The sequence below is a fragment of the Dipodomys spectabilis genome, unplaced genomic scaffold (assembly GCF_019054845.1).
Source record: "Dipodomys spectabilis isolate Male_0828 unplaced genomic scaffold, ASM1905484v1 ptg000067l, whole genome shotgun sequence".
NCBI lineage: Eukaryota > Metazoa > Chordata > Mammalia > Rodentia > Heteromyidae > Dipodomys > Dipodomys spectabilis.
In genome coordinates, this window is record NW_024870744.1 from 6,900,704 (window position 1) to 7,041,676 (window position 140,973).

The 140,973-nt window shown below is 60.6% G+C and overlaps 1 protein-coding gene across 2 annotated transcripts; it reads right to left on the reverse strand.

Annotated features, from left to right (window-relative positions):
• Window positions 1–13,292: 13,292 nt before the first annotated feature.
• On the reverse strand, window positions 13,293–102,825 carry Rxra (retinoid X receptor alpha). Of its 2 annotated transcripts, XM_042681107.1 has the most exons (11): window positions 102,567–102,644; window positions 39,943–40,208; window positions 35,283–35,433; window positions 34,644–34,823; window positions 27,127–27,296; window positions 23,292–23,421; window positions 19,898–20,030; window positions 17,844–17,935; window positions 16,831–16,936; window positions 15,130–15,292; window positions 13,293–15,050 (listed from the first exon to the last, which is right to left on the reverse strand). In XM_042681107.1, exons 1-10 carry the CDS (start codon window positions 102,592–102,594, stop codon window positions 15,145–15,147), a joined length of 1,404 nt encoding a protein of 467 aa, XP_042537041.1. In that variant the 5' UTR covers window positions 102,595–102,644; the 3' UTR covers window positions 13,293–15,050; window positions 15,130–15,144. The 2 variants fall into 2 exon arrangements, with proteins under 2 accessions (XP_042537041.1, XP_042537040.1); XM_042681106.1 differs by having other exon boundaries at window positions 13,293–15,292; window positions 102,567–102,825.
• Window positions 102,826–140,973: the final 38,148 nt, after the last annotated feature.

Genomic DNA, 140,973 nt, shown 5'->3' on the forward strand with positions numbered 1-140,973 from the left:
CTGGACGGTCCAGGACCGCCTGAGGCCGGGCATGTACCGGACCTGGCCGGTGGGCCGGAAGTGCTCGAGGGGCCGGGCAGCACCCACTCCTGCCAGCAGACAGTACAGCACCTGGGTGAGACCAGGCAGGAGCCCCGGGCACCCGGCCCGGAGTCCTGTGGATGGCATCTGAGTGTGAGGGATGCCGGGAGTCCCCCCTTCCCCCCCTCTGCCCCCCTCCCCCGCAGCCTTGGTAACAAGAGCTTGTGGGGGGCGGGGGCAGGGCACGTCTGACCACTTCACCGTCTTCAGAGGGAGCGCCTGCGTGGCATGGCGGAAATCCCTGCCGTAAATCCCGTCACCATGGACCCCTGGCCCGGGCCAAGCCCCCCGGATTAACACGCTAGCTATCGGGCCAGATGCTGCGAGTGGGTGGAGGTCAGAGGTCACCTCCCAGAAGCTGGGCCAGGGCCAGACCAGCCCAGGCCTGCCACGTTAACCCCCGACTGCCCGGTGCGCAGGGCCGAGCCTCCGGCAGCCGGGGCGCAGGAGCTTTAGGCCGCAGTGGAGGGGGGAGGCGGGAGCGCAGGAAAGCCCCATCCATAGCAGAGTGGGGCTGCTTCGACCTCCAGTCCCAGGGAGGGGCAGGGGCTGGAACGGGGTTCTGGTGGGCATTCTCCTGCACTGTGCCTCTTCCACCCTACCCCGGCCTCTGCTGACGGAGCCTCGGGACCTGCACCCAGGCCCAGAAACCTAAAACAGGCCCGGCTCCTGCTGCTGTGCGCACAGCCCTCCTAGGAGAGTGCATTGCTCTTCTTCACTCAAGGGGGTGTTGGGGGCTTGAACTTGAATGGCAAATGCTCTCAAATGATAAACCAAACAATGCAGGGCCGCTGGAGCCAGGGAGGATGAGGGGACGCTGCTCAGCCAGAGGCAGGGCCCTGGAGGTCCGTCCCACGCCACCCGGACCACAGTTAGCCCTTCTCCCACAGACGCCAGGCCAAGGCCTGAGGCCAGCAGCCTCTGCTCACGGGCCGCCCTCGGCCAGCTGCAACCTGTCATCTACCCCTGCCTCCGAGGCTTTAAGTAAACAGCAACTTCCCAGGTCCGTCTTGGGACACCAATCTGTGCATGGTGGGACCTTGCCTGGGGGCCACTGTCAACAGCAAGGTACTTCAGTCAGATCCAAGGAGCTCTGCCTGGGCAGCGGCCACGGGGTCCTGTTCAGTCATGGGCAAGTTTCAGAAACCCCCACAGCACCTCTTCCCCATGACACGAGGGAAGTTTCTGGAGTGTGCTCGCGCACGCGCTCGCGCGCGCGCTTGCACACACACACAGGCCAGGAACTGTCCTAGTGACCTTGGAAAGTCCTTAGGAAACAGTGGTCAGGCTACAAGACACAGTCCAGTGGCATGGCTAGTATAGCCCAACATTCATGGCCTCTCCATGCCCAGAGAAGCAATGGCCTCCCAGATCCCAGAACATTGAAAGGAAGGGCAGGACGTGCCTACCTGCCCACCCAGGAACTCCCCCTAAGTGGTCTCCAGGGCGCCACCTGCAGGGAAGACAGGTCTGCACTGGAGACTCGTAACTCCCCCTCCCAGTGTGCCCTGCCCCATGCTGTGTGCATGTATGCACGCATGCTTGTGTCCTGCCCCATGGAGTGTTTGTGTGTGCATGCATGTATGCAAGTATGTTTTAACTCAGAATCTCCTAGCTGTGAGTAGCTGGGGCTGCAGACCACCAATGCTGCCCCAGAGCAGAAGTAAGATGAACTGACACTGTGGCTCCTTTCCATCCTGAAGAAAAAGCTCTGGACTCCTTCCAGCTGACCCAGACCGTACTAGAAAATTTTGTCTTCCCTAGTTTTTATGTGAAGAACTCCTGTTCATCCCTAAGTGTCCAGCTCAAATATACCTCCTCTGGGAAAACTGTTCCAGTCTCCTCCCTCACTGGCCACTCCTTCCTCTATGGTCCATGCCACCTAGAACACGTCTCCTCCTCCTGGTCCCATCTGTCCCCATGCAGCCCCCACACAGCCCAGGAGAAAGTTCCAGACCTACACCATCCACTACAGCAGCCACCTACCTCATGTGGTTTTTCAACAGCTTAAAATGTGGCCGGAATCAATGGAGATGAGTTAAACGTGGCCTGATGAATGGAGATGAGTTCAAAGGGCAAACATACCAGGTTTCAATGATTCCTTACCAAGACATGAACGGATACATCTCACTAATGACTTTTGTATTGACTGCATGTGGAGAGGGTAACAGCTTTATCTATTGGGTTAGGTAAAATAGCAAATTATTTTGTCTGGTTCTAGAGAAGCTACTAGGAAGGTTTATATTTTTAATTATGGTGGGCGCCCATTGGACAGATTGGGTAACTCTTCCCTGGAGCCAAGCACTTGGTCTGGCTCCCAGGCCATGTTTGCTGACTGACTTAAATGGATGGATGGATGATGGGTGGATGAATGTATAGAAGGATGATGATGGATGGATGGATGGATGGACAAATGATGGATGATGAATGGATAGGTGGATGAGTGGACAGATGCATGCATGACAGATGAATGCGTGGATTATGATGAATAGATAAATAGCATGGATGGATGATGGGTGGCGGGGTGGGTGGTGGGTGGATGGATGGACAAGATGGATGGATGGATGATGGGTGAGGGAGGGTGGATGGATGGACGGACAAGATGGATGGATGGATGGACAAGATGGATAGATGGATGGACAAGATGGATGGATGGATGGACAAGATGGATGGATGGATGGATGATGGGTGAAGGGGTGAGTGGAGGGTGGATGGATGGATGGACAATATGAATGGATGATATGGATGGATGGATGGATGATGGGTGGTAGATGGATGGATAGATGGATGGACAAGATGGATGGATGGATGGATGGATGGATGGATGGATGAATGGATGGATGGATGCTGGGTGGGTAAATAGATGGATGGATGGACAAGATGGATGGGTGGATGGATGGATGATAATGGATGCATGATGGATGGATGGACACATACAGGGATAAATGATGGGTGGATTGGTGATGGTAGACGGATGAATGGATAAGTAGGTTGGATACCTGGGACCAAATGCCTCCCTGTGCTGACTCATGGAAACATACTGTGACCCCCTCAAACACAGACAGCTCAGCAAGTCCTTCCTCCGGGCCCAGACCCTACCCACTATTGCGAATAGTCCCACTCAGGCCCGAAGGAGGAAGTGAAGAACTACTGAGGTTTGCAATCACCTCAAACCAAACCTGGAGGGCTGGTGCTAGGGGCCGTCCCACCCTGCACGGGTCTCCCTCCCTTCGCTGCCCCCTCCCAAACCACTCGACATCACGCGTGGGAGGAGCTCTGAGGGGAGTGGGCCACCACAGTCCACTCAGGGCCAGCACCTTGGCTCAGAAGCCTAGAGACAGAGAGAAAGCTGGCAAGTTCCAGGACCCAGCCAGTGTGGGTAGGAGTGGTTGGAGCCGGATGCCAGGGGCGTGGCAGCAGCGCTGAGCCAATTGGCAGGGACCTCTGCCTGGGTGGCTGTAGCGCACTCCACGGGACGACACTGCCCTCTGGTGGCAGATAAGGATGTTTACTTACAGCCAGGCTCAGGCACTGCTGTGTCCTGAAGCCTTTGGGGCTTTCTCGTGTGTTTAAAATACCCCGGTGTGCCAGATATGATGGCCCACATCTCTAATCCCATCTGCTTAGGAAGCTGAGATCAGAAGGATCACAGTTTAAGGTTGGACCAGGCAAAACGTTAGGGAGGCCTCATCTCAATTAGTAAGCTAGAGGTGATGGTGCACCTGCCTACCTGGTTAGGCAGGAAGCAGAGGTCTGAGATTACTGCGGGAGACTGGTCCAGAAAGAAAAAAAGCACAAGGCCCTATCTAACACAAAGGAATCTAAAAAGGCCAAAGGTGTGGCTCAAAATAAATAATCAAGAAAATAAAACACCCAGGAGGGCTGCCCAGGCAGCAAGCTGGGCGTCTGAGTCTGCGGCGGCGATCCTCGGATGCATCCTCCCCCCACAGCGTTGTTCCACAGGATGCAAAGTTGTGCACAGAGAATGAAAAGTGCTCCCATACTGCCTATATCCTTGAGGGTGACTTGATTCAAGGACCGCAGGCTAAGCTTCCCTCAACCACCCCTCAACATGCTATCCAGGCTTTCAGCTGGGACTAACTGGAGAGCGCCATCTACTGCTGGCCCTGAGCATTCCAACCCAGCTTGACATACTACAGTGCTTCCCAGGCATGGCCAGATCTCTGCGCTGTGGGGGAGTTCAGGGACCAATGGGGTTCTCAGAGCCCTACAAGGGGTTGTGGTGAACAGCAGAGAGGGACCACCAGAGTTGGGGTGTCAGAGGGAAGACTCACCCTGGATGGTCAGGGTGTGTCCTGGGTCCCCTGTGCAGTCTATCTCCGCCATCAGAATAGGCAGTGGCTCAGTGGTACCATGGTGCTGCTCTTGGCAGCCAGGTGCACACCTCCACCCCAGAGCTGCAGCTGATGCGTCACCAGGTTTCTGCCGGGACCCGCCCTCACTAGGGACTCTGCGACCCTGCAGCTCTCCCATGGCCAAACCTTGGCTGGGCAATCTCCACCCTCCTCGCCCTGGGACCCCTGGGGCCCAGGCGGCCACCCTGCCACGCCAATCTCCTGCCCTCTGCCTGCCACCAGGCCCCAGAATGTTCTCTGGGAGCGTTACATCCCTGTCTCAGCACACTGCTGGCCTCCGGGCACCAGGTTGCCTTCCATGAGTCGATATGGACGCAGCCATTCATGTCTCTTCCATATGTGCACCTCTGTTCTCATTTTCAAAATGAACTTTTCTCAACGTTTCTGGAGAGTTGGGGTTTGCTGACCAGCTGCAGGCAGCTTGGGTTCCTGAACACATCAGTGACCACCTCCCGTCAACCTCTTATCTGTACCTGGTGCAAAACTGACACCTTGGGACCCCACCCCAGCTCACGCTTCACCACCTCACCTCCCGCAGCGCCCCACCTCCCGCAGCGCCCCATCCGCTGAAGCTTCTCAGGCTCGGATGACTTTCATGGTCTGAGGAAGGCAGCTGAGGAGTTGTGGAATGCACCATTTGGGATTTGTCTCGTGTCTTCTCAGACAGGGTGATGGGGGTCGGAGGGTCTGAGGGCCTTTTTCCTGTGCCTTTGTTTTTTCATTTTTGGGGGACTTGAACTCTGGGCCTGGGCACTGTCTCTGCACTCTTCACCTCAAGGCTAGTGCTCTACCACTTTGAGCCACAACACCATTTCCAGGTTTTTGGTGGTTAATTGGAGATAAGAGTCTCATGGACTTTCCGGCTCAGGCTGGCTTTGAATCACAGATCTGCCTTTGAATCCTCAGATCTCAGTCTCCTGAGTAGCTAGGATGACCAGCATGAGGCATTGGCGCGTGGCCCTTTATTTTCTCTTTTTATTTTGCAAGGCCTTACAGCTAAACACTTACCTTGAGTAACACATGTGTGTGTGCCCACATGCACATGCATTCATGCATGTACCTCTGTGTGTGTGTGTGTGTGCACACGTGTGTATCCTGGGGCCTGAACTCAGGGCCTGAATGCAGTCCCTGAGCTTTTATTTCAAGGCTAGTGCTCTACAACTTGATCACAACTCAATTTCTGGACTTTTTTTTGGTGGTGGCTAATCAGAGATAAGAATCTCGTTGACTTTCTTGCCCAGCTTCCCTTTGAACTATGTTCCTCATATCTCAGTCTCCTGAGTGGCCAGGAATTATAGGCATGAGCTACTGATGGACAGCTCTGACCTTTGTGGGGCTTGAACTCAGAGCCTGAGCACTGTCCCTGAGCTCTTTTGCTCAAGGCTAGCACTCTATCACTTTGAGCCACAGCTCTACTTCCAGATTTCGGGTGGTTAATTGGAGATAAGAGTCTCACAGACTTTCCTGCCTGGGCTGGCTTTGAACCATGATCCTCAGATCTCAGCCTCCTGAGTAGCTAGGATGGTAGGTATGAGCCACCAGCACCTGGCTGAAAAAAAAATTGAAGACAGTCCAAACTGTCCTCAAGATCTTGTGTCCCTAGCCTCCTGAGTGCTAGGTTACAGACAGGCATTTGAACTTAAGACTTTTGAGCAATGGAACTGTAAAGGCTTGGGATATTGTTGGGAATGAATTCTGTAACTTCCGTGTTATGACACCTATGTGAGCTCAGGATACGGGGGCAGAAAACTATAGTTTGTGTACAAAGGGTCCCTGCAAAAGCTCCCATGTTGAAGGCTTGGGCTTTAGCTCTGGGGGCGTTGAGGAATGACTGGGTGGTGAGGGCCAGCCCATCAATGGGACAGTCCAGCCATGGGTTCACACAGTGTGCTGTTAGGAGGCAGGCCTGCCTGGAGAAGCATGACCTGGACGGCCTTGAGTGGTGCTGCTGGTCCTCAGCCCTCCTTCTCGCTGACTTCTCAGCTCTCCCTCAGTGACAAAACGCCAACACGGAGCAGGGCCAGAGCGGGGGCACCCTCCCACCACCTCCTACCAGGGCGCAAGCATCAATACGCGTTGCCCCGGTGGCGCTGCCCCGGGGGGCCTGGCTGGGCCGGACCTGTAGGGTCACCGCACCGCCGTGTCTCCTCCTGCCTTGACGTCGCTCCGCCTGGCATGCGTTCCAGGAGCCCAGACTTCTTCCTGTCTCCCCGCTGCCAGGAGTTCTCCATTTGTCTGTGTATCTCATCATGTATCGATACAAGTGGGGACTTGTGACTGTTTGTACTTGGGAGTTATAATCCAATTACTACTTTATTTGGCTCCAGATCACATTGTGTCTGTTTTGCACCCAAGGGAGACTTGGTGGGCTCCTGTGTAGTTCCTGCCTGTCTCAGGACAGATCCTTGCCCTGAGGATCCCTGGGTAAGAATCTGAGGATTCTGGGAGTGCATAATCAGCAACAGGACTCCTGGCACTAAGCGCTCGGAGCCAGCAAACGTCCATTGTGCTGGTCTCCGTGGGTGACAGTGGCCACCGCGGGCCCCTCACCCACGCACACACACACAGACCTTCCGTGACATCCCATGGGGTCCTGTTCATGCGCTCACCTGGCTCGTGGCCACAAGGAATGGCTCTGCCCTGCCCGGGACTCACCTGAGGCTTCCATGTTCTGACCCAGTCTGATTGTGGCTGCTAGCCCATCCCTGCATGGGCGTGGGACCCTGCGCTAGCTAGCACCTCTGACATTCATCTGTTTGTCCTAAATCTGTGACACACAGGCATGTTGTACGCCTGCTGCAACAGGTTCACTGTCGTAGTGTGTGTGTGTGTGTGTGTGTGTTACTAGTGATTGAACTCAGGGCTTCTCTCACTTGCTAAGCAGGCCCCCCACCACTTGAGTCACACACCTGCGTATCCCTCTTGGTTTTTATTTCAGGTAAAGTCTCCTATTTTTACCTTCAGACAGCAATCCTCCAACCAATAACCTCCTGAATAGCCTGGATTACAGGTGTAAACCATCACTGCTGGCTTGTTGATGTTGTTTGGTGCCAGTCGTAGGACTTGAACTCAGGGCCTGAGCACTGGCCTTGTCTCAAAGCCTTGTGCCACTCCTCCACTTCCAGCATCTCCAGGCTGCCTTCAAACCAGGATGCTCAGATCTCAGCTTCCTGAGTAGTTAGGATGACAGACGTGCGGCCCAGTGCCTCACTCTCTCGGCTGGTTTTTGGAGATGGAGGTCCAGCTGCCCTGGAATTAAGACCGTCCTGATTCTTGCCTCCCAAGTAGCTGGGATTACAGATGTGAGCCACCACACCCAACCCAAGTTCTGTGGTTTTGACAAGTGCATGTTGACAAGTCCTCCCCCAATCCAGGATGGCACAGAATTTCTAAAACAGCTCAGCGTTCCTCCCAGCAGTCCCGAGCACCTGTCTCTGCTCGCCGCCTCCGTTCTCACCACACGCAGGAATGCTCCGGATCCACCAGGCTTCCCAGGCTCGGCGGCCCTTTCACGGTCCCACAGCACAGCACTTGGCTCCCGGACCTCCTCGGCCATTCCCGGACCTCCCCAGTCACCCCTGGTCCTCCCTGGCCACTCCCAGATCTCCTCACCACTCTCGGGCCAGAGCACTTAGGGATGGCGTCACCATCAAAACTGGGGTGCCGCACCCTCCCTTGCCTGAGCCCTCCGATGCCCAGCTGGGGGTCTGGAGTTCAGGCCTCACTCCACCCCACCCCAGGGCTCTGAGAGCAAAGGGCAGGGGAGGCCCACAGGCCCCTCTGCCTATGGAGCCACACCAACCGTGGCCCCCACGGCTCCCGCCTGTGCCCCTGCAGGAAGGCCACCTCAGCCTCTGCCACCTCTCCTGAAGGCGGCGGCGAGGCCCTCAGAGACACGCTCCTGCCCCAGCAGGGGCCTGGGGGCGGGGACCTGCTGCCCGGGCCTGCTCCAGCCAACCGTGTGCCGTGGGCTCTTCTCGTGTGAGCAACGGAGTAGCTGCCCGCGTGAGACTCTTCCTCTTGGGCCAGTTGTGAATTCCCTAAGCCTTCAGGACACAGGCTCACAGCAACACAAAGGGGGCGTGGAGGCCAGGACTTTCCCCACCTCCCTGGGATGGGCTTGGCCTTCAGACCATGCCTCCTCTCACACTGGGGGTGGGAGGGGCTGTCCCACAGGTGGCAGGGCCAGGCACTGGCAGCTGCTGGTGCAAGTAGGGCAGGGGACCAAAGTCCTGTGCCAACCAGCAGCTCCAGAACACAGAACACAGCTCTCCATCGCAGCACCCAGGACCGGTCACGCAGGCTTCTCAGCGCGGCTCTCAGGGAACAGGCCCAGGAAAGGGGACCTGGGTTCCCAAAGATTCAGGATTTCAGTTCTGTAATGTCCTTCTGCCCTGGTGGGATAGGTGAGAGCCTCAGCCTGCAAAGCGATGTGGAACGGATGGATGACGGAGGGATGGGAGGTAGACGGCCGGACAAATGACTGGATGGACAGATAATGGGCGGATGCACAGGTGGATGGATGGATGGATAATGGAAGGATGGACAGACGGATGGATGGGTCAATGATGTAAGGATGGACAGCTGGATGGATGGATGGATGGATGGATGGATGGATGAATGGAAGGAATCACCATGTTACCTTTCCACACTTCCCAAAGCCTCTCCCAATGTGACCCCTTCAGACAGCTCTGGCCTGACCTTGGCTCTCAGAGGCACACAGTTCAAGGACACCGATGCTTCTTTATCTGTATAGCCCTCCCCAGTAGACATGCTCCCCCTCCTAGGACCAGAATCATACCCCTGGCTTTCTCTAACCCTAAAAGAGTTCCAGGCCCCAACCTTCTGCCCCAGGAAACATGTCCACAGCCTGCCGGCTATGCCCCACGTCCGAGCAGTCTCCTGACCCTGAGTAAACCGCGCGGCACAGTCCAGGTGAGCAGACCTTTGTCACAGGCTGTGGTGTGTGCACTCTGTCCTCACGTACGCAGGGAACGGAGCTGGGGAGGGGGCTGCCAGGCAAACACACCACGGGGTCCGGCACCCAGCCCTGCACTCAAGCCTCCCTGGGGTCCACCAGGGAGAAGCTGCGGCTCCTGCCCAAACCTGACCTCATTCCCCAGGAGTCAGAACCCCAGAAGCTCCCAGGTGACTCTGAGGTGCATGAAGTGTGTGGACCCCAAGGCCCTGGAAGGAACCAGAAAGCCCCAGAGAGAACCAGCCTTGTCCCAACATTTCCAGTAGGGGGCAGTGCTATCTCATACCTGGATTCCTGCCATGGAGACTTGGTCGTTGTTGGGGGGGGGGGGGCGGAGGGGGGAGAAAATCAGGCCCCTCCATAGCCTCCAACTTCTATGCTGGCTCCCCTTGGTGACTAGGCCATCAGCCTCTGTTGGGCCCAGGCCTGGGAGGGAGCCTCATCCCCTTCCTACCCTTCCATCACACTTGGGAGGGCCGGACTTAACCCATCCCTCAGCTACCAGGGCCTGGGCATCCAGGTGCTTAGCAGTGCCCGGTACTCTCCATCCAAAGGCTCGCTGTCCCCAGGCCCAAAACCTCACCCCGCCCCTCCTTCCAGGTTCCCCAACCCCTGCGCTGGCTGGCCTGAGGCCATCCTGCCTGATGCCACTAGTGACAAATGTATCAAACCTGATGCCACTAGTGACAATGTATCAAAACCGCATCTCTGGTCCAGAGGGGCTGCCCGGGGCGGGCGTTGCCATGGCAACCAGAAGCAGCAGGAAGCCTGCGCCCGGCCGCCACACAGTGAGCCGGGCAGTGTGGGGTTTCTGCTCTGTTAGCTCGACACTGGGTATGCTCAAATCCTGGGAAATGGCGGCCTCCAGCCCTGCCCTGCCCCACCCGGCCCTCTGGCCCCTTCCCTCCTGCCTAACAACCAGCACCTGCATTTAAATGCCCAAGTAATATACACCACGCTTCCAAACACTACCGGACACAGGACAGAGGCTTGTGTGCTCTAATTCTGTCCAGCAGTGACCACGAGCAATTGTTTTGTCTGTATCATTCCTGAGTTGTTTGTTTTTTTTTTTGGGGGGGGGGTATCTTAATAAGATGAAACTCTACTGTAAAAACAAAAAAACAGCACCATAGGCTTTGGGGGCCTGAGAGGGCTTTCCACCTCCCTTCCCCAGAGGCCCGGGGGCTCTACTCTGCCTGTTACCCCTTGTCACCAGCTGTGCCCTGCACACCACAGAGTCCTCCCTCCTCCATTCCAAGGACGGGCATCTGTGGAGCTGTGCCCAGGTCACAGGGCAAGCAGGGGTGGCCAGGGATCGGCCCGGTTCCAACCAGAGGCTGTGGGTCCTGACAGCACCCGGCAGGCAGGATCTAGCCTCAACCCGGGTGGCCTGGGCTCTCTCCAGACCACGCAAGCAGCCCGTGGGGACTGTCCACACAAGGCTTTATTACACAGCAGATGCACAGGGCCCCAGACCGGGAGGCCAGCAGAGGGACTGCACTGACCAGGGGCAGCAGGCGGAGGCCGCCCCCACTCAAACCCCTCAAAGGCCCAGGAGCGAAGATGATGGCACTGACCAATTGGGGGGGGGTTCCCCTCAGTGGGCAGTCGAGGCTGGCACTGTCCAAAGAAGGTGGCAATGGTATCTGTCTCCAGGGTGTCACTGCACCAGCCACACAGCCATGGCAGGAGCCCCAGAAAGGCTCCGTTCAGGTTATGGCCACCCTAGCACCGGGGAGAGTGTCCCAGCTCCTGACCACCCTGCCTACCACTTCCATACTGTGGCCAGTCCCCTAGGACTGAGTATGTAAAAACCTGTGTGCGCATGCATGTGTGAAGGTGTGTTCCTGGAACCTGACAGCGGGGAGCTTCTGCCCTTCAGGTCCTTCTGCCTGGCTCCGCAGAAGCGTCCAGGGTGCTGGGCCCTGAGTCCAGCTCCCCAGGCCTTGGGCTTCTCAAGAGGCTGGCCGGACAGAAGGCCTCGTGAGAGGATGAGGCGCGATCATCCAGCCTCGGCTGGGGGACAGCCCAACCCTCAGACGGCATGGAGACAGAGGGCACTTATCACACGAGATGGCACCGACAGAGCTATGTGAACCTGCTATTAATCAGGCACTTAGATGACATCATTTATTTTGTGGCCCTCCGTGTGAACCTTCTGCCCGCTCCGGCCAGCACGGACACAGGGGCTGGGCTCGGGCAGCCTGGGGCTGGGCTCGGCAAGTGTGCGCACGCCTGGTGCGTGTGGGTACCACGCAGGGCTCTGCAGATGCTTCCAGACAGGCCAGAACCCCAGAGATACTTCAGGCAGGGCAGATGGAGAGAAGGTGCCAGAACCTGAAGTCCTGGTTGTGACCCCTCAACAACACAGATGAGGCAAGGAAGACAAGACTGACAAAGCAGCAGCTCCTCCCTCCCCAGCAGGCAGCTCCCCCCACCCAGGTGTGGCCGGGAGGGCGGGGCTGACCGCAGCACCCCCTCGCCCGCCCAGCCCGCCCAGCCCGCCCGCCGGCGACTCCCACACCCAAACAGAAACACATGAGAACTGAACGGAAATATATTTTGAAACGCTCATATTTGTTTCTCCTCTCACGTTTTCTCTCTGTATCTCCTTCCCACAATTCCAAGACCCCTGTTGATGAAACCCCGGCATCTGCCCCCCATTTCAGAGGATAATTACTTGGGGAAGTAATTTCACAGTCAAGAGTCGCAGGAAGACCGGCGGACGGCGAGGGCACCGCGAGGCTGTGCAACTCGCTGGAAGGGGAAGAAAACCCTGAACGTACGCGCCTGCGCAGCCGCGCTTCCGCACAGGCCGGCGTCGGTCTGCCGCGGTTTAGTCCGGGGAGGCGCTCCGCCGCCACTGGCGCCCCACGGCCTGTGCGGCCTTGACCACTAGAAGCGGAATCACAACAGGTCCCGTCCTGCCACGGCATCCAGTACACATGAGGGATAAAATTACATTTGTACAAAAATAGATTCTTTTACCTTTCCCGACGCGCTAGACAGGTTCTCTCATCTTTACTCTCTGACTGTGGCCGCCTGTGGCAAGCCAAAAACCGCCCAAGGCCAGGCCGGGCGCCGCTGGGCTCCTCGGCATCTGAAAATAGATGCAGCTCCTCGCCTCGCGCCGGTCGCGGCCCCGGTTCCGTGGAAGGGTCCTCAGGTGCGCGCGCACGTGAAGCGAATTTACAGGGGAAAGTCTCGATTAAAAACAAACACCGAGCATTGGTAACGGCGACTCGGCTCCTGCCGGCGGCTGGTCTGGCCAGGGGCGCTGCCTCTGTCCGGCGTGTCCGTGCCCATGCCACACTGCGGGGACGGGGTCAGGCGGTGCACACCGGGGCGGTGACGGCACGTCAGCTGATTACCCCGCACTCCAGCCCAGCCCTCCTGGGGACTCCAGGGGAGGGGCTCGGTGCCGTCTGCACTGTCAGGGGGCTGCCAGCCTGGAATCCTTGGGGACTGTGGCTTGGAAGATCGCTGAGTCTCCCCAGAAACGATGTTTTCAGGTTGATGAGGGCTAGCGGCCGCCACCAGCGCCCACCTGAGGGACGGATCCCAGGCAGGCCACACCGCTCCACCTTTGCTTCTCAGCCACAGAGGCCCCATCAGAACATGGGGGGGGGGGGGGGGCAGCCAGGTCAGTCCTCGGTGGCAGCCAAGGCAAGGATGGGCACGAGGTGGCTAATGCGCTGATGTTAGTGCTATCTTTAGAAAATTAAAGATTGTCCCACCAAAATAATATTACCAAAAGAATCACCTTAATTGAGCCAGATTGGTAATACTACTGAAGTTCTGGTTAAGTAAACAAGCACCCTAGCTCCTCGCCGGGTAACATGGCATGGCCCACAGCCGGTGCTGTGCACAAAAATGGTGACAATGGACAAAGGATGAGGGACAGGAAGCCCAGGGGGAGTCGGTGACGGCGAGGGGTGGTGGGCAGACCAGAGGGGCTGAGGGCCTGGCTTCAGGAGGCCTCAGTGCTCTATAACCAGCCGGACCCCATTCAGCAGGGCCGGGGCACTCAGCTCAGCAGAAGGCACACGCTTGGTGTGGAGCAGGGGCCCTTGCTGGCGTAGCCAAAGGGAGAGTCTGGCAGGGGGAGGGGGAAGGAGGGGGACGGGACAGAGAGAATGGATGCTGGCCCTGGTACCGCGTGAAGCCACTGTGTTGAAAGGAGGAGCAGGTGGTAGGAAGATGTTTCTGGAATCCTTCACAGTCTCTAGCACCATCTGACTCTACCCAGGTGCCTGCGCTGACGTAGCTGGGGGCTCTTGGAAGGCAAGGACTGGAGAAGCCCTTCCCACAGAGGCCCAGGAACCAGTTCCTCCCAAGACCCACCCCACCCACAGGCGGCTGCACCCAAAGGGAGGCGGCAGCTCGCTCTGAGCAGCCGTGGAGAGCCGAGGGCCTTCCCGGCAACAGCCTGCATCCCTCAGCCCCTCCATTCGGGCACCTGCTCCGACAAACCTGGCCCCCGGGGTCTAAGACTTTATGTGACACGTACCGGGGCCACCGTGAGGCGCACAGTGCAGAAGAGGCTGTCCAACCTGAGAGTGCCTGGTAGGGTGAGGGGCGGGGTGGGGCTGTGCAGGGCAGGTAGGGTGAGGGGCAGGCAGGCGGGGCGGCAGGAGGGGCCCAGACCCAGCCAGAGCAGAGACACGGACCCAGTTCAGGCTCCGGGCAAATGTCATCTGCAGATACCCAAGGCCACTCAGGGGACCCCCGAAGGCCAGAGAAGAGGCTCACGCAGGCCCCCACAGTGCACCAGGACACGGCACCTCTGCCCCCACCTGCATGGCTCCTTCATCCACAAGTTCCTGTAACTAACTGCCCACTGGCCAGCAGCCTTCTTCCAACAGAGCCTGCAGCAGGATGGCCATGTGCTTCTCACAAGGCCACCTGAGACTGGGCTAGCCCTTGGCCCACCACACTGACTGACAGAGGACGAGGGGCCGTGGCACTGTGGTCTTATTGCCCTGGGTGGATGGGAACGTGGGGTGGCAAGAAGCTAAAACTGAGACAATGATGCAGAGAGGAAACAGGCAAAGCGACCAAGCGGCCCTGGCCCCCGAAGCCTGCTCTGGCCCCCAAATGCGGCCCTTTGGGGTCCCCTGTCCTTAGCTCCAGGGACAAAGTCCCAAGTTATCTTTGGAAAAGAGGCGTGCCACCCTGAACTCTGCAGTGGGAGCTCTGCAGGCCGGTCCCTGCTTGACTTCCAGGGCCAGTAGCTCTGCAGTGACACGCAGCCTTGTCCCCGTCTACCCCTTCCTGTCCCCAAGTAGGGGACCAGGACTCCAACACGTGAGGATCACCCCAAAGACTCGGAGAACCAGCAACAGCAGACGGAGGCCAGAACAAGCCCCTCCCAGCTCCTGCAGCTCTGGGTGCAGCCACCTGAGCCCCCCTGGGGCATGGCAGGGCACCCCAAGAGCCTGCTAGAATGGAGAAAGGCCTGGCTGGGCCTCACACCCGTTCTGGCCACCTCAGCCACTGCCCCAGGAGAGCACCACCCTGGGCCAATAACAAGCAGTAATAAAGGTTAACGAGAATGGAAACATCTCTCGGAGCTGCAGTGACACACTGCACCCAAAGGTCCACACGGGCCAGGCAGGGGGGTGGGGCAGGCACAGGGCTGGAGCCGGGCAGGGCAGCTGTGTCCAGGCGGGGCACCAGACTGGGTGGCACGAGGGCCCGCTGGTGGGCCTAGGTCATCTGGTGTGGGGCCTCCAGCATCTCCATGAGGAAGGTGTCGATGGGCGTGTCCCCGATGAGCTTGAAGAAGAACAGGTGCTCCAGGCACTTGAGTCCGATGGAGCGCAGGGCTGGCAGGCGGAGCAGGAGCTTAGCGAACCTGCGGGAGAGCAGGCAGGTGAGGGGCCTCGAGGAGGCCGGGTGAGGCCACCGGCCCAGTGCCTGGAGGCCCACAGGAACCTGATGCTGAGTGAGCGGGCAGGCCCGGTCTGCAGTAGGAAGGAGGCTCCACTGGGGCAGGAGAGCTCTGGGCAGCAAGATGAGTGGAAGGGCGGGGCAAAGGCCCCCCCAGGATGCAAAGTGGCGCTCGCAGACCTACTCCAGCGTGCCAGGGAGCCCCGCGGAGCCATAGGCTGGGAGCCAGCTACACGCAAGCATCTCCAGGACGCCCCCAGAGATGGAGGGGCCTTGGGAGGAGGTGGGGGGCCGCCCTGGAGGAGGCAGGCTGCACATGGACCTGAAGGATACTTAGTGTATGACTGGGAAGCCACGGGCTGGGGGACCCTGCCTGAGGTGGGCTGGGGGTTCTGTGCTAGAAGCAGCCCGTCCTGTAGAGTCCCGCCTCCTGGGAGCCCCCCATGCTGTGAGCTGTCTCTCACAGGAAGAGCTCTGCTGGGCTGGCAGGAAGGCAGGATGCCAGGCAGGGTGCTGCCGCCCCCCCCCAGGCAGGGGGAGGGGAGGGGAAGGGAGGGACATGAGGATGGCCACTGCAGACTGGAGGACACGCTGGGTGGGCAGGGCAGCCCCTCCTGATCCCCATGTCTGTCCCAGGCCTCCCCTACACCCTGCCTGCGTCTCTCCACACAGGACCCTTGGGGGCTTGGGGCTGCATTAATTATTAACGGCCTCTTTCATTTCCAGGGGAGGAAGACCTGTGGTGGGCTGCCTCTTAACCCTGTTTTAAAGGCCCAAATGTCCGAAGCCTGGAGGCTGGAGTGGAGCCAGAGGACGGGCTGTTTTCTGCTGAGCTGGTGAAATGGGCTGAGGCGGGAAGCCAGGAAAAACAAGCCCGCCCCGTCCTCCACAAAGTTTTACTTTAAACCAAACCAGATGAGGGCTAAGCAGCAGCGCCGACAGTTAACTGTGTGCGTGCCAGTCAGGGGCAGCGCTGTGCCCCACCCCGGCCTCTCTTTGCCCCTCACTCCTCAGCTGTAGACCCTGAAACTAGGAGGTTGCTCTGAGGAAAGGTAAAATGGGGCTGTGAATCCAGTCCCTCCTCCTGGACACCAAGTGTGCACACAGTACCCTCAGTCCCGCATGGGTCCCAGGCCTCCCGGGCAGCGGCCGGTAGCTCCGGCCACTGCCACCTTACTCTGCACAATGGTAAAGCACCTAATACGTGCTGCAGTCACTGGGCCTCCAACAGGCCTGTTTCAAGGTAGGGAGAGTGCGCAGCTGCACCATCAGAGCTAAGCACCTACTACGTGCCAGCGCTGGGAGGGGCTGCTGAGTGAGGTGTTGTGCTGGCCTCAGCCCCTCGCCTGGGATGTGCCAGGGTACACCTGCAGAGGGCACCACACCTGAGTGCACACAGGCCCCCGGGGTCCGGAGGCTGTTCCCGGGATGGGCACGGGGCAGGCATGGGGCAGGCATGGAGCAGGGGCTCTCCTCTGGTTGTCTGAGGCAAAGCAGGCTCACCTGCCCGGCTGCTCCGGGTATTTGTGTTTGCAGTAAGCCTCCAGAGATGCGTAGACCTTTTCCCTCAGAGCCTCTACCTCGGCCGGGTTCGAGAGCCCCTTGGAGTCTGCAGGGAAAGAAGCCTCCAGTCAGAGCCCCGACCCGGAGCTGTCCCTGGAACCACCCTGGGGGACTTGGGCCTGCGGGGCTGGCTCCAGTCCCACACAGGACGCAGCAGATAGGGTGGCCGTGCAGCGGGCCAGGGCCGCCGCTCAGCCCCAGTGCGAGCCGTGTGTGCAACCCACAAGCAGGCTACTCTGGACCCCAGCCTCGGCTCTGCCTCCCAAAAGCCACACCACCTCAAGCCAGCTCCTTGACCTCCAGAGACTCAGTTTCCCTGCCCATACAGCTTCAAGCATCTGTCCCCACTGCCATGGTAACCAGACGAGACTATTGAGTCAGAACTGAGGGTGCACACACTCCTCCGGAAATCCCAAGCCCATGCTGTGGGGAGAGGCCCGGAATGCCCTCTTTGGAGTCTGGGACCCCATCCACAACTCAGGACCCTGAGGCCAAAGCTCAGTCTGCATGGAGATGCTATGGCCACAGTCACCAAAACCACCAGTGTGATCACCAAGGGTGGCCTGGGCTTTCTGGAATGTGCCAGACTCCTCTGGCTGATGCAACTTCAGCCAGTTCTTCCCCCTGCTCCGCCCTCCCCCCCACGCCCCGTACAGCCCTGTGCCTGGGTATGCCAACACCTACAGCCCAGCCATGAAGGGCTAGATGAGTCAGAGCCCTGGAGCATCTCAAGAGGCTTAGCCTCATGAGGCCCTCTGGCTACTCTCCAAGGCCACCCCACCCCCAGCAGCCAGACCTCCTCCCCCCCCCTCCGCCCCCCAGACAGCACAGCGGGCGTCTGCTCCTGCTCAGCCAGCCCCCCCCCCCCCAGACAGCACAGCAGGCATCAACTCCTGCTCAGCCCCACCCGCCTGAGCAGCTCTCTAGGGCCCCCGTGCAGGCTGCAGCCGTACCAGGGTTGAAGAGGACGATGGCGCGCAGGCAGCCCAGCTCCGTCTTGTCCATCTGCATGTCCCGCATTTTGGATACCAGCTCTGTCAGCACCCTACGGGAGGAGGAGGTAGGTCCAAGGCCCAAGTCAGCCCAGACTCCCCCCAGAACCCCCACCAAACAGGACCCTGAGGGCAACTGGACGGGCCGGGCAGGCAGAGCTGTCCAGACAGGGCTGGAGAAGAAGGTTTAACTGAGCACAGGTGTCTACCCATCTGGCTGGAGGTGGGGTCCTGGAACCCAGGCACCCAGACTGACAAGGGACCCAAGGGCAGGACCTTGGCCTCGTGGGCCTATCTGGACCCATGTATTTCTGCCCAGCTGTGGACAAAGTTCCAGCGACCTTGTTCCCATCGACCCATGGAGGAAGGCCTTTCCGTGGGCCTGGCCTCCCCGAGTGGGAGCCACAGTGGGAGGAGCCCACTCTCATTGGCCTCCACACTGCCTCCTCCCCACAGCACAGCCTCAGCCCGCCACGCCCTGGAGTCCACAGCAGGGCTGGAGCCAGAGCTGGAGGTCTCAGATCGCAACAGCCTGTCTGTCCCCAGCCCCCTGAAGTCCACCCCTGACTCCAGAATGTGAGCACTGTGTCCAGGAAGCGGGAGCGGTTGGCAAGGATGGGCGACAGGGGAGGACAGGGTGTGGCCCACGGGAGTCCCAGATGGCTCCCCTCAGGAACCCAAACTTCCCCACAGGCCACAGGAAAGGCGTGGGGACAAGTGTGCGGGCTGGAGGCTGGTGAGGTTCCTGGAGATCAGCCAGGCGCCCGGGGCTGAGAGGAGAGCAGCTCAGAGGCCTGGGCAGCTTCAGGGCCAGTGGGAGCCCCGGGCGTCAGCCCTGGGCAGGTCACAGGGCTGCAGAGGCAGGCAGGGGGCTGGGCACACAGCCCACTCTGGCCCCACTCTCTCTGCAGGTGGGGACCAGTTGGGGCCTCTCCAATAGCCCCTCAAAGGACCTCAGGGATTAAGAATACGAGCTGGAAGCCTCCAGCACTGTCACACCAGCAGGACACATGGCTGGAATGACATTTCTCATAGGCAGGTCCCGGGAGGGACAGGCCCTCTACAGACACCTGAGTAGATCATACACACCGCCTGCGGCAGCCCTGAGGCGGGGCTCCTGCATGTGAACTTGTTGAAGGCTCTGAGAAGTCCTGCAGCACAGCCTGGCGTGTGTGTGTGTGCTGGCCAGGCCCCTGGACTGCAGGTGTGCACCATGTGAACTGACCACAGGGCAGCGTGGGCATGCACATGTCCTCCTGTGGGTGTGATGGAGGCTTTGCTCACCCGCCACTTTCAGGTTATCTCCCTCAGGGGCTTCTCCTGCTTGCTTCTCTGCTTGCTTCTCTGGCCTGCTCCTTCCCATTCCCGACACATCCTTTATGCCCTTCCCAGCCCCTGCTCCCAGTGGCTAACGCTGGCATCCGAGTCCCAAGAGTGCTCTGGTCTCCTGGGCCCTTGGTTTGCACAAGAGCTGTCTACAGGCAGGGGTGGGAAGCAATTGCTCGTCGCCTAATAGAGTATAACAAAGCTGGCATTCCAGGACCGTGACATGCAGAGGCAAAGGCCCTCCGCTGTGGGCTGTGGCTCTCAGCGCATCTGAGGAGCGGCACGCAGAGAAGCACACATCTGTGTCCAGCGTGGTCCCAGAGTGGCAGATTGACACGCCTGCCACTCAGTGCCCGTCAGGGCGGAGGCCCACCTGGGCTGTGACAGCATCACAGACACAGTGCTGCAGACCGCCACATGCCAAGCACCGTCGGCATTTACCAAACCAAAGTCCACGGTGTCATCTGCCTCTGTGCTAAAAAGAAGTGCAGCTGTGAAACTCCCAGACAGAATACTCGGGATTCGAAAGGAAAGATCTGGACAGGAGCCAAGAAAACACCACCGGCGTGAGGCTGAGCCAGAGAGGTGTCGGTCTCCCCTTGCCCACCGGGCCCACCCGCCCTTAGGAAACCCACGCCAGCAGAACAGGGAGGTGGGCAGCTGCCCCCCTGCCCCCCGCGCCCACCCACCTGTCAAAGATGGCGCCCACCCCTGCGCTGTGGGCGCTGTTGCGGTGCACGTGCAACCCGGTGGCAAGGAGAATCCCGTCCTTCACAGTTATGGACCGGTGCGAGAAGGAGGCAATGAGCAGCTCGTTCCAGCCTGGAGGAGGAGGCACACAGTCGGTCACCCCGCCCGCCCCGCCCCTCCTTTCCTCCAGCAACAGCAGTGTGTCACACACCCACCTCTTTCTGCACCCCAGCCAGAGTTCCCGCAGCAGGCTCCACCCCAAAAAGCATTCCACCAAACAAGAGGCTCCTGCCGGGCACCGTGGCTCCTGCCTGTCATCCTCGCTACTCAGGAAGGAGGCTAAGATCTGAGGATCTCAAAGCCAGCCCAAGTGGGAAAAGTCCGTGAGCCTCCTATCTCCAATTAACCACCAAAAAAAGCCAGAGGCAGAGCTGTGACTCAGGTAGTAAAAAATTACCAGCCTTAGGTAAAAAAGCCAAGCGAGAAGAGACCCTGGTTTCAGCCCTAGTACAGACACAAAGAAAAAATAAAACAGGAAAGAAAGACAAGGCAAGCAAGGGGCTCCTAAGACCTAAGGCTGGGAAACGCTTCTTCCTCCCCCAGTGAGCACTGACACAGCGCAGGCGCTGAGAAGCACTACCCTGAGCCCTTCCTGCAGCAAAGCCAGGTGCCCATGGAGCTCGTCTGCACATCGCGGCATTCGTGCCACCGAGAAGATGGGAGGGCTCTCAACGGCCACGGCTACCTCGGGTTAGGTGTGAACAGAGTGTGCCAGGCCGAACCTGAGAAAGCTCAGAGACCAAGGTGTGCCATCTGGAGTGCCACCAAAGTGCAAAGAGCCGCATATTCACCAGGACAGGACGTCTTAGCACCAGAGGCCCTAGCGGACATTCTCGGGGGACTTTTCCGGTTTTGTTGTTTTGTGGGATTGCTTTTGTTGTTGTCTGAGACCAGGACTTGAACCCAGTATCTGACGCTCTTGCTCACTGGCTGGAGCTCTACCACCTACACCACGTCCCCAACCACAGGATATCCTCCTAATATCAAGTCTAGTCCACAGGGACAGCAGGCATCCGAGGGCTACGAGGGGGTCTGAGAGGGACTTCAGAAAAGGACTCCGCACAAATGTTTCAACGGCTCTTGGCGACTGGATGACCTGAAGCCATCTCCCATGCCTACAATCCTGGTTTCCACGGCTGGCTCTTCCTGGCGCCCCACAGCTCTCTCGTACCTGGATCGAGCCCTAGTCCTCACTGTCATCTCCCATGGCAAGTGTGGGCCTGTCCGGAACAGATGGGAGGTGCGGGGAGCGGGTGACCAGCACTGGCTCAGTCCCACGCATCAGTGCTCACTCCTGGTCTACGACCGTCCAGACTGGGCCCGAGGCCTGTGCCCAGACCTGCACGATTCACTCTAAAGCATGGCTCCAGGGACCCTCAGCAGAAGCCAGGAAGCAAGCCCTGTCCCACGATGGCCAGGCTGCCCCTCCAGCTGTGCAGACATGCCCTGTGTTACTTGGGCCACTGGAATGTCAGCACGAGCCACGGACGCAGGCAGAGCCCTGGTTGGCTGCCTTCGCCGTCAGGGGAGGTGAGCTGTGGGCATCGTGGATGGATGGAGGAGCTGCATGGGCCAGTTCTGGGAACAGAAGCATGGATGCTGGTCTGCACCTCACCGGTCTACTCATCCCTGTTCCCAGGTGGTGGCAGGTAGCCCATGTAAGGGACGAATAAGAAGCTGGGGTTCCAGCTGGGTGCCGGTGGCTCATACCTGTAATCCTAGTTACTCAGGAGGATGAGATCTCAGGATCATGGTTCAAAGCCAGCCTGGGCAGCAAAGTCCATGAGACTCTTATCTCCAATAAACCACCAGAAAACCAGAAGTGGCGCTGTGGCTCAAGTGGTAGAATGCTTGCCTTGAGCTAAAAAGCTTAGGGACAGCGCCCAGACCCAGCGTTCAAGCCCCATGACCAACACATACACTCTCTCTCTCTCTCTCTCTCTCCTGGGTTCCATAGTTTGGTGAGGCTGCGAAACATGTGAAGACCAGAGGAAGAACTCCAGGGCTGCTACCTGAAGGGCTTGTGGTAGAGGCCCAGGCTGGCCTCCGAGGGGACAGAAGCAAAGCCAAAGCAGCAGGGGTGGGCCAGTGGGCCACACTGGGCTGTCTACTGGTGACCTGGGCCTGGCTGGAGTGGCAAATGAGGCCTCACAGCTCAGCAGCACACGCTGATGACAGGAGACAGAGGCTGTAGGTAAAGACATGGGAGCCAGAAAGCCATGAGTGGCCCTGGCACTGCCCCAGTTTATCTGTCTGGGGAATAGAAGGCCCACAGTACTCCAGTCTTCTGGGGAACAAGCCAGAACATTTAAGTCTTATCTTGGAGTGTCCCTGGACAACTTCAGCAGGCTCTCACTCAAGGAAGGGGCCCTTCTCCCCACCCAGAAGTATGAGACCCCCCCCCCCCCCAGACAGCCTGAAATCTCTGCCTATTCACAGGGGACGGGGCTGCGGGATACCGCTCAGCAGCACAGCCACAGGTGGGCGTTCCCCAGGGCACCAGAGGCCCGGCCTGCAGCTGGGCCGACTGTGGCTCTCAGGGTGGCGGAACTACTGCAGCGGATGTGAGAGAGGACAGCGGCCTCAGCCAGCGCCCCCCGCCAGGCCTTGGCACAGCACCAACATCTGGACTCAGACCCCCTGAACCGAGCCCTAAAAGCAAGGGCAGAGCTGGACAGACATGCCCCTGATGGGCAAAACATCCCCAGATCCCGCAAGAAGTCCCTGACCACCACAATCCAAGCAGAGGCAGGCATGGCAGGACCTACGATGGGTGACACCGGCTCACGTGGATGGCCCGATCCCATCACAAAGCTCCTTCAAGAAAGAGCAAGGAGGGTCGGACCTGTGTGATCCTGGCCCTGACCAAGCACCTTCCAGAACATTCCACGCTGCACTGAAAGCTATCTTTGGCTATTTTTCTACATTTTTTATCAGGGACCTGTCTTGTATTAGCCAAGGCCCTAGAGGCATGGGACCCCGTGTAAAACAAGCAACTGAAGCAGTTGGGGGTTCAAGCCCAAGACTGTCGGCTACAGGGCCTGTGCCCAATGTGCCCATTCCACAGGAAGGAGCTGGGCCTTGGCTAGCTCGTGGCCTGTCAGTCAGAACACAGCAACGTGCCGGGGCTCCCTCTACAGACCAGCTGGCTCAGGGAGGCTCACCCCGACTCCCAAAGGCAATGTTCCTACCCACCGTCTCCCACCCCAAGCCTGTGCCGAGTGCAGGGAGCACACAGGTCCCCACAGGCAGCCCTGCTCCTGTCTGCAGCCCAGAGAGTCCTCACACCGCTTTCCCGACAGCCCACGGCAGCCCCAGGTCCCGGCTGCTCACCTGCCCGCAGCAGGATGACCTGGTCGTCCAGAGGAAGCTCGGAGAAGTGCGGGACCCTCTTGGCCCACTCCACAAGGGTGAAGAGCTGCTTGTCTGCAGCTTGGCAGATGTTGGTGACAGGGTCGTTGGGCTGTGGAAGAGGAAGGGCACACTGATCAGGACCACACTACCAACGCACTGACAAGAAATGGGCCCAGACCAGGCCCCATCCTGTGTGTGTGTACCCATGTGGAGATCCCCAGAGGCCCGGGCCCCAACCTCTGAGGGGCCCAGGGACTCGGCAGGAAGGATGGCTGGCAGATCCTGGGGATGGGAAACGATTTTGCATCTTTGGGGCTGGTATCATCGAGAGAGTTCTATAGAAGGTGTGGGCTCTGGGTCAGAGGGGCATGGTGGCAGAAGCAGAGGCCAGAGGGGAGGAGACGCTGCTGGCTTGAAGATGGACAGAGCAGGGACCTCAGGCCGAGGAACACGGCCTCCAGGCACTGAGGAACACGGTCCTCCCCAGAGCTGTAGCAGAGCTGGCCTTCACGAGGACCTGAGACCGAGACCAACTCATGCTGTCTCACCTCAAGATCATGCAATCTGTGTGGATGAAGCCAGCGAGCCTGTGAGGATTCGCTCCAGCGGCCACAGGAAGCTCACACAGACCGCAGGACCCCTTCGCTGCCCAGCTCTGGGGGGCGGGGCCAAGGGACAGACATGAGGGAGGCCACACAGCAGGCAGGCCGGGAGCCGGGGCAGAGCCAGCCCCTCAACGCTGCCAGTCACCTTGAGACGGCTTCCCTGGGGACGGCATAGGGCAGGAAAGTGGTGAAATGCCAGGCTCCATGCAGAGGTGGGAAGCCTTCCAAAAAATTCAGCTACTCTCATGGAGGAGAAAACAAGTCAGGCTTCTCAGCAGGGCAGGGGGGGTGGGGCGGAGGGGTTCCCAACTCCTGGGGCTGCTGGCATGGTCCAGCGCCCAGCGCCATGAGGCATCGGGGCGTGGGGACCCCTCATGTGCTCTGGGAACAGCAGCGGCAGCGAGGGAAGCAGAGCAGAAGGAAGAGAACTCCCACCAAAGGACTCCAAGACAGAAACCACCTGCCAGGCAACAACACGCAGTCTAAACACCAGCCCTGTGTGAAGGGCCAGCAAAGGGCTCAAGTAGAAAGCTCGATGGAAGCATAGAATTCCATTGTGTATATACACCACATTTTCTTGATCCATTCATCTGCTGAGGGGCATCTGGGTTGGTTCCATATTGTCGCTATGGTAAATAATGCTGCTATAAACAGTTGAGCTGGTAGCTTTAGTATGGTCTTGTTTGTGATCATTTGGGTAAATGCCCAAAAGTGGGATTGCTGGGTCATAGGGGAGCTCTATATGGAGTCTTCTGAGGAACCTCCATACTACTTTCCAAAGTGGTTGAACAAGTTTATATTCCTACCAACAATGCAGTAAGGCTCCCTTCTGTGCACATCCCCTCCAGCATCTGTTATTAGAGTTCTTGATTATAGCCGTTCTAACTGGGGTGAGGTGGTATCTCAATGTTGTTTTGATTTACATTTCTTTTATTGCTAGAGAGGTTGAGCATTTCTTCACGTGTCTATTGGCCATCCTTCTTTCCTCTTCAGAGAAGTTTCTCTTTAAGTCTTTAGCCCACTTATTTATTGGGCCCATTTGTTAGAAAATGGAAAGACTTGGAAAAAATTATATTAAGTGAAGTAAAGCAGGCACAAAGAAACATAGGTCCCATGGTTTCCCTTATTTGCAATAACTAGTATATGTCTGAGACAAGCAGAAAAGGTCAGATGAGTTCATGTTAGGTGAAATGAACCCCAAGGTAAGTATTTAAATGTTTTTTTTCTTTCTTGCGAGTGTTTCTAATATATTTATAAGATGATTTCTTTGTTGCTTTGTATGTCCCTCCCCCACGGTATAACCCCTGTTTTCACTGTATTTAATGTTGGTTAAGTTTGTGGAGGAGAAGGGAAAAAACAAATCGTTTAAATAGGGATACAGGTGGACCCATTGCAACAATGAAATGTATAAGTCATTATGTCGAAAAACGAACTTTACAACTTTGCGGGGGGCGGGGAGGGGTGGGAAGGGATGGGAAGGGTTAACAAAGGAGGAGGCAACAATGCTTGATAAGAAATGTACTCATTACCTAACCCATGTAATTGTAACCCTCTGTATGGTATTTTCACAATAAAAAGACCCCCAGCCTCCTGGCGAGAAGAACAGGGGAGCCTGGAGCCTGAGGGAACCAAGTCACGAGGGTGGGCAGGCAGGTGAAGGCCTTCAGCTGGAAGCCCCTTGATGCCTCATTAGCTCCTCTCTCCACCCTCACCCCTCCTGATGGCCCAGCCCTGCCCAGGCTGGCCACGCCCCTCCACACCTCCTGACAGAGCAGCCTCGGCCCTGCCCAGGCTGGCCACGCCCAGGGCTGCCCCATCCCTCTGGTCCTCTGGCTCAGTCAGCATCCTCCTGGCCTGTCCACCTGCCTCAGGGAAGCCTGAAAGGCAAGAGCCCAGGGGGGCCCAGGACAGCCATGGGGACTGAGGGACGAGGGGAAATCCAGCTGTGCTTGGTACTTAACCAACAGACGTGGTCTTCTCTCTGGTCACCAACTGGCTACACCTTGAAAGCTCTTGTGGGGCCTGGCCTGTCACCAGGAATGGGAAGGGCCCTGAAGAGCCTGGGCTGGCCGGGGCTTCTGCAGGCATAATCACCTGGGCTGTCCATCCATGACAGACAGTGTTGGGGAAGAAGTGACCACAGCAAGTGTGAGGCTCAGGCGTGGTCCCAGCAGACCAGGCCTGGAGGGGTCTCCGGGAGGGGAAGGGCGGTGCGGGCTTCTGCCTCAGGCAAGGGCTTTTTCACCCTCTGAGCTCATCTAACAGCAAGCATCTAATGAGCTGCCAGCTGGGCGAGGAGGAGTGTCAACAGGACCACCCAGGCTGGGCCCAGGCCCTGGCCCTCAGCCTGTCTACTGAGCCCCGAGCCCGGAGCCCCGAGCCCCGAGCTCGGAGCCCAGAGCCAGGCCCAGCCTTGGTAGGGCTTCAGGAAGGCGCACCGAGGCTGACACAAGGCTGTCATTCAGCGGCAAGTTGGGCACTGCCAAAGCAGGAGCACACATCCCTGGGGGGCACAGCTTCTTCCCCAGGGCACGGTGCCCTTGCCCTAGACGAAGCTCTGAAGACCTGAGCTTTCCGGGAATATTGGCAAAACAGGATAACAGAGGACTGTCCCACATAATGGTTTCTGGAACCTTCCACCTGCCCACTCTGCCTTCCCCTCCAGGGCTTCGAGGTGGCAGGTGTGGGTCACAGAGGGCAGGGTTTGCAGGATGCCCTGTGGGGAGGTGTCCTCCCAGAGCCGAGAGCCATTCCCTGGAGGAAGAGGCTGCCTGAACCCCATGCACGAGCACAGCCAAGGTTCTGGGGCCCTGGTGTCCCACCACAGGAAAGAGGGGGTAGTGGGAGGGCGGTGATCTGGCCCAGGGCCTCATGGGTAGATAACCTAGACTGTGGGAGGTTGGGGGGGAGGTAGGAGACAGCTGCTATCCAGAGCTGTGAAAAGGGGCACTACCCCCAGGCACTACCGCATAGCCTCATGGGAAGACACCAGCCCAGCTAGCGACCACAAAGGAAGGAAACCAACAGGGCTTTGAGCCCACAGAGCTGTAGCCAGGAGGGCCAGGGCAGTCTGGTCAGATCACCCAGCCGAGCAGAGGCGGCACAGCCGCACCAGGACGCCGAGGCATCGGACTCTCAGGGAGGAGAGGGAGGAAAGTGGAGACACTGAGGCAGGAGGGGTACTCACACCTACCAAGGCCGGCACTCACCGAGCTGGGGTTCAGCCCCATATTTGCCTCCACATAGGTCTCGGTCTTGGGCTCAACGGCCAGCTCAGCTTCTAGAATCTTCTCCACGGGCATGTCTTCATTGGCGCTGCTTGTGGACTCCACCTCGTTCTCATTCCGGTCCTTGCCCCGCTGCCGCTCCTCCTGCACAGCTGCACACGGGAGGCGCTGTCACCCGCAGCCGGGCCAGCCGGCCACAGCCCCCGTGTCCCCACCAGGCCCGGAGGAGGGAGACACGCCCAGAGCCCCCCTCCACGGCGGGCCCCTTGTGTTCTGTGTGCAGAACACAAAGCCGCCCAGGGCCAGGGCAGACGGCCTTTGTCCAAGTTCAGCTGACAGGGGTCACGGGGTGCCCACCAGGCTGCCTGTGTTAGGGAAACCCAGGGAGGCTTCCTAAAAGACGTGATGAGACTGAAACAGAAATGGCTGAGGACTGCAGATTCAGGGAAAGGAAAGGACGTGTGCCTGAGCAGAGCAACTTACAGCCAGGAACTAGACGGTCACGCTGGCCACAAGCCAGGGCAAGGGCACAGGGGCTCAGAGTCTGTGCCAGCCTGCACCCCGTCCCTGCACCCCCCAGGCTGGGCTGTGGCCAAAGCAGAGAAGGGACCACCGCCACCCCAGCCACCGGCAGGCCCCGCGGCGCTCCCCGCAGCCTGTCTGGTACTGTGGACTGTGCGCACTACACAGAGGCACCAGCACCAAAAAGCCTGCCAACCTGCCTGTGAGCAGTCCAGCTCTAGGGCCTGGACCGCCGTGCGGCAAACCACAGCCACACCACGGCTGCCCAGTCCACAGCCCGGGGGTGCATCCTGCCAGGCAGAGACTCTGACGGGCTGACTCCAGCCCAGCGACGGTCAGCCCCGATGTGGACACCTCTGTGGAGCACCTCAGACGGCAGCTGCCACCCTCCAGAGGATGCCCACCAGCCCAGGCAGAAGCAGTACCGCCTCTCACAACCCAGGCAGTACCGGAGGCCACCCCTCTCCTAGCTGGCCCACCTGGAACAGCTAGCACTGGTGTGTCAGGGCAGGCTGGGGTCCACACACATTCTTCCCGAGCTGTACCTGTCCTGCAGTCCTGCCCCGTGCACACCATGACCGGGAGCTGAGGCTCCACTCGGCGTGTTCTCGGGCCTTGTGCCACTGCCTTCCCCCACTGCCCCCCACAGCCCTGCCCTGCACGGTCCTCCAATGCCACCCCCACCGGCCGCTGTCACGGCCTCCCTGGCAGAGAGGGGATCCGAGGCTTGGGCGGGGCCTTGTCGAAGCAGGCGAATGGCAGAGACAGGAGAGGAACACAACGGAGCCACCTGGGTCTGGCCCAGCTCGACACCCCCATCCCCAGCGAAGGCTCCTCCTGCCACTCCCTGCAAGCCCCGACCCTTCCCCATCAGTCGTGGACAAGGACAGCGCATGCCAATTCCTCCTCCACAGCTCCCGCCACCCCGGCCGGGCTGGGAGTAGTGAGAGGCTCCCTCCTCCCCAGCCTGGCCTTCCTAAGGGTATGTTGTTTTTTTGTCAGTCGTGGGGCTTGAACTCTGGGCCTGGGCGCTGTCTCTGAGATCTTCGGCTCAAAATAAGTGTTCTACCACTTGAGCCACAGCACCACTTCTGGTTTTCTGGTGGCTCACAGGTTAAAAGTCTCACGGACTTTCCTGCCGGGAGTGGCTTTGAACTGTAATCCTCAGATCTCAGCCTCCTGAGTAGCCAGGATGACAGGCTGAGCACTGCCGCCCGGCCATTCCTGAGGGTTTGATGGTGAGCAGCCGCGGGCAGTGCTCATCCAGAACTGCACAGGTCCCCGTGGCACCAACAGCAGCTCCTGGGCTACCAGCCATGAGTGGCTGGACCCTTTCCTGCCACCTCCCTGCCTCGTGGGGCTGCCCACTCAGGCCCCCAGCCCCTGGCCTTCCCAGGGGAGGGGCACACTGAAATACGAGGGGCAGCAGGCGGGATACGGACAAGAGGTGAGGCCAGGGCGAGAAGCGGTGGCAGCCTCCCGGCCACACAGGTGGGTGGCAGCCTCTCCTGGGAGCTGCCTGCCTGCCTGCCTGCCTGCCTTCCTTCCCTTTTTTTTTTTTTTGAACTCAGCCTGGGCGCTGTCCCTCAGCTCTTCAGCTCAAGGCGAGAGCTCTACCACTTGAGCCATAGCACCACTTCCGGTTTTCTAATGGTTTATAGAAGATAACAGTCTCAAGGTCTTTCCTGCCCAGGCTGGCTTTTTGAACCACGATCCTCAGATCTCAGCCTCCTGTGTAGCTAGGATTACAGGCATGAGCCACTGACGCCCGGCTTCAGCCTTCATTCTTAACCATCCTTCCCGCTTCTAGCCTCAGGAGGCCAGGCACATGGTACTGTCCCCCAGGCCCTCTATCACAGCTGCAGTTCAGTCCAGGGTGGAAGGTGGCCTCTCTAGGCCTTGGGCTCCCCTGCCTCCCTCCTGAGCCCACAAAAGGGCATCCTGTGCTGGGGCTGTGATCCTCAAGACTCGGCTCCCTGCTGGTGCAAGGGGCTTCCCACCCCCACGAGCCCTGACAGGAGGCCAGGGCAGCGCCTCCAGAGCACACCAGCTGGCCAAGCAATGTGGCGGAGACCTGCAGCCAGCATTCTGCTAGCCTGGTTCTTCTAGAAAAACTGACAGCAGGTGGAAGCTGGGGGTGTAGAGGGGCCGAGGCTGCAGGCAGATGGCGCCAAGCTCACAGGGGCTGGGGAGGTTGCCAGGCTCTAGCCCTGGCCAGCTGGGCTGCCACGGCTCAGCGAGCGGGGGGCATGCATCTTGGGTGGAGACGCCTCTAGGCGCAGCAAACGAGGTGGGCATGGTGAGCCGGGCCCTCGGTGCTAGGCAGCTCCATCACACGAGGCAGCCAGACTGCAGCCAGAGTCAGGCGGGCTGTGTCCGAGGAGGACGCCAGGCAGAATGCCGAAACCCAGGGCCAGAACCCTGCTGATGAGCACAGGCAGACTCAACATGCCTGGGGGGGAGGGGGGGGGAAGGGAGGGACTGAGGCTCAGAGAGCAAAGGAACGTGACTGAGCCTGCACAAAAATGAAAAGCTTAAAGTACTGGGCTGACTGCCCAAGGCCCCCCAAGGCAGTCCTTCTAACAGCTGTGTGTCCCCAGGCAACGTCCTCAACCTCTCTGAGCCTTAACTTCTTCATCAGTGAAAAGCCAGGGGTGGTATCTGCCTTCAAGATGTCCCTAGAGGGAACATCTGCACAGGACCCACGGTCCCTGCCTAACTAGCCTAGCCCCAGAGATTTTCTCCCACTTAGAGATAGTTCCAGGCTCAGGAGCTGGGAGGAAGCAAGCCCTAAGCTCGAGCCTGCAGACTGCCGGCCTCCCCGGTGTCTGGAGCTGAGCTGGCGAGGGGGCCCTCGACACCTGCCTCCTCTGCGGGGGCAGCGGAGAATTAATTAGCAAATGTTTTGTGAAGCACTTTGAAGCCGTGAAGGCCCCAGCCGCTCCGAGCGGCATCATTATAAATATTATCGTTTTATTTATAGACGGCGGAGGGGCAGGAGAGGGCCCGCGGATTTATGTTTTGCCAGCTCAATCACCTTTTAGACGCAGTCATGTTTGACTTATGTTCCACTGGCGCCAGGAAGCCTCAGGCGGGAGGCGTCTGTAAATACAGGGCCTCGTTATCCTTCCAGGCCGGGAGCGAGGTGGAGGAGGTGGAGGAGGCCGTGGCGGAGGAGGCCAGGAGTCTGAGACACTGCCTGACCTGCAGTCTAGGCTTTGCGGGCCCCGGGGGAGGATCCAGGATGCTAAGCAGTCCCACCAGACTCCTTCGCAACATGGCACTGGGGTAGAAAGGCCACTGAGACCCTTCCTCAGAGTAGGGTGCAGGCAGGACTTGGGGTGTCACGGTGGCAGAGCCCAGCAGCGATGTCCACACGCACAGGGGCACCCGCACCCTGAGACCTCTGCTTTGGGCTCTGCCAGTGGGGTCATCCATATCTGTACCTGTGCATGTACACGCACACGCACATACACACACACACATACACACACACACACACACACACACACACACACACACACACACACACACACAGCCAGGAAAGGTATTGAGGGAAGAAGCCCAGAAAAGAGGGTATACTAGGTGCCCCCTCCAGCCCTCCCAGGCCCACACGCAGGCCCCACACAGCCCTGCCACTGCCTGCCCAGACTACAGGCCCGGGCCCCACCTGGCGAGGGGCCAGGGCCTCACTGGGGCACTACCCACCCCCCCACCGGGGAATGCTGCTGAACGAGCCCTGGCTGCCTGCAGGTACAGGCCCTGCCACACAGATGCTATCAGCTGCAGCTTCCCTCATCAGCCAGCAGGGTGGGGGCCCCACCTGCCTGGAGCCAGAACGCCCCTCCCAGGGCAGGGCTCCTGCTGTGGTCAGCCGACCCCAAGCTCCACCCCCTTGTCACTGTGCGGCATGATGAGACCAACGCAGGAGCAAGGGTGGCGGCACACCAGCCGCCGGCTACCCACAGCAAGGCGGCACTGGCACGGCCACAGGCCTGACACTCAGCAAGGCTGAAGGTCTGGCTCAAGGCAGGGCCACAGGCCTGGTACTCAGTAGGACTAGAACCAGCACTCCCTGGACCAAACCCCTGGCCTGGATGGGCAGCCTGGCCCCAGAACTTCTCCAGACTTCCTGACTGCCACGCGGCCAAGACCCCGCCCAGTGCTCCAGGAGCCTTCCATGTAGTGGCTGGCCTGAGAACAGAGGGGAGGGGCTGGGTTTCAGGGGCAGGCCCAGGCCCCCAGACCCCACCCACCTGTCCTGCTGCACTGGGGTTGTCCAGCCCGTGAGTGAGTGTACTGCTCGCTGCAGGCCTTGGGGCGTGTGGCAGGCCTGCGGGCGGGCACTAGTGGCAGGGCCCACTGGGCACAGGGACCCCTCTTGCTCCGCCGTCCATGGGGCTGAGTTTTGTGTTTGTGCTGCGTAGGAGGGCTTTTATTGCATGTTCACGGCTCATAAATCCAGCTGCAGACAAAGGGGATGGGCGCTTGGACGGGCTCAGGTGTTTATCTAACAGTCCATAAATCAGGTCTGCAGGGCTGCATGCTGCCAGGAGATGGGTCCACACAGCAATGCCGGGTGGACCAGGCACACGGGTGCAGCCAGGCCTCCTCCTGCCCCCCCCCCCACGCTGCTCTCTATCTATGAAGTGTGGCAGGGCACTGGCACGGCAGGTAAACTGTGCCCAGGACTAGATGGGGGAGGGGCAGTGGCCCTGCAGAGCAAGTGTGTACGAAGATTGTCACTGGTGGGCATGGGGGTGGGGCCTCGGCAATCCCAGCGACCCTGGGCCCCCAGCCCTGAGCTCACCCCACTCCACTGCGATGAAGGAGGGCACCGTCCACGCCTCAGGCACCACGGGCAGTCGTGGGGCACTTGGAGATGAGTGGGCCTCAGGGAAATGCAGCCTCAGCCTCCTTCTACCACAGCCGTGCCCGCCCCCCAAACTGCCTCAAAGGCCAGTGCCCCAGCTCTGGCTGTAGCCAGGGCCGCCTGGCTCTCTGATGGTCACTCTCGAACACAGGAGCCCATGCCCCCGTGCTTGGCCCCAAACCAGCACCAACAGTGAGCTCTGACGGAGGGCAGGCTCGGGGCTGAAGCCAAGCTCCTTAGACACTCACTGGCCATGGCCCCCAGTCCTCCCTAGCCCTGGGGAACGTGTGAATCTGGAGAGTGGGGTGGCATGCTCTCCCTGCTGGGTCACTCCTTCCATCTGCCCTTTTGATGCCAGAGGCCAGGTGACAGCCTTGCACTTGACCTCAGACAAGACCCTATCCTGCTGAACCTCAGTTCCCTCACCTGCACTGCCTAAACCAATACTAAGTGCTCAACAAAACACAGACCTGGCCAGAAAGGCCTGGCTGGCAGCACCTGCACATAGCATTCGGCCCCACTGGCTCAGCTCAGAGTCGCTGGAGACCAAGAACTCTGCACCCCCAGCCACTCTGCAGATAACACCGTCGCCACCTAGATGACCCCATAGGAGCTCTGCCACCAGGGAGCTCAGGCCTGCCACCCGGGAGCCTGCTCAGGTTGAAGTTTGGGTTTCTCAAGCAGAATGGAGGCGGCCGAGAACGCACAAAAAGGGAATGAAATGAATGTGAAGGGAGCTCTAGCAGCTGGCCTGCACTCAAGCTGGCCCTCAAGGGGCAGCGGCGGCGGCTGGAGGCCCAGCAGGGGTGGGTGGGAAGGTGGAGGACACGCTGGCCACACGTGCAGCCGTGACAGAGGATGCACGGGGGAGATTCCCGCAGCACGAGAATACAGTTGAAATCCAGTCAGGCTAAACCTCACTCGGCCCACAGCCGACGCACGCACACTGAATGCAGAGCCATCACGCGCTGGCAAGGTGGAGTGTGCAGACGGGACCCTGATCCACCTGGACAGCCTGACCAGCGTCTGTAACCTCAGGTCAGTGACAACATGAGTGCTGGGCACTCTGAATAAAGCAGCCTCCGGCCATCCTGGAGCTGCAGCCAGCAGCGGCCCACCATTGCCTCGGAAGGCAACAGAGCCCAGGAGCATCTGCTCGGGAGCCCCCCCCCCCCACCATGTTCTCTGTTCACCACCCCAGCAATAATGAGCCATCTTGCAAAGGCCTCCTTGGCCATCCTGCCTGGCAGCCGGGCAGCCGGAGAAACCCACAACACACCCTCTTTCCCCATCTCACCACCCAGTGCCCTCTCCTTCCCTGCTCCCTCCTGGGGCCACCGTGTCTCAGAAGAGGACGGTGTCACACCCATGCTCAGCCTGCTGGCGCTCAGTGACAACGTAAGGGGCCCTTCCAGCCTGGCCTTCCCTGTACCTCTGGCCAGGATGCTTGCCCACTATTGGCCACAACCCACATGCTGGGCCCTGGACTTGCCACTCCCAGGCCGAGGGCTAACGCCTCACCTCCTGATGGCAAGGAAAGAAGCTGCAGGTGCCTGGGGATCAGGGTCTTGTCTCCTTTGTAAAGAGGCCTAAATGAGCCAGGTGCTGGTGGCTCATGCCTGTCATCCTCGTTACTCAGGAGGCTGAGATCTGAGGGTCGTGGTTCAAAGCTAGCCTAGGCAGGAAAGTCAGTGAGACTCTTATCTCCAATAAACCACTCAGAAAACCAGAAGTGATACTGTGGCTCAAGTGGTAGAGCGCTCACCTTGAACTGAAGAGCTGAGGGGCAGCGCCCAGGCCCAGAGGTTCAAGCCCCACGACTGACCAAAAAAAAAAAAAAGAGGCCTAACATACGGCGGGTGCATGGTAGAGATTCAATTGGGAGGGAGAGGGAAGGGCTGGCCCTTCACACAAGCAAGCTCTGGGGGCCCGTGTGTGGGCACAGGCCTGGGGACCCCGCAGAGGAGCTGCCTGGAGGGAGGGAGTACTGCCAGGGAGGCGGATAAACTTGACCAAAGCCCACCACAGTACTCGGGATGCGGCGTGTCTGCCCAGCGGAGCGTGCTGGCCAGCGCCCTCCCCGGCAGGCGGCAGGCAGGTCTACCTTCCCGCTTCATGCCCATGGCCAGGCACTTCTGGTAGCGGCAGTACTGGCACCGGTTCCGCTGGCGCTTGTCGATCAGGCAGTCCTTGTTGTCCCGGCAGGTGTAGGTCAGGTCCTTGCGCACGGTCCTCTTGAAGAACCCTTTGCAGCCCTCGCAGCTGTAGACCCCGTAGTGCTTGCCTGGGGGTGCGGGAGGGGGGAGGGAGTGAGTGTGTGACCCGAGGGCGTGGGTGGCTGACAGGCCTTGCACTCTCCAGATGCCAGCCGGGGCCCAGGCTTGCCCCCGCCTCGCCCCTCCCTGCTACCTCGCTGCTCCACGGGCGCTGCACATGGTGTAGCCCTGCTTGTGCCCTGGAAGAGGACATGTGTCATTCTTCTCTGTTGGGCTATGGTGACAACGCCAGGGGCTCTCTGCTCAGCCCAGAGAGGCCATCCACAGAGGCCTCCTCTCCCGAAGCCTCCAGTCCACCTTGCCTACCCTGGTCTTGTACCATTCCCGAACACACTGGAGTGGCCCTGAGCACTAAGCCTGCTCCAGGGGCAGGGGAAGGGCTACCCAGGGCCCTGCCTCACTGCACCCAGCTCATGGCGTAGAGCAGGGCCTCGCCAACCCCGGCCCGGCAGCCCGGGTGGCCCCACCTGAGGAGCGGTCTCCACAGATGGCACAGATGTGCTTAGTGAAGGATGCCATGTTTCCTGAGGGGTGGGCAGGGACCTTGAGGACGCCGTTGAGGCCCAGCGGGGGCTTGATGTCCTCGCTGCTGCTGACGGGGTTCATGGGCGAGTTGAGCTGCAGAGAGATGACAGGGCCGGGTCAGCCGTGGGCAGGTGACGATGGGGACATCCACTCGACACCCCATGGCAAGGGAAGTACAGCTGAGCCCCACTGCATAGAGCCTCCTCCGGGGCACAAGGCCAAAGTGCAGCGGGGCCTCTGCCTGCGGAGCGCGCCCTGCCAGGGGGTGCTGAGAAGCTGGCGATGCTAGAGACCTCACACAGCAGCATACCCCACCTCCACTGCCATCACCGCCGCAGCACCCCTTGGCTCCACCCCTGCCCATCACCCACATGAGTCAGGCCTGCTGGCAGCTCTGGTCACTCCACAGGACAGGGGCTCGGGGCCCGAAGCCCACGGAAGAGAACAGCAGGCCCAGGCACCTGGGGCTGGGCCAGGCGCGCCCCGGGGCCACACATGTCACCACCACCCTGCAGGACAGTGGTCTCTGGCCTGGACACCCTGGCCCCTGTATGCCCCGTCCCCGCCCACCAGCAGCCAGGGCAAGCGTGGGAAACTCACCCGGTTGCCCTGGCAACGGCTGCAGCGTGCAATGACGCAGCAGTTTTGGTTCCGCAGCCTCCAGCCCAGCTCTGCAGTCAGCACGGGGCCAGAGGCAGACGGCCGCATCCCGCCGGCAGCAGCCCATCTGCAAGGGCGCAGGGCCCCCGCTGGGCAGTGCCCCCCCCCACTTCCGCAAACCCCTGACAAAGGCATGCGGAGGGCTGTGCCGCCATCCGGCTGCCATCGCGCCCTGAAGTAGCCTGGAGGCGCCCCTGCAAGGGGAACCTCACTCTTCCTTCCTCAAGTCCCCGAGCCCCAGCGCCCCTCCTCATGGGACAGGAAGGGAAGAGCTCGACACCACCAAAGCAGAAAGAGCCCCCAAGTCTCCTTTCACAAGGCTGGGGCGCCTGGATGGATTCTCAGCCGGCTCCCAGTCCTTCCTCGGCCTGGGAACTCAGGGCTGCCGGGCGGTGAGGCTCTGAGCGGCTGATTAACATCCTGTCGTCCAGAAGTGGGCTGCAGCCAGGCCCAAGACCACTCGGTGTGCGGGGAGCACAGGAGGAGAGGTCCAGGAGCCCCGGGGGAGCTGGGGCGGGCGGGGAATCAGGACAGGGTGGCCTATGGGCATCCACAGCAGCCTTGATGCCAGATCCACACACGTCCCCCACTCTGCGGGGCCTTCCCCTTTCCCAGACCAACACCCCAAAGCTCCAACAGGGTGCCAGGGTCCCAGGCAGCGGAGCAGCAGGACAGAGTGAGTCCCTGTGCTAAGCAAGGCAGAGGGTGGGGTACAGACCGTTCACCTGGGTCTCATGCAGGGCCCAGGGGCCCTAGGGAGCAGGCCCACGGCCTCTGAGCTGAGGGGAGCCCCCACAACACTGAGGCTAAGAATGCACAGAAGAGCAGAAGGCCCCGGACCAGAATCCTGCCTGGCCATCCTCACGTGGCTCTGGAAGTCACCAAGCACGCCAGGTCTCCTGGGCATGAACACAGCCCCCCCCCCCACGGGAACGTCCCCTGAGGGCACAGCAGGTGACCCACAATGCTGACTCAGGGTGGAAAGCAAACTGCGGCTGCAGTTGTCCCTGGGCCTCCAAGAGGCAGCAGAGGGAGCTGGCTTCCAGGGAGGAAGGTGCACCAGACAGGGCCCTCATTACCCCTTCACTACCAAGAAGTGGGGACTAAAGGACTCTGGAGGGCTGGGAGCATGGCTCAATAGTAGAGTGCTTGCCTAGCATGCACAAAGCCCTGGGTTCAACTCCTCAGTACCACATATACAGAAAAGGCCAGAAGTGGTGCTGTGGCTCAAGTGGTAGAGCACTAGCTTTGAGCACAGAGAAGCTCAGGGACAGTGCCCAGGCCCTGAGTTCAAGCCTCAGGACCACCAATAAACAAAGAAGCCGGGCACCAGTGGCTCACATCTGTAATCCCCTAGCTACTCAGGAGGCTGGGATCTGAGGATCGGGGTTCAAAGCCAGCCCAGGCAGGGAAGTCTGTGAGACACTTATCTCCAATAAACCTCCAGAAAACCGGAAGTGGTGCTGTGGCTCAAGCAGTAGAGTGCTTTGCCTTGAGCTGAAGAGCACATGGACAGCGCCCAGGCCCAGAGTTCAAACCCCACAACCACGAGGGGTGGGCGGGGGAGGAGAAGGAAGGAAGGAAAGATGGAAGGGAGGGAGGGGGGAGAGAGGGGAGTGGGAGGGGGGAGGGAGGAAAGGGAGGGGGGAACACAGAAAGAAGCCTGAAGCTGTGGCCAGGAGCAGGCACTGTCAGGTACTGGCACCTGCATCCTAGTAGACCTTTAGTCTGGAGCTGGGCCAGAGAATGACATCAAGATAGAGCCAAGGCCAGGGGCTGGAGTGCCATCCTCACTGCAGGCCTGGGGCCACCCATGGACTCTTCCAGGCTTCTCCAGTGGCTACCATGTCATCCTCTGACAGACAGCAGACTGTGCAGGGCAGGGAGGTGGGCCGGAAGGAGGGTGTCCTAGCTGAAAGCTGACAGCCAGGAGCTGGAACTATAAGAAACATAGGGAAGCCTATCCCGTGTGTGGAACCCATCCACCCGGAACTGCTGTACAACCAATCTGCCTCAAGAGACCCAGCACTGTGCCTGCCCTTCCCTGGAGCCTGAAGCGCCCCTGCAAGGCTGGGTGAGGCTGTTCCATTCCCCTGTTCATACTGTTGGCATTTATTTTGGTTCCAGCATCACCAGTGCCTGACCAGGTCCTCTCTTCCACACCCACCACAACCCACACTCTTCCAGGCCCGAGTGGTCTCCCTCAGGGGCCTACCACCACCACAAGGCACCCGGACCCAGGACCTGCCCACTGCCCCACTCCACCCCCGGTTCCTAGCCAGCTTTGTCTTCCAGCAGCGCCAGCGCTGCCAGCACATGAAGCCGTGCCAGCCCTCCCTCCCCTCACCCAGCACACGTGGCCTCCCACCATGGCCCCAGGGGCCCAGCTGGCCTCACAGCGGAAGGCTCTGCTGGATCACGGGCCTTGACGCCTCACCTTGGAAGTGCTTCCTAGCTGGAGCCGGCCGAACCCCACAGGGCTCTCGGGGGAGACACCCAGCGTTAGCCCTGTGTGGCCAGACAGGCTCTGGGGCCCTGTGAGGAGCACACTCGGGGCCCATCCTGCTGCAGCCCTCAGACCAAACAGGAGACAAGGGACAGCTTAGGTACTGTACTGGCAACTGTGGCCTGGCTGTACCAGGACTAGTGAGACGCTACACGGTTCTCTGACAGCCAGTAGTGCTAGCAATGAAGATTGGGGACAGCGGAGGCCATGCTTTCACCTGCCCTCTCAGAGCGGGGCGGGGGGGGGGGGGGGCCGCAGAGGTGGCCAGACCTCCCTCATGCCAGCCCTCGGGCCTTCCACTTGCTTACAGAGGGCAGGTGACACAAAAGGGGACAGAGAACTTCCTATACATGGGCAGGGCCCCCAACCCCTCCACACCTTGAGTCCCCATGGCAAAGGGTCTCGGCTGGAGCTGGCCTTGAAAGCCACTGAGCTTCTGCACAGCTGAAGGGACCCTGCAGGATCAGGGAGGCGCTGCCCGGGAGGGCGTGGCTCATCGGGCACGCGGGCCGGGGTTCCACACAGAGGCAGCTGACGGCTGAGCAAGGCTGGGCCGGGCCCACAACGCAAGTCCCTCCTGGGTGTGCCACAATGAGAAGGTGGCAGGCCGCTGCGTCCCACCCTAGAGCTGCAGCCCAGACAGAAAGCCAAAGCCAGGAGAGAGGAGGGGCAGACGGAGCTCTCGAGGGCAGGCCTGCCCACGGAGGACACAGTGCCCTTCAAGGTAGATGTCCACCAGGAGCCACAGGGGCAGGGCGCCTGTCTCTACCCAGGCTCTGACAACAGGCACTCAGGGCCTAGAGTGCAAACAGGAGACAAGGTCCTCCAGCACCCTTGGTGAGACCTGGGCCAGGCCCGCCCCACCAGACAACTGCTTCCCGGTCCACAAATACCCCAGAAAGTCCAGCCCAACTGGGAGAGCTTCAGTGAGCCCCACGTGTGGGCCAGGGTTCCAAGTTCTGCAGAGGACCAGCACCCACAGAGCCTCTGGGAGCCCAGGGAACCCCGCAGACCGTCACCGGGAGCCAGCCAGCTCTGCATCAAGCCTAGACACACCTCACTGCAGGCCAGGGCCACTGCCACCGCCAGACCCAGTATGGGCCAAGTGGGGAGGACCCAGCCCACGTGGCCAAGGGGCCAGCAGGGTGACAGCAGACCCTGAAGAAGAGAAGCCGAGCCCGCACAGAACGCCACAGTGCAGAGCAGAGCCAGGCCAGCTAGAGGACCCGCTGCGGGGAGGCTCGGCTGACAATAACCTCCCGGGTTATTGGGCTCAGGTCCGTCAGAACTGAGGCCAGCTGAGCTGGCTCAGGGCCTGGCTTAGACCCGCATGCTCTGAGCCTCTTCTAGGGATGAAAGGGAGCAGCTTCCTCAGGCAGGAACAACACCTCCACACATACACACGCATCCTCCCGAGACCCCAGCCCAGCACTCACCTGGGGGCTGCCCGTGCCGAAGCCCAGGGTGGGTGTCGTGGGCACCGACATGGAATGCGGGCCCATGGGGGAGCTGATGACCGAGAAGGGTGGGCCCATGCCGTTGATGGGCGAGCTCAGGGTGCTGATGGGTGAGTGCAGCTGCCCGGGGGAGCCCAGTGGGGAGCCGAGGCCAGGGCCCAGGGACGGGTGCAGCGAAGGGGCAGCCATGGAGCCTCGGCCCGTTGGGGAGTTGAGGGATGAGGAGTTCACCTGGGTGGAGAAGTCTGTAAGACAAGATCAGCAGGAGGTTGGGTCAGAGCAGCCTCCAGGCTCCCAGCCCAGCCTGCTCACTCAGGCTACCATCAGGCCTGCGGGAGAACCCACCCCGAAGGTGTCCAGGCCACACGAGGCTGGAGCTCCCCACCCAGGCACTGTCCATCCTGGCCCTGGCTTGGCCTGGCCAAGGTAAGGCAGGAAACACAAGGACAGCTGCGCTCAGGAGACAAAAGAGTTGAGCTGCTGTCCCAGGACCTGACCACCAGAGAAAGCTGTGCCCCAGGGGTGGGAGGAGGGCTCGAGGTGAAGGTCCGGAATAAGCCCGCCCTCCAGTCATGACTGGCAGGTCACAGAGGACTCAGGTTCATTCCAGATGAGGAGGCAGGGCCGAGTTCGTACAGCTGCCTGTGCAGAGCCTGGACCAGCACTGCGAGCTGACCACTCCAAGGCCCTACTTACCAGGGCAGCAGAGGTACCTGGCAGTGGCAGCTCAAGTGCCAGGTCCCAGAGGCGTTCTGCTCCAGACCTTAGTGGGTCTCATGGGGCTCCAGGAGCAAGAGGAGACCAGAGGAGGAAGGGAGCACCTGGCACTTCCCACATGGGCGAGGGCCCGGGCATGCACCAGGCATGAGACCAGCAGCCCACAAAGCAAGGTTGGGGCGGGGACCTCCCACAAGCCAGCCTTTCATGCAGGATTTCAAAGCCCAGAACAAGCAATTAATATCCACCCGAGTGGCTCCCCAGGCTCCCAGGTGGTGAATCCACAGCCCAGGGACCACGGAGACAGGGAGGAGCACAGCAGAACCCAGAAGCACCAGCCACGAGCTCTGCCGACAGGCCAGGTGCTCTGGGAAGCTCAGTCGCCCTTCCGGACCTTGACTTTCTAGGTTCAGAAGAGTCCCGGTCCTTCCTGCTGCCTTGCTTGTCGGAGATGACATGCGCCTCCAGTAAGTTGCACAGAACACTGGCATAAGGCATGGCTCTGATGAACACATGTGCCCCAGGCTGCGTCACACCATACTCCAGGAAGACCTCGCCACCCTGCACCGAACTCCAGAGGCCATGTCCTGGCCTCACACTGTGCAGGAAGAAGCCCTGAGCGGTCAGTCAGGGGACGTGTCACCAGCCTTAGGATGCCACTGTCACCATGACCTGACACTGATCAGGCCTGATGCTCACTCAGCATCGTGAACCTGAATGCAGCGCAGCCTGTGTGCCCCTGGTAACCCCAGCAGTTGGGCCAATGTTAGCTCGAGACATGGAGGTCCCTGTGCCAGGACCAGGCCCTCCCAGAACCCCGGCCTGGCCCTATCCTCCAGCTCCTGGCACTTCATCCTGCGTCCCCTTGTAGGCAAGGGGACCCTGGATCCAATTTATGCAGGTCCACCCCGCCTGCCTGCCACAAGTGTCCTGTCTGACTCAAGGGACAGAGTTCACTGGAAAGTAATTGTCCACTGACTCACTGGAGACTTCTGTCATTCACCAAAGTGGGAATAAACCATTTGTTTGAACTTTAAAACACCAATTTAAGGAATCTGGAACCAGATGGCGGTGGCACCTACTGGCTAAGATGGGTACTGCAGACCAGCTCTATTAGCCAGTACACTCTGAGACAAGGTGGATGCTACGTATGCCAACATGAACCCAAGGAAGGCCTCCATGTGCAGGGAAGGCCTGGCTGGGGGGCGAGGAGGGGGAGGGCACAAGGGAACAAGAGAAAACGAGTGCACCCAAGAGAAACAAACCCAAACCCAGCTGCCCATAAGAACCTGAAGTTCTTATAGCTGTCCAAGAAGCCATTATCACCGTCCAAGGCAGATAAGGAAACTGAGGCACCAAGACAGAAAGTGCCCCAAAGTCCAGTTCCTTTGACCTGTGGCCACTCCAGCCCAAGCAACACTGCCAGTCCACTAGCACTGGAGGAACATCTAGAGAATCACCAGGCTTTCTGCCTCGCCTGGAGGAAAAAACCTGGGCCAGCCATTCCATTCCCAAGCCTCAGTTTCCCCATCAGTGAAGTGCAGAGAGGTATGTAGCCCTGTGCAAGAGTTCTGACCACAGAAGGAAAGATCAGGGGAGAGAAAAGCCAGGGCATACCCATCGGTCAAGGTGAAGGTCAGGAGGACTTGCTCCCTCCAAGCTGAGCCCTGGATCTCCTCTTAGTGCAACCAAGAGATGCCCTCCTGCTGATTGAGAGCAAGAGAGACAGAGGTGCAAGTTGGCTCCTGTCCACCTCAGCTCTACAGACTTTGCAGGGAAGGGCAAGGCAACCAGATGGGTATATAGGACAGGCCAGAATGGGCAAGCCAGACAGGCCTAGAAAGGCCCACTTATGGCCCCTTTCCTCCTTCCTTTTGGTCTCTGAGAACAACTTGAGGGCTTATGGCCAGGGGGATACACTTTTCAGATTCTTCCAGCTTCTCCATGCCCCTTCTATGGACAGAATGAGGTGAAATGAGCCCGTGGACATGGAACTAGGGAATCCTGGGCCAGCTGCCACAAAACCCAGGGGGTTCTTCCTAGCTAGCTGTCCCCATTCACCAGTGCAGGCTGCCATGCCCACCACAAGGGAGAGTTGCTGCCTAGGAGTGCAGGCTGGGGGAGGAAAGGGGACCTCTCAGCATGAGACTCCAGGGGTAACCTGTGCCACGCAGGGGATTAGGACTGGGAGGAGGCCTCTTCAGCTGGGCCTCGTGGACAGTCGTGGCTTGAGCTGCCAGGCTGGTTCTGGGCTTGCTCGCTCTCCCCAACAGGAAGAGGAGGGTGTGGCAGCAGAAAGCTGCAGGGAAAAGGAAGGAGGGAGGGAGGGAGGGAGGGAGGGAGGGAGGGAGGGAGGGAGGGAGGGAGGGAGGAAAGGAACCAGGCTACTTAACTGCCAGCTACCAGGGTGCACATAGGTTCCCCTGCAACCCCCCCCCACCCCGCCCAAAGACACCATCCATACCTAGTCCATTTGAAACCACTTAGGAGGGACACCAATCAGATGGAATAGGACACTGACTAGGAGGAGTGCAGACCAATCAGATGCAGTAAAACACTAGCCAAGAGGAGTGCAGAAAGGGATTTCAGGAAGAAGGTGGGACAATAAGGATGCAAGCCTGAACAGTTTCCTCTACCCTAGGCCACCCCAAGGGCCTATTGGTGCCGGGCCAAGAGTCCCATAATGACTGCTCCAAGTAGCCCCCAGGGCTCCAGGCCCACAGGAGGTGTCCACCAGAACAGTGCTGGCCTCTGCGGGCCTGCACTGCCCCCAGGCCCCCCACCCCCCAGGCCTTCCTGTTTACACAGAATGTCCACCACAGACACCTTCCCGGAGCCTGGGTAACAATGGGCTGGGTGTGTTTTCTGGAGCCTTTCAGAGAGAGACGCTTTCTGGCCAGGAAGGGACCGGGTAAAAATGTCTAAACATCCTCTCCCTGCAGAGCGAGGCGCTCCACCCGAGTTCCTCGTGAGTGCCCGCCTGGCCGCCCCACCTCCTAAGCCACGCTGCGGACTAGAAGGAACCCTGGCACCACCTGGCCGCCACCGCTCAGGCTGTCCCTGCTGGGCACAGGCGCGAGCCCACAGCGAGTGAGCCACTCTCAGACACCCCCAAAGACCTCCCCACAAGGACCTCCGGAATGAGGCCAGAGAGGCAAGACTCATCGCTGGCCCCACACCCCACCACCTCATACCCCTTGCCCCTCCCTGCAGGACCACCAGTAAGCCGTGACCCTGGGCAGGAGGGGATGGCCAGGGAGCTCACGGGGACCTGGGGGGACCGAGGGGAGAGGAAAGCCGCCCTGGCCCTGGCTCTGGAGAGATGTCCCAGCCCCACGGGGCTATTAGGCTGCAGTCCAGAAAGGTAAGCAAGAGACAACAAAGAATCCCTCCCCCCAACGCGTGGGTGCGGAGAGGCAGGGTAAAGCCGAGGTGGGACAACCCCGTCCAGGGAAGTGTGCTCTCAGCAGCGAGGGAGGGAGTGTGGTGGCCTGGACGGCCCAGGGTGCCAGCTGCTCCCAGTGTTACCCACGTGGGAAGGGGTACCTCCCCAGGGCTCCTGAGCCCCACGCCCGTCTCCTTGCGGATCACCCACTGCTAGGAGTCTCCTGTGACTGAAGTAGGGTGATCCCCCAGGCTTCCAGCCCTTCCTGAAGGGGAACCTCAAAATCCCCACCGTCCCTTGGAACTGCTGAAGCAAGCACAGCAAGCACCTCGCAGGCAGCAGGCCGCAGGCAGGGCGAGAAACTGGCCACGAGGCCGCTCAACAGAAAAGGGCAGCGGGCTCCCTGTCCCCTCCGGAGCGGAGGGCCAGCTCGGGATCCAACAGGAAAGCACGTGGGAACGGGGAGAGCCCAGGGCTGGGGTTGTCGGGCACCCATGAGGGATGAGGAGGTGATCAGCACACATGGAAATGGGGAGAGCCCAGGGCTGGGGTGGTCGGGCACCCATGAGGGATGAGCAGGTGCCCTGCACACAGCCAGGCCGGAGGCGCAGGGTGAGCCAGCACCAGACAGGAACTGGGCTCTGAGCAGTGCCCCCGCACCTGACTGGGGACCCCCCCGGAACTGAAACCCTGAGGCAGGCGGTTAGTGGGCCCCCACCTTCCGGAAGTACTGCTTCCCCTGCACTGAGGAGGGAGAAGTGGCCGCCCTGGCGGCGAGTGATGGGGACGTGGTAAGGGCCACGGGGACGGGGCGTGGGGAGGCCACGGGCGGGCAGAGCAGGGGATGGAACGCCACGGCCCCACAGGAAGGGGCGCTCCTGTAAGGGGCAACAGCCGGTGCTGGCTGCGGTGCACATGGCTGCTGCCCAGCCTTGGGTCCACAAGACCCACAGCTCCCTGGCCAAGGGACCCTGGCAAGCCCTTAGACTGCCCGAGCCTCAGTTTCCCCTTCTGTAACATGGGCATCCAACTGTGGAGGCACAGTGACCCTCCCCGGGCACCCCACTGCGGGAGCCGGCGGGGGCTTGGCAGGTTACCTCCAGCGGCCGCGAGGCCCACCCACTGCCTCCGCACTCAGTGTCGGCTTACAGCTCAAGTGGCCTGCGCTGAAATTTCAGCTCTTCTGGGGTCAGCCTGACCTTTCCCCACCAAGGGCCGCAAGCCCCAAATCTGCTAGGGGCCAGCCGACGGTCAAGAGAAGCCTGGGCCTGCTTCTAACCCTCCCCTGCCCCAAAGCAGGGTACAAGGCACCTCATGATGAGGGCCCCCCCCCCCAAGGAGAAGCCTCAACCGGCCAGAGCTCATTCCACTCCCCAGCCCAGGTTGCAGACCTAGTCCCCTGCCCTGCGTCTGCAGGGACCCAGGTCCCGGAAGACAGGGAGGAGGAAGGAGCAGGTACCATGAAGCTGTCTCCTCCCCTCCCTCCTCCTCCTGCAGGCACCCACAGGCACCCAGCAGGCTTCATCCCCAGCAGACCCACAGAGACCGGCTGGGCCAAAGCACTGACAACACCCGCTCTGCCCCTGCCCCTGCCCCTCCCTGATGCAGGCAGTGGGGGGGGAGAGGGGGGAGAAGGAAGAATAAGCCAGTGAGGGGACCAGAAGGGCAGGGGTAAAGAGGGAGCAGGTGAGGCGGACACAGGCAGGCAGGCCAAAGTGAGACAAGGCCCTCCTGAGTGAGAAGCAGAGATTACTCTCCTTGCTGGACACGTCAGCACAGTCGCAGCTCGCCCAGGACACCAGGGAGGCAGGAGTGCCCAGGAGCCGAGCCTCACTGTGGACAAGCTCCTGCTAGGGCTGCGGAGATGAATGTTTCTGAGAGACTGAGGCGTCTGGACCTTGGCCATGAGCCTAGGAGGACCAGGCCAGGTCAGGGCACAGGACTCCTGCCTGGCCACTGCCCCGATGGGCCCCCCACCTCCCATTCTCTCCAACTTCAAGGCCCTCAGAGCCCCTGATGCTAAGCCCACCTTACTGGTCATTAGCCATGACGGCTCCATGACTCCCCCCCCACATGCTGGGCTCTGCTTGCTTACGCACACGCCCTACCTCCAGCTGCAATCGCCCCTTCTCCAGGGAAGTGGGAGCCAGGGTGTGAAGTGGAGGTGAGGACCCCAGGTGTGGCCGAGGGCCCCTGGCTCCTGACGAGGGAGGAACACTACACCACTGTGATGGACACTGGCCGTGCTGCGGGTCCCCAGCAGAGTTGGGGGCGAGAGATGCTCTGGCCAGAACTCCCGAGAGACCTCCAGGAAGCGCGGCCCCACCTTGACCTTCTCTGGTCTCAGCCAGGGGGCACCAACCTAAGACCCTTCAGTCTTAACTGATCCCAAACTCTCAGGCACCCCCCCCCCCGCCCCATGTACAGAGCTTCACAGAGATGGCCCACTGAGGCCCAAAGGGTCCAACCCAGGGAAGTCATCTCTACAATAAAGTGCAAGTCAGGGCAGTGTCTGTGCAGATGTGCAGCAAGCACACAGCAACTAACGTATCCTACCCCCATGCTATCACCACACACAGTCATCACCAGCAACTTCGACATCATCATCACCATCACCACCATGAGCACCATCCACCTTATATCATCTCCATTATCATCACCACCATCCATTTTAATACCACCATCGTCACCATCGCAACCACCGACATCATCATCTCCACCATTACATCACCACCACCACCACCACCATCCCACCAGGAGCACCAACAACTTGCACATCATCATCATCACCAATGTTACCATCGCAACATTACTGCGACCGCCATCACTGCAATCACCATCATGAGCGCCAGTAACTTCAACAGCAGCAATAGCAACACCCTAATCACCACCATCATTAATACCATCAGCATCGACTTCAACATCACTACCACTCTAATCGGCACAAGCAACATCACCATCACCATTAGCATCACCATCACTGTCACCACTACCAATATCAACATCACTGTCGTCAATGCCATCACCATCGGCAGCACATCACCACCGCTACTATCACCATCACCAGATCTCTATCACCTCATTTCCTTCACCACTACCATCATCCCTGCACCACCACAATCATCACCATTGCCACTCACCAGCTCCTGAGTGACCCCTCCCCCGCCCCACTGTGCAGCTGGGAGACTACGGCCCGCACAGGCTGGTGGATTTTAACTTTGGGTTCTCTTGGTCATACTAAGTGAGTCTGGGGCTGGGCAGAGGAGGAGGAACAGGAAGTGGCATCCAAGCGGGCAGCCACCAGCCATACAGCCTTGGGGGTACTGTGGTTGGGCTTTGTGGGGACAGGCTTGGTTGGAGCCCAGCCTCGGTGAGGGAAGTGGGCAGTACAGCCAGGAGGAAGAAGGTGGGAGGAGGGTCTCTCCGTGACCAGGCAGCAATCAGGAAGAAGCAGAGTGAAGATGCCGCACACCTGGGCGCCAGGGCCAAGATCGCTGCACAAAGCCGCCCCTCCGTGCTCACAGCCCACGGCCCTGAAGCCCGGGCCCCTAGAGAGACTGCCAAGCAGTCCGCACAGTCTCACCCCTGACCTGACAGTCACCGTCATCATGGTCTCGGGGCTGTGAGGCTCTGGCAGATGCCCACGATGGTCACTGTCGGAGGTGCTCGGCGGCCCGAACCACTGCAGTACGGATGAGGAACTGAGCCCTGGGGCTGCACTTGCTGCCAAAGTCAATTCTTCACATTCTAGGCATGTTGGGAGAGCAGTACCGGGAGTGCACCCTGGCTTCCCCTGGGCTGGGGGCGGGGAGGGGCACAGACAGTTCTGGCTGGACTCCTGCCAGCCCCTTGGCCGTGTCACAGCTTCCCTTTACCTGGGGGACAGGAGCAAGGAGAGCCCTGGGCGTCACACAGCTTCAAGGCCTGCTGCACACAGACCCCTGCCTGGCTCCACCCTGACTCAGCACAGACACCCCTGAAGCCCCCACTCCCACCCCCTGCTTGCCTGTGAGCTCAGGCTTCCCAGATCAGGCCACCGCTGGTTTCTGAGGAGGAGCTGACCCCTAACAGAGACCAGCAGGCAGGCCGGTCCCTGGGAATGCCACAGGGACCGTTCAGGGCAGACGCTTGGCCCAGGGCTGGGCCCCTGCCTCGGGTGTTTCTCCTCTGCCCACCCTGCAGGGAGGGAGGGAGGGGGCCTCAGCAGACCACCCCTCGGTGCCGGCTCATAGCCAGGGCCAGGGCGACCTGGAGAATGGAATCCTGCCTGGAGATCCAGGACCGGGGCCCTCAACTATGCACAGGTCCTTTCAGGAGAGCACTGAGGCACTTCATTACCTCCCCACCCCCTACCCCACGCAGCCCAGCGATGGCCAGGGGGTCACCGTGGTGACCTCTCCAGTCTGGCCAGAACTGAAGGCATCGGGCCAGCACGGGAGCAATGGCGCTCGGCTGGTACCCAGCCCTGGCAGGGGGCGGCAGGCAGAGATAAGCTTAGGGCCCCCAAGGTCCTGACAGCTGGCTTCTGGCCTCAAGGTGTGCCCTGCACAGACTCGCCTCTCATCACAGACCTGCTGTCTGAGCTGGCCCTGCGCCCTGCCAGTGGCTGGCAGAGGCAGAAGCCAGAGAGGCCGGCCAATCCCGTCACAGCGGCGTGTGACCGGCAGGGCGCCGAGGAGCTGTGTGAACCCGCTGGTGGTGTCCTCCGCAACATGTGCCCCGTACGAGACCCATGATCCAGGAGCCTCTGGCACACGCAAGGCAGGTAACCGTCACCATCCCTAGAAACACAGGCTCTGCGGGGTGACAGAGACACACTTCAGTGGCCAACACTGTGGCTCAGACGCTGACAGGGCTGGCGCCGAATGACGCGCACTCCGGAAGGAAGTGCCCACTGGGACCGCATGGTTACCCATCCCGCAGAAGGGAAATGCCAGTCAGACCCAAGCCGAACCTCCTGCCTGTGTCCCCACCAAAGCTCACCCCCTCCCTTGGCCACGAGGTTTGGCGGGACTCACACACGGCCATGGGTGCTGGGAAGTCCTACGGTTACACCTAGGGGGTGGACGGCAGCCGGCAACCTAGGAGGAGGCTCACCTCTCTGAGGCCAGGTACAACGGCCTCCCTTCCAGTCTGTCTCCCCAACCTGTCTCCAACACCGCCAACACCCCCGTGGGGCCCACCTAGACCTTCGAGGAGGTTGGGCGGGAGGAAGACGGGAACTGTCAGAGAAACCACAACCGCCCGCAGCTTCTGGGGGACGTGGGGGCCTCGTAGACTCTCGGGCAGTTTCTCTTCAACAGGAAAAGAAATGATTGTTTCGCTTTGAGCCGCGGTGCTCCTGGTGCCACCCACCCACAGCTCTGTCGCGGAACCCGCAGGCCCTGCTCTGCTCTGCTCTGCTCTGCTCTGCCCCGCCCCCGCCCTGGCTGCTTTCCAAACTCATTGTGCCCCTGACAGCCTGCTGCGGGCCCGGGGCCACACCCTGCCCACACAGCGTGACGGAACTCCGTGCCAGGGACACAGGGACAGTGACGTCGAAGACTGGGGTTATCAGGGCAGACACTATCCCTGGGCCCTGCATGGGGACAGCCCCTCCCAGGGACATCCCCGAGGCCTCCTGCTGCCTACTTGGCATCGCTGCTTTCCAGGCGCGGGCAGTGCCAGCCGGGGCTGCCTGAACAGGGGAGCCTGGACGGCAGAGCATCTGCCCTGCGCCACCGTCAGACACCAGGCCCTCCGCGTCTGTCCCCACCACCTCACGAGCTCAGCCCATCCCGCACCGGCACCCTCCCTGGGCAAGGGCTTCCCACGCCCACATGACTTAGCAGCAAGCAACATGGGTGCCCGCCCTGCGCAGGAGCACAGCTGGCCGGCTTCTGCAGAGAGCAGGGACTCACCCATGAGGCAGATCGAGAATGGGACTTCCCCCCTCACCACCCACAGCCCAGGGCCCCCCATCTCCACCCCCATAGGGACAGGGCCCGCAGCACAGCTCACCACGACCTCACCCACAGCTAACAGAGCAGCCTCCACAGGACCCTCCTGCTCAGAGCCTGCGTGGGCTCCGCAGGGCTCTGAGAAGCCGCCGTAGCCCCAGAGTCCCAGGCTGGGCCTCGGTGGCTCAGTCCCCACTGTCCCAGCCCAGCTGTGCCCACGGGCTCCACTCCCAGACGAGAGAGACTCCAGAGCCCTCACCACATGCAGGCTGTGTTGGCTGGTCAGGTTCTGCACCCTTTCCTCCCCAGACCCTGGCCATGACGGGAGGGCAGTCCACCCCGTACCAGGGAGGTGTGCCAAACCAGGGAAACGCAGGCAAGCACAGGGCCAGACCCCCACACTCACAGGCACAACATGTCCACGGATGCCACAGGTGGTCCTCATCCCCACGCTCACAGGTATAATCCAACCACAGATGCCACCGACGGTCCTCATCCCCACGCTCACAGGTATAATCCAACCACAGATGCCACCGACAGTACTCATCCCCACGCTCACAGGTATAACCCATCCACGGATGCCACCGACGGTCCTCATCCCCACACTCACAGGTATAACCCATCCACAGATGCCACTGACAGTCCTCATCCCCACGCTCACAGGTATAACCCATCCACAGATGCCACTGACGGTCCTCATCCCCACGCTCACAGGTATAACCCGTCCACAGATGCCACTGACGGTCCTCATCCCCACGCTCACAGGTATAACCCATCCACAGATGCCACTGACGGTCCTCATCCCCACGCTCACAGGTATAACCCGTCCACAGATGCCACCGACAGTCCTCACCCCCACGCTCACAGGTATAATCCAACCACAGATGCCACCGACGGTCCTCATCCCCACGCTCACAGGTATAACCCATCCACGGATGCCACCGACAGTACTCATCCCCAGGCTCACAGGTATAATCCAACCACAGATGCCACCGACAGTACTCATCCCCAGGCTCACAGGTATAACCCATCCACGGATGCCACCGACGGTCCTCATCCCCACGCTCACAGGTAATACCCATCCACGGGTGCCACCGACAGTCCTCATCCCCACGCTCACAGGTAATACCCATCCACGGATGCCACCGACGGTCCTCATCCCCATGCTCACAGGCACAACCTGTCCACGGATGCCACAGGCGGTCCTCATCCCCACGCTCACAGGTATAACCCATCCACAGATACGACCGATAGTCCTCATCCCCCACACTCATAGGTATGACCCGTCCACAGAAGCCACTAAGCCTTCTCCTCATCACAGAGCTGCTGTAGGCCCAACCTGCTTGCACCAAGCCCTTTCCTCCTCTCCGGGGCTGCTGCAGCCCAGTGAACGAGGCAGGGGCTAGGCTGGTGGAGTGGCCGGTAGCCATAGACAGCCTCTCTCCAGGCACTGGGTGACTGCGGCCTCCATCCACATGGCCCTTGACCCCTCTATACAGAGGAGGAGTGGCCAAGCTCAGACCTGACCATGGAGAATTCAGAGCACCCTCCACACCACTGTCTCCTCACCACTGGCCACCTGGCAAGTGTCCACCACCATGCCATCACCAGAACAACCTCCCCATTATAACCCATGTCCCAAGCGCCTGCCCCACCCAGCCACGCAAGTATGCAGTCTCCTCTCAGCCACCCACTGTCCCTACCCGCTGCCTTCTGGCCTGCCTGGCCTCGCCAACATGCATGCCTCCGAGTCCCCCATGCAACCCAGGGGCCAGGCCAGGGCTGGAGCTTGGTGGTAGAGTCCTGGGGAAATAGCCCAGCATGCCCTCCTCCTGGCCAGTTTCTGAAAACAGGCCTACCACCCCTGTGTATTCTGGGACTGCCAGAGGGCATGGGGGCAGGGGATGGGCCAGAACAGGCCAGCCAGGTGACCGGCGTGGCCCTCCCAGGACTAGCTGAGGCATCCGGGTGACTGGCCCCTCACCAGGGGGACTGGAGCCTCGTGAGAGAAGGGCCCACTGGGAGGGAGGCTTTGGTCACAAACCAGCAGCCAACGTGCATCCTGACCGGGAGAGAGTGAAGGACATGGCCTCCGAGCCTAGCCGCGGGACAGCATCCCAGAAACGCTCTTAGAGGCTTCAAGACCACCTCTGTCCCAGCACTGCAGCTCCGCTGCGCCCCACCCTCTTGAACTCACAAAAACCTGGGCGCCTGGGAGCCCTAGAAACTCCACAACACAGCAGACAAGCGTTTGGTGAAGTACCACCTCCCAGGGCAGAGGTTAGAGGCAAGAGCACAACCCAATCCTCACTACCCAGACGCAGAAAGACCACAGAAACGAGCCAAGAAAGCCTGACACACTTGAAACAGCTGTCGCCAACGCCACACATGCTGCCCCCCACACACAGATGCCCTCAGTCACAGCCCAGTGACTCAACTCTGAACACAGTGCCAGAAGACGCCTCAGTTGGCTTCTCAAGGAGCCGAACAATCAGGAAGAGGTAAGTGTGGCAGCAAGAAGCATCTGACAGCAGCGCCAGGGAAAACTTAAAATCAGACAAAGGACACGGCAGCCGGCACGTGCCAGCTGCTGCAGAGGCAGGGCCACCTCCCGCGTGAGCCGCGTGTAAGGAGAGCATAGGCCTGGTCTGCACACAGAGAGCACCTGGCCTGGCCACCGAAGGCCCACATCAACCTCCACCCCACGCACAGAGGCCGCAGCCACCCCACGGTTCCTGAAACACACCCGCGCACCCGCGCACCACGCCCCACGGAAAACATGCCTGGCCTCCTCTTCAGAGGACAGGGCCGGGCAGAGCAGCCTGGAACTTTCTCTATAGACGTAATCATGAAAATTTTGGCACATCAGGATAGCGGCGACCCTGCCGTGGTGTTCTTCCTTCATCTGTTTTACAAAGCAGCAAACCAAAATTGTCTGCAGCCAGCGAGGATGAAGCCCTGCATGCAGTTCCCGCCTGCTAGAGGGGCTGCTAGAGGAACCTGCTAGAGGGCTGTGAATGCAAGCCCTCATTCACGACAAAGCGGAACCTGAGCCCCAGAGCCGGTGTCCTCGGCCGCACGAAGCCCAGGCTCCGAGGCTCAGGCTCCCAGGCAGGCCCAGAGCAAGGCTTCCCCACCACCATCACAGCAGAAGCGCGGGGTAGGGCGCTGGGCCACAGATGCCCAGCGCGGGACCCTGATGACCAAGTCAGGGCTGGCCCAGGATGGGTGAGCGTGGCAAGGTACCTGTGTGCCCAGCCCCTACTGACCTGGTGAGTGGCACCTTAGAGGCATACAGGCCCTCTCAAGACAAGCATGGTCACCCCCGCCCCCCCCCCCCCCACACACACACATGTGGCACTCATTTCCAGTTTCAGGCCAGGTGATACTTCCCACACAGCTTGGCCTGTCTGGTACTGAGGAAGATAGACAGAGCAGCTATTTAAAAGATCTGGAATAGAACCATGGTGGTATACACCTGTGACTTCAGCACTCAGGGGGCAGAGGCAAGAGAACGGTGAGTTCCATACCAGCCTGATATATATAGCAAGACCCTCTGAAAAAGGAGGAGGGGAAGGGAGAGGGGAGAAGGAGGAGGAAGAGGAAGAGAGAGAGAGGAGGAAGAAGAAGAGGGGGAGGAGGAAGAAGAAGGGGAGGAGGGGGAGGAGGAGGGGAAGGGGGAGGTAGAGGAAGTGGAAAGTCCAGATGTAGTGGTGAATGGAAATCAGGAGGATCACAGTTTGAGGCCATCCAGAACAAAATGTTATCAAAAACCCATCTCCATCAATGTGCCAGTCCCATCTATAATCCCAAATACATGGAAGGCTATAGGTAGAACTATAGTTCAAATAGGCCTTAGACAAGAATGTGTGACTCTATACAAAAAAATAACTCAAGTAAAAAAGGGCTAAGGGTATAGCACAAGCGGTAGGGTGCCTGCCTAGTAGCAAGGCCCTGACTTCAAACCCCAGTACCACCAAAGAATCTACGAATGAATGAGTGGGTTGATATGCCTCTGGCTGGCACCCTGGCAGCTACATCTGGATGGGTTCCTCCCTTAGTCACGTGGCGGCCTCAGAAAAGCCCCAACTCTGAGCCCCCAGAACACGAGTACTGAGCACTTGGTGCCCTGGCAGTGAGCAATCTCCTCGTATCTCTGGATGGGACCCAGGAGTGCGGCGGGAAGCAGCGGGGCTCCAGCGGCAGCACATGGTACAGCCCCAGCTCCTCACAGCTACCTGGCCGCTCTGAGGGGCTGCCAAACCACACCATACACAGAAACCACAGGTAGAGGAGAAGGCCAGGCCCGCGAGGGATGGGGCCAGGCAAGCTGGGGTGGGGCCGGGCAGCCAGTCCAGGTGACCAGCTGCTCCAGGAGACCACCAAGACACATGCCGCCGCCCATCCAGCCGGGCCTCTCCTGTGAAACAGCCCCCAGCACCAGGGGTCCTGCCCAGAGCCTGAAGGACAGCCACTCTCCTACTCTAACCCAGAGCCTGGATCTTCTGGAAGTTTCTGATTTGAGGAAGAAAGTCTCTGGCTCAGGCCCAGAGGAGGCCAGAGGGTCCAAGGTCTCAGCTCAGGCTGAAGGCACTGGCAGAGGCAGGCGAGCACATGGGCACCGGCCACCCTGCAGGGCACCTGCTAGGCACACTGCACGGAGCATCTCTGTACCCTGCACCCTACAGACCCCCTCCCCCAGACCTGCAGGGAGACCCTCCCTGGCCACGCAGCCCCTACGCAGCCTCAACCTGCCCTCACCTGCTGGCCGCCGGCGGTCCCCAGCATGCCAGGGCAGGGCCCCTTCGGAGAAGGAGGTGAGAAGGTGCAGCCGCATGGCCAGGGCAGGCGGGAGGGCCCACCACGGCAGCGGCCCCATCAGCTCCCGGCCCGCCGGCTCGGGGGCCCGCCGTCTCCTGCGATGCAGCGTGGCAGCTAGGCCCACAGCAGGAGCCGGAGAGGAAGGCAAGGACGCGCCGGCCTTGAGGCAGCTGGGCACTTGCCGGGAGCCAGGACTGGCTCTGCCCCGCAGCCCAGTTCCCCTTTCCCAGGGCCCGCCCAGCCCACCACCCTCACCCAGACACCTGTGGCCACAGGCGGCTCCCAATGCCCGAAACCAAGGACTTCTTAGAAGAGGACGATGGCCTGCCTCATTTCCTCAAACTGACACACAACTGTGCAGCCTGTGCACGTGGGTGCGGTGATGGCTCCGGCTGCCACTCGGCAGCAGGCCTGCTCCACACGCCAAACCCGCGTACCTGCCCGGGCCTGGGCCCCACTGCTTCTCAGCAAGGAGGCAGCATGGGGAGCCTGGCCAGTGAGGGCGGCACTGGGGTCCTGGGGGGCGGCGGGGAGTCCTGCCACCGGCACACAAGGCCAGACCCGAGACCAGGAGTCAGGGGACCGGGAGTGAGGGTGGGGCTGGAGAAGAGCTCACAGCTGGGGAAGCCAAGCCTGAGCCGCCCTGGACAGCTCAGCCTCCTGGGGCTGTAAGGGCACCGCCGCGGCCCGGGAGAAGCAGGCCTGGGTGACTCCAGGCTCCTTCCAGCCCCACGAGCTCATTCTTCCAGGACACAGGGTGTCTTTGTGTGGCCTATCAGCCAAGGGCCCGGCCCGGGCTGGCGGTAGGAACAAGGGCGCAGGGGGGCGGCTAGAGCCTTCACCCTCCTGGCCCCAGGTCTGGTCCTCAGTCCCTGCCCCCAGGAGGCCCAGCCCCACCCGGCCTCCCTGCTCAGACAGCCCAGCCACAGGAGCCAGAGCCCAGCACAGGCTGCCCTGACGACTGGACGCAGGCACTGCCAGCCAAAGGTCTGTGCCTGTCTCAGGGAGGGCATTCCTGCTATTCCACCAGCTGGGGACACAGGTTGCAAAGATGTCTCCAGGGTCCCCAGGAAGCAGAAGTCTCCTGCTCTGGGTGTACCCATGTATCACATCTATCAGACCCTTCCACTGGGACTTGGGGCTGGCCCTACACAGGAGGTGGACACTGCCTGGTTGAGCACGTGGACCCCCCCACTGGCCACCGCAGCCCGGACACAGGGATGCAGGCGGAGCCTTTCTTCCTGGAAGACTCTCATGGAAAAGTGCCAGAGAAAGCCTCACACCCAGGCTGACTGGGCTGACAGCCAGCGGTAGCCCTGCCTGGCCCCCAGCATGCCCCACGCTCAGCCACAGGGCTTCCACTGGAAACGCGGCCTGCCGAGGGGGCGGGCCCTCTGGGCCTCCCTCCCATGGAGATCTATGTTCTACGGAGCTTCCCTGCACCGTATCTCAGGCTCCATCCTTCACCAGCACCCTGGACTTGGCCATACAGAGCTGCACTGGCCCCTGGAGATGACACTGTGCGCTAGAAGTGCCCAAGAGCCCATCTCCAGGGTAAGAGGAGGTACAACATTCCTTACGCTCTCGTGTGCCTTGAGTTTTGTCTCACACGTGTTACTGAAAATAACGACCCAAGCCCACAGCCTTACTGTAACAAGACCCTGGCCAGACCGACCCCAGACTGCTACCGCCCCTCCAGGGTGGTGGCCAAGGCCCCTTCTCCCCCTGTTACCACAGCTCCTCCCTCCGTCTGGGTTACTGGCTCCTACCACCAGCCTGGGCCGATCCCTTGGCTGACTTCTGAACGTGCCTGAGATGGACGGGGACAGGGCGGTTCCACCTAGCTACCTCCTGTGTGCCCGTCCAGCCAAGGGCTTCACGTCCTACAGACAAGCCAGGCCAATTCTGTGGCAGTGGGTGGTCAGCCATGACCCCCTGATTCTCCCGGCTGCCTGTAGGCCAGGCCAGAAGGGCAGAGGCCGTGCTCCTGGGGTGCGAGCCCTGAAAGATCCTCTTGGCGTGGGCCCAGTGCAAGCCTCATCACTGGAGAACTCTTGTCATCTTAGCGGCCAAGGAGGTGGCAGTGCCCAGGGGCCACCCCTTCCACCTGCCCTCCACCTGTCAGCCCCCGCTGACAGGTGAGGCCCAGGACTGCAGGGCACCTCTCGAAGCCAGAAACCTTGCCTCTCCCTGCCTCAAAAGACCCCGTGCTCGGCTCTAGGCACCCCTCAGCCCATAACCCGCCCACCCACCCCCACCCCCATCTCCTGCCTCCCCACCAGGGCTCAGGAAGGATGAGAAGAGGTAACGTCCCAGACAGAGCCCAACCTGCCAGCTGGGACCTCAGGTGGCACAGGGCTCAGTTCCGGGTGTCTCTCCAGAACCCACCTATCCGTGCCAGCACTGGGGAAGGTCACTGGCCCCACTCCAGGGCCCTGCCTTTACGTATGCACACCGTTTGCAGATTCAAGCGGCACTGACCTGGACCTGCAGTGCCTGGCCAGTATGGCCCTTCCTGGGGCTGGCCCAGCCAGACTTGCTCTAACATCTAACAGATTCCAACATGTGTTAGGTGCCCACCTCAGGACTGAGGCAGAGTTGTGAACAGCAGCAGCGTAGGGTGGGCAGAGCAGTAAGGACCAGCTCTCTCGGGGACCAACCCTCTGCCATCTTCCCAACCCAGTGACAGCAAAGTCCCGTCAGTAGTTTGGCGTCAGCCACGGTGGAATGCTCACGCCTTGGGAACTGGACCACATCACCCACCTTCCCTCCAGTCACTGGTAGGCCTGGATCTCACACATCCACTGTTCCAGTGAAACAGAAGCTCCTGCTTCTGTCTACCCATAGAGCCAACAAATCCAAGATGGCAGCCTGGGCCCACCCCTGGAGGTCTCTCCTAAGCCTGCAGGCCTGGCCCTCCTCCCCTGCTAGATGTCGTGGGCCTGCCCAACACCTGGCACACAGGAACTTCCAACCACAGCCCTCACTGCACTCCGGCCCTCACCCCTCCCAGACGGAGTGCTGAAGACCAGGAGAGGCTGGACCCCAGCCAGAGCCTCTGTGCCCAGTTAAAGCAAACACCCACACACCACCCAGACCTCAGCTTCCTTCCTCAGCACACAGCTAGCAGAGAAAGTACAAGGGAGTGGAGAAGGGGCAGGGAGCAGATGAAGCCCCCTGGAAGTTAAACTTGGCCCTAGCAGCCACAGCCTCTGGCCCCCTCACGTCCTAGCTGGGTGATACGTGTGTGCGTGCTGAGATGGAGGATCCTCAGAGGTGGGGAAAGGCCTGGGGAGGCCCGCTGACCGCCACACCCAACACCAGACCTGCGCTCACTAACCAGCACCAGCAGGTCTCAGCACCACTTGAGCTGCACCCCCACGTACATTCAGCTCCTCCTGAGGGCCATCATCCCAGAGGCCCCCATCCCAGAGGACCCCCACCCTGCATGACCCCATCCCACAGGACCCCATCCCATATGACCCCATCCCACATGACCCCATCCCACAGGACCCCATCCCACATGACCCCTCCATCCCACAGGACCCCCCCATCCCACAGGACCTCCATTCCACAGGACCTCATCCCACAGGACCCCATCCCACAGGACCCCATCCCACATGACCTCCATCCCACATGACCCCTCCATCCCACAGGACCCCCCCATCCCACAGGACCCCCATCCCACATGACCCCATTCCACAGGACCCCATCCCACAGGACCCCATCCCACAGGACCCCATCCCACAAGACCCCATCCCACATGACCCCATCCCACATGACCCCATCCCACATGACCCCCATCCCACATGACCCCATCCCACATGACTCCCCCATCCCACAGGACCCCCCCCATCCCACAGTTCCCCATCCCACAGTTCCCCATCCCACAGGACCCCATCCCACAGGACCCCATCCCACAGGACCCCATCCCACATGACCCCATCCCACATAACCCCATCCCACAAGACCCCATCCCACATGACCCCATCCCACAGGACCCCATCCCACATGACCCCCATCCCATGGGCCCCCCCAGAGGCCCTCCATCCAAGAGGTCCCCCATCCCAGACGCTTCCCAGAGCACCTACCATGTGAGGCCACCCACAGAGGATCCACCCACAGAGGGCTGATGCACACTGAAGCCACCACAAATCCTGACCAGGGTAGCTGAGGAAGACTGCTAGAGCCAGGAGCCCCTTCTCAAATTCACCGAGGTCGAGCTCACTCACGTATCCATGACTTGCCCAAGAGGACCTGTGGTCATGGTGGGGGCCACACAGGCCCTGTCCAGTGGTATGGCCAACAAGCCCTCTCAGCACCAGGTCTGACCCTGAACATGCGTAGTGGGCCCACCCTGCCCCTCTAAGTCTCAAGACCCAGCCAGGCCCTGATCCTGAGACCCCTTAGCACCCTGGATCCAGGGAGGCTCCTTGCTTCCCACGACCATTCCGGCCCTGCCCAGCCAGGCCTGGCCGCCCCTCATACCACCCCTAGGCCCTGGGAAGCCAACAGCAAGCCCTAGCAGGTAGCGACAACAGGCCATGCCCCCGCTCCAGGTGAGTGTGATTCCTGGGCTGGCTGGCAGGCATACCACCCCTAGTCTGCACAAACACCTGCCTGCCTGGGCTTGATGCTGGCAGGCAGGCAGCAGTGCCAAGGCCAAGCTGGGTAGAGATGGGCCCTGGGAACCAGGCTCCTGAACACTGCGGGGCTGCCATGCACTCTGCCATGAAAGACGAGGCGAGGGCTCCGAAGGTCATGCTCGGGCAGGTGGCCCCCAGCCCCAGTAGCTCTAGGGGCCAGGCTGCCTTCCAACCACCAGGAGAAACAACTGGAAGGCCAGACGGAGCCAGCCCAGGAAGCCATGGGGCTCTGGGGACCACAGGATCAGGTCCCCAGCCACTGCCTACAGGTTTAGAGCTCTGGGCAGGCAGGCCTTCATGCTGGGGTGAGTGACCCCCAAAGCCCACAAAGCAGGGAGGGCCTGGGCAGAGCCGGACAAACCAGGGAAGGGCCTCAACTCTCCTTGCCTGTCACAAGGGTGCTCAGGCTCTTCTACAAAGAGAGAGGCCAAAGAGAGAGGCTGTCAGAGAAGCAGCACTTCTGGGGACAGCTACATCTGGGTTCAAATCCTGGAGTGGCCTCTTACCCAGAACCAGACACCAAGACTCTGCCACTGGGGCTGACCGACTCCCCCCCTCCAGCCTCTCACTCTCCCCAGCTCCTCCCCCTTCCCTTCCCCCTCCCCACCCCACGCATAGCACTTATCTGTCCCATCCTACACACCACCTTATCTGGAGATGTCTACGTATAGTGGGCAGGGTGGGCCCGGGACCCACGCTCTGGGAGCTCTCAGACAAATGACTGAGTGGAGACTCTGCTAACTGACCCACAGGCAGGTGAAGCAGAGGCAAACCAGGCACTCTGCTCCCACCAGAGGAGGGAGCAGGGCAAGGAAGCAAAGTCACCGCCAAAGACAGCCAGGCTCCCACCCTGGGCGCTCCCAGCTGGGAGACCCACCGGGACAAGCCTCCTCCGGGGACTGGAGGCGGTGGATGGAAGGGAGCTTGGAGCTCATGGTCTAGGCATGCAGCCTCTCTTGGGAGGCTCAGCGGCAGCAGCCTGCAGACACGGCGGGCCCAGCAAGCCCCGTCTGGGGTCAAACCTCCAGGGCGCCACCCTCCCCTCACCACTGAGCTGTCTCTGGGCCTGAGAGCCACAATCCTAAAACGGGCTGAGGTGGCCAGGACTGACCCGGCGCCATCCCTGGACCACTCCTGAGGAGCAGACACAGGAATGTCATGGCCTCCTCTAGGTGGCACCAGGACGGCTGCAGTGGAGCAAAGGGCAGGGCTGGTGGCCATGCCAGCCTGCAAGGCCCACCCCCTGACAGGAGTGCAGGGACACAGAACACACCTCTCCTCCTGAGTCCCAACACCACCCCAGCTCAGCCCAGCTCTGGGCACACCCTCTAAGCCTGGATGTTGGGGGCGGGTGGGGAGGCAGGGGGGGGGGGGGAAGAGGCCCACTCAGCACCTGCCCAGCTCTGGGTGGGTAGGACAGTTCTCTGGAGATGGAAGCCAGCCCAGGCAGCAAGAAGGCACCCCTGACGCACTGAGGGCCTGCAGTTGACACCGCCCCTCAGCATCTAGGATCCTGGTCCCGCACTGACAAGTACAGAGCTCAGTGGCCCCACGCAGGTGGCAGGCTCCACCGGGGGCCCAGCTCAGCCTTCCGCTCACACAGCATGACCCAGACACCTCCCGGGAAGCTGAACTTACACCTGCGTGGTGCCTGTTACCAGTGAACAGGTGTTCAGAGAGCGGTCACCGCAACGCCGGTCCTAACAGTCCAAGGCCAGCAAAAGCTAGAGGGACAAATCAACTGGATGTCTTCTTGTGAGAACCATTTAAGAAGCAAGTCCAGCAAAGCAGCCATCTTGCAGACAAGGTCCTGGTAAGAGCCAGCACTGGAGGCTGCAGGTCACCAAGGGCTGCAAAGGGAGCGGGGGGGGGGGTGGGGGGGGGGCTGGTCCTTGAAGCAGAAGGGAGGCCAGGGGTAGCTGGGAGAGCCTTCAGGAGCCAGGCTCTTAGCAAGCCGCATCTTCCTTTGTGTGCAAACACCAGCAGAGTCTGAAAGACCCCTGGGCTTCCTAACATGCTCTGCCCAGCAAGGGACGGAGGCCCATGTCTCCCATCTCGGGCCCCAGCCAGGATCCTCTCTGCCTCTACCTGTGTCCAGCTCTCGAACATGCATGGGACACCTGACCCCTAAGTCTCACTGCTGTTCATGAGGACGACATCATCAAGGCAGGCCTGGTCCCTGCTCACCAGTGTCAGCTCCTCACCAGGCCCAGACCCAAGGTCAGTGGCCACAGGACTGGACTGCCAAGAGGTCTGGGCTTGGGGGCACAGCACTGTGGACTATGCTTAAGGCAGGTGTGGGACGGGGTCACAACAACCCTTCTCCAGGGAACTAACACACTGCAGGCATCAGAGCAGCAAGCTCAGACGCGGCCCCAGGAGGGGCACGGCCCATGCCTGCACTCCTCTCCTCTCTCCTGGGATCTCGCAGCTCAGCGGGCCAACTGCCACTGGACACTCCCACTAGGACCCCTCCACAGTCTTGGCAAGGAGCAAGAAGGGCCCCCAGGTCTCCGCTCTGCAGATGGACACAGATACACGGCCAGCATTGGGTAGCCAAGATAAAATCAGACTCACTTCTTGGTACTTGCCAACACAGACCTTACCTAGCTTTCCCCCACACCCACCAACTACCAGCTGCTTTCTACACGGGGGACGAGGGGACTCAGGAACGAAGTGTAGCCTGCCCAAGTTACACTGGCCATGCAATGCAGCTGACGGAGGCAGGCCAAATCATGAGCCGGAGGCACTGGGGGGGGGGGGGGGCGGTGCAGATGAGGGGGGCAGGGGGTGCCGCTGGGGAAGAGGTAGTGGGCAAGCCAGCTCTGACCAGCAGGGTACCAGCGGGGCTGGCCAGGGCAGGATGCTGGCCCAGGGGACTGGAGATGTGGGAACAGAACAGGCTGGGGGATGCTGACCCTGGCCTGCTGGGGGCCCAGAAGCTCCTAGAACCCCACACAGAGGTGTCCACCAGCAACACCAGCAGGGACTGCTTTCTACTGAAGAGCACTGTGCCAACCACACACCTGAGCTCCATCTCTGCTCTGAACAAGCACAGAGACACCATACACTGTGGGTCTGCGGGTGGACGATGGGAGGGCGGTGCAGCACCGCCCTCCGCTGGGTGTGTGGGCCTGGCTGGCCTCTGCTCAGTGGCCTGGGCAGCGTCGCAGGCAGCTGGGCTCTGCTGTGTGTGTTGGTTTTCACTCAGCATGGACGTCCACCACAATCTCTCCACCATGAGGGCTTTTCCAGCCCCCAGCCTGAGCAGCTGTGTTCTGTGCTGGGGCTTACCTGTCTGCAACCAGGCTTGCTCAGCTGTACCAGGGCGCCAACCCCAGGAGGGCTGAGCCCTGCCACAGGCCCTGGCTCTCTGCAGGTGCACCTGTCCACCAAGGCCTGGAGGCCACTGTGGCTCTGGGCAGGAAGGTCCCCTGGCACCTCCAAGGTGGCCCCCATCTCCCTGCCCCACCCACCTGGACTCCACTCCCTGTGTCTGTCCATTCTCTACCCACCCAGGGCCACCCAAGAACACCAGGCACGGGTCTTCATGCTGCTCTGGGCCTCAACTTGCTGTTCCCTTGGCCCAGAACTTCTCGTACCCAGCCAGCTCCCCTCTGGCCTCCGGCACCAAGACCTTCCTGGGCCTCCCTGGCCCCACAGAGCATTTTCCACACAGTGGCAGCCAGCCTGCTCCCCTCATCCAGCAGGTGCCAGATACAGACTCACTGAGCAACAGGCAGCATGAGGCTGGAAGGGCCCGGCAGGGTTGGCTTCATCAAGTACAGCCATGCACACAGCAAGACGCCGACGGTGGTCTAAGGCGCTGGTGATCTGTGCCATGCCAAGTGGCCTGAGCAAACTCTCTAGGCCTCCATTTCCTCCTCAGAAAAGAGCTGTCAGCAAAGAAGTGGCTAGGTGGACAGTTCTGGGTTCTAATGCACCCTCAACTGCAGCAGCCACTTGACATACCTCCTGGGCCACTGCTCCCATCTCACGCCACCCCCCAGCTGTGCGACGCCCTAGACCCCTCCTCCTAGAGCCCCTGGGGCGCGCCCAGCCCTCCACAAGGTGGCGTGAAGTTCACTTCCTCAGTCAGTCAGGGACATGAGCCATCCTCCCACAGACAGCGCGGCACCAGCGAGCTGGGGAAGTGGACGCGTGGACACGGGCTGCCTGTCCTCACTCACTCCCCCAGGAGGGGAACACCCCAGGCCAGCCTAGCTCTGTCACAGCCACCCACAGGCAGATCTGGGTTCAAGTCCTGGCTGCACCATGCTTATCTGGGTGGGCCCACAGGTACCTGACTAGACTCACTGGGTCCACAGTGCCCCTGGCTGTGGCTCTCGGAGGCTGCGAGGATTGACTAAAGCCATGGGGGCACTCAGTGACCATTCGCTAATGGACACCTGCTTTCCCCACCACTGGTGCCAGAAACAGGCAGGTCAGAAACCCAGACCCTGCCGTGGACCCCCGTCCAGTTGGATGGATGGACAGGCAGGCAGGCAGGCAGGCAGACAGACAGGCAGGCAGCCTTGTCTAGCCCTCAACAGCCATCCAGAGGATGAAGAAGGGTCCTCTGGTCCTTCTGGCACAGCACAGCAGGCCCTCAAGCACACGCCAGGCCCCTGCCCATCTGAGGATCAGGACAGACCCACAGCACATGGCCATGAGGACAGCCACCCTAGCACAGCCCAGAAGGCAACAGACACATGCATTCTCACCTGGAAGGTGCCAGGAAAGCCTTGGACCTAGGGGCCCTGGGGACACAGTGCGGTTGGCCCCCTCGAATGGAGGCAAGCCGGTGTCATCCATGTTTCCCAGCACGCAGCAGTGCTCAATCACGGGGGGCCCCTCCACGTCACAGCTCCTCCCACGCCGTCCCCCCACGTCTGAACCTATACCCTCCTCGACAAAACCTCTACTCACCAGAGCGGGCACCCGATGCCCCTCCTCCTCCTTGCCCTGGCCCCATGGGTGCTGTGCTGCTTGCAGGCCAGGCCCCCACCCTCTCTGGGTGCCTGCTTCCTCATCAGTTAACAAGACTGCTCTCTAGGCCCCACCCTGATGACGAGCAAGGGCAGACACAGCTAGTGAGGCTCAGACACCGCATTCCTAGACCCCAGTACCCCCACCCGCAGGAGGTCACAGTGTCAGGCTAGGAGGGGAGTACCAAGTCTTCCTGGACGTGCCCTTCACCTGAAGGGCCAGACTTCAGGGGGGCCGAGACTGTGGCCTGATCAGAAAGCGGGGCTGCCTGCCTGAGGCACACAGCTCGGTAGACAGAACTGGGACTTGTCCCAAAGGTGTGCACAGCCCCTCATCTAATTCCCACACTCCAGATCCCAGAAAAGGCTGGCCTTCAAGCTCCAGGCCGGGGACGCTGGTTCCTCTGCCCATGGCTGTGTATCCCCAGGCTGTGTGTCAGTGGCCTCTCCCAGTCTCTGTTTCCGCCTCCATCACACAGAAGACGATGCAGGGAGGTGGTGGGGAAGAGCGACAGAAGACCCTCTAAGTCGAGCGCCGGGAACACAGTGCTCATGGATGGACTTCACAACCACCCGGGACAGTGTCTGCCCCGCACTGGGAAGGCCCAGGTGCTCCGTGGCCTTGCACATCCCAGACTCCAGCACTGTGAGGACCCAGCCCCATCCAAGCTGCCCTCGGGACTCAGGCCCTTCCTTCACCACCTGTCACGAGAGTGAGCACCGCGGGCCTCAGCCCCTGCCTTTCCCTGGCTCACTCCACCTTGCTCAAAGCAAAGCCACGAGCTCAAAGGCCTGGGTTCCAAGTCTCCACTCCACGAAATGGGGAAGTCTTGCGGATTACTCAGGCCTGCACATCACAGGCTTAGCTGGCACCTGTGGCAGCTCTCAGGAGGAAACTGAGGCCCGGGTACCCATGAGGGAGGCTTGGCACTCAGGCGCCTGACACCCAGTCCTGTGACAGGCTGGCAGGATGTTGGGAAACTCAGCAGCACTCATTTCAACATCGCCAGCCGCGTCAGAGACAGGTTTCAACATGCAGCAGGGCCCAGGAAGGACGGCGGCCTGCTCAGGCCCGCTGCCTGCCCCCCACATGAAGGGTAAGGGAAGATGGGCTGGACCTGTGCTCCTACAGTGAGCCTCTATCACCTCCAACCTGGGAACAGTTCTCATCCTCGGGGGCCAGCTGACAAGAGAAAGCTACCTCAAAGGCACAAAGACACCCCGCCCAAGATCTGGTCTCCCCAGTCAGTACCCAGCTGCGCACCCTGCAGCGGTGAGCCTCCAGTATATGTCCATCCGAGAACGGACTCCTTCAGAGTCCCAGTCGAGGCTCCGTTCCTTATGCTAGGAACGGAGAGCACCCTCCAAGGCCTGGGCTCCTCAGAGCATTTGAGAACAAGGTCAGTGCCAAGCCGGGGTGCCCACCCTTCCAGAAGGACAGAATGGCCCTTTTCCGACAGCCCCAGTCCCAACGCACACCCAGGGCTGCCCAGGCCCTAAGGTGACCTGTAGGCCTTGGAAGGAATCTAAGAAAAGTGAGCAGTGGAGCCAGGGGCAGCAGTAGCCACTCTTCCAGGGGAAAGGTCCCTGAGCCATAAGGCAGCTCCACCGGATGAGGGAAACGGAGGCACAGAAAAGCTGAGAAACATTTCCTAGTCCATGCTATAGAGAAGCAAGGCAATGAACGAACCCCTCTGCCCAGGGCCCAGCAGGGGACAGGACTTTCAACTGGTGGGGGTATGACAGGTAATGAGATTGGCTTTGGAGATGTCACTTGCCAGGGACCTTTCTGCCACGTGTCCCTGTCTGCCTGCCAGCCCAGGATCCAACCACCCAGCTGACTTCCAGCACCAGCTGACCTCCCCACACTGTCCGTCTTCAGCTCCAGACACTGAGGCTCCACGGCCCCTTCCCCGGGGCCCCTGGCTCCGGCCACCCTTTGGCTCTGTTCATCAAGTAGACCCAAGCAGAGGGGGTGGGGTGTCACTCTGCTGACCACCACCCACAGGAAAGGGGCAACATTCCAGATCTTGGAAATATCCTGTTCCTAACAAGGGCCCAGGATCGCTGTGTGCACACTGCTGTTCACCGAGCCTGAGGTCAGCTATCTGTAAGGCCCACCAGCTAGGGCCCTGCCTACCAGCTAGGCCCTGCCTATTGACTAAGCCCCTGGCAGGACAAACATTCCTGCCAGCACCCCGCATCATGCCCGCCTGCATGGGGCTGACTCTTAGGGACAGCCTCTAACCAGCTCTCTGAAATCCTGAAAGGCTCCAATGTGGCCAGGCTGCACCAACAGATACCGATCAAGAGGCTGACAGATCCCCTGAAGCCTGAGCCTGGTCGGAGAGGTGAAGTGCAGTGGGGAGGCAGAGTGGGAGCCAGCACTCCAATTAAAAGGTGGTCCTGAGCCACCAGACAGGGGGACGTCTGAACCAGGACAGAGAGCACTGCTGGAGCCCCCAAGGGCACCCCAGCGGTGGCAGGTGGCACAGGGCACCATCAAAGCCTGGGCTCCCCAGACACCACTTGTGCCTGTTACCCCACATGCCCCCCCAGGTCTCTCGAAGAGCCGCTGTATCCCCAGCAACCAGGAAGTGGGCTCTGCGTCTGTCCCGGGCCAGCCCCCAACACCTCCCAGGACTGCTGACCTGAGGAAGCACAGCGCTTTCCTCTTTCCTGGTGCGCGGGGAGGAGGCCAGCGAGCTCCCTGCTCGGGTCCCCGAGCCCCGCTGTGAGCTCACACGTGTGTCTGGACACACGACACTCTAGGTAAACACATCTATAGGCATTTAGGTGAAATCAGACCAGAGCTAGGAGGGGAGGCACCTCTATCTAGCCACACCCTACACACACACACCCTCAACAAGAGGCTGCCGGCAGGGAAGGACACACACACACACACACACACACACCCTCAACACGAGGCTGCCGGCAGGGAAGGACACACACACACACACACACACACACACACACACACACACACACACACCCTCAACACGAGGCTGCCGGCAGGGAAGGACACACACACACACACACACACACACACACACACACACACACACACACACACACACACACACACACACACACACACACACACACACACACACACACACACACACACACACACACACACACACACACACACACACACACACACACACACACACACCCTCAACACGAGGCTGCCGGCAGGGAAGGGGAGGCGCCAGCCTGCTGGAGGGCATTTGTCCCTACCTGAGAACCCACACAGTATCCCACAGGAAGGAACCAGCTGCTCAGATCTAACCTCGAGTCCAGGCCCAGGCCTCCCATATCCAGGAGGGACAGAGGGGCAGAGGGGCGTAGGGAGCTCACGGGGACCCGACAGCAGCCGCCACCGCTCACACACGTGCACACAAACACATAGAAGCACCTGCCTCATCTCTAGTCGGCCCTCTGGAACCTTCTGCTGTCTCAGCCCATGGGCTCATCATCTTCATTGCATCAGGTTGTCTGACTTAGAAGGAAACCTAGCCTTGGCTGGCTGCTGGCCAGCAGTGGCCTCTCCAGAGTCAGGGAACAGCTAGAACAAGAGCAGCTGCCATCCTCCAAGAGGGACCTCAGGCACAAAGCCACCCTCCCCTGGGAACCTGGTCACGCCCATCAAGTGATTGGAGCTGTCCATGAGGGAGCAGGCAGGGCCACCTCTCTCACCGGACAGTGGCCTCTCTGGGGACAGGAGGTGGGCACAACAAAGTAGTCCTGTCACCCACATGGGAAGCCCTTGAGGAGGGCAGCAGAGCAGAGCCCCCGGGGCTCCTGACCACCACAGCCTGGCTTCTGCACCTGGAAGCCAAATCTCCTTCCTGAGCAGCCCAGACCCTGCACAGCCCTGGCCATGCAAGCACCTCCAGACAGGGAGCGCAGTGCTTGTTTAATTACGAAGTGTCTTACTGGCAGTATCTCCAGCAAGGCCAATGCCACCGGGGACGGCTGGGAGCTCTGGGAACCAGTAGCTTAATGAGTAGCTTAGGCAGGGTGGGCACAACCCTGTTGGGTGAGCGGAGCTGGGGGCTGGCTGGGAGGCCAGAGTGGGCAAGGATCCCAGGGGAATGGGGAGGCTCTACCAGCCACAGAGGTCTGGGGTATCTCCATGCCTTCCTGGGGGCGCTTGTGTCTCTCACACCCAGGCGCAGGGGGTCAAGTCCAAGTCTGGGAGGTAAAAGGTTATTAAGGCTGGGAGGATTCGAAGGCCACCACACTTGGGGCCAGGGTCACCAGCACAGAGAGAAGGAACCCAACTTTAAGTGGTGAGTCCTGACCACTCTACACCCAGTTTCTCCATGTAGCAAACGGATTCGGGACACTGGCAGACACAAAGCAGCCCCCAGCACACCAACACAGCGTGGAAGGGGGCACCCTGGCCCTCTGGATGCTTTGAAGCAGGTGGAGACCCATCGTCCTGCCCCAGGCTGCTCACAAGAGCAGGTAACGTCACAAATGCGTGGCGGATCCACAGAGCAGAAAACAAAGAGGTGATTGCTAGGGGTGGGCCAGGCGCCGGGCAGCAACTGATACCAGGCCCAGGCTTCCTTTGGAGACTGATTGGAAATGGTCCAGACTTCTGAAACTGGTTGTGCAGGTGGCTGTGGCAACCACAGTACAGTAAAGGCACCAAGCTGTACGCTGAGCGGTGAACTTTACAGCAAGAGACTCGCGTCTCAATCAACCAATCCAGTACGGGGCCTAGCACTCTGTGAAGGCCCTAAGCACCAACAGGGACCAACGTGGGGCTGGAGGACACGCCTAGGGACCATGCGTGGAAGGGGCCTCAGGGATCAATCTGTGCCCTCTGCCAGCTTCTGCTGGGGGCTGCACTGCTGTTACAGCTTCCTACCTCAAACTGTGGATGACTTTCAGATAAGATACACGCAGCTTGGGGCTGGGAAGGTGGCTCAGTGGTAGAGCGCTTGCCTTGCATGCATGAGGCCCTGGGTTCGATTCCTCAGCACCACATAAGCAAAAAGAAAAAAGCCGGAAGTGGCGCTATGGCTCAAGTGGTAGAGCGCTAGCCTTGAGCTGAAGAGTTGAGGGACAGCGCCCAGGCCCAGAGTTCAGGCCCCATGACCGGACCCAAAAAAAAAAAAAAAAAAAAGATACACGCAGCTTCGTGGGGTCCACAGGGCAGATGGAAAAGGAAGGTATCCTGAACCGTCCCCGAGAACTTTCCAACACTGACTTTTGAGGTTCAGCTCTTGGCAGCCGGAAGTATGGTCCTTGGACAGGCTCCCTCTAGACCCACCCTGGGCCGTGGCCGGCACAGAGGACAGAGCCGAGGGCAGGGCCAGCTGTGGGAGACGCTGGGTAGGGGGCCTCTTCCGCTCCTGCCAGGAGCCACAGCAGGGCCACTCGGCAGCTGACATTGGACTTAATGTGCTCCAGATGTGGCTGGGGAGGACAGAACGCCGGCGCCCTGCTGAGGGAGCTGGGAATGGTGATCGCCAATCACGTGCAATTCCCGAGCTGTTGCCAAGGCCCACTGGACCCAGGAGGGGGCAGCCAGCAGCAGCAGCAGCAGCAGAGAGAGAAGCCGCATTCTCCTCCTTGGGGGGGGAGGCAACCCAGCAGCAGCCTCAGCAGCACTAGGAGATCCCCCTCCCCAAGCCCACCACAAACACACCCAGATAAGCCCCGGAGCCTGGCACGGCTTCCTGCTGTCCCCAGGGACAGCACCTCCCTGGGGAGACTGCAGGCTGGCCTAAGAGACACTAAGGAAATGCAAACCCAGCCCTAAGAAGAAGAAGGGTGCCAATGGCTGGCAGACAACACACAACTCCCAAAGCTCCAAAAAACGCTAGGGCTGCACTGCCCGAGCCCCACCTCCCTCCCCTCCCCCCGTTAGGATACAGTGGGTGCACGGTGCTCGGTGCTCGTGCGGGATGGAGGGCGCAGTCCAGCTGGCTCCCGAGGTCTCCCTGCCAGCAAGCCCCCAGCACCGGGGAGCACAAGCCAAGGAGCCCGGAGTTCTTGCCAGCCGGCCTGTACCACTTCCCCTCTGGGAGGGAAGGAATCTTGCCATCACACTCCACCCTGGGCCCCAAAGCTGCCCCAGACCAATTCCATGCCCACCAAGAACAGACTTAAACCTGACCCACAGTCCTGTCCCACAGCCACCAAGGACCCAGTACACACAGAGAACCCCCTGGGGTGATGAACACCCCGGCCTCCAGGCCCCGAGCAGCCCCAGCCCAGTCCCTTCCACTGGAGGAAGAGCACCCAGCTCCAGGGCCCCAGGGACGCCCGAGTCACACAGGCAAACCCACAGGTGACAGCAGCCCAGGCCCTCCCACCATCGCGGTCAAACTCCCCCAGGCCCACCCACCCAGCACCTACGGCCCCACACAGAAAGAGCTGATGAGCAAGGCAGTCCCTGGCGGGGCGAGGGGGGGGGGGGGCGCGGGGCTCATACCTCCCTTCCACTCCTCTCCAGAGGCTGAGCAAAGCAATGCACCATGGGAACCTCCCAAGGCCAGTGGCAGCAGGAGCCCTGTGCTTTACACCACAAGCACCTCCCACCCTCTCCAGCCTCAGTTTCCTCATATGGAAGTGGAAGGGGTTTAAGACCTTCATCTACAGTGTTCACCACAGGTAGGCTGAGAGGCCACCCCAGCCCACACCTACCTCCTCTCCAACCCCCACGCCAAGGGGAGTGCTGTTTGTCACCCAGTAAGCATCAGGACTAGACCAAGCACTGCCCCACAGATGGGGTTACCCCAACCCCTGGGGCACCCCCCCACCCCGGGGCCAGGACTGGCCTGAGATGAGTACTACCTGCATGCATGGCCCTGCAGGAAGGAGCCCTGGCTCCCGCACCAGACTACAGTCAAGTGCTGAACACCCCGACAAGCTCAGGTGAAGAGGGGTCAGTCACGCTTCAGCTTGAGGTCGCCACCACCACTGCTGGAAAAGCGGGCAGCAGGACAGGAAATGCACGCGGACGGCTGGAGAAAAGCTCCGACCACCACTCCTTTCCCTTTTCTGGTTGCCTTTTTGCCAGCCGTGCTCTTGGGTGAGGCTTCCCCCACAAAACGCTGAAACAAGAAAGATGCCAAGATGGGGGACCCCGAGTTTCTGTGAGTAGGCTTCTTGGCCATCCTGAACAGGGGCCTCCCCTTCGCCTCTCTGACCCCCTGCTTTGTAGTGTGGGGCCTTCCCTCCAGGCCCATCCCAGGGTGAGAGAATGCCCACAATGGTCATTCCACTAGCTACAGACCTGGGCTGCACGTGGTGACAGCCACCGCACAGTCACAGTGAGGCGGCACGCTGTCCCTGGCGAGGCGCGGGTGTGTGAGCACAGACGGTCCTCCCCACTGCCAGGCACGCCAGCCCTCAGCCACAGGCACTAACCGGGGCCTCCCTGGAGGACGGTGCCAGACCACCGCCCCAGTGCACACGAGGTCCTACAGCAAGGAGCACAGGCCAGGGCCCAGGAGGGACCAGCAGGCAAGACAGACTGTGCCTCAGTTCAGGGTTTGGTTCCTTTGGGTGGGGGGGCGCCACAGAAGCTCTGCACATCCCTGTTGCCCAATGAGCAGGGAAAGAAGGGCACGCGACGAAGACCCTGCCACCACCTTGCTGTGGCCACTGCTCGGGGCCTAGAAGAGAAACCGTGCAGGGCAGAATGGGGCCTGGCCAGGCTGAACTTATACCCCGAACTCCCCAAACTTCGGGAGAGGGCCCGGAGGGAGGGCCTGAGGAAGGGTGCAGCCTCGCGGTCCTCCGTGGCCTCTGCCTCCTGACAGGCTCAGCACTCCGCATGGAACCAGGAGGCTGCTCAGAGCAGGCGATTCAGGAACACAGCAGAAGGCCAGACCAGTGTAGACTCGGGCTTGGGGCCTCTGCCCAAGAAACAAGCTCCCTTTTGCACCCCACAGCCTGGTCTGACACTGTCCCTCACCCCCCACCCCACCCCCCCCCCCTGCCCTAGCCAGAAACAGGCTTGGAAAGTGGAGGTGTCAGCATGGAGGCCCTGCACAGACCCGAGCCTCACTCCCAGGGGCCCCACATGTTGCCTCCTATGGGACAGGAGACATTGGCAGAGGCCTCCGCAGCTCCTCCCCTAACGCAGGCACCTTAGGGTACCTGGCAGAGGACCCGGCACTCAGGGAGATCCTACTACCCAGGGCCCTCCCGTGGCACCAGACCACAGGCTCTCGGATGGTTGTCTGGGAAGGTAGACTTTGGCCAAGCCACTCACAATAGGGAGACACACAAGAGGCTGAATCTTACGGGAACCCTCGCCACCCCTGGGGTCGGTGGCCCATGTGCCACAAGCAGAGGGGAGCAGGAGGGGCAGGCAGCCACCACGGGCACCGCCCACTCTGCCAAGGGCAGGGTGGCACCTGGGGTCAGCCAGGGGAACCCCAGGGTGGGAGCTGCCCCTCCGGAGCCCACCCCTTCTGACCCACAGATGCTGCAGGTGGGCAGACAGGGGTTCAACCTCACCAATAGACAACAGTGCCCAGCTGAAGGGTGCCCTCAAGGCCAAAGACAACCACGCGGGCACTCCTGGCTGTCCAGGCCCATGTCCCCAGGGGGTGAGGGGACATCAAGATCTGGCCGTGTGTATGGGGCTCCAGCTCCGTGGGGCGCTGCAGGGCACAAAGCACTGCTGCCCATTCCACAGGCCGAGACACTGGAGACAGGCAGGAGGAGCCCCTTGCCACATCAGACTAGAAGAAAACCAGCGTGCCCACTGAGTTACTCTTGTGGAAACTTCCACCTGCACCTGATCACTAGGGTAGGCCACGCAAGCCAGGAAGCTACATCCTGCTTCCCAACAGATTCTAATCAGAGCCATTACACACTTGTTCAGCAATTAGGAGACACAAATTACAGTGTGAAAGGCTCATTACCAACAAATGACAGGTGGCACCAAAGGCCCAGATGAGCTGTGCCTCTCAGAGGCGGCACGCTTCCACATCCCTGCCACCACCACCTCTGTCTTCCCCAGCCAGCTGGGCCGCCTGCCAGGCAGGACCCCTGGCTGAGACTTGGCACTCAGGCGGGTCCTCTAGGCAGGCCTCCTGGTGCTCAGCAGGTGGACAGGCCAGCCATGGAGGGGAGGAGGGTGGTGCTCCCAAGGAAGGGTGGGGCCGGCGGAGGACAGGGGCTTGGTTATCTGTGTCTCCAAGCGCTAGTGCGCAGCCCAGGAGCAAAGAGCGTGTTTAGAGCACGTGAGGCTCCAGGTTCCATCTGCAACACTACTTAAAAAACAAAAACAAAAACCCTACCCTTCTACTGACTCGCTAGATCCACCCAGAGAAAGTTCCCGAACCAGCTAGTTAGTGAATGAATTAGCAGAGCAGTCATAGTGTTAAGTGGATGCCAAGTGGATGGATGGATGAGTCATAGGAGGGCACGTGGGAAACTGCAGTCTGACAGGGAAAGGCTGGGCCTTCTCCTTCCCATCAGATAAAGCCTGGGGAAGGGGGGCCACATCCGGAGGGGTCCAGGCAGGCGGGGGGGGCACCCCACAGGGAGGCCCCCAGAGCCTCGATACCTAAGAGGCTCCCGGGCCCCAGGCCAGCAGTCACATGAGAGCGTGCCCAGAACTGGGGCACTGCCAGGCCCCTCACCCTGCATCGTGTCCCCCAAGCCCGCACCGGTGGGGTTGGGGGTGCTGCCTGTGGGGCACAGTCCAGCACAGCCCACAGCCATCTCCACCCGGGAGAGGCTTCCCAGGCTACCCTCCTTGGACAGGCCGCCATCTTGGAATGGAACTTCTTCTAGAAGATTCTAGCCAGAACTCTTCCCTCACTGGCTGTAGACCCCAGACTTATCCCTGACCCAGAAAAGCCCTATGGCTAAGGTGTCCCCAGAGCCAGGGGGCACAGTTGAGGAACTCAAGGATACGGTAAGAGCCTGAGGGCACCGGGTAACCTGGGGGGAGGTGTTGATATGCGGGTGCTGCACGCCTGAGACTGGACAAGGGGCCTGGGGCAGCTGGCACTAGCCACCCACTCTCTAACAGTGGTCTCCCCAAAAAAGGAGACTGAGGCTCAGAGAGGGAACACGCTTTGTCAAAGCCATACAGCAGGAAGAATGGAAGCAGAATTCAATCCCAGGACTTGCGCCATCTCTATGGCTCGGGCAGTGCTATTCCAGGGGCTGGGGACTGGGACGGGGATGGGGGGGGGGGGCCAGAGGCACTTCCTGAAGCTCTGCCCCACCCTCCTGACAGCCATAGCCTGTCACCTGCTCGGGAAGCGCAGGCCCAGCCTTCCACACTCCCAGACAAGGACACCAAGTTCTTCCCAGGGACCCTGGCCACCCCAGCATGCCTACCTCTACCAGGACAGGACCACGTGGGGCAGGAACCGCAGGAGGTCCAGCTGGTGGTCACCACCCTGCCTCCACCATCCCAGCCTAAGGACTGAAGCAGCTCTAGACCCTTCCAACAGCTCCCAGGCTGCACAGCCCGTGGCAAGACAAGCCACTGATAAAGTGAAATGAGCCCTTTGGATGGGACAGGGCAGGGAGGGCCTGGCATTACTGCCCACGCCCTGACCCACAACCAGAGCGCAGGCTGGCCCACGCTGGACTCGGCAGATACAAGGCCCGAGACCAGGTTTTCTTGTTTACTCAGCAGGAAGTAGGTGGGGGGCTTTACCAGTCCAGTGAAAAAGAATTCTTGGTGGTACTCCACCCATGGCCTTTGCAGCCTACCTGAGTATGCTGCACACTTTCATACGCACAGGCCAGATTCAGGCCCACCAACCGCAAACTCGGCTGGCCTTGGGTAAAGCCCTGCCCAGGGTTTCTGACCCGGGCAGGGGGCAGCACCCGTCTCCTAGAGCATCAGAAGCCTGGAAGTGGGGAGGAGGCAGGAGATTCTCCAGCACTGGGCCTCGTCCACTCTGTGAACACCCCTATGGCACACCAGTATCCCAGAGTCATGGGCCTCTTGAAAACTGTCCAGCCTCTGCCCTGGACCTGCTAGACACAAGTCCAGAGCATCCCTCTCACCTCAGACTTTGCCTGTGCTGTTCCCATCTTCTTCCTTGTCTGGAATCTGCAGCATGTCACCTCCTCCAGGAAGCCTTCCTTCCTTCTAGCTCCACCCTTCCAGGCTGAGCAAGGCTCTTTGCCCTGGACAGTGACTGCCCACATCCTGCCTCTCACCCTAACTCTGCCCTGTGGTGCCTCACCCACCCATCATCTCACAGTGGCTGGTGACAGACTGCCCAGCCCAGTGCCCGGCCCAGCACCCAGCCCACCGCTCCACAGGGAGAGGCTCAGGGGAGGAGGCCAGGGCAGGTGGAACTCTGTTTCAGTTCTGACTGGAACAGGTGCTCACTTGTGGCTTTCCCTCACCAGGGGCCTGGTGCATGCCCACTGGCAGTCCAGTCTCCCAGCAAACCACTCTAGGGAGTGAGTTGCGGGCAGGAAGGCCATGCAGTCTGTCTGTAGGACTACACCTGGACATGACTACCCTCTAGCCACACCCACAAAGAGGCACAACCAGATCCCACCGCTTTCTCCTGTTCCCTGGGTGTCCCCTGGCTGGCTGGAGGACCCAGGCAGGCCCCTGCCTCCCCGCTCCCTCGACCACACACTGCCCTGGTCTCCTCTGAGGACTGGAAGGGCTCAGCTGGAAGAGCACAGGCATGTGAGCATGCGAGCTTGGGAACACGGGCGATGCCCAGGGGGCCCTTATGTTCCAGAAGGTCTGGCTAACAGAACCTGACTTCCTGCTCAGGACTGCCCAGCACAGGCAGGCCCGGCCTCCCCCAGCCTCCCCTCGCTAGTCATTCCCCGGGTTTACGGTGTGAACTGTCCTGCAGACACACAGGCCTTGTGACAGGACCACCACTGCTGCTCAGGCTGGTCAGGGCAGATGAGAAAGCCAAGGTGCAGGGAAGGCCCGGCTATCTGCTCCATGTGGCCCCAAGCTGGCCCAAGCCGGCCCGAGCCGGCCCGAGCCCCTTTCCCAAGACCTCCCATGCCGGACACAGGCATCAGGCAGGCTGTACCACTGCTCGCTGGGCAATGAACTCTGGCCAGGTTTCTCTCCCAGGGCTGGAAGGGCCCTCACCGCAGGCAGGAACCAAACCTGTCTAACAGCCCAGACACCCAGCGCCTGACGGCTATCTGCTCATTGCATTTCTCAACCACACAGAGCAGGCCATTGCCACAGACCTGCAGACACCGATAAGAGGGGTAAGGAGCTCAGCGTGGGCTGGGGGCTGGGGGCTGGGTTTGGGGGGTGGGGCCTGGGTTTGGGGGGTGGGGGCTGGGTTTGGGGGGTGGGGGCTGGGTTTGGGGGTTGGGGGCTGGGTTTGGGGGCTGGGGCCTGGGTTTGGGGGGTGAGGGCTGGGTTTGGGGGGTGGGGGCTGGGTTTGGGGGGTGGGGCCTGGGTTTGGGGGGTGGGGGCTGGGTTTGGGGGGTGGGGGCTGGGTTTGGGGGGTGGGGCCTGGGTTTGGGGGGTGGGGCCTGGGTTGGGGGGCTGGGGGCTGGGTTGGGGGGGTGGGGGCTGGGTTTGGGGGGTGGGGGCTGGGTTTGGGGGCTGGGGGCTGGGTTTGGGGGCTGGGGGCTGGGTTTGGGGGCTGGGGGCTGGGTTGGGGGGGTGGGGACTGGGTTGGGGGGTGGGGGCTGGGTTTAGGGGCTGGGGGCTGGGTTGGGGGGGTGGGGGCTGGGTTGGGGGGGTGGGGGCTGGGTTTGGGGGGTGGGGGCTGGGTTTGGGGGCTGGGGGCTGGGTTTAGGGGCTGGGGGCTGGGTTGGGGGGGTGGGGGCTGGGTTGGGGGGGTGGGGGCTGGGTTTGGGGGCTGGGGGCTGGGTTGGGGGTGGGGGCTGGGTTGGGGGGTTGGGAGCTGGGTTAGGATTTGGGGGCTGGGTCAGGGGGCTGGGGCTTGGGTTTAGGGGCTGGGGGCTGGGTTTGGGGGGTGGGGGCTGGGTTTAGGGGCTGGGGCTGGGTTTGGGGGCTGGGGGCTGGGTTTGGGGGCTGGGGGCTGGGTTTGGGGGGTGGGGGCTGGGTTTGGGGGGTGGGGGCTGGGTTTGGGGGCTGGGGGCTGGGTTTGGGGGGTGGGGGCTGGGTTTGGGGGGTGGGGGCTGGGTTTGGGGGCTGGGGGCTAGGTTTGGGGGGTGGGGGCTGGGTTGGGGGGGTGGGGGCTGGGTTTGGGGGGTGGGGGCTGGGTTGGGGGGTTGGGGGCTGGGTTAGGATTTGGGGGCTGGGTCAGGGAGCTGGGGGCTGGGTTTGGGGGTGGGGGGCTAGGCTTAGGGGCTGGGTTGGGGGACTGGGTTGCGGGGGGGCTGTTCTTTCTACTGGTCTTTGCTTTGTTTCTACCCTGGCCGTTCCTTTGTCTCCCACCACTCAGGATCTCTGCAGTGCTGGGTGCTGTGCCTAGGCTGGAGTCCCAGAGACAGGGAGGAAGGCAGACAGAGAAGGTCCCAAGGAGATACCCCTGTTGGAGTCACCAGGGCTGGTGACTGAGCAGCTCCCAGGCAAGGCCAGTGGCCTGCCAGGGGCTTCACCTGGGAAAAACACCCTTTCCCATACTAGGAAAGCACCAGGCCACCAGTCAAGCTGATCCCATTCCTAGCCCACCCTCGCCCAGCCGGGGTCCCTGCTCCCTATCCGAGGTCCCTGCTCCCGATCCGGGGTCCCTGCTCCCTATTCGAGGTCCCTGCTCCCGATCCGGGGTCCCTGCTCCCTATCCGAGGTCCCTGCTCCCGATCCGGGGTCCCTGATCCCTATCCAGAGTCCCTGCTCCCTATCCAGGGTCCCTGCTCCCTATCCAGGGTCCTTGCTCCGATCCGGGGTCCCCGCTCCCTATCCGAGGTCCCTGCTCCCGATCCGGGGTCCCTGATCCCTATCCAGAGTCCCTGCTCCCTATCCGGGGTCCCTGCTCCCTATCCGAGGTCCCTGCTCCTGATCCAGGGTCCCTGATCCCTATCCGGGATTCCTGCTCCCTATCCAGGGTCCCTGCTCCCTATCCAGGGTCCCCGCTCCGATCCGGGGTCCCGCAGTGTCTGGCACACCATCAGCACTCATGGACCATACACTCACTGGACAAGGCACCTACTCCCCCACCCTGTGTCAGCTGGCAGAGCCTGCAGGGTGTAGACCACAGCCCGCTGAGCCCCAGGTGTGAGCTAGTCTGTGATTTTCTACCTCCCAGCCCACCACCACCACCACTAAAATAAAAAAAAAAAAAGCAGTGGTAGGTCCAGTTTCCTAGTCAGAAACTTGAGAACCAGATGGGTGAAGTAACAAGTCCAAGGCCCCAGAGTTCCCAGGGAGGGTCATCTTTAAGAGCCATGCTCTTCCCGCAGGTTAAGGTGGGGCTGGAGAAAGCAGGGCTCCAGGTCAGCAGGGCAAGGCCGGGCTGACCCAGGTCCCACAGGGACAGCCCTGGAGTACAGCCACTGTTCTACACAGGGGAGCAGGCCCAACCACCACCCCAAGGCACCCCACAAAGTGGGGTGTGGAAGTCCCACACCTGCAGAAGCCCCTCCTCGAGCTTTTCTGACACCTGGGAGCAGCCCCGACTCCTCCCAGCCTCTGCTCCACTGGGAGGAGATGCCAGCAAGCTTTCCGAAGAAAAGACCCCGGGGCAGGGCTGGGCCGGGCCTGGGAGGAGCTCCCTGCCCAGCCACAATTGCACATCGACCAGTCCCTACTTGCCTGAGTGAGCCTGCCTGCTGGGCTGCTGAACAGGGCCCAAAGGCCCAGCACAGGGGTTCTAATCCCAGCCTCAGAGGTCAGCTTGGAGAATCTGTGTGTGGACAGGCTGCCCTCAGAATTCTGGGCCTGGGCCTCTGCCTCACTCCCTGCCTCGCAAGCTAAGGAAAGATAAACCAATAACGTCCCCAGGCATGTCCAGGGTTGGCCAACCTGCTGGGAAGCATGGCTTTGTCTCCATCACCTCCCAGCTCTGGAGGGAACAGGTGGGGAAACAGAGGCTGGAAGGAGCCATGGGTCTATCCAATGCCCCCCGACTGGCCATGAGCAGCTGAGAGGCAGCTGGACTTCGGGATGCCCTTCCGGGGACAGTGCCACCAGCAGCCCTCTGCAGGAGCCCTCCTGCCCCAGCAGTGAGCTCACATGGATAGAGGGACACACATGGCCCCGCAGAATGCTGCTCCTAATCCCCAAGCCCATAATACAGACGCTGGGCACCTGGGTCTGCATCTTCTTCCGTCGACTGGGGGGAGAACGACGGAAATGGAGACAAGTTCTCCCCCGTACTCCCCCTTCTCCCAGCATGCTTGTGCCCTGGCTCCCTGGAGTGGTGGTCATGAGCAGGTGCAGTGAGGGACACAGGGCTCTGGCCTGTAGGGCTGGGGTAGCCTGGCCCTCTCCTAAACTCCTTAAAGGCCTAAAGAAGCAAGGGGAGAAGCACACCTGGCTCTTCTAGAATGGATCTCCCTGGGTGCACACACCTCAGGAATCAAAAGGCCCCTCTGGTGATCCAGACAGTCCACGGGACAGCCCGCCCCCCCCCCCCCAGGGCTGTTCCCTCTTCCGCTCCACGCTCACTGCCAGCCTTCCCACAGGCTGCAGTGGTGTGGCGGACGCTGGCTCAGAGGATGGGTCGCAAGGGCAGCAGCAGGAAGTCCTGCAGGTGCTGACAGGTACCCCAGAGGTCAGCCACCAACAGCTGCAGCCCGCGGGCCATGGCAGCGCCCGTCCCCGCCTGCCTCTGAACACAGCCCTGGCCAGGCTGCTGCCAGCCCAGCACAACAAGCAAGAACACACACTTCACTTTCCAAGGGGCAGTCTGATCCTTACACCAAGGCAGCAGCGGCAATGTCATCCTAAGCCCTGCCTGTGCACCCCATCCCCGTGCCCCTCTGCCTGTGGCCCCCCCGCCTGTGCCCCCGCTGCTGTGGTTCCCCCCGCCCCCCGCTACGGCCCCTTCCCTGGGGCCTGAGACCAGCTGTCCACTGCAGCACGTCAGGCCACTGCAGTCCAGTCGCAGGGCACCTCAGGGGCTCAGGCCTACCTCAGGGACACACAGCCAGAAAGACTCTGAGGTCACAAATCTTCAGTCACAGAATGGGACACACCTTACACACCAAGGCTGCCCAGGCGGATGAACTCACAGATCTGGGGATGACCTGCATTCCAAAGCCTCCAGAGGCTCGGTGACCGTGCCCCAAGACACCTGGGCCTCCAGCTCTGGGGAAGGGCAGGGGTAGCCGAGCCGGGGCATCTTCCCCCTGACACCTGCAAGAGGGGCATGCACAGACCATCCCTCCATGGTGCCCAGGAGCCCTGCTGGGCACCAGGTGGCCGGTGCCTTGTACTGCAACGTTCTGTAAAGGAGCTGAGAGCTGAAGAGTGAGGTGACCAGGCCACCAGTGACCCAGCACGCAGGGACAGAGGTGCAGTGCTGGTGAACACGGCTGTGTGTACGCACACATCAAACTACATCAAACTGGCCTGAGGTTCCCCCACCACCATCGGAAATCCCATCCCAGCCCGGCACCAGTGGCTCACGCCTATCATCATATCTACTCAAGAGGCTGAGATCTGAGAATCAAGGTTCGAAGCCAGCCCAGGCAGTAATGTCCTTGAGCCTCCTATCTCCAATTCACACCACAAAGCCAGAAATGGAGCTAAGACCCTAAATTCAAGCCCTAGGACAGGCATAAAAACAAATAAGGAAAGCCACCTTCGAGAGATTTACAAGCAGGATTCTAGCAGCACTTCAGTGTAGGAAAATAAACATGCTTCCCTCCCCAGCTGAGCCTACTCAGCATGGTGTTTGCTATTGTTTCAAAACTGTAATCCTGGCTTTTTCCTCAAACCCCAGCCTCCCTCCCCCCCTCCTCCCCACTAGCTCCAGGCCACCCCTCCCAGCTACATCACCAGCCTTCTTCCTGGCTCCCGGAAGGGACTCTATGCCATGGCTCTCCAGCCATAAAGGATCCTGGCCCGACCTGCACCCCAGGGCTGACTCCAACAGTCATGGGCACCACTGGTGCTCTAAGGCGGAGGGGCAGAGGACCCAAGGGGAAAAAGAACGCAGAAGGAAAAGTATAACTGAAGACTGGCTTCCTTACTCCAGTAAGTCAGGAACAAGAGTGCGTCACAAAGTACTCCTGGCTGACCCAGCCCCTTCTCTATCCAGAGAGGCCAAGAGGGGGGAGAGGGGAGCTCAGAGGTGCTGACTATGCCACATGCCCATGGGGAATGGACCACGGAGCCACGGCTGTGCTCACAGAAACACTAGGCCACCAGCCCCACGGTGCAGACAGCCCTGGCCTGAAAATCTCCATCTCAGTCAGTCCTGGCAGGCAGCTGACACCCCCCCGGGGCAAGCTGAGCCCCAAGACACACAGAACACAGCCAGGGTCCCCTGGGCCTGGACCACCAAGCAAAGCAAACCAGAGAGCAGCCACAGGCTGGACGGCCCACGTGGCCTCACACATCAGCTGCTCTGGTGAGAGGCCCTCACCGGTTACTGTGCGGGGGCCAGCCAGGCTGCTGTGGGGGGGCCAGCCAGGCCGCGCCGCCCCTGCTCAAGATCAAAGCCACACAGCTGGTCACCAGCCCCACACCCAGAGCACCTTCCCCTGGATAAAACCCCTGCCCTGCTCAGCCTCCAGGAACCCTGGCTCTCACCAGGGGCCCAGGGAATCAGGCATGGGTCCAGGGAATCAGGCATGGGTCCGCCCCCAGGTCTCCTGCCCAGCAACCCACGCATGCACGCACACACGCATAGGCACACCCAGCCTGAGCTGCAACCCTTCACAGTCTCCATCCATCACCCCAGGTCCCGCACACCTTCTCCGTCCCACAAAGCCCACTTTGCGTGGTTCACCTCTCATGCTGATGGTTAAAAATTCATTCACAGCGGCAGGCTGGTTATTACATCTCGGCCTTCATTAAAGAGGGTCCAGAACAACATTTTAAACAGCAATGTCATTTTCTAATTGACATGGCTCCATTACCAAGAAAAATATGCAAACCAGCCTGAAACAGAGCGGGTGCCCCGCCCCCACCCCGCCCTCAGGAGAGGGGACCTTACACTTCAATTTTTAATATGCTGATAAAATATTCACAGGCCCTGGGAGAGATTGCGTTTCCCAAGGCGTAGGATGGCTGCCCGCTGGGGGCTCCCAGGGTAGGGAAGATACAGGGACTGGGGCCCACAAGGGTGGACCTGCTCACAGCCTGTCCCTGTCCCCTCCCACCCTCCCTCAGGGCCTACCCCACCCCCATCCCAACCACTTACACACACCCCAAACAGGACAGGGCAGCCCAGAGGCCCTGCAACTTCCCACCTCCCCACCCCAGTTCCTGCCTGTCCAACCCCTTATAGGAGAAACGGGCCCCTGACATATGTACTGTCCCAGGCGGGCCCCGAGGCCCAGCCCCTCAGTGCCAGCACCAGCTCCGACACCCACCCGGCACTGGCACCCCAAGGCTACACACTCCCCACCAAGCCCAGGCTGGGGACCAGCTCAAAGGTGGTCCCCTGAGAGCAAGGACCTTTTCCCTATGGCGGTGACATGCAGCCCCTGGCAGAGTCAACACAGCAGAGGACAGCTTCCTGTGCCACGGGGCAGGGGCAGACGTGGGGCCAGAGGGTGATGTGCCACCAGGGCAGCCGGCCCTCGGACTGTGTCTCACGTGGGCTCCATGGAAGCCAGCAGAGTGGCCCTACCACAGTGCCTGCCCATCTCTGAATGGAAACAGGGCCAGGGCAGAGCCCCAGCAGGGCCTCTCCTGGAGGAGGGGGGCCTGGGCCAGGGCTGAGGGGGGGCGGGGGCGGGCAGGCGGCGTGCACGGGGACACATACCGTCCCCCTGCTGCTGTGGCCAGTACTTGCTGGGCCACTACGGAGAAGACACCGCAGGAAACCACAGGACTCGGGAGGGGCACAAGGCTCCCCCAGCAGCCCCTAGGGGCCCCAACCACAGCACACCATCAATGCACTCAGACATGGTGTGCCAGGCTCTGAGCCACCACCCACGAGGCAAAGACAGCCGTCTCCCTTTTACAGATGGGGAAACTGAGGCCCAGAGTGGCAAAAGGCCATCCAAAAGCATAGCTGACAAGTAGGGGAACGGGAGAGGGGTGGCACCAGCAGTGCGAGGGTGGGCAGACATGGCACCCTGAAGCCCCTCTGCCAGGGGGCTCCCCATCCTGTGCGGGCGGGGCTGACGCTGACCAGCTGGCCAGTCGGCCTGACAGGCTGCTTAATCAAAGAGCGACTGGCACGGCATCCTCTGATGTTGCCGGGCAGATGTGCCCTGCCCGGCCATCTGGTTGACCGGCTCTTCCTGACCCGAGCACTGACCGAGCTCTGGACAGAGGCATGAGTCAGGATCAGGGCTGGGAATGGAGACCCGGCAGTGCCTGGGTGACCACACATGTCACCCCAGTGGCAGCCCACCGGCCAGCAAGAGGGTGGCAGGTGTTACAGTCAGGGCAAGGCACTCCCTATCAGCACCACTCCTAACACAAGGTGCCCACACTCACCCTCTGCCCACCCGCCCCTCCCCACCGTCCCCCCTCTGCACAGTCTCCCCAGATGGACACCACCCAGGCAGGCTGGGCCCCTGGGAATTAGCACAGAGCTGCAATTCCGGGAGTACAAGTGTGGGACTAAAGACCCCCAAATATCCTGAGACAAGCCGACAAGGGTACGGAGTGGTCTCACATCCGCTACATCTAGGTGAGCTCCTCTGCCCAGCCCAGGTGCCCAGACGCTGAGCCCACACCCACAGGTCAGCCCTGACCCACACCGCCAGCTGCTGAGGCTCTGCAGGGAACCATGAGGCCTGCTCTGTCCTGCAAAAGAAACGACAGCGGCCTCCCCAGAGCAGGCCTTTCTCGGGTGGTGGTGATACTAAGGTTTGAGCTCAGGGCTTCATGCTTGCTAGGCAGACACCTACCACTTGCGTCAGGCCTGGGTCCTTTACTCTTCAGTTACTTTTAGGTAAGGTATGGAGCTTTGCCTGAGGCTGACTCCTTCTAACTCTGCCTCCCCCCTGGCTGGGAATACAAGATGCCTTACCATGTCCAGCTTGCCAGTTGAAATGGGAGCCTTGTCAACATTTTTCGCAGACTGGCCTACAAGAAGGACCTCTCAATCTCTACCTCCCAAGCGGCTGGTATGATAGGTAGGAACCACCTTGCCTGGCCCTCCACACTGACCTCTCCCCCTCACCCACTTCCCAGGCCACTCTTGTCACTCCTTCTGGACCCCTGCGGAGATTCTAGAAACTACCGCCAGCCAGGCCGAGTGCCCCAGTGGAGATGTGCTACCTGAGCCGCCAGAGCAGGAACGGGAGAAAGGCCCAGGCAGAGAGCAGGGTTGCCAGGGGAGCGGGGCTCCCCCAAGGCAGGGAATGGGGCCTGCAGGGCCCGCCACCGCCCCCCAGGGCGGACACATAGGCCCGGCATGGCCTGCCTTCAGCAGGGCCACCCCTCCCACCCCAGCCTCCCAGAACCTCGCCCAACCTCCACCACAGAGCTGCCATGCACAAGTGGGGCTCTCCCGTGGGGGCTGTGACCTAGGCCAGCACCCTGCCTCAGCACCCAGGGAGGCTGAGGCCTGCACCGGGCACCGACCAGATATACCGGGCAGGAGCCAGCATTCCCCTCACTCAGCCACCTGGACCAGACACGAGCGTCGGCGGGTGACTGCCCTCAAATACGCCTCCGAGACAGAGGTCAACTTGGGGCTGGGGGCTGGGGCAGGACTTCCCTACAGAGGCCTTCACACCGCTGCCCTGAGCTTGCACAGCTCTGCCCACCACCAGCCCCCAGGGCACCACACAGTCACCCCATGCCAGGGCCAGCAGCCTCTCCCCTCATAGCAGCCCACAGCCAGTGGCTTCTGGTTGGTTTCAGGCCTCACCGTGCTCCCCTCCTGCAGCCCGGCCAGGACGGGCCCAGCACCCCTTCTCACACCCCACCTGGCTCTGCTCCCTGCGAATCCCCACGGCAGCCCCCCGGCGATCAGCCCCACCCCCCGCGGGGGACTGTGCACACAATGTGCCCACAGGGGCTCCTTCTCACCCAACCCGTGCTCCAGGGTCACCCTCCACGTGCCCAGGACTTGACCATTGCCAGTGCAGCGTCCGGACCCCCTGCGCCTTGGCAGGTCGAGGGGCAGCTCTGACCGGCCAGGCCACCCTGCGGCCCTCCTCCTCAGCAGATGCTCGTACACTCCGGCTGCCACCCGAGTGGAGGGCGGGCTGTCTGCCCCTTAGTACCTGGCCTCCCGGGCACACAGAGGGACCAGCCCACCCGGGGAACAGAGACAAAGGCAAGCTGACCAGCAAGCGCCCGCAATTAATCTCGGCCAACACCGTGGCAGTGAGAGTCGACCGCCCAGCAATTTACATTTTTATTAAATCACACAGGAAAATTAGAAACATTATTACTTCCCTGGGTTCTTTAACTCTTTATCTGCCCAGCCCTCCAAGTGGCCATCCCATGCAGTCCAGAGTGAAGGCCCAGGGTCCATCTCCCCTGCCCACCTGCCACCCCCAGTGACCTAACCCAGCCAAGGCGGGGTCTGGCCCAGGCCTGCAGCTGCAAGCTGCTCGCTGCCCTTGGGCCTCCTGTAGCCTGTGTCAGGCAAGTGCCCTCTCTACGAATGGAGCGTCAGGCATGGTGGGGTCCTGACCAGGCCTCCTCCATGCCTGGTGTCCCCAGCATCTCTGAGAGCCCAAACAACCCTTGCCACTCCAGTGGGGAGCCCCACCCCAGGTTTTAGGCCCTACAAGGGGGAGTTGGAAAAGTGGGAGCAAGTACAGGGGAACCCTCCTCCCAAATGGGGTCAGGGCCCAGCCAGCTCTTACAAACGCCTTCTGGAGCAGTGCCAGGAGACACAGCAGGACCTGCAGCCCACGCACTCGAAGGTCCCAGGCACCAGCCAGGGAGACACAGAGCCACCAACAACCCCACAAAGCCACCGCCACAAGGAGAAAGAAACGCCTGGTCCTGCACGGAACAGATAGTCAGAGTGGACTAAGTCAAGGTCCCGGGGCCCACAGGGTCAGAGGCCACGGCCAGCTATGGAAGAGGACTTGGGGAAGGTCTGGCACTGCAGCAGAAGGAAGCACACCACTCCTGGAGAGCTGCCTAGAGGAGCCTGGGCATTGGGCAGACACCTGTCCCAACGGGAAAGCGAGGGAGCAGTACAGGCATTGGGGAGGAAGGATGGGGAGGAAAGATGCACCTGCCGGCACCTGACCTCCAGCCCAACCCCGTCCTCCTAGGACCACAGAGGCAGGAACAACCGTCCCCGCACCCACCTCATGTGCAGAATCTGGGCCTGGGCGGGTACGCAGGCTTGGGGTTTTTGTCAAGAAAAACCTCCATTTCCCCACGCTGTGGCTGCTGAGTCAGGCACACAGGGCAAACCCAATCACAGCCCCTTCCGGAGGGCTGCTAGAGCAGGAAGCGGAGCCCGAGAATGCTGGCACCAACCGCGTGCCAGGCTGCAGCGCTGTGGACGCTGCACCCAGCCCGCTGCACCCAGGACAGCCTCACGTGTCAGCACTGGGAGCGCTGGGGACACCGAGGCCCCAGCCGGGCAGAGCAGCAGACTGGTACAGGGGCTGCAAGGTGCAGGCAGGCTGGTCCCCAGCAACCCATACACCATGAGCTCACAGGGAGAGCAGGAGCCATGGGGGGACCAGGTGGCCTCCAGCAGCAGACACTGGAGCTAAGGACAGACAGGGAAGGCTTGAAAGAGGGCCAGACATGGGAACACACAGAGCATGGCTGCCAGGGGCCTGGGCTCAGCACAGGGCTAAACCCACCTGAGGACCTGAGGGCCACCGAACACAGGGTATCTGCTGACCAATCTGCTGACCAAGCTGCTGCCCAGCCCAGCCCTCCCTTAGGGAGGAAGTGAAAGAACAGAGCAGGAGGGAGAAGCCTGCACCCTTGGGGGCTTGGTGGAGGACACGGGACACAGAGCAGCCCATCCGCCCAGCCTCCCTTCTGGACGGCCTCTGGTCGCTGCAAACGCTGGTAGGGGTGAGGGGCAAGCTGCATGCCTAGCATCCTCCCCAAAGCAGCCATCCTCCGCCGGCCCTCCTCAGGGAAGTGCCCAGAACGCACACCAGCAGCTCCACGCTGTGTGACTGCATCCCACAAGCCACAGCACGGAGTCGGGCGCGGCGCCGAGAGTCAGAGCAGCCCCCAGCCACTGCCCCACTTTTCAGGCCAGAACTGAGGGACAGGCCCTGCCTCAGTTACCCTCCCGGCCACTCGAAGGCACGTGGCATCACCACTTCACAGAGGAGGAAACTGAGGCTCCGAGAGGGAGACGCGGCTGCCCAAGATGCACAGCTTAGAGCAGAGGCCTGTGGTGGTGCCCGGGTCCAGGGGCAGAGGTGCCTTCCCTTCTGCCATGGAATTCAGTTTCCTGGCCTCTAACCCAAGGATCAGCAACAGCCCTGGGCACCCACGGTCCTCCCCGGAGTCCCACCTCCCACACCACTTAGACCATGAAGGCCACAGCCACCAGGTGCATAGGACCAAGCCAGCTAGAGCAGGACGGCCTGGAACAGAGGCTGGGCAGCACCACTCTCCTGTGTCAGGGGGCCTGGCCTGCGGGGGCTGTGCCCACCAGCCCCCTCTCCCGAAGGTCACTCCTGGCACCTGCTGTCCCAGGCACCCTCATCTGCCCACCAGGGTCCTAAGCAAACCTTCCCCTTTCCTGTGCCGCCTGCCCTGGGATGCCACTAAGCAGGGAAGAAGGGATGGAGGGGATCCCCCGCCTGGAGAGCACGAGGCTCTGAGTTCAAACCCCAGTACTGCTAAACAAACACAAGCGAAACCACGGGAGCACACAGGCCCGCCAGCCACCCACGCTGAAGGCCCAGGCCCGGGCAGCCTCTCTCGGCCCTCCTCCCAGGGAACAGGGCAAGGCCCTCTCCAGGGTTCTGACTGTGACCACCACGCTGGCTGGACACCGGCTGGCCGGCCCCCATCCGACCCTTGGCTCAGGACGTCACCTCCAACACCAGCATGTGGCCCAGCTATGTGGGCCAGGCAGCCAAGGCCGGCTCCAGGGCAGGAGGGTCCAGGTGGACCCCTCAGTGAGACAGCACCCACAGCAAGCTGCGGAGACGCTGACTCCCGCCTGGGACGGCTTCCTTGACGAGCCCGGCCAGGGCTGGTAGGAAGTCTGCGCGGGCCGTGACCCAGCCCTGCCCGCATCTGCCCAACCAGGCCCGAGGCGGTACATGGAGTGTGCAACCCATCCCACCACACACCACCAGAAAGAACTCGGGGAAGGGGGGGGAGGAGAAACTGAGTCAGGCACCACCTACTGCCCAAAGCTGTTCCCAAAGGAGCAGGAAAGCCACCTGGCAGAAATGTCAGCAAAGAGGAACACCCCTTCCCCCCAAAGCCCCAGCTGCCTACCCCCACCCCACCCCTGCCCCAGTGCTCCCAGCCGGGCTCAGCCAGGAAGCCGGGTGGAGACTGAAGGGCGGGGGGCCTACCTAACCCAGCATTGCTAAAAGCAGCCAACGGGGAAGTAAAAATAGGAAATAAAAATAAAATTTCCCTAGCTAGCCCTGGTTGTTTGTGTAGGAAAGCAGGCATCTCCAGGGCAGGCTTAACCCCAGGCCCCCCCAGACGCAGCGCCCCACCCCCCAGCTGCCACACAGAGCTGGCCCAAGCACCTCGGACTCAGCAGGAAGCATCTCAAAGGGAGTCCAAGAATGGGGGTGAGGGGGGTGGGGGCGGGTGTTCAAATGCCAACTCTGCAGATAACCAGTACATAACCTATCTGCCCCAGCTTTGGCTCCTTCGGGGAAAGCCAGAACCCATCTCCTGATGCAAAGGGAAGAGCTGATCACGGGCCTGCCCCTCCCGCCCCCCCCTCCCCCCCCCCCATCCCCAGCCACCCCACCGGGACACACAGGAGACAGGCTGGACTAGAGGCTGCCTGGCCCTCAGCTCACCCCCGCCCCCCACAGGCAGCTCTCTGAGACCTCAATTTCCTCATGTGCACAATGAGAGGAAGCCTTCCTTCCTACCCTTCCCTTCTATGCCTTTCCGGGGTTCATGCCACTCACCCACACTACACTGCATGTTCCAGGGCTCACACCAGCTCACACGCACTGTGCTGCACACACTGCATGGCTGGATTGGCCTCCTCTCCCATAGCACAGCCATACACAGAAGAGCAGCTCTGATCCTGAAGCTGAGACCCTTCCCAGCCAGGACTCAGGGAGGGTAGCCTGGGCCACAGCCCCTGCTCTCCACGGCCTCGCGGCCTTTCCCAATGCCTCTTGAGGCCGGGCCAGGCAGCAGTGTTCCCTGAGGGTAGGATCAGAGGGCTGCAGAGGTCCAGTGACACCTGCAGAGTCTGGGCCTGGACAGAGTGCCATCACAAGGCCCCTGCCCCACAATGCACCGCTTCAGTGCTCCTCACCACACGCAGGAGCCTCTCGTCCCCACCACTGGCTCTGACGTCTGCCCCTCACACCTCTCCAAGGGGCTGTGCCACTGGCATGACCGCCCCTGCCAGCTGGAGGCCGTTCCAGAACATACATGTGCTCCCAACAAGTAGCTGGGCCAGGTCCTCCTGTCCTTAGAGAACGCCTCACTCCCCGCCAGCTCACGCTGCCCAGGGCCCTGCCCACTGCTCCCTCCCTGAAAACCACCACCCTGACCTACGACCTTCCATGCCTCTGTGCAGGCCCCTGACAAGTGCTGGCCCGGCCCCGGCCTTTCCAGCCCCCCACCGTCAGTCCTGAGCTTGCAAATGCTGGCTGGCAGGGAAAAGCTCACACATGGACAGTACCTAGAGACTAGCCATGGGCAATCGTGGTCTGGAAACAGGTGTGCAGACATACCTGCTCTCATGTGGATACTGCATAGGCAGACCCAGGGACACATGCTTGCACACATGTGCACACACACAGAGGCTCAGACATGCGTGCTCTGGGTGGGAACCCCGGCTCCTAAGCCAGCCTGCCAGCCCCTGCGCTCTCAGTGGCTCCGCTTTCAAGACACAGAAGAGGGCTAGGCAGAAGAGGGTGCCGTGCCAGGCACCCAGCCCTGGCTTCTCTGACGAGAGGGCTTCAGGCTGAGGCCCCCTGAACTGGCCAGCGCATGATGTGGGGACACCACAGCAAGGTGCAAGGATGTAACGGCTGAGGACAGAGGTCTGGAGTCCTGAGCCGTGTGGGGCTCTTTCCCTGGAGTTGCCCCCCTCTGCCACCCCCCCACCAGTGGGGAAGTGCCAACCCTGCTCAGACTCCAGGCACTTTAACAGCCAGCAGTTCAGATGCCTGGGGGAAGGCCGCAGGTCCCCCTGCAGGGGCTGCCAATGACCAAGTTTGGAGGCCACAGGGGGAGGCAGACAGCGGTGACAATCACAGTGTTGTTCTCAGGAAGGCAGCCAGGGAGGGAGGGAGGGAGGGAGGAGGAAAAGGGAGGAGGGTGGGAAAGAAGGAGGCGGAGGGAGAGAGGGAGGTGGAGAGAGGCAGGCAGGGCAGCTGGCCAAGACTGGAGGAATCAGCAGGACAGAGGCCCAGGGCCAGCAGGCTGAGCTCTGGGGGTCCCCTCCATGGCCTGTCCCCTCTCCTGCAAGGCCCGCGGGGCTGAGCAGGTGTCCGGTCGGCCTCTGCACAAGGCTGGAATCATGACCAGCATTGCGAGGCTGCTGTCCCCCTCCGATAATGAACTTCACAGCTTATCGGCCATGTCCAGGGCCATGTGGGCTCCAGAGAGCCCCTCCCCCACACGCCAACTGACCATGAGCAGGCCCTGCTGTCCAGCACAGGAGACACAGTAACTGTCACAAGCAGATAAGTCCTGGCCACTCACTGCAGGGGGACTTCACAGGCGCCCATCCCCCACCTCAGCCAGAGGCACAGGGAACAACACAGCCCTTCCCGAGCAGCTAGCCAGGGATGCAGCGTGACCTTGCCAGTGACCCTGCCACCTGGGGGACATCAGAGTGACCAGGAGTGCCCCTGGACCACGGACTGAGTAGTAAAGCAGAAGTGGCTCATGGTCAGGACGACACTCACACCCTGACCCAAGGCGACCCCATAAACACCAGCCATGTGGCCCAGGAACAAGCCAGCAAGGTCACGTGACCAGCCATGACTGCACCCCAACAACCACCCACCCTCCAGGCTAAAGAAGGCTCATAGACAATGTCACCAGGCTAGAGGGGGACAGCTCAGCTGTGTGCCAGGAGCCATACAGCCACATCCTGAGCTCCATAAACAGCCCAGCACCAATGCTCACTGCCAAGCTTTCCGGGGCCAAGGGGTATCTCTGTAGACGCTCTGCACAGCGTGGGCACAGACACAGGGCTCAGGGCAGCCCTCCCTAGCCTGGGACACAACAAGCGGAGACGTCAGAGCTGTATCTACACCAGGTGGACAACCACCCAGGACCAGCGCATCGTGAACGTGACACGGGCCTCATGCATTTCTCAGCAGGCAGATGGCAAACAGGCCCTGTGCTGGGCAGGAAGAGGGGTTCTACCAGACCACAAGAGGCCCTGCACCTGTCCATGCCCTCACCCTGGTGCCAGCTAGCTCACAGTCCTAACACGGCCCTTAGCTTCAGATCCGCCGCTAGAACTGTCCGGGCAAAGCCATGGTGCCCACCAGGACAGGCCTGGGGTGCAGATGGAGGTGGGGTCCTTCCCAACACCTGGCTCAAGGGCTGTGTCCTCCAGAAAGCCTGGAAGGGCCCTGTCCTGGGACCCCCCACCCCACTAGGCTCCTCGGGTCTCTCCTGGGGACAGCATCCTAGAGCACCTCATACTTCACACCTGCGCCATCCGGTCAGTACCCCCACCTGGTCAACGTGCCTGCCCGCTCCAGTCAGCACCCTCGTCTACCAGTACCCCAGGACTGGTTACTAACTCACTGGTCAGGACCCCACCGCCCGGCAGCCGCTCCCAGTAGCAGAGTGAGGGCCTGCACCCTCCAAGTGTGCAGCTGCATACCACAGGGCACAAGACACAGGGCCTCCTGCCCTGAACGCCCTGGGAACCACCCATGCCTGCCCTCTGTCCTCCCTTTTCTTGGACCGCCACTCTGCTCTCCCCCAGTAGGGCTGACCAACCACATGGCCTATGCCAGAGTGCCCGCCCACTTGTGCACGAGCGCTGACCCCCCGCACACCCTAGGTCCTCTCTGGACACCTCTCGACCGGCCATCTTTGTCCCCACCAGCCTCTACCCTGCACACCCTGAACCCCAGGCCTTCCCAGATGCCCTCTTCCAGGAGGCCAGCCCGCACACCTAAGGCTGCTGGGAATGGCCTGGCACCCCCAGGCTGGCACACCGCGGGCTGCGCTGAAGGAATCATCCTCCACACCACTCACATCACCAAACCCACTCACGCGTTGACTAGGGGTGCAGCTGCTGCAGGCCAGCGCCTCCACTGTCCCACAGGGAGGCACACTGCCCTGTGAGGGCAGCACTAGAAACCCCTCACGCCAGAGCTAAACTTAGGGGTGAGGATACAGAACTAATTTCTCCCTAACAAACTCCTACACGTCCTTCATGACCCAACCCACCACATACCTCTGGTACACCTTCCACGGCCACACTCACCCCATCCCCACCCCATAGTGGAAACAAGAACGCCACTGCTATCCACCCTGGTCACCGAGAGCCACACAACTGACACCTATCACCAAATCCATGCCCTGTGGGAAGAGGCCGCCCACCTTTGCAGGTAAGCGAACGGAGGCACAGAAAGGCCTAAGGAAATCTGGACCCACCGTCTATGGCAGCCTAGACAGCACCAGGCTACCTCACTCTGAGGCAGAGCCTGGCTTAGCTCTCTCTTCCTAGTAGCCAGCATGGACTAGATGATTGTGGCTGGATTTGTGGATGGATGGATGGATGGATGGACGGACGGACGGACAGCAGATGAATGGGGATTGTCTCAGTCTTCTTGGCTAGCTAGGACCTCCCACAAGGTCTACAAGTTTCAGTAAGCTGCATCTGGCCAACGCAGGAGTCTGGTCCCCACTTGGGGAGCATTTGGGGCCGAGGGTCCATATCCCTCTTCGTGGAACCTGTGCCCACAGAATCTCAAGCTCTGCCCAGCAGCAGGTGGCAGCTGCATCCATCGTGAGCCAAGCTGGGGAGGGGGCTGGCCATGGAGGGAGCATGCACGCACGCTCGCACAGTGCAGCTGCAGCCTTGCTCCCTCCTAGAGCCTCCAGGGCCCTGAGCGCCAGGGCCGGTCCGCGGAATCTCAAGTGCAAGGTTCCTGCCATTCCCAGGAAGCCGCACCAGGCTAGACACACAACAGGACTTCCCTCCTGGCGTAAGGCCAGCAGTGGCAGTGAGTGAGTGTAATACCTTCTGCTGGAGGGCTGGGCTCATTCCTCAGAACATTTCTGGGCCTGGGAGGCCCGGGGAGGTAGGGGAGGCGGCAGAGCATTAACTCATTCAGCAAACACAAGGCGTGCACAGCGTCTGGCGCTGACTGCTCAGCAGCAAACAAGAGCCAGCCTCCCTGGAGGACAGGGGCCTCCGAGCCTGCGTTGGGAAACGCGCTGCGGCCTGGGGGACAGCGGGAAAGGCCGTGCCCGGTGCGGGACGTCAGCCAAGGGTGCTGGTGGGCGGCAGCAGGGTCACTCGCTAACATCCTTCCTTCCTGGCTGCCAGGGGGGACTCCAGCAAAAGGAAGGGAGCAACGCTCCAAGTCACAGGCGTCAGGGTGGGGACGGGACGGCAGCACAACCAGCAGCCCCGAGCGCACCTCCTGTTCTGGTCTAGCAGCCGAAGACCACTGCCGCCTGGCCTCTCTGCGTCAGGCCCCAGGGTCCCCAGCAGCAGGCCCCACTAGACAGGGGCTGGCGCCCTAACCTTGTACCCAGGGTGCCTGAGAGGGGGTAGCGGCCTGCCCGCCCACACCCACCCCAGGCTTCAGGGCCCGGGGTGGCCCGGCACCCAATGACTAAGGCCCCCCACCTCCCCGCCCCTCCTCGACCTTGATCCTGGGCAGAAAGTCCGTGAGCAGGGCCACGTGGGGTGGCTGGGCCGCCTCCTGTGGACTCTGGTCCCTCAGAGCTGCGCTCCCCCAGCGGGCAGGGAGGGCAGGGCCACCACACAGCCCCCACAGACGAGGGCTCCTGGGCACAGCTGCCCACACGGTGGCCACAGGCCTGGGCCGAGGGGTCTAGAGACAGGCTGGTGAGTTGAGAGAGCTCCCGTATGCTTCACCATGCATGGGCCACGCAAAGCCACGCTCCCCGTGCTGGGCACTGATGTGCTAGGCTAGACCAGCACGGTCACACTCCACACCCTTTGGGACAGGCAGCTCAGAGGGGGCTGCCTAAAGCCGGGCCAGGCCCCAGAGACCCCACCTTGCAACTAGCCACAGACCCCGGCCACTGCTCCTCAAGAGGGTTAATTATTCCCAGACCAGCCAACCACACCCCCACAGACCTATGACCCAGCTGGCAAGGGGCAGGCCAAGGAGCCTGTCCAAGCAGTCAGAGCCTTCCAAAGCCTCCGGGAGAGAACTTACACCCGTGCCCACCTGAGCATCCCCTCCCTGAACCGATAGCTTCTGCCTTAATTCTACGACCTACCCAACAAACTCCTACTCCTCCTTCAAAATCCAACCATGATATCACCTCTACAGAGGTTACAAATGTCCCCAGATAAATGACAGCTGAGTTTGCTAGCTGTAGGCCACACTGCCCTAGACTAGGAGCTGGCACTCGGTGTCACATGGGACACTAAGTGTTAAACGTGACACGGCTGGGAAGGGGCAAGAGGGGGAGGGGGAGGGGGAGGGGCTGACAAGGCAAGGGAGCAACAGAGACATCTGACACTGGATATTGGGCCTGGCTTCCATGTAGGGGCAATGGGGAGCCATGGAAAGTTCCAGAGGGGAGAGCCTAAGAAGAGAAGGCTGGCGTGGCCTCAGATGGCAGCTGGTACAGAACTGACCCCACTCATCTGTGGACCCTACGCTGCTGTCCTGACATCCTGATTCCTAAGGGCCCTGGTTCCTACAATACACACCCCTTGCCCCTGGCGTCCCTCATCCAAACCCAGAGCCAGGCGGGGCTGTGGCAGCCACAGGAGCCCCATTCCTGGCCAGCTCAGAGCCCATGGCTTCCTAGATCCCAGGGACCCGCCCCCTCTGCCGGGGAGCCTAAGGGCTAAGTCTCAGCTATACCAGCCAGCAGCACATCCAGAGTCCAACGGGACAAAGCCAAGGTCCCAGAGCGGGGAAAGGGTCCGCTCAGGGCCACGCAGCCAGCTGGGCAGCCCCAGACTATGCCCCGCACAGTCGGTGTGAGGGCAGGCCTCCCGCTGACTACCGTCCAAGCCTGCCAATGAGAGCAGGCAGCACTAGGGGTGCCCAGAGCTGCCCAGGGCCTCTCATCCAAGCCTGGGGCAGCTGCAGTGACCTTGGTCACCGCTCTGGGTGAGGCTTGTCACAGACACTGCTGTCGGGGGACGGGAGGCTCTGCATAGCACCAGGGGCTCAGATCTGAGTGTGCCCACGAGGCCCACCCTTCCTGGCCTGGAGCCGAGGCCCACCCATCGACCTCCCTGAGCCTCTTGTCCCCACCCAGCCTCCCCTCACAGCAGCCCACGCGGGAAGGGCTCCACACGCACTGCCACCACCGGGGCCCATGCATACACTCCGGGGAAGTGTCACCCCGGTTCTGAGGAACACGCAGCAAGGGAAAGCGGAAGGGGGCTGCCATTGAGAGCAGACCCATGCGCGTGCCAAGCCCACCGTCAGGACCCAGGCCTGGGATCAAACCAGCACATCCTAAGCCCACCACGGCGAAGCATGCACTTGCTCTGCTGCGGCTGGTGGGTCTCAGCGCCCACTGGGGAGGGGTCCTCCAGCCCCTTGGAGACGTGAGTGCCAGCAGCAGAGAAGACCTGTGAGCAGCAGGCCATCCGGCACCCCCACTGTGAACCCGGAGAACAGGCGTGGGCTGCAGTGGCCTGGAACCGTGGGGGAGGGCCACGCAGCTGGGGAGCCCTGCAGCAAGCTACCCAAGCTCGCTTTGAGGGCTTGGACACAGAGCTGCCAGGGCCAGGAGCAACAACGGCGGCCACCCGGCTGTCACCGGCTGACCTCTGCCCGGGGCCAGTACGGACACTTAAGCTAAATTGGTCAATTATGGGATACTTAGACCCCTCCCTGGGGCTTCCCGGCCTCCCTGCGATCTGGGCAGCGGCACCAGGAAGCCAGTTGAATCAGTAACCTCATTACAGCGCCACTCTGCACGGACTGGCTTTGAACTCCGCGGGGTTTGTCCATGGTGGCTTCAGGATTTACACACAGCCTGGCCCGAGCCTAGTGCACTCTTCCTTCGGTGCTCAGAGCTACCACTCCGCCCCCTCCCACCCAGATCCCAGCACGCTACTTCCCGAAGTCCACCATGGCCCACGGGACCCCAGCCTTGACCCCGGGCACCCAGGCCTCCCACTCCCTCTGCACACACTCCATCCACCGCTCTGAGCCTGCCCTTCTTCCGAGGCCCGGGCTTGGCCTGTAAACCACCGAAGTGTCTGGCGCCTTCCCCTCAGTCCCCGAAGGCACAGGTCCCCCAGGGCATGCAGGCTCAGTGAATGGGATGAGGGTCTCACTCAGGGACTACAAGCCAAGAAGAGGCTAACTGCAGAGCGGGGAGGGCTGAAGGGCAGGAGACAGACAGGAGCTGGCAAGGAGGGCAGGGTCCCCGACAGGAAGGTCAAAGCCCCTCCCCCAGGCCAGTCAACGGCCATCCTATGCCTCCCAGAAGCCCCCAGCCCAGCCAAGACAGGACCAGGGTGAAGGACCATTGAGAGAGCCCCAGGCCCACCTAGCCAGAGAGCCAGAGAGGACACACTCCCCTCCCAACCCCACCTCAGTGCCCACACCCACCTCTGCACGCATGGGGGGCCCGATCCCAGCTGTCTAGAACCCACCACCTCCCCAGCCTCACCCCTGCCTCACCCCTCCGGGCCAGCCTTTGCACCTTTGTCTGGTGCTAGTGCCATTGCCCTCCCCCACAGCCCATGCCAGCAGGCTGGGCAGAAAGCTTCTCCTCTGCCACCAGCCCCGTGGGCTTCAGGGGCAGGCAGGTGCCCACAGCAGGGCTCTGCCCTCCTTGGGAAGGGTCTGTCATACCCTCAGGACCCAGTCTTGGGGTGCATGTGGGTTTACACGCATGTACACGTGCAAGCTGGGGGCGGAGACCACAAAGATAACCAGAGTGGCCTCCGCGTGGCTGTCCTCGCCTGGCTTCTGACCCGGACCCTCTGGAGCTTGTGCCAGACAGACAGCCCTGCCAGTGCTCCGGCTGTCCGCTGTCCCATGGCTGACCATGGCTCGGGGGACCCTGGAGTAGGGGGAGGGGTGGGGGTCTGGATTTCCCTAGAGGGATCAAGACAAACCAGTCAAGATCAGAGTAGTCACGGGGAGACTCACAGGGAACGGGGCAGGGTGTGAGTCTGCTGGCCGGCAGGCATCTCCTGGGGGGAGGGGGGTGCGACAGGCAGGAAGATGAGGGGTGGGAAAATGAGGGGCGAAGATGCTTGTGCTGGGTCAAAGCCCCCACCCCAGTCAGGTCTGGCTCAGCTGCAGCTAGAAGCTGGGCCCAGCTGAAAATCAGTATGCTGAGAAAAAGCGGGGAGGAGCGGGCTGCGGTGTGAACCCCACCAAGTGGCGGGATCCCCGAAGCCTCTGCAAGGCCCACTGGAGCCACCAGCATCTTCATAGGGATAGGGGGTCCTGGGGACGTTAGGAGTGGGGGACACAGAATGAGCTGTCCTCCCGGCCGCATGAGGTCCCACCAGAGAGAGAGGCCCACCTTGCCACTCGCCTTGCACAGGACAGGGGCGCAGGCCGGCATCTGGTGGTACCAGCACAGGTGCACATCTGCATGCTCACCCAGGCCCTGCCCGCGCTCCTACCCTTTGCCGCCCCCCCACACACACACTGCAGCCTGGCCAATCTTCCTTCACCACTTCGTGCTCCTGTTCCCGCTCATTCAGCTGCTGAGCTAGACAATTGCTTTGTAACTCTAGGGTGCAATTTCCCTGTCTGTGAGGCACTGGGGCAGGGCTGCTAGAACATCTCGCACCAGGCTTGGGTGGGCGTAGACACACGCAGGCCCTTGTCCCACCCAACCCCACGGGCTTTGGGAACAGTTACGCAGAGGCCAGGGGCTGGCCAGGGAACCCAGCAGGGATAGGTGAGGCTCCTGGAGCAGGCAATGCCCATGCCCTTTCCCTATCCCCCCCTCCACACACACATTGGAGGCACCAGCGATCCTCAGGCCCATTTGCGTCCAACCTGGAGACCTGGCCCCACCCCACCTAGGCCGGAGGCCCTGGGAGGACCTGGCTGCAGGCCTCACCTTGGGAAAGGAGACACACCCCACAAACAGAGCTCTGTAAGCTCCAGTCAGCCTGGCAAAGCAGGCTGCCTACCCAGCACTTGGGAAGAGCATGCGCAGATGCAAGCCAGGCAAGTTCTCCCACAGTACTAGTCCTCCAGGTCCAGCCGGACACTCTATGGCCATAGCAAAGCCTGTGGTCACGGAGGGGAAGATGAGTGGCAAAGGGTCCACACAGGAGAGAGAGAATGCTGAACAGCATCCTCCAACAAGCACACACTACAGCAGCGGACAGGGACTGGCCCTCTCCCACCTCCCACTGCATCCAGGAAATGAACCTGCCTGATGAGACTCAGGATGCAGGTTCTAGACGGTGACCCCTCACCCATGCTATCATCAAGACACCAGGAGCGAGAGTCCAGGCCCAGCCCCATGTGAGCCTGGCCAGAGCCAGTTCCTATATGAACAAACCAGCTAATGGACTGCCTCCAGGCTGGGGCCTACAAGCTTGCAGACTGGGGAGAAGGGAAAGAGGGCAGGACTTGGCTTGTCCTGGCCTGCATCTGCGGGACAGCTGGGCCAAGCCCAGAACCATCCTTTCCACAGGACAAGACCTGCTCCAGAGACCCCAACCCTGAAAAGCTCAATCTACAGTACGACTCCACGTCACCCAAGAAAGGAAGCCCAGGCAACCTCTCAGGCTGTGGGCGGGTACCCTGTCCACACACCAGGCCCTCCAGACCCCAGACCCGGCATGCACCGCCAGCCTTCCAGGGGAGGGTGCAGGCAGGCCTGAGCACTCAGTGCCCAGAACGATTCCACAAGTGCTCTGGGTACCTTCTCCAGAAGAGGACGTGACGGACGACCCCTAGCTATAGTCTCCCAGTCACAGCGGAGCTGGGGCAGGGTCCTGGCAGGGCAATCAGAGGAGCCTCCCAGAGGAGGCGCCTTGCAGCAGGCCCTGAAGGACAGGCACAGCTGGAAGAGCCGCCTTGGTCCTGGTGGAGCTGGGAGCCAGCCCGTGGCAGACTCCCCACGTGACCGCGCTGCTGGCTCTGCTCTGCACCTCACACACCCCGAGGAATGGACACACCGACCTGGTCTTCCATCCGCCGGCCTCTCGGAGGGGCCCAGCCTGCCTGGCCCTCATCTGGGCCGCATGCTCAGCCGAGGATGGGAGCCAGCCAGGCCATGGTCATAGACCAGCATGCAGACCATTTTTCTAGCCCTAACACTTCCCCAGTCAATAAACAGGGCTCCCTCTGGAGTTTACCAAAACAAACACCCCAGTCGGCCATGCCTGAGCCTAGCCACAAACTGCCTAGTCAGGCCCGAGCTGGACTCCAAGCCCGCCTCCTGGGAGTCACGTGACCCTGTTATTTTGGGAGGCCCGGAATGTGCTCTATTTTGGGTTCCAAGGGCTCCGATGTTACAAGAAGCCCCTCACCCAGGCTCCAAGCTCACCCAAGTTCCCAAATGTTCCCCAAGGAGATGTTCAGGGGGTCTACAGCTTGCCTCCAGCCGCCTGGTGACCTGCAGGCAAGTTAATAGTAAAGGAGGGTCTGGTATAGCCTGGGACCTCTGGACTTTGCAAACTCAGCCTCAGTATCCCAGGGCTCAGTCCAGGCTGAGGCCTCATCCCCAACGGGTATGGAGTAAACCAGCCCTGGGAGCAGGGCCAGGAAGCAGGAGCCGCCTCAGGCGGCTTGCTTCTCATCCAGAGCTGTCCCACACTAATCGGCTCAGTGTCTTGTGGCTAAGAGACTCCTAGGCCCACCGAGCCCCATTGACAGGGGGAAGAGGAGGAAGCCTCCACAAGGCCGACCCCTCAAATGGCTCCGCGACTGAAAAGGACAGTCAGGCCTCGCCAGCAGCTTCCGGTCTGTCCTGGGCAGCCAGCAGAGCCCTGGACAAGCCAGGTCCTCTGACACTCATCCCCAGGAGGGATTAGACTGTTGACAAAAGGGCTTAGGCAAGTGGCTGCTTAAATGGACCTTCAACTGCGCTGAACTCCAGAGCTGGTCACAAGCTTAGGAAAAAGTAAAATGTAAGCAGAGCTCAGGGCTTGCTACTCAGCCCTGGGGCAGGGGCTTCCTGGGAGGCCACAGGCTGTGTCCAGAAAGCTGCCACTGTGTGAACACGGGACTCCAAGCCTCTTGGGGGGGAGGGGTCTGGGTCCAGTCCACCAAAGTCCAGTGGCTTTGCAGCACAAGCTCTCCTCCTCACCGGAATTCCAGCACTGCTACCCTGGGCATTCTGGTCCCTAGTCCTGCCCACATGTGCCAACTCCCGGCTGGGCTGTGTCAGGGCACAGACTTGTTCTGTTCCCAGGACTAGCCAAAGTGCAGCCCTGGACACCTTTAGGAACCAGAGACGAAGCTGGGCCATTCCTCTTCCAAAAGCAACTCTACGGAGAATCCAGAGCCATGAGAAAGCTTTAAGTGGGTGAGGGAGGGGGTGCTGCTGTCCCCCACAGGCGCCCCAGCCAGGCCCATAGCAGGCCCCACAATGTGAGTCACAGACCTCTAGCTTTCTTATCTGTGGCGTGCACCCCAGCATCCCCAGGCTGGGGGTCCAAATCCGCGGCTTGGTAGATCATATAAACACAGCCTCACCCCACTAGCTTCTCCTCTACAACACGGAGCTCAAGTCCTCACGCTGAGGACTGGAACCCCAGAGCTCACCCGAGGACAGCTCCCGGCCCAAGCCCCAAAGCCCTCATCTGGGCCACCCGGCCAGCCGGTCTGCACAGCTTTCCCCAACTCGGAATCCCCTCTTCCGGTCACCCCGCAGAGGGCCTGCGCCCAGTCCCTGGCCCTCACACGGGGGCGGGCGGGGAGTGCCCCGCGGCGGGGCCGGGCGGGGAGCAGCTCCGCGTGTCCAGGCTGAGCCCCGGTCCCGGGTCCTTCCTCATCAGCCGTCTTCATTTCCATTCAGCACAAATCGTTCACCACCCTGACAGCCCGGCTGCCGTCCCCACCACCAAACGAATATCCTTCCCCGCGCTCATTTATAAAGCCACCCCCCTCCCATACCCAATGGCTCCCAAGGCCCGGGGGCAGCGACGGCTGGGGGGCCATGCCCGCTGCGCATGCCCGCGCTGGGCAGGCCGTCCGGGGCCGGAGCGGCCGGCGGGACGGCGGCAGGACAGGGACGCTGACCCCACCCCCCCTCCCCCGCCTCTGGGCTGTCCGACCCCGGGGAGCAGCGTGGGGCGCCGCGGTGGGGAGCCCCGGAGCCCCGCGGGGCGACCGTGCGCGGCTGGGCCTGGCAGGGAGGGGGTCGCAGTTTGCTTCCCGGGCGGACAGGACGCCCGGGAGCCGGCGGGCCTGCTGGGAACGGCCGGCGGGCGACGCGGAGGCCCCCGGGGCCCGGCGCGCCGCCCGCGTCCCGGTGCCGGGGAGGCCCGGGGCGGCCCGGGGCCCGCGGGGGAGCGCGCGCAGAAGTTGCTCCCGCGGCGCGGTGCGGCGCGGCGCGGCCCGGGGGTTCCGGGGAGCCCGGGGGGGACCGGGGAGAACCGGGGGCGCGCGCCGGCGCGGGGCCTCTCCAGCCCCGGGCGCGCCCGGCGCCCCCCGCCCGCGCCCGGGAAAAGTTGCCCCGCGGCCCGGCCGCCCCCTGCCCAGGCCGGCGCCCGAACTCGCGGGGAGGCCGGGGCGCGGGCGGCCCCCCCGCACCGCGCGCACGCCGCGCACGCGCCCCCGCCCCGCCGGCCGGCCCCGGGGCCCGGCCCCGGCCCCCCGTCCCCGCCCGGCCCGGCCCGGCCCGGCGGCCGACACTCACCGAGCGGCAGGAAGTGTTTGGTGTCCATGTCCGCGACTAACTCATGCCCGGCCGGCGGCGGGGCGGCGGGGCGAGCGGCGCGGCGGCCCCCGGCGCGGCCGGCCCGGGCCCGGGCGGCGGGGAGCCGGCGGCGGCGGCGGCGGCGGCGGCGGCGCGCGGAGGCCGCGGCGCGGCGAGTTGTTGCAAAAGTCGCCCAACAATGTAAACTACTTGTGCCTGCGCGCCCCCGCCGCGCGCGCGCCCGCCGCCCGCGCCCCCGCCGCGCGCGCGCCCGCCGCGCTCCGGCCCGGCCCGCGGCGGGGGGGGGGGGGGGGGGCGGCGGGGGGCCCGCGACGGGCGCGGACTCGGCGCAGCGCCGCCGCCGCCGCCGCTCGCCCCGCCCGCCCGCCGGTGCGCGCCCCGCCCGCCGCCGCCGCCGCCGCCCCGCGCTCGCCGCCCGCCGCCGAGTTGCGAGCGCCCTGCGAACTTGCAAGTTTGCGTCCGCCAGGGGTTCCCGGGAGCCGCGAGGTGGCGGCGTGGGGGAGGACGGGGGGGGGGGGGGGATTCCCTCCCAGCCTGCCGGAGAGACCGCGGCGGCGGCGGCGGCGGCGGGGCCCCGAGCCCGCGGCCCGGCCATTGTCTGCGCGGCCGCACAAAGGGGCGGCCGGCCCGGGCCGCGCGGGGACCGCGACCCGCGGGCGGCCCAGGAGAGGCCGCGCACCGGCGCACCCGGGGAGACTGAGGCCCTCCTCCGGGACGGGCCGCGCCCGACGCCCGGCCCCGGCCCGCCGTGCCCCCCGGGCGCCAGGCCGGAGGCGGATCCAGGCCGCCCGGGCTATTTTTATTCCTGGGGTAGTTCTCGGCCGACTTGAAAATTCATCATCGGTTTGCGTGGAAAGAGACAGGAAGCACTCCTGCCCGGACGCGGGCTACCTGCGCGGGGCCACGGGGGGCTCCCCGCGCCAGCCTCCCCAGAGCCTCCCAGCCATCCTCCCTGAGCGCGAGCCTCCCCCGCCAGCCTCCCCAGAGCCTCCCAGCCATCCTCCCTGAGCGCGAGCCTCCCCGCACCAGCCTCCCCAGAGCCTCCCAGCCATCCTCCCTGAGCACAAGCCTCCGTGAGCGAGCCTCTCCAACCAATTTCCCTAAGTGAGCTTCCCCGCTCCATCCTCGCTCCATCCTCCCTGAGCGAGCCTCCTCTGCACCCCCACCTCCCTCACCCACCCCACCCCCATCAGCGTTAGGCTGTGCCAGCCAAGGTCCAAAGCCAGCACTTGGGCAGAGGAGCTTATCAATGTCACAGTGGCAACACATGGCCAGCTCTGATTGCAGGTGCCAGGCTGGAGAGCCGTGAGCTGCCAGTGGCCATGTGTGACAGGGAAGAGGCCCCCCTGCCCCACCAGGAGCACTGGAGGTGGCCTGTAGAGACACCCACCCCCAGACAGACCCACCCAAGATGGCCCGGGCCTGGGGGAGGGGGACCAGGCCTGGGAGGCAGACCAGGCCTGTGGGGGGGGGGACTGGGCCTGGGGCTCCTCCTTGGCCCTACTTGACAGGATGGTAGGGAGGAGCTGGCGAGGAAAGCCCTAGTTGGAGACTCTACGCACCCCCCACCCCCGCCCCCAGCACAGGCCACAGCCCCCTCTGATCTGCCAGCCTTCCACTCTGGGTCCTCACCCACCAGGGACACGGTAGACCCAGCCCCACCCGCCCCACGAGCCCATTTCTGCCTGCTGGGTCTGGGATGGGCCAACACCACACAAGGAGTGGGAAAGAGCAAACACAGGCACTGACGGGTGCTGGGCGTGGGTGTGAACAGGCCCAGGTCTCAGGCCTGTCCCCCGGCCCGTACACCAGCCCCTCAGCCTGGAATCCAACCGGCAACATCAGACTGAGCAGCTGTGTGTGGCTTTCGTGGCCGGGGAGAGAAGCTCCCAGGCCCAGGGCACTGCTCCTTCCTGGGACGCGGCATGGCTCGGAATCCTGACCTGTGAGGCGTGCCAAGCCCAGCGAATGGATAGAAGCACGCGAGTCCCACACGGCGGGCTGGCATCCACCTGAACCAGGGCTTGTCCTTAAGGACTGCTGAGCCACCTAGCACCCAGCACACCACCACCCTGCACGAGCCAGCACCAGGCTCCCACCAGGTCTCATATAGTGGCCACAACCGTCCCTCCTCAGCCAGTGGACGAGGCTATGAGCAGTCTGACCCTGGCAGGTCTCAGGACAGAAGGATGTGGATGTAAGGGGGTGGGCAACTAGAGAAACTCAAATGACCCCGATCTCTCCTTACTCTTTTTTCTTTGTCAGTTGTGGGACTTGAACTCAGGGCCTGGCCGCTGTCCCTGAGCCTCTTTGTACTCAAAGCTACCACTTGAGCCACAGCGCCACACGCGGTGGGAGGGCAAGGGCTGCCCGGCAGAGGCCCCCATGGCTTCTCAATGGCTGCGGCTCGAGATGCACCTTGAAGGAGAGACGCGTTCATCCGGTTGGGGCGGGGCAAGGCACCCAGGTGGAAGGGCTGGTGTGATGGCAGCCTGGGGGAGGGAAGGAACAGTGGGCAGCCAGCCTGGCCCGCAGGTTGGAACATGCTGCATGGCAGCAGAAGCGTTGGGCCTAAAGGTCCTGGCGGCTGCTGACGGCATCGGAGGTCACACCCCGTGTGTGTGGACCTCCTGCCCCTCTCCCGCCTCCCTCTCTCTTCCAGCTTCCACTGGCTGGGGACAAGGTCAGGAACGACAGTGGAGACCACACAGGCAGGCCCTCCTCCACTTGCGGTCCACGGCCCAGGAACGGCAGAGGGACCTCTGAGGTGCCCGGGAACAGGGACAGTGGGGAGTGAGCCGGACCCACAGCCTGTAGTCTCAGTGCCCACAGACGGGAAATGGCCCTCAGCCCCCCTCTCACCCAGCGGAGGTGTGGAGGGAGGCCCGCGGAGGGAGGCACAGGGAACACGGAGGAGCTTCGTGGCTCTAGCAAATGGCCAGGCTGCCCTTTTCCACCCTCTCCTCAGCTGGGGGCGCAGGTACCAGGGACAGGACCGCGGCTGCTCTGTGCAGAGAAGGCAGACCCAGCCCAGCCGTGGAAAAAGACAGACAGACAGACAGACAGACAGCCTCTGGCCGCACGCCTCCAGCCAGAAGTTTCATAGTAATATCTCCCCATTTACACTCTGTGATCTAAGAGGGTTTTGTGTTTTGTTTTTATGTTTGGCCTGTTTGTTTGGGTTTGTTTTATTTTTATTTTTATTTTTTTTGGGTCCAGTCATGGGGCCTGAACTCTGGGCCTGGGCACTGTCCCTCAGCTCTTCAGCTCAAGGCTAGAGCTCTACCACCTGAGCCACAACGCCACTTCCGGCTTTTTTTTTTCTTTTTGCTTATGTGGTGCTGAGGAATCGAACCCAGGGCCTCATGCATTGCAAGGCAAGCGCTCTACCACTGAGCCACCTTCCCAGCCCCAGTTTGTTTTATTTTTAATCTCCCTGACAGATAATTTATAAGGTACTTTGGCCTATTTCATGCCCTGTCCTGGCTCAGGCTTGCAAACAGGCTCAGGTGGCTTGGTAAATAGGTTGTGTGTATCTGTGTGTGTGTGTGTCTGTCTGTCTGTCTGTCTGCCTGTCTGTCTGTCCATGTGTTTGGCAGGACTGGGGCTTGAATTCAGGGCCTCGGTGCTGTCCCTGAGCTTTTTTGCTCCAGGCTGGTAGTCTACTGCTTGAGCCACAACTCCACATCTGGCTTTTGGTGGTTAACTGGGGATAAGCTCAGGGACCTTCCTGTCTGGGCTGGCTCCAAATCACTGTCCTTGAGAGCCTCAGATCTCAGCCTCCTGATTCACTTGGAATACAGGTATGAACCACCATTGCCCAGCTGTGGACAGGACTTTTAAAGGCTGCTGTCCACATGGGTAGAAAGCCGGGCAATGGCGTGCGGCAGGGGGCTGGGCTGCCCTGACCTTCCCTTCCCTGGGCCCTGGCTCCTTCCTAAGGAAGGCCTGAGCCGGCCTGGGCGTTAGGCCCCCAGTAAAGCAGACCAGAAGCTCAGGCAGCACCTGGCCTACCCACGCGCCCAGGCATCAGTGGGCAGGGTCCCTTCCTCTCCCCCCCCTCGTTGGGGGAAACACCTTCTGCCTATGGTGACAGTGGAGATAGTAGGTGAAGCCCAGAGAGGCACAGCCTTGGCCCAGGTCACCCAGCAAGGCCACAGGGGGTAGAGACTGGGACAGGACCAGGAGCCTAGTACCCTGCTCCTCTCCGTCCATGTAGGGGGAGGGGGAGCTGCCCGCCCACACTCTGCTCAGATGCCAGAAAGGAAGGAGAAGAGGGAGAAGAATGGGGAGGCCAGGAGGGGAGGGGAAGGAGGGGAAGGGAGACTTCCTCCCCAGGGTTGAAGAGCCTCAAGAGTCATCTTCATTGAGAAGCAAAAGGCCTTCACACCCAGAAGGGAAAGAGAGAGGCGAGCAGCCCAGAGTCCCCCAAGGAGGACACAAATGCTGCCCGGTGACAGATGTGCCACCCGCTGCCAGATGCCGGCTCTCTCGCCCCTTCCCAGCAGGCCAAGGTCCTGTCCCCCTTCTCACAGCCGGGCTCCGGGAGCGAGGATGGACTCGACTCGTGCAGAGGCCCCGGGGCTGTGGGGGATCTGCCAAGACTCCAGCAGCACCATCCTCGGGGTCAGCCTGGACCTGGGTCCCAGGGAAGATGGGAGCCTGGAGAGAAGCAGGGTGTGAGGGAGGACAAGGCACGCCACAGCGGAGAGGAGAGGCCACAGACTGGCTCCGTAACCAACGCCACCACGGGGGCCCTGGCCCACTCTGGTCTACTCGGCAGAATGGAGGGAAGGAGGGCCAGTGCGGCTCCAGAGGAGACGGCGACAGTGGAAAATAGATGCTAACGCAGCACAGAAGCCGAGAAGAGCAGCCGGGGTATGATTCCACCTTCACCTGATTCAAAGTAGCCAGGCCCGCCCCTCCCTGCCCTGTGCCCGCCTCACACACAGCCCATCAGGCGAGAAGATTATGTGCTTTATCGGGGGCATTTATTATCGACAATTGCTCCATAAATCTCTCTCTATTCACATACATATACATAAGAGGTGAATAAGTACGCAGGGGAGAGACTCCAGGCCCAAACCCCTTCGAGCAGTCAACTTGCTCCCATAAAGATAACAGAAAATGATTCATATTTATTTGACAGACATGATAGGAACCGTAATAGTCTATTGGGATTAAAATATCCTTCCATCTCTGCCATGCACCAATGTGGTTTAAAAATTATGTATGTGGCCACCAGCGGGGTGGTGAGCCATTCTGTGTGTGTGTATATGTGAGTGTGTGTGTGTATGTGAGTGTGTGTGTGTATGTGAGTGAGTGTGTGTGTGAGTGTGTGTGTGTGTGTGTGTGTGTGTGTGTGTGTGTATAATGGGGTTGGAACTCAGACCTTGTACTCTCTCTCTTAGTTTGTTCACACAAGACTGATGTTCTACCACTTGAGCCACAGCACCAATTTCAGTGTTTTGGGTAATTGATTGGAGATGAGTCTCCTGGAGTTTCCTGTCCAGGCCAGCTTTGAACTTGATCCTCAAATCTCACCCTCCCAAGTAGCTAGAATTACAGGTGTGAGCCACCAGCACCCAACTGTCTGCATGAAAGATTAGAAAAAGAACCTAAGACTTGGGTGCTTCTTGACAGGTGTATCAGGAGAGACTGCACTTAAAATCCTCTCTCTCACCCCACATTGCCAGCAAAAGGGTAAAGCTGCACCCAGCACGTGTCTCGGCCTGGGCCGACGTGGCCCAGGAGGAGCTGGCCACGCTGCGCTTGAGCCTGGCCAGCTGGCCATCCTGGCTGCAAGCTGCAGCGGTGGCAGGCCTCGGGAGGCTGCGAGCAGCAAGGACCCTGGACGCGCTGGCCTCCCGCCAGCCCCGCCCCCAGCGGCACTCCCTGCTTAAAAACCCTTTCCTGCACCTTTGCCCTGGGGATCAAGTCCAGACTCTGAACAAAACTCCAGCCGGGCCCTGGTCCCTCCCAAGTCATCTTCCTCCTGTGCACTGCCCACGAGCCACCCCGCTGGCTAGTAGAGGCCGGTTGCTCTGCACCCGGTCCACACAGGCTACACCACATTCCACTTGAAGGCCCAACTCCAGTGTGGCGCCCGCAGCAGTCTGCCGGTCCCTACCTGTACAAGTATGGCTTATGCGCGTGCGCACACGCATGTGTGTGCACACACGCACACACACTAGGGGAATGGGCCAGGCTCTCCCCTAGCCTTGCTTTCCACGCTCCCACTGGTATGTAGTTTGGAAGGGAGGTGTCTGGCTCTTCTCCCTGCCCTGGGGCAGAACTCTCAGAATCCCCCTTTATATCTTCATCCGTCTACACTTACACAAAAGCTTCACTCCTAGGCCTCAGTTTACCTATCAGGATAATGAATCTGTGGCCCGCCAGAGACCAAGCTACATTTAACTCCCAAAGGGAGGTTTTGGGGGTTAGATCTGGCCTGCATCCAGCTCGCCCCCGACCCCCGACCCCCGGCCCCCAGCCCCAGGCCCAGCCCTGGCCAGCCAGGCAGCAGCACTCCCGGTGGAGCTCAGTCCACTGGCTGATGAATTACCAGCTCCTGGTGACAATCGGCCTTTGTTTCTCCCACTAACAAGGGTCCCCTCCCCCAGCTGCTTCTGAGCTGAGACACAGGGAGAGGACCGCTGCCCTGGAAATGAGGTCACCCTGCTTCAGCCAGCAGGCCTGGGGTCTGGGCCCTGGGCAGAGAGGGGCAGCGCGCACACACGCGCACGCACGCACGTGCACACACACACACACACACACACCTCCCACGGGGCTGTCCATACAGCACAGAACATGGCTACTGAGCTAAAAGGATTTAACACCGGTCCCGCACTGCAGGCATGGGCCCCGTTGCAAGGAGCCCCCACCTCCTGGGATCCACCCCCACCATGAGCCCAGCACCCTGCTGAAGCCCCCGCCTGCCCCGCCTCAGCAAATGCCTGGGGGTGGTCCTGCCACCCCTGCTGCTCCCTGCAGCTTGCAGGAACCCCTGCTGAGGGGTGACAGAAACCCAGGATAGGCAAAGAAGGTGGGGGCATGATGGCTCACGTCTCGGCCCCAGCTAACAGCCTGGGATCAGAGGTTTGCACCGGGCTTGGCACCCAGACCCTCTCCTCAGGGTGTGGAAGGAAGTGGGTCACACCCAGTAAATTGCCTATGGACCCCAAGCCTAGCCAATAAGCCCCACCCTGAGATGTCTCCTGGACCCCCCCACGTCAGACCATGGGCTCTGGGCAGGACCGTGGAGCCCTCCCCCTCCGCCCCGCCCCGTACTCCCTACCAAATGACTTTGGAGCAACGGCAGGGTTGTGGGGAGAAGCCCGAAGCCCAGCTCACCCCACCCTGCCCGCCACAAAGACCCCACCTCTGTCTGATGCCAGCCCCCCAATAGTTTGCCACCTCCACCTGGCTCTCCAAGGTGGCTGTGTTTGACGTTGGGTTGGCACTGGGGGGATGCTCTGTTTCTGAAGATAGTGGCTGTTGGCTTGTTGTGGCTGGCAGAGCTGGGCTTTGGCGGCAGAGCCTCGTGCTTGCTAAGCAGGTTCCACCACTGAAGCACGCCTCCAGCCCGGTTCCCTTTCTTTCTTTTTCAGACAGGATCTTGCATTTTTACCTGGATTGCAATCCTCCCTCCCATGCACCTGTGTAGCTAGGATCACAAGCATATACCACTACCACTCAGCTCGTTGGTTGAGATGGACTCTCCCTTACTTTATGGCTGGGCTGGTATCAAACGGTGAGCCTCCTGACTTCTACCTTCTGAGAAGCTGGGATTATAAGCATAAGCCTTTGAGCATGGCTGGTTGTTGCTTTTCCAAGTTAATCAATCACTCTTAAGTGTCTATGATAAACGCAGCCCCTGGGGTAGGGGTGTGGCGATCTTGGGTCTGAGGTCTGCACACCTCCTGTGCTGATGAGCAAAGTCTTGTCCACCTGGCACAGCACTAGCAACAGGGCCCTCGCATATGATCAAATAACATCAGACCAGGCTCCACAGAGCTCCTTCTCAGCCACAGAGCTCATGGAGATGCTACATTTGCCAAGGGCAAACCTGCCCTGGCCACACCCCAACACCGCAGCCTAAGTCATGAGGCCAGAAACCCCAAGAGGGTTCAGGCATGAGACGTTCAACGGGTATGGCCGGAACCACACTGGCAGGGCAGGTCCCCGTCCCGAGTCCCCTGCCGCTGGAGCACGAGCTTCCGCTGCGGGGCCCCTCGGGACCTGCGCTGTGCTCGGGGCCTGGGCACAGCTGGCCCGGTGCCCTGGCCTCAGCCCTTAAGGACTGCGCTTAGAAAGGCAAGAGAGCAGCAGAAGTGCCTGGGGGGGAGCGGCTGGGGGTTCAGGGTCCAGCTGTCGAGTGTCCACAGGGACAGCAGCACCGAGGCCACCTACACGTGGGCTCACAGCTCAGCAGCAGGAGGAGTGAGGGCCGCACAGCTCCCAGCACCCCCGGGTTCCAGCCCCCCGCGACCCGGCCCCCCCGCGACCCGGCCCCCCGCGACCCAACCCCCCGCGCCCCGGGCCCCCGCGTCCCAGCCCCCCGCGACCCAGCCCCCCGCAACCCAGCCCCCCGCGACCCAGCCCCCCGCGTCCCAACCCCCCGCGACCCAGCCCCCCGCGTCCCAACCCCCCGCGCCCCGGGCCCCCGCGTCCCAGCCCCCCGCGACCCAGCCCCCCGCAACCCAGCACCCCCGCGACCCAGCCCCCCCCGCGACCCAGCCCCCCGCGACCCGGCCCCCCGCGTCCCGGCCCCCCGGGTCCCAGCCCCCCGCGACCCAGCACCCCGCGTCCCAGCACCCCGCAACCCAGCACCCCCGCGACCCAGCCCCCCCGCGACCCAGCACCCCGCGTCCCAGCCCCCCGGATCCCAGCCCCCCGCGACCCAGCACCCCGCGTCCCAGCACCCCGCAACCCAGCACCCCCGCGACCCGGCCCCCCGCGACCCAGCACCCCGCGTCCCAGCACCCCGCAACCCAGCACCCCCGCGACCCGGCCCCCCGCGACCCAGCACCCCGCGTCCCAGCACCCCGCAACCCAGCACCCCCGCGACCCGGCCCCCCGCGACCCAGCACCCCGTGACCCAGCCCCCCGCGTCCCAGCACCCCGCATCCCAGCACCCCGCGACCCAGCCCCCCGCGACCCAGCACCCCGCGTCCCAGCCCCCCGGGTCCCAGCACCCCGCGACCCGGCCCCCCGCGTCCCGGCCCCCCGCATCCCGGCACCCCGCGTCCCGGCCCCCCGCATCCCGGCCCCCCGCGTCCCGGCCCCCCGCGAACCGGCCCCCCGCGACCCGGCCCCCCGCGTCCCGGCACCCCGCGTCCCGGCCCCCCCGCGTCCCGGCCCCCCGCGTCCCAGCCCCCCACATCCCAGCACCCCGCGACCCAGCACCCCCGCGTCCCAGCCCCCCGCGTCCCAGCCCCCCGCAACCCAGCACCCCCGCGTCCCGGCCCCCCGGGTCCCAGCACCCCGCGTCCCAGCCCCCCGCGTCCCAGCCCCCCGCAACCCAGCACCCCCGCGTCCCAGCCCCCCCCGCAACCCAGCACCCCCGCGTCCCGGCCCCCCGGGTCCCAGCCCCCCGCGACCCAACCCCCCGCGTCCCAGCCCCCGCGTTCCAGCCTCCCGCGTCCCAGCCCCCCGCGACCCAGCCCCCCGCGACCCAGCCCCCCGGGTCCCAGCCCCCCGCGACCCAGCACCCCGCGTCCCAGCACCCCCGCGACCCGGCACCCCCGCGACCCAGCCCCCCCGCGACCCGGCACCCCGCGTCCCGGCCCCCCGCGTCCCGGCCCCCGCGTCCCGGCCCCCCACGTCCCAGCACCCCGCGTCCCGGCCCCCCGCGTCCCAGCCCCCCACATCCCAGCACCCCGGGTCCCAGCACCCCACATCCCAGCCCCCCGCGTCCCAGCCCCCCGCGTCCCAGCACGCCACCCGTCTTCTCTGTGCTCCTGACGTGGGTACTGCAGGGGCTGCAGAGCCAGAGCGGAGCCGGATGTGCGTGCGGGTGTGCGCAGACTGACGTGGACAGTCCCTTGCCTCAGTTTCCTCTTACTGGGGCGAGCTCCACCCGTTGCACAGCAACACTCAGGAAATGAAGGGCAGCTGTGATTTTCCCCTGTAGGACCCCCCCAATCTCACCGATCTCCCCAAATCTGGACAGGAAAGCTGCTGAAGGACTGCCCCTCCCCAACCAGGAGCACTCAGGGTCTTCTAGAAGGAGCCTTTCTTACCTTTGTTATATTATTTATTCATTAATTATATTACCTTTATTATATTCAGGGGAGCGGGGAGAGAAAAAAATAAACCAAGATTACCCACAAAGTCCAGGGTAAAATCCAAAAGGAACTTCCCCTCAGCTTGGGCCCATCTTCCTGATCCTGGGGGGCGGGGGGCTCAGAAAAGCCCCTACTCCCCCTCAGCCTAAGAGACAGCCAGAAGCCCTGGCCCCATCTCTGGAGCCCTTTCCTCTCCTGCCTAGCTGCCTCATGGCCGCCCCTCCCCCGCCACCCCTCCCCCCACCCTCTCCCCCCACTGCCACTCCTCCCCCCCACTGTCCCCACACACACACCACCCCTCCTCTGCCAACCACCCTCATGGGCGCTGTCCGGAAACAGCCCTGCCTACTCTGTACCAATAAGGAGCTCCGCGCACTTCCCTCCTGCACCGCGAGGAGATTTATCTGATCTCCCACTCTGTCACCGGGCCAAGCAAGATTAATAATACACTTAATTTCACAAGCACAGAAGGCTGCATCTAAATGGCCAAAATATTTGGACCACGGCATGACAGTGAGCTCATGTCGGGGTTTAAAAGCCGATGCAGACGCCACTTGGCTTGTGTTCGGTGTCGCCCGGCGCCTGCACAGCTGGCGGCTCAGCCAGAGGAGGACCCCGAACCCCAGCCTCCCCCAGGCCCTCTGGCCCCTGCACGCTGGGACCCAGCGACCTGGCACCCATAAACAGCTCCCGGGAGGCAAGGCAGAGGGCGGAGGCACTCACTGTGAGGCCGGTCAGCCAGGACACAGTGGCCCAGGGGACGAGAGGAGTGAGGGGTGACTGGGGTCTGGGGTCTCCTACCCAGGGTTTGGGGCACAGACACGGAAGTGGACTCCAGGTGAGGGCAGGTCAGGCCGGAGGTGGACAGAAGCTGGGCAGCTGGACAAACAAGTTGGGCTGGGTTATCAGGAGAAGGAGAGCAAGCACATAGGCGTGTCTGAGCCCAGAGGGTCTGCACGGAGGGTCTGCACGGAGGGCCCCACACCCCATCCCTGCCCTTCACTCCCAAGCCAAAGGCCAATGCACTGCCAGCTCCATGCAGCCAGGAGAAGCTATGGCTTGCTCACATCCCAGCTGCCCTGGTCCCCGGCTTGGGGAGCCACCAAGGTGGACCCTGGGAGGGCAAGCGGGTCTGGCCTCGGCCATGGAGGAAGCTGAGGGCTGCTGCATGCGCCCCTTCAGCGTGAACACCACCCACCCCCCTCCCGCCCGCAGGAAAGCAGAGGCTGCTCTCCTGATGGAGGCCTGGATGCTCCCCACGCCCTCCCTCACTGCAGGCTGTGCCTCTGAGACCAGGGAGCTGCTGCAGCTGAACCACTGGCCAGAGCCCTCAAAGGAGCAGAGCAGAGGACTGGCCGGATTCCTGGGCCTGCCTGGGGCTCCCGGGTGGCCCCCATCCCTGTCTAAAGAGGAATTAGGGTATCGCCCTCCCACTACTGCACCCCTGCCTCCTCCAAATGTGCTTTCCTCGCTAAGCTAGGCCTCTAGCCAGCAGACCCAGGCCCCAGAACCCTCCCCCCCACCCCCGGAGCCAACCCTCCCTTGCCCCACTGTTGGGGGTCCAGGTTGGCAGAGGGTAGAAAAGCCTGGGCCTTCCAGACATTCCATACCGGACTCCTTCTCTAGAACTGCTTGGTGGCAAAGGCCTGACAGAAGGCTGTCCCCAAGCTGGTAGCTTGACACAGATGTCAGAGAGCCCTGTGGAGTGCTAGAAGACACTGGAAGGTGCTAGAAGACACGATAGAAGGTGTGGATACCAATGGGTGGGCAGAGCCATCTATACAGAGGACACCCGTGCCTGCCAGCTCTGGTGTACACACACTGGTTCCCTGGGTCCCTGGGGAAAAGCCCGAGGACTGGGGTGCTCCTGGGGTGCTGATCCCAGCAGTGTTCTTCGGCCTTCATCTGGAGCTACAGAGAAGCCCCGAGCAGATGAGCCCCTGGTCTTTATCTCCATGGTGCTGAGGGGACCCTGACTGGCCTGGGGACTCCCAGCAACTCCCATCCGAAGCAGAGCTGAAGACCAGCTAAGGAAGCAGCGTGGGGGGGGGGGTGCTGGGAAGCAGTGAGGGGTTCGTGGCTTGGCCTGTGTGGGCTAGCAGACCACCTCCCCACCCGGTGCCTGCAGGTCCTGGGAGGGGGGCGCTTGCCCCACCCTACCCCCATTAAGCTATAAAATGGGAACCAATGGAAAGCAAAGAGCATGGCAGGTGTATCTACACGCAGCAGACAGAACATTTTTTTAAAAAGCAAGGATAAATTTGCTGCGCACTGGTGGTTCAGGCCTACGATTCCTGCTACTCAGGAGGCTGAGATCTGACCATCGCAGTTGAAAGTCAGCTCTGGCCAAGAGGGAAAAAAAGTCCATGAGACTCTTATCTCCAACTAACCAGCAAAAAGCTGTAAGTGGCAGAATGGCTCAAGTGACAGAGCATCAGCCTTGGGTGGAAAAGCTAAGCAAGAATGCAAGGCCCAGCCAGACGCCGGTGGCTCACGTCTGTCATCCTAGCTACTCAGGAGGCTGAGATCTAAGGATCATGGTTCAAAGCCAGCCCAGGCAAGAATGTCCATGAGACTCTTATCTCCAATAAACCACCAGAAAACCGGAAGTGGCGCTGTGGTTCAAGTGTTAGAGCACTAGCCTTGAGCTGAAGAGCTGAGGGACAGGGCCCCAGCCAGGCCCAGAGTTCAGGCCCCACGACTGACAAAAAAAAAAGAATGTAAGGCCCAGGACCACTCCCGCCCCCCCACACCCCTGTGGAATATGAGAACCCTCCTTCTTTATAGCCAAGGAAGGAGGTGATTCCTCTCATATCCACACCTGTCCACCTTGCTGGCAGCCAAGGGAGGTCACACTGTCTTTGCCAGGGCCTCTGGCAAAGGAGGAGCCCTCTGAGAGCAGGTGACCCGGCCCGGCCCATCCTCATGCCACATCAACCAAAAGCCAACTTTGCAGATGGCCACAGGGGAAGGCCTCTGCTTTCGGGAGCAGCCAGGCTGGACTGGATTGTCCGCCAGGCCATAGTTAGTCTCAGGACTCCAAGCAAGACTGCAGAGATGGCGAGGTCTCCGTGGCCTCTCCTCCTCTGGAAGGAGAGGTGGTAGGTAGCATCTCTCTGAGGGTGAGGGTAACAGAGGCAAGTGCGCAGCCTGCGTCAGCCCAGGGAAGAGGTGAGATGAAGATTTCTAAGTGTGAAAAAGAACAAGATAGCAGCCACCAGCAGGACCAAGATGTGACTTAAGTAAGGCCTGCAGAAGCTGAGGATGAACAGACGCTGCTGAGTGCTTGGACCTGCAGCCCAGAGCAGTGACAAGAGTGTGGACAGGCAGGGCAGCAGCAGCAGCGGAGAAAGGACAGACACCAGCATCCAGGCTGCAGCGGGGAAGGACAGCATCAGAGAGTGGTGAGTTCCAGATCGGTGGGGGGAGCCCATGTGTAAGTCCGTATGACTCCCACTCTTCCCATAACTACCAACACCCCAACAAGTCACCCAGTGAGGGGGTCTATTTCTGCCCTGTGTCTTGAATGAGATCAAATATGTGACCCCTGGATCCCACATGGCCTCTCCACACACAGGGAATAAAGATGTTAGCTGAAAGTGATCCCACATAGCCAAGTTTGCAGGATGCAGCCAAAGCAGTATTTGTAGGAAAAGTTATAGCCTCAAAACATTTGTCTAAAACCAGTGACACATGGCTGCCATCCCAGCTACGAAGGAAGTGTAATTTGGAGGATCACTGTCCAGGCCAACCCAGGCAAAATCTAGACCTTATCTCAAAATTAACCACAGCAGATATGCAACAGAATTCTATACAGCCATCAAAAAGAGTAACATTATGTCATCTGCAAGGAAACAGATGGACCTAGAATAAAAATCATGTAAAGTGAGGTAAGGCAAGCTCAGGGAGACAAACAACACATCTTTTCTCTTATATTCAGATCTAAAATACACTGGGACATGATAGCAATCAAAAGAATTCCCCAGATTAATAGACTAAAGGAGAAAAATCTTACACAAGTGTGATTACTGTATTTGCAAAGATTCAGAAAAATAATTCGATAAAACTCAACACTCATTCATACTAAGACCTTCTAGAAAATTAAGCAGAATAGAGAACTTCTTCCAACTGATTTTTAAAATACTTACAGGGCTAGGTCTGGGAATGTGGCTCCGTGGTAGAGTGCTTTCCTAGCACACATGAAGCCCTGGGTTCCATTCCTCAGTACCATATACACAGAAAAAGCTGGAAGTGGCACCATAGCTCAAGTGGTACAGTGCTAGCCTTGAGCAAAAAGAAGCTCATGGACAGTGCTCAGGCCCAGAGTTCAAGCCTCAGGACTGGACCAAAAAAATTACAGGGCTAGAGATATGGCTCAAGTGGTACAGTGCCTATCTAGCAAGAAGGAGGCCCCTGAGTTCAAACCCTAGTACCACAAAACCAAGCCAAAACCACAAAAATGACAGAACAGAAAACAGAACAACCAACGGTGGCTGGAGGCGGAGGGGGGGAGGGGGGGGCTCACACCTGTAATCCTAGCTACTCAATAGGCTGAGATCTGAGGATGCTGGTGTGAAGCCAGCTTGGGCGGGAAACTTCACGAGGCTCTGATCTCCAAGTAATCACCAAAAATCTGGAAGTAGAACTATGGCTTACGTGGTAGAGCACCACCCTTGAGCAGAAATAAAGCTCAGGGACAGCGTCCAAGCCCTGAGTTCAAGCCCTAGGATTGGCACACATATACACATAAAACCCACAACCTTACAGGAAAAAAAATAGATATTTCCTCCTGAGACTGAGAGTGAGGCTTCTGCCTTCACACTCTCCGGGAACCAGGGGAGGCACAGTGAGAGCGGGAAATAAAAAATTAGCTCAGCAAGGCAAAATTTACTTGGGCGGATAGATGCAGCCTTAGCAGAAAATCAGGCCAGCAAGCACAGCCAGCAGGCAGCTCCCCTATTTATCCCCAGCACAGCAGGCCCCGCCCCTCTGCTCGGATTGGTGGAGCTCAGGTTCACAATCTGCTCACGACGGGCAAGAATGAACGGGGTAAAATGTATTTCCATAAGGTGATTTTGAAATAAGGTTAACAGTTCACAAGTAATCTCAAAATAGACCAGCACCCTGCTATTTCTTGAACAGTCTGGGACAAGTCTTAATTCCATCTTGAAAAGAAGCCAGTTTAAGACAAAACTTGACATTTGAAAAATCCTGTCTTATCCCACAGCAGTTGTTCTTTTCCTTGACAAGAGCCAAGCCACCGCCAAGGCTACACCCTCCGACAGAAAAGCAAGTTTTTCCTCACACACAGCCTTCCACGCTGACGGTGACCCAAACTAGAACTGAAAGCCCAAGAGGAAAACAGAAGACAGAAGGCTCAGAAAGGAAGTTCACTGCCCTTCCTGCAGATGAGATGACTATTTATGTAGAAAACCCCAGGAAATACACAAAACAGCAATCAGAACAAGAAAATGAGTTCAGCTAGGCCACAGAATGCAAAGTTAGTAGAAGAAAGAGAGAGAGAAAGACAGAAACAAACAAGCTTAGACTGGGGAGTGGGCTGTGGCTCATCAGTAGAGAGCTTGCTGAAGCACACCCAAGGCCCTGGGTTCCATCCCTAGGCCCTCAAAACAGTAAGTCTATTATATCTGATAGGTTAACAAACAATGAGAAAGCATAATACGAAAATTTCCACTTATAGCCGGGCACAGGTGTCTTATTCCTGTAGTCCTAGCTACTTATCAGGCTGAGATATGAAGATCATGGCTCCCAGTCAACCCGGAAAGACAAATTGGAGAGATCCTTATCTCTGGTTAACCAGTCAAAAGCTGGATGTGGAGGTGTGGCCCAAGTGGTAGAGTACCAGCCTCAAGGGAAAAAAAAAAGTTAAGAATCAGCATTCAGGACCTGAGTTCAAGTCGCAGGACCAGCACACAAAACAATATTTGTGTCTGGAATACTAAAGAGCTTTTAAAGCTCAGTAACAGGAAGACTGACGTATTTCAAAGTGAGCAAAAAGCCAAGGGGCAGTGGCTCACACCTGTTACCCTAGCTACTCAGGAGGCACAGATCTGAGGATCCAAGCTCAAAGCCAGCCCAGGCAGGAAAGTCTGTGAGACTCTTATCTCCAATGAACCACTAGAAAACCAGAACTAGAGTTGTGGTTCAAGTGGTAGAGTGCTCACCTTGAGCTGAAGAGCACAGGGACAGCGCCCAGGCCCAGAGCTCAAGCCCCACGATCAACCAAAAGAAAGAGCCAGAGTTAAATATACATTTCACAAAGAAGCCATGTAAATGGCCAACCAGCAAAAAGAAGTGCCACCATGCCACACCCTTGTGAGGTGTGAAAGGCACCCTGCCCTGGTGACAGCAGGACACACAGGTGCAGCCACTTGGGGAAAACATCAGGCGCACAGCTTACAGCCCAGTCCTCCGCCACCCGCAAGACGCGTGTGCAGGACGCAGCCCCCGGCGGCACGGCTCCCGCCTCGTGCCACCGAGGGAAGCCAGACAGATGTCCACAGCCATGTGCAGGAAGGCGGCCGCGCTGGGCCCTGGCTGCCAAACCCTGCTTCTTCTCATGGCACCTCGGCGACTCCCCTCCAGCCCCGGCAGGGAGGGCACTCAGCCCCACGCCCGCCACGCAGGCCTCGAGGAAGGGCCTCCGGGGTGTCCGTGGTACACCACAGGCCTACTCAGGGGGCCACGGCACACAAGGTGTGTGGACACTTGTGCCCACGATGTGCATGCCCCCGTGTGTTTGTGTCCACGCTGTGTGTGCCTCTGTGTGGGGCACCTGGGGCTCAAGGCCTTGAGCCTGTGTGTCCACGGTACGGGTGTGGCAGCCTGCGGTGTGGACACTTGTGGCGGGAGGGTGCAGGCAGAGGCAGGCTGGTGGCGGAAGCCAGACAGCAGAACACAGTGGGCACGCAGACAGGGCGGTGTCGGAGCTCCTGAGATGGGGTTGGAGGTGCTGGAAGGCCGCGGGACGCACGGCAGGAGCCACAGCTGGGCCAGGAGCAGCGGGGCTGGCACCCACAGGACGTGGCGGGTCCCCGGAGTCAAAGCCACCTGGGTTCCCAGAGCCTGGAGCCATGTGAACCCCCCCCCACCAGCCCCACGTCCCTAACGTCCGGCTCCACCATGTTTGCGGCTTGGGGGTTCATAATGCCTCTCATGCTGTGAAGTGTTTGCTGCTTTTTCCTTCCAGACCCCAAATAAAGCCCTAAAAGTGCTAGTGCCCTGGTGTGTCTGAGCCTTTGAACTTTGAACTTTGCCCCTCTCTGCAGGGATGGAGGCCAGGATGGAAGCAAATTCCACAGTGGACAGGAGGAGCTCCTCTAAGGAGGAAAGCACTTGGGAAAGACGCCCCCCCTTCCTCCACCCGTGACCGGCCCAGGCTCTCACAGGGACAGCCCCTGGAGGGGTGGAACAGAGGGGGCTTGTGGGGTGGGCAGACATGTTCAAATCCCACCCCTGGGGGGACTGTGGTCCAATCCTTGAAGCCCAGGGACCCCAGGTTCTCATCTGCAAGGGCAGGAGTGCAACCCCCCCCCCCAGGCCCGTTCTGAGGTTCCAGGAGCACAGGGCTGGCAGCCGTGCGGTGCTAGGATGTGCTGGCACCTCCTCCCCTTGGGCTGGCTGGCACAGGGTGGAGCCAACAGGCTGGCCCCTCTGCTGGCCCCTCTTGGTAGACTCGGGAGCAGGCCAGGCCTCTCAGTCCTCTAGCCAGGAAGAAGCCCTCAGCAGTGGGCAGCACGAAGCTGCCCGAGTGCCACCCCCTGGCTGCCCTTGCCCCTCTCTGCCGCCCTCCCCCACAGCCCTTCCTGGCGATGGACGCTCTGGTGTCAGCCTGAAGCCCACACCGTCCCTGCACCGAGACGCTGGCAGCCTGGGGCACCCCTCCTCCCACGGAGGCAGGCGCAGTGGCCAGTAGACCCCCCTTTGACAGGTCGGGGTGGGATGGACAGGAATCCCAGCTAGGTCCACAGAGTGGCATCTCACCATGGCTTTACCACCGTGCGGTTCCTTGGCAGCGTGACTGGAAGGCAGAGCTCAGCTAGGACTGCGCCTCACACAGCCACCCATGGCTTCTTTCACACATGCTTGTCTAGGTGGACTCCCAGGCCATGGAGAACGACCCCGAGGGAGCTGGCGGGCTCCTCTCCCTCAGCCGAGGAATCTGGGGGCTTCCCTCCCACTGCAGCCTGTTGGCTGAGCGAGCCGCAGAGCCAGCCCACAGCCCAGCTCCCACGGCGGTGGGGTGGCTTCGGAAGGGCTCTCTGCCAGGCTGTGTCCTCTGGCTGGTGGTACAGTGAGTCACGAGAACCGTGTTTTATCTTATTACCATCGACATGGTCATTACCATCTTCACGACCATCACCATCGACACATCAGCAGCAGCATTGACACCACCACCACCATGATCACCACCACCACCATTACGCCAACATCACCATTACCAACATCGCCAACATCACCACCAACGCCATCACCATTACCATCACCGTTGAAACAGCTGTCACTACCACCACCACAGCCATCACCAGCAGCACCACCACTTCACGACCACCACCACCGTCACCCTCGCCCCCTCACCAGGATCACCATCCCCCTGACCGCCATTGCCGCTGTCAGCAACCTCCTCACCATCACACCATCTTGGTGACCACCTTCACGGCGGAGGCAGAGCCCGTCTCCGTGCGGTGGGTACAGAATGACTGGCCTGCGGGCCCTCCCAGGACCTTTCCGCCCTGGCTCCCTTTCAGCACCTGCCCCGGCCTCCCGGAGGCTGAGGACGGCCCATGAACCTTCTCCGTGAACTTGCGAGGGAAGCTTGTTTGGACATATTTACTTTCTGAGCCAGTGCACAGGGGTTCGCAAGCAGGGTCTGGGTGCTGTCCCTTGGCGTCCTCACTCAAGCTTCACTTCTGGCTTTTTGGGCCTAAGAGTCTCATGGACTTTTCTGCCCGGGCTGGCTTCGAACTACGATCCTCAGATCTCAACCTGAGTAACTAGGATGACAGGTGTGAGCCACCAGTGCCTGGCAAGGGACCTTATAGTATTCTCAAACACAAGTCAAGAAAATTGGGGCATGGAGAGGAGCAGGCTGGGGTGCCCACAGCCCCGGTCCCTTGCTCCCAGCGTCCCCTCTGCTCCCGCACACTGGCAGAGCCTGGGGAGTGGACGGGAAGGGGATGCAGAGCAGACATTGTTGGTGCTGTCTACACTGATCAAGTTAATTGGATAATTGCCACTTCATGGTGTTTGGTGTTGACACAACCTTGAACTTGGCTTTCTTACAGAAGCTTTTATCTGAACCTCTTGGGGCGGCGGCTCCAGCTGGTGAGGAACCTCCTGCTCCTCCAAGCCAGGGCACCGGGGTCTCCTTTTCCAACGGTTGGGAGGGGGGGGGGGGTGAGTGCGAGGACACCGGAAGAAGAGAAAGGCCAAATGGCTGGTGGACCAGGAGACAAGAGGAGTCTTGTGCCTGCCGGCTGCCTGGGGCTCTGACAACTAAATCATCCCAAAGAGACGAGTGTGATTTCATTTCTATTTCATCTGCAGGACGGGGGAAAATCAATGTTTGCTAAATGAAAGGAAAAAGATCGGCAGGAGGAAAATGGATTTCCCGCTTGTAACAGGGTATTATCGACAGCGACAGTAAGAAGCAAGGGGACTGGGCTCATCTGGTTGGGGGCTTGACAGTAATGGGGGGTGCGATCTCAGCCAGGATGGCAGGCACCTCTGGGTGAGCCCCGGGCTGGAAGCCCCAGGGCACTGAGATGGGGGCCGTGGGGACACCAAGAGAAGGCCTCACCTGTCAGCTGAAAGGAACAGCCAGCAAGGGCATGGTTTGCCTGCGGGGCTGAAAAATGGGCACAGAGGAAGGCAAAGCATGGGGGCTGGATCCGGACAGAGGGGGTGGAAGGGAGAGACCTGGTTAGTAGGGGCTGAAGCTCGAGTCTTGGCTCAGCTGGGCAAAAAGAAAAGGGAGGGTGCTTCCAATGGGAAAAGTCACAGGAATGGGACCGGGCACAGAGGAGTGTGGGAAGGTGAGGGTAGACAGGAAGGAAGCGAGCAGGGACTGAGAGGACCCCCAGCGGCCCGGACCCTGCAGAGCTCAGGCGTGCCACATCAGGGCAGACCCACACTCTGAGAGGCCGGGCCTCCCCACGCAGCAGCCGCTCTAGGAAAAGGAAGCAGAACTAAGAGATGGGAGGTGATCAGGAAATGAAAACAGGAGTGTTTTTGTTGTTGTTTTTCTCTTTTATTTTTATCTGGCTTGCTCGTTTAACTGTCTTTGGGAGGGTAAGGGGAGGCACAGAAACAAAGGGACAGAGTGAACAAATGCAGCCGTGGTACTCACTAGATACTAGTTGAAAATGAACTATACGACTTGGGGGTGGGGATGGGAGGGAAAAACTGGGAGAGAGTGAGGTGAGGGAAGGGGTGACATCATCCAAAAAGACATGTACTGTTGACCTGACAGGTACTGTAACCCCTCTGTTCCTCATCTTTACAATAACAATAAAAATATTCAATTGTAAAAAAGCAATGGCAGAAGAGGTCAGGACTTGTGGACAGCCCTGTGGGAGAAGAGCCAATGTTCTGGCTAATCCTTCACCTGTCCATCCCGTGCTGGAGCCCTCTGGACTGCAGGACACCTCCTCTAGGGTACCAACTCCTTCATCTGAATCCTTTTCCTCCTTTCGAGGAAGAAGCCCATGCCAGGCATGCGTGGCTCATCCCTGTGACCCGAGCTACTCGGGAGGTTGAGATCTGTGCATCCAGGTTTGAAGCGATGTATGTGGACATCTAAAATCTGTGAGGTCAAGGGCTGAAGAGGCTGTGCTGGCCGGTTCCCAAGTGTCTGGTTTTCAGTGTCCATTTCGCCACGACCTGCTTGCTGAGGCTGACAGCCAGAGAGGGTGCCCGGTGGGGTCTGGATCTGTGTCGAAGGCTTGGTGTCCAAAGCAGCAGGGCTCAGCACCAGGCTTCTTGGGAGGAAGAGCTCCCTGGAAATGGCAGGAGGCAGGCCCAGCTGGACGTTAGAGAAAGGAGGTCGTGGTGGGAGCACTTTTCACAGGGAATGTTGTGATCCTGACACTCTCTAGTTCTCTCTCTCCCTGTCTCTCTTCTTCTCCCTCCATCTCTCTCCCTCGGTGTCTCCCTGTCTCTCCTTACTCTGTCTCTTGGTCTGTCTCTCTGCTTTCTGGCTTCTGTAAGGTGAACTGCTCCTCTTCCACCACAGGCCCACAAACAATGGAGCCAGCTGACCACGGGCTGAAACCATGAGCTGGAATAAGCTTTGACCTCTTTAGGATGAGCTTCTGGGCCTTTTCACGCACGCACAGTGACCTGTCACCCTCCTGTCACCCTCCGCCACCCCCTGGTGTCTGTGTCCCTCCCTCACTGAACAAGGCCACCCATGCACCCAGTAGCTCATTGAAGAAATGGCCGGCTGTGACTCCTGGGGCCAGTTCACTCTCAGAGACCTTGTTCTGGGGACACTGGGCACCACAGCATGAGTTCCTCAACCTCCCCATGGCAAGGCCCCAGGGAAGGGAGGGGCAGCCCAGCCTGCTCCAGCCAGGACGGGGCAGCGTGAGTCAGCCGCTGGAAAGCGGATGTTCTGGTCCCATCCAGCCAAGCCAGCCCAGCTGACATCTTAGCAGCAACCTGTCCAGAGACGGATCAGGTCCAGACCCGCCTGCTGAGCTACTTCCAGATTCCTGGCCCACTAAGCCTGGGAGATAATAGGTGGTTATTGCTGCTCACTGGCTACAAGGCTGGGGGGAGGGGAGATTCTTATGCAGCAATCGACTGAAATCAAGGGCCTGCGTCCAAATTCTCGTGAGTCCATCAGAAATAGCCATCAACACAGGGCCATCCTGGCAACTTCTGTGAGGCAATCTTTGGAAAGATGTTCAGGACTGAGACTCAGGAATTCAAAATTCTCTAACAGAGCTACTCCCTCTTTGGAGGCTCCGTTCTACTTGTAAAGTTGAGCTAAGGAGAGCCAGTCCAGCTGTGACCTTCTGAGAGCCTGAGGTCATCAGAGGTGTCACTCCTGCCTCCCTGACACAGCTGCAGAACTGGATGCCGGTGGCGCACACCTGTAATCCCTGACACAGCTGCAGAACTGGATGCCGGTGGCGCACACCTGTCATCCTAGCTACTCAGGAGGCTGAGATCTGAGGATCATGGTTCAAAGCCAGCTTGGGCGGGAAAGTGTATGAGTCTCTTATCTTCGATCAACCACAAGAAACCCAGAAGTGGCGCTGTGGCTCAAAGTGGTAGAGCTCTAGCCTTGGTGAAAACAGCTCAGGAACAGCGTCCAGGCCCTGAGTGCAAGCTCCACGACCAACAACAACAAAAAAGCAGAGCAGAGAGGAGCAATCACCCTGGCTGACCAATGTTCCCATATCCATCAGGGCTCTCCAGAGAGGCAGAAGCAGTAGGTGGCAGATGGAGAGAGGTCTATCACAGGGTTTATCCTGGCAGTGATCACAGACGCTGAAGAGACCCACCACTGGCCCAGGAGAGCCAGTGCCACAGCTCAGTCCAAGTCCAAAGGCACAACAGACAGGAGATGGGACATCCCAGTTCAACAGGAGGGAACAACCTCACCTCCTCACTCTGATTTCTGATGTCATAACTAAATACTCAAGACTGGCTGCTTTATCAAGAAGAAAGGTTTGTTTGACTCACCGCTTTGGGGTCCCAAGAGCATCACGAGCCACGGTCTTCTGGTGACAGATGCTGGGTGGAGAGCATCTTGGGACACGTGTGCATGAGAGCGACAGAGACAGAGACGGGGGAAGAGAGATGGCATGCTGAGAGGATCAGGACAGGGGCTGATTGGCCAGGCACCCAGCCTGAGGAGGGCCAGCCTGCCCCAGAGAGGGCGTGAAGTCCCTGCAGAGAGGAGAGCCTCCAGGACCTGGTTTTCTGCCACTCGGCTCCATGGCTTAAAGGTCTCACAACCTCTCCACAGCCTTACATCGGAGACCAAGCTACTAGCACTTGAGCCTTTGGGAGACCTATGTCCTCAACCCACAGCACCCTCTGCCTTGTGCAAGCCAGTGCGGTGGCCCAGTGGACGCAACACACCGGAAGCAATGCCCTACTGGCTATCCGTCCATCCCTTGGTCCAGCCGAGTGGACACAAAAATGATCACCAGCTAGACACTGGTGGCTCACGCCTGAAATCCTAGCTACTCGGAGGCTGAGATCTGAGGATCCCAGTTTGAAGCCAGCCTGGACAGAAAAGTCTGTGAGATTCTTATCTCCAATGAATCAGAAAAGGCAGGAAGTGAAGCTGTGGATCAGTGGTAGAGCACTAGCCTTGAGAAAAAAAGAAAAAAAAAAACAACTAAGGGACAGCATCCAGGCCCTGAGTTCACGCGCGTGCACGCACACGCACGCACACGCACGCACACACACGCACACACGCACACACACACACACGCACACGCACACGCACACGCACGCACACGCACGCACACACTTTTATCCCATTATGATTTGGTGTTTAAATTGAGACATAGGATTCATGGTTTCAAAGTCTGCAATTCAGTTGGTTCTAGAACATTCACAGAATTGTACAAACATCACCATCAACTCCTAATTCCAGGAAAGCTCACCAACACCCCAGTGAAAGTCCCATAGCATTTAGTACCCCCTCCCATTCGGCCCCCTCCTGGTCCCTGGCAACCACACGTCCATCTTCCGTCTCCATGCATCTGCCCGTTCTAGAATTTTGTCTCACTTCTCTGCGTATAACTTCATCACTGTTCATCCTTGTTGTGGCATGGTCCACAGCTGCCTCTCTTTGGGGGGCTGAACACTGCTCCTCCATCCACCTATTGATAATTATCTGCTAATCCACTGATGAGCAGATCGGTGTTTTCCACAGCTAACTCTTGGCAATTGTGACTAGACCTGCCCAGACCCCTGGTGGGAGCCAAGCCAGAGAAGCCATAAGATCTAGTTAAGGAAAACCCAATATCCACATTTACTTTTTGTGTGTATGCTTGTATTAGGACCTGAACTCAGGGCTTTGGTACTGTCCTTTAGCTTTTTTTACTCAAGGCTGGTGCTTGTCCACTTGAGCCACAGCTCCACTTTAGGCTTTTTAGTGGTTCATTGGAGACAAGAGTCTCATGGACTTTCCTGTCTGGGCTGGCTTTGAACTGTGATCCTTGGATCTTGGCCCCTTGAGTAGCTAGGATGACAGGATGAGCCACTGGGGAGCAGCTCACATGTACATTTTCTTTTCTTTTTTTGGGGGTCCGGTCGTGGGGCCTGAACTCTGGATCTGGGCACTGTCCCTCAGCTCTTCAGCTCAAGGCTAGCGCTCTACCACTTGAGCCACAGCGCCACTTCTGGCTTTTTTCTTTTTTGCTTATGTGGTGCCGAGGAATCGAACCCAGGGCCTCATGCATGCAAGGCAAGCACTCTACCACTGAGCCACCTTCCCAGCCCCTCACATATACATTTTCATCCTCATTTAATTTTTTTTTTTTCTATTGGTCATGGGGCTTGAACTCTGGGCCTGGGTGCTGTCCCTCAGCTCTTCAGCTCAAGGTAAACGCTCTACCACTTGAGCCACAGTGCCACTTCCAGTTTTCTGAGTAGTTTATTGGAGATAAGAGTCTCATGGACTTTCCTGCCCGGGCTGGCTTTGAACCATGATCCTCAGATCTCAGCCTCCTAAGTAGCGAGGATGACAGGTGTGAGCCACCAGCACCTGGCTCATTTAATTTTTAAGTTGCACCCCAGCGGGAGGGCTGTGCCCTGTGGACATCAGAGGCACTGTTTTTGTTGAGTAAAACAGATATCTGCTTCCTGCTCCAAGCCTAAGTAGCCAGGGACCTTGTGAGCCTGGGGCCCAGGTCCTGACAGCCGGGGATGAGGAACGGCCCTCACCAGGACTAAGTTTCTCTTGACCTCACCACTTGACCAGGTCATTGTACCCCAGGCCCCTGGGACCAGACGTGTGCTTCCCCCTTCTTACCATGTGGAGGCTGCGCCAACGTGCACAGACTCCCAGCCCAGATCAACAACGCGTCACGAGGTCTGAGGCAGACATGGGCACGGTCCAGCACCCCTGTGGAGCATGCTGCCATTGTGGGTGACACAGAGATGAGGGGGAGGGACAGAGGCTCACTGGGGTGTGCTCACCAGGGCAGGGCCCCTCCACCCTCCCACACCAGAGCTGGGCCCAGGGCTGCCCCCCCAACTTCCACTCCCCCCCATCCCCACCCCCACCCTCCAGATCCACCCCTGGCCTCGTTGACAGCCAGGCTTGGCTGGGACAGGCTGGAACGGGGCAGAATCAATGCAAAATTAAGGCTGGCACTCGGGACACAGAGTGGGTCCCTGGAGGGGAGACTCCAGGGGATGGGACAGCAGACACCCTGCCTTCAGCCTCTAGACATGCTTCTCCTCATGGCCAGCTTCGGCCACAGGGCACAGAGCGCCAAGGCCAAGCTGGGCAGAGGCCAGCCTGCCCTTCCCCACGCAGGGTCATCCATCTTGGTCTCCCCGGTTAACACGTAATAATGGGAAAGAAAGGCTGGGCCAGAGGGTGAAGGGGAGAAACAATGGGCCTGCGGGGCCTTGGCTTTTCCCTCCCCCAAGCCTGAGCACTGGGAGGGGGAGCAAAGGGGGCCCACAGTGGCTGTCTGGCCCGGAAGATGGAGCTCCGTGGGCTGGCCCCGCACCACCTCTCTCCACCCGCCCCACAGTCGCCCCCAGCCCCGCTGCTATGACCCGACGCGGCGCTGGATGGGGAAACCACGCGACCACTGCTGCGAAGTCGGCGCTTTGAAAGGTTCTCGCCCCGAGGCTGGTGCCCAGCAACTCTGTGGTCCAGCAGAGCCCGTGGGGGCGCCCATCCACCAGCACGTCCTGCCACGGGGACAGAACCCCGGGCAGCCGAGACTTCCTCCTCTGCCTGGGGAGAGGCTGAACCCCAGGGGTAGCACAGGTCTTCTGGAAGCTACCTCCTAGGGCCAGGCTGGGTGAAGGCTCTAAGAAAAGACATCGCTGTAGCCCTGGAACGCGACGCTCTCAGTCATGCTGTGACTCCAGGACCCCACACTGTGCAGGTGCGGATATACTCAGTTAAGAGCGGCTCACGCCGAATGAGGTGGGATTTGAATCCGTCATCCTTACAAGACAGATGTCCAGGGAGGAGGCCAGGGTCCAAGGCTGGGTGACGTGGCACCTAGATGCTGAGACACCGAGACTTGCCGGCCCCACAGAAGCCAGAAGAGCCAGGAAACAACGTCCCTTAGAGCCCACAGAAACAGCAAGCCCTGGGACGGACGGCTTGATTCCACACCCAGGTCCGGAACTAGAGCTGAGACCACCTCTCAGGCTGCAGGTCCCCTGGTTGGTGGGTCTTCCCTGTCAACCACAGGAAACTCACACACTCAGACCCCAGCACTCTACAGACACCAGTGCTTCCAGGCTGAGGCTGGCTGGAAGGATCAAGGTTTGAGCCCAGGTCTGGCCCCCTGCAAGTTCACCCCCCAGATGGCTTAGCATAGAGCTGGGGGGGGGGGGCAGTCCTTACTGCAGAGGAAAGCCCTGGCTGCAAAGGCCACGGCCTTGGCCAGGCCTTGGGAAGAGGAGGCAGGGACCGTCCGAGGCCCAGCCCTAAGCAGGTGTTTGCACAGCAGGGCAGGGCCTCTGTGACCCAGCTGGGTGTTGTAAAGAATGTGTCCAAATGGACTCCCCAGCCACAGACCTGGCCCCACAGGCTCGGCCAGCAAGCCTGCAGTCAGAGTCAGTGAGCTGGGCCAGGGAGCAACCAGGCACCATAGGCTTCCACAGCAAAGGACACCTGGCCTGACATCTCCTGGTCCCAGATCCCAGGTCCTGGACACAGCCCCACCCCTGGGAGGAGCCAGCTGGCCAGAGGGGAGGGGCAAAGCCCAGCATGTCCAGCCCTCTAGCCACCTCTGGTCCCAGGTAGAGGCCCCTCGGGGTTGAGACCAGAGCCTAGGACAATGTGGAAGCCATGGTGCCTGGCACCCTGGGCACCTGGAAGAGGGAGGAGCCCCTCCGCCTCCCCACCCATCCTGGGGCTACCCTTCCCACCTGCAAGTTCCTCCCACACTCACTGTAGGACAGGCCCTGCCCCACAGAACTCATTCTCTGGGACAGGGACCGAGCTGCAAACCCTGTGTCATTCGCAGTATGGAGCCGGGGAAGGCCCCTGAGGATGGGCATCCTACAGCACGAGCAGGGCTGCTCCGGAGGGCAGGAAAGGGGGTCCAGGCAGAGAGCACAGCCCAGCCTGTGCGAAGTCCTGGCCGGGCGACCCCCAAGGCGAGACACAAGCGGCTCTGGCTGGCGAGTAGAGTCGGGTAGTTACTTAAGGGCACAGGGAGCCACAGAAGGGCCTCAAAGAGGGGTGGTGTACTCTGGTGTGAACTTCTGCAGACCAGAGAAGGTGGGAGGAAAGATGTGGAGGCTCACAGGGAAGCAAAGGCAGCCATGAGGGTGTGGGCAGTGCTGGACGTGGTCAGAGTGGGAATCAGCAGTGGAAACAGGCCTTGTGTTCCTTCCCCTCCCCTCCCCTTCCCTTTCCTCTTTCCTTCCCTTTCCCTTCCCCTTTCGTTCCCCTTCCCCTTCCTTTCCTTTCCTTGTTTATTGGTGGTAGTGGTGGTTGATTAGAGATAAGCATTTTACAGACCTTCCTGCCCAGGCTGGGCTTTGAAACAATCCACAGATTTCATCCTCCTGCATAGCTAAGTTTAGAGGCGTGAGCTACAGGTCCCACCCTGGCTGTTTCTTGAGAGACTTTGCCCTCCCCAGAGGCTAGCTTCCTCTCTTTTACCCTGGCTGGCAGACCGGCTCCTGAATGGCCCCACTGACAACTGGGCATTTGTGCTGAACACATTCTCAGCTAGCCAGCCAGGATGTATCATGAGTTCTAGTCTCAAGGGCACAGAGTGCACGGGCCCACAGGGTGTCCACAAGCACGGTCCATACAGGACCCCCACCAGGTTTTTCTCCATCATCCTCATCAGCTGTGACTAGCTTTACAAGGCTGTGTTAAGAAGAAAAGTGACAATGGCTCACACCTGAAATCCTAGCTACACACGAGGCTGAAATCTGAAGATTATAGTTCAAAGCCAGCACGGGCTGGAAAGTCTGAGACTCTTGTGTCTTCTTAACCACCAACAAACTGGAAATGGAGCTGTGGCTCAAGTGGTAGAGTATCAATCTTAAGTGAAAAAGCTAAGGGTCAGTGCCCAGGCCCTGAGTTTGTGCCCCACTACTGGCACAAAAGAGAAGTGGAGAGAAGAGGAGAAGAGGGGAGAGGAGGGGAGGGGAGGAGAGGAGAGGGGATGAAGGGAAGGGAAGGGAGCAAGGTGGGACACAAGAGGCAGGTGGGACACCAGGAGTGAGCTCCAGGTCACCTGTCCACTTGCCAGGGCTACATGGTGCCCAGATATTCAGCCAAGCCTTGTTCTTCGTATTCTTTCAGGGGCCTCGGTGTTGGTGGGCATTTTAAAGGTGGAGACCACTTCCAGTGAGGCCGGTGGAGGATGGTATGGACAGCAGGTCCAGGGCCCCACAGCCCCCATCCAGTAGGGCTTTAATGGGACAATCCATTAAAGGAAGCCTCGGCCAGGTGCCAGTGGCTCACGCCTGTCATCCTAGCTACTCAGGAGGCGAGAGATCTGAGATCTGAGGATTGCAGTTCGAAGATAGCGGGGCAGGAAAAGTCCCTGAGACTCTTTTATCTCCAGTTAACCACCAAAAAACCAGAAGTGGCACTGTGGCTCAAAGTGGTAGAGCGCTAGCCTTGAGCAAAAGAGCTGAGGGACAGCGCCCAGGCCCTGAGTTCAAGCCCCATGAGCAGTAGGAGCCTGGGACCTATGGGATCACAGCTGGACACCCAGGAGTCCAGAGCAGCACGTCATCCGCCTGATGGCCATCCAGCAAGGGAAGGAGCCAGCCCTCCCTCACCCAGGGTGCCTGCCTCTACCTGGAAGGATCACGTCCCCGGGGATCGGGTGTCTGCAAAAGCCAACCCTGGGGATTAGCCAGGAGCTCAGTGTCCAGCCAGGGCAAGGGCTCCAGAGGCTGCCCCAGGCTTGTTATCAACACCACCTATTGAATAAAGCCCGCACCTGCTCCCGCCCGGGATGGTGGGGATCTTTGTTTGGCCTGTCTGGTTGGCTAGTCTCCACTGTGGTTTAACATGGATTAGTGAAGCTAATCAGGCAGACGTGGCCAGCCTTTGGGAGGCCGGGAGAGGCAGTCCCAGGCCGCCCTTCTCGTCCATAATGACTTCACCACGCTCTGACTGTGGCTGGCCAGGCCGAGCGGCAGTGGACAGCCAGAGCCGCGGCCTGGCCCGGGGCCTGAAGCCTGAGGCTGCCTGTGAATGAAGTCACACGCCACAGGCCAGGGCAGGTGAGAGCCGAGATGCATGACAGCAGCCTCACAGCCCGCTGGCCGAGCCACTGCACCAGCACCACCCAGTTCCCACGAGACGGCCCCTCCCCCCAGCACTCACTGGACAGGAACGAACTCACTTCAAAGTCGATTGACGGAGCCAGGCAGCAGTGGCTCACGCCTGTCATTCTAGCTACTCTGGAGGCTGAGACTGAGGATCACGGTTCAAAGCCAGCCTGGGCAGGAAAGCCCATGAGACTTATCTCCAATTAATCACTAGAAAACCAGAAGTGGTGCTGAGGCTCAAGTGGTAGAGTGCTCGCCTTGAGCTGAAGAGCTGAGGGACAGCAAGCGCCCAAGCCCAGAGTTCAAGCCCCACAACCAACCAAAAAAAAAAAAAAAAAAGGAAGCAACACTATGTGATTCCAAGGTGGACAACCTCAGCCCCTGCTCTGAAGTGAACCCAGGAGAATTCACTGCCAGCCCCTAGCTGGACCCCAAAAGGCTCCCAGGAAAGGCCCTTGTGTGACCGGCTGGGAAGGGTGCGTGGCCTGCCAGGTGTACCCCCCACCTGAAGCAGACGTGGAAGCCAGTCCTCATGCCTTTCTGTGTGCGGGGGGGGGGGGGGGGAGGGATGGAACCCCTGCCCCAGCTGTACCCCAGAGGCTGCTGGAACCTCTCTCTCTCTACCCACGCTCCCCTCCCTGGGAGCCAGCACCTAGGCTCCAGGTCGGCAGGACCCCTGGCCTCCAAACCCCAGTTTGAGCTGTTTCTGGTAGCTTCCCTGACCTGTGCCACCATGTGCACCTGTGCCAGGTGCTGCAGCAGATCAGGTGCCATTGCTCAGGGCGAGCAAAGAGTCAATGGGCCCAGCATCAGCATCATGCCACCCGTTCTACCCTTGTCTGGCTACATCACCCCTGGGCAGGGCTACGTCACCCCTTGGCATGGCTGTGCCCTCCTGGGCGTGGCTATGTCTCTCTGGGCGTGGCTATGTCTCTCTGGGCGTGGCTATATCTCCCTGGGCGTGGCTATGTCTCTCTGGGCATGGCTGTGCCCTCCTGGGCGTGGCTATGTCTCTCTGGGCGTGGCTATCTCTTTGGGCGTGGCTATGTCTCTCTGGGCGTGGCTATGTCTCTCTGGGCGTGGCTATGTCTCTGGGCGTGGCTATGTCTCTCTGGGTGTGGCTATGTCTCTCTGGGCGTGGCTATGTCTCTCTGGGTGTGGCTATGTCTCTCTGGGCATGGCTATGTCTCTCTGGGCGTGGCTATGTCTCTCTGGGCGTGGCTATGTCTCCCTGGGCGTGGCTATGTCTCTCTGGGCGTGGTTATGTCTCCCTTGGCGTGGCTATGTCTCTCTGGGCGTGGCTATATCTCCCTGGGCGTGGCTATGTCTCTCTGGGCGTGGTTATGTCTCTCTGGGCGTGGCTATGTCTCTCTGGGCGTGGTTATGTCTCTCTGGGCGTGGCTATGTCTCTCTGGGCGTGGCTATATCTCCCTGGGCGTGGCTATGTCTCTCTGGGCGTGGCTATGTCTCCCTGGGCGTGGCTATGTCTCTCTGGGCGTGGCTATGTCTCCCTGGGCGTGGCTATGTCTCTCTGGGCGTGGCTATGTCTCCCTGGGCGTGGCTATGTCTCTCTGGGCGTGGCTATGTCTCTCTGGGCGTGGCTATGTCTCTCTGGGTGTGGCTATGTCTCTGGGCATGGCTATGTCTCTCTGGGCGTGGCTATGTCTCTCTGGGCGTGGCTATGTCTCCCTGGGCGTGGCTATGTCTCTCTGGGCGTGGTTATGTCTCCCTTGGCGTGGCTATGTCTCTCTGGGCGTGGCTATATCTCCCTGGGCGTGGCTATGTCTCTCTGGGCGTGGTTATGTCTCTCTGGGCGTGGCTATGTCTCTCTGGGCGTGGTTATGTCTCTCTGGGCGTGGCTATGTCTCTCTGGGCGTGGCTATATCTCCCTGGGCGTGGCTATGTCTCTCTGGGCGTGGCTATGTCTCCCTGGGCGTGGCTATGTCTCTCTGGGCGTGGCTATGTCTCCCTGGGCGTGGCTATGTCTCTCTGGGCGTGGCTATGTCTCTCTGGGCGTGGCTATGTCTCCCTGGGCGTGGCTATGTCTCTCTGGGCGTGGCTATGTCTCTCTGGGTGTGGCTATCTCTCTGGGCGTGGCTATGTCTCCCTGGGCGTGGCTATGTCCCTCAGGGTGTGCCTATGTCCCTCCTGGGTATGGCAGGTGGCATTTGTTTCCTCGGTGGGGTGGAAGGGACTGAGGACCACACTGGGATGTGACAGCTGCAATAGGAGGGCAGGGCAACCTGCCCCATCCCTGGACAAGTTGGCCCTGAGGGCAGGCAGAGGCTGCTGGGAGGGGAGAGGCTGGAGGGTCCGGCTTGGGAAGGAACCAACGCAGCCAGAGCGAACCAGGGCGAACCAGGCCGCAGATGCTGGTTCAATCACATGCTCGTCGGCCCATACCTGGCAGACGCATGCAGGGACTGGGCCCTGCGTTGGCCAGCATAGGCCGGCCTTGCCCTCCATTGGATCAACATGGCGTGGGAGAGGGAGAAAGGGCCTGGGAAACGGGGGAGGGGGTGCAACAAGTGCATGCTGGAATGAGGATTCCAGGAGGGTGTCATCCTCAGAAGCAGGGGTTCGGAGGGTGCTGAGGGGCTGAGGCCCGGCTTGGTAGGGAGACCCCGCCTGTGCACTGGCCTCAGGCATGAGCCACCACACCCAGCCCTCCGGCACAGTGGCCTCCCTGTACCTCTACTGTGGGAGAGGGAAAGGAAGACTTTTCTCCCTAGCCGCCTACTATGAAGGCCTCTGAGCCCAGCACCCTGAGAAGGGCAAATAAACACTTCCACAGGCCGGGCCTGGCCCTGGGCTCCGGGGCACGGGAGCACCGGGAATGAGGAGCATGAACGATGTCCCAAGCACAGGACCAACGCACCATGGGGACGGACGGGCAGAGAGCAGCATTCCAGATAAGCTGCCTTGGGGCTAGAGGGAGGCTGCCCACGGACAGGACGGGGTCACCCAGGTCCCCAGAGAAGCCAGACCCAGCCTGTCACCAGGTCATCTGACTGACTGCATGAGGTCAGTCACATAATGCCTGTCCCGTGACAGCTTTCCCAGAACTCCAAGACAGGGAGGGAGAAACTGAGGCAAGAAGCAAGGGCCCAAGTGCCTGTCTCAGATCTAACCAAGGCTCATTTGACTCTGGAATCAGACCTGGAACCGGGTCTGAAAGGTCATCGTCACTCCTTCCTGCCCCTCAGAAAGACCCAGCAGAGCAGAGCAGAGCAGAGCCCTTGCCGTGGGAGATAAAGTAGCTGATACATGCTTGCACACCAACACAACTGCGATGGTCAATTCTATGTGTCAGTGTGACTGAGCCCCATACAGAGCGCTGGGGGCAAGCTGACTCAGCACAGGAGAGTTGACGCCCCGAGGAGAAAGTGTGTCTTCTCCAATGTGGGTGGGCCTCACCTAATCAGCTGACAACAGCCTTAGAAGAGTGGAAAGGCTGAAGAAGAGAGAAAAATGTTCTTTGTCTGTCTGTCTGTCTGTCTGTCTGTCTGTCTCTGTCTCTGTCTGTCTATCTCTCTCTCTCTCTCTCCGCCTGCCTGCCTACTTTGGGCCATTGGTCTCCTCCTGCCCTTAGTCTGAGGCTCACACCCTCCTCTCTCCTGGGTCTCGAGCTCCAGCACAGCTATACCACCAGCTCCCCTGGGCCTTCAGCCTGCAGATCCTGGGACTGTAATCACATGAGCTTGGGGCTTTATAATAAATCACTTTGTGTCTGTCTCCTGTTGGCTCTGTCTCCCTGGACAGCCTGCCCCTCACACCACCCCAACATACAAGGTCAAAAACAGAGCTGCAGCGCGGGCCGGTGCTGATCGCATCAGCTCCAAGTGCCGCGGACGCTGCCTGTGCGCCTCCCAGTCAGGGCTCCACGCTGCCTCGCTCAGTCCCCGCGGCCAGGTGTGACCTCACTGGCTGTCCATGCTGGGCGGCGTGGGTCCCCCATCCAAGTCGGAGTCCCACCCACCCCAGCGCTCTCTATCAACGCCACGCGGGCAAACCGTCCACCACAAGGTGCCCAGCTCACTCAAGGCCTGAAGCACACACACACGGGACTCCACACGCGCCCCGCATCCTTCCACGCTCACTCAGCCCTGCAGGGGCAGAGGCTGCCATCGGCTCGGGGGCACCCCCAACGCCGCAAGCCCACATGGGAGCTGAACTCCACCTCACTCCCCTCCTCACACCCCTGTCAACCCCTGCCAGGAGCTGGCCCACCCCTCCCCCACCCTGTCCCCAAAGCAATGACACGGTCTCGCTCTTCCCATTAGCGGCTGGTCTGGAGGACAGCCCTGCGATGAGTCACGGCCACCAGCCAGTCTGGCCAGGACTGTGGGGTGCCCCCAGCCTACCAGTCAGGCAGGCTCCCACAGCCCCGCTCTGCCGCCATGGGAGAGAAGGGGCACCCAGCACAGACCCCCTGCCAGGAGCTGGCAGGAGAGGGGCCTGGATGGCTGCCTCTCCAGCCCAGGCAGCTCCCCCACCCCCGCCCCGTGAGCTTACCCTCACCCACTCTAATGGAGCTAAGGACCCCGGAGCAGACCCACCCTGAGAGCAAGCCCCAGTCCTCCTGGAATCGTGAGGGGCCTCTGCTCTTTGGGGACCCACGCAAGGTGCTCCATGACTTGCATGTGGCTATCTTAGCCACAAGAGGATGCACACACGCACACACAGTCACACACACACATGTGCACACGCATATACACACGCTGTACAAAGCAGCCCAGGGCACCCCAGGAGCATCAGGACACACACACACACGTGTGCAGACATGTGCACACGAACATACCACATACACACGTGTGTGCTCAAACGCATGAACACAGTGCACACATGTACACACATACACACAACACTGTACAAAGCAGTCAGGGTACCACAGGAGCACCAGAACAGGCATGCACATACGCACACACCTGTACATGTGCGCGCGCACACGCACACACACACACACACACACACACACACACACCATATAAAGCAGCCGGGGCACAATAGGAGAAACAGTACACCAGGATTTCTAAGCTTCCTGGGACCAATTTTCTTTTTTTTGGGGGGGGGGGGGTCTGGTTGTGGGGCCTGAACTCTGGGCCTGGGCTCTGTTCCTCAGCTCTTCAGCTCAAGGCTAGCACTCTACCACTTGAGCCACAGTGCCACTTCCGGCTTTTTTTTTTCTGCTTATATGGTGCTGAGGAATTGAACCCAGGGCCTCAGGCATGCAAGGCAAGCGCTCTACCACTGAGCCACCTTCCCAGCCCGTGGGACCAATTTTTCAATTGTTTTTGTTTTGTTATTATGAAGGTGATGGACAGAGGGGTGACAGTTACATGTCAGGTAATGAGTACGTTTCTTTTTGGACATTGTCATCCCTTCTCTTGCTCTCTCCCAGTTTTTTCCCTCCCATCCCCACCGACAAGTTGTATAGCTCATTTTCAACATAGCATCTAATGAGTACCACTGACGATCTGTCTACCCATAGTCTCTCCATTTCTGTGTCTCCCCTTACTCTCCCCAAAGCAGATAAACAGTATTAAAAAAAAAAAAAGAAAGAAAAAAAAAAAGAAGAAAAACTCGTCTTCATTTCCTGGGCCTGGGACACAATTTCCAAGGGCAAAGCTCCCTGCGTATCTGCAGCAGCCACTGTTGGAGCTCTGCTGTGGGACAGGAATTGCCCACTGCCTTCCCTGCCTGCCTGGCTTTCCCAGCTCTGGGAACCACAGAACCACCAGACTGCACCTCCACACCCACAGCCAAACTCCAGCCCCTGAACTGGCCCTGCCGCGTGGCTGCCTGACATGGGAGGTGGGCCATTCAGGGAAAAGGGGACTTGTCTCCACAGGCCAGCCAGGCCAGTTTGCCCCTTCTGGGCTTACTGAGCAGGCCTGACCATCCTCCCCCATCCTGCCAGCCTCGGCCAAGGCTCCATTCTCCCGTTCTCCTGCTAGGAGCCCCTCGGCGCCCCTGCCTCAGAGGAGGGGGTGGGGGGAGGCGGCAGCCACAGCTTCCTCTGCGGAAGGGACGGGGGATGGCTCCTTCATTGATCCCCTGGGGGTGAGTCCCCTCACCCCCTGCCTGAGCCGGCCTAGCTCCAGCTGCCAGGGCCTCCATCCCAGGTGCACTGCTGTCACCAAGATAAAAGAGACATAATTAAATTCCAATCAGCTGAGTGATTTGTTATCATAATGTAATATCTCCCTCCAGCCCCTTAATCCAGAAGATCCGTCTCTGTCAGGCCTGCCAAGGGTGGGGGGGGGGGGGGTTTCAACCACAGAGGAACGCTTGGAGGTGCAGCACCCACCTGCCCCTGCGGGCCCCTCCCCTTCCCGGCCCTGTGCGCCCCTCCCCCAGAGCCTGCGCAGGTGATAATGAAGTCATTTTCCTGAGGAATGGTCAGCCTTGTCATCGGCCAGCTAATCAAGCAGGGAAGGCAGGCCCTGGGGAGGGGGGGTGGGGACAGGCGGGTAGAGCTGGGTGAGGCGGGTGGTCTCAGATGCTGGGGCCTGCGCTGCTGCCACATGGGGCAGATTTATGGGGAGCCCCTGGGCGTGGAGCCCATGGGAGGGGGGGGAGGGAGGCGGAGCGGCGACTGTATTGGCTAGTGTTTCCCAGCCAAACACGGACAGGTGGTGGTGGGAAGGAAAGCCCTTGCCCCAAATATACGTGTGTGGGTGTGTGTACCAGTCCTGGGGCTTGAACTCAGGCCTGGGCGCTGTCCCTGAGCTTTTTTTGTGCAAGGCCACTCTAGCACTTGAGCCACAGCTCCACGTCCAGCTTTTTGCTGGTTATGGAGATAAGAGCTGTGACCTGCAAGTCTCAGATCTCGGCATCTTGAGTGCTAGGATTGTAGGCGTGGCCACAGCTCCCGCGCTGCCCTGCTCTGACGGTATTAGCTCACTGGTCCTCATGAAGGCCTGAGGCAGCTCCACCCACTCGGCCCACTTCACAGGCAGGCTCCTGCTGTTAAACATACATCTAAATCTCCCCAGGACACCCCGAGACTCACAAGGGGCTCCGTCGTGTTCCTGCCAGAGCTAAGGCCAGGCCAGTGTCCAGCACCCCTGGTGACGTGTTCCCACATGCTGTGTCACCCCTGGTCACATGTTCTCATATGCTGTCACTGCTTGTCACGTGTCCCTGCATGCTGTGTCACTGCTTGTCACGTGTTCCCACATGCTGTGTCACTGCTTGTCACGTGTTCCTGCATGCTGTGTCACTGCTTGTCACGTGTTCCTGCATGCTGTGTCACTGCTTGTCACGTGTTCCTGCATGCTGTGTCACTGCTTGTCACGTGTTCCTGCATGCTGTGTCACTGCTTGTCACGTGTTCCTGCATGCTGTGTCACTGCTTGTCACGTGTTCCTGCATGCTGTGTCACTCCTTGTCACGTGTGCTCACATGCTGTGTCACTGCTTGTCACGTGTTCCTGCATGCTGTGTCACTGCTTGTCACGTGTTCCTGCATGCTGTGTCACTGCTTGTCACGTGTTCTCACGCTGTGTCACTGCTTGTCACATGCTCCTGCATGCTGTGTCACTGCTTGTCACGTGTTCCTGCATGCTGTGTCACTGCTTGTCACGTGTTCTCACATGCTGTGTCACTGCTTGTCACGTGTTCTCACATGCTGTGTCACTGCTTGTCACGTGTTCCTGCATGCTGTGTCGCTGCTTGTCACGTGTTCTCACATGCTGTGTCACTCCTTGTCACGTGTTCTCACATGCTGTGTCACTGCTTGTCACGTGTTCCTGCATGCTGTGTCACTGCTTGTCACGTGTTCCTGCATGCTGTGTCACTGCTTGTCACGTGTTCCTGCATGCTGTGTCGCTGCTTGTCACGTGTTCCTGCATGCTGTGTCGCTGCTTGTCACGTGTTCCTGCATGCTGCGTCGCTGCTTGTCACGTGTTCCTGCATGCTGTGTCACTGCTTGTCACGTGTTCCTGCATGCTGTGTCACTGCTTATCACGTGTTCTCACATGCTGTGTCACTGCTTGTCACGTGTTCTCACATGCTGTGTCACTGCTTGTCACGTGTTCTCACATGCTGTGTCACTCCTTGTCACGTGTTCTCACATGCTGTGTCACTGCTTGTCACGTGTTCCTGCATGCTGTGTCACTGCTTGTCACGTGTTCCTGCATGCTGTGTCGCTGCTTGTCACGTGTTCTCACATGCTGTGTCACTCCTTGTCACGTGTTCTCACATGCTGTGTCACTGCTTGTCACGTGTTCCTGCATGCTGTGTCACTGCTTGTCACGTGTTCCTGCATGCTGTGTCGCTGCTTGTCACGTGTTCTCACATGCTGTGTCACTGCTTGTCACGTGTTCTCACATGCTGTGTCACTGCTTGTCACGTGTTCCTGCATGCTGTGTCGCTGCTTGTCACGTGTTCCTGCATGCTGTGTCACTGCTTGTCACGTGTTCTCACATGCTGTGTCACTGCTTGTCACGTGTTCCTGCATGCTGTGTCACTGCTTGTCACGGGTTCCTGCATGCTGTGTCACTCCTTGTCACGTGTTCTCACATGCTGTGTCACTGCTTGTCACGTGTTCCTGCATGCTGTGTCACTGCTTGTCACGTGTTCCTGCATGCTGTGTCACTGC

Excerpts from the sequence above, each read along its gene's own strand:
- Rxra (XM_042681106.1), bottom strand. The coding sequence starts at position 102,594 with ATGGACACCAAACACTTCCTGCCGCTCG. Across the intron at positions 27,297-34,643 it reads CATGGGCATGAAGCGGGAAG|CTGTGCAGGAGGAGCGGCAG; the intron begins GTAGACCTGCCT and ends TCCCGTGTGCAG. Across the intron at positions 23,422-27,126 it reads TGGGGCTGAACCCCAGCTCG|CCCAACGACCCTGTCACCAA; the intron begins GTGAGTGCCGGC and ends CCTCTTCCACAG.